Source organism: Medicago truncatula, chromosome 8 (genome assembly GCF_003473485.1).
Source record: "Medicago truncatula cultivar Jemalong A17 chromosome 8, MtrunA17r5.0-ANR, whole genome shotgun sequence".
Classification (NCBI taxonomy): domain Eukaryota; kingdom Viridiplantae; phylum Streptophyta; class Magnoliopsida; order Fabales; family Fabaceae; genus Medicago; species Medicago truncatula.
The window spans coordinates 46,029,300-46,171,090 of record NC_053049.1 but is presented as its reverse complement, the minus strand read 5'-3'; the positions used below and the strand labels follow the sequence as shown (position 1 = coordinate 46,171,090).

The window sequence follows — 141,791 nt, the reverse complement described above, 5'->3', positions numbered from 1 at the left end:
AAAAGTTACCAAAATCGGTGAATCTTTTCCTCGGAAGGTGAAGAAACTCAGCATATTCTCTTGTTCCCTCGTCACTCTTGTGGAGCTGCAAAACAAGTGGTCTCCGAGTAACGATCCCTACAAAAACGCGTCAATTATGAACAAATTTCAAATCACAATTCACAATCACTGATTGTATCAATAAATACCTGATCCACGAGGTAAGAAATCTTTGCCGACAACACTCTCCAATACGGAGGATTTTCCAGAACTCTGGCCACCAACGACGGCGATAGCAGGAAGAGAATCCCAAAGAGTAGGGAGTGCACTAGATTCACCGTGGTCACCTAAGGCGGTGCAAGCTCTTTGAATTTTGTTGACTAATGAGATTAGGTTTTCCATTTTAGATCGGATCTAATAGTTTGAATGGTTCCGGTAAGAGTTATCGGCGCGATCTCGTGGATCAGATCGCCGGTGACGGTTACGGCGAGGAAGAGAAAGAGGAAGCTGTTGAAGGTGAAAGCGCGTTTGTTTGTTATGGAGGACTGGGAGTATGTGGACTTGGTTTTGAAATGAAATTGAAATTGAAAATAAAGGTTAAAGCAACCCACCCAACGGGATAGCTCCTATATGTGATTTCCTTACGCTAGATTTTCGATTACGTGCCCTTTCTTCAATTCCCTGAAACTCCTTTTTGAATTTTTTCGTAGAATGTAACTTTTTTTAGTAATTATAAAATTATAATTATACTAACATTTTTGTGATAATACCATTCTTTTGTTTTTTTATCAGAAAGTATAACAATCACTACACGTTAACCAGTTTTAATTCAATTTTGTTAATATAAATAATTATGATAAAAATGTTTAAAGATGATTTCACTCCATCATCTTTAGTAATAATTTTATTTTCCATTGTTTTCATTAGTTATTGGTAAGTTTTTTAAAAAATAGTGTAATAAGTAGTTTTTTGTTTTGTTTTGAAGGAGCTGTAATAAGTAGTTATTGGTAAGTTTTTATTATTTGATATTAGCAAAAAAAAGTTTTTATTATTTGATAAATATGAAAACTGTTTAGAAATTAGTTTAAAAAACTTATTTTGGTGTCTTGAAAAAAATTAACTAAATTCAAAAATGCAATTTATTTTTTGCACATAATGTTGATTGCTGATTTTTTTTTTTTTGGATCACAAGAGTCCAAGTTGAGGAGATCCAAGAGATCGTGAGGAGGGGAATGATAAATCTTGTGTTCTATGCAAAAGGAAATGTCTACCTTACCTAGAAAATAAACACAATTATTTCTTTCTCGGAGAGTCTGGGTATATATGTCACTCTTGATGGAGAAGATTTTAGGCTTAATTATACTTTTCATCTTCGCATTTTGACCAACTTACGAAAATGATCTTACCTCTTTTAAATCGAACAAAATCGTCCCTAAACTATATGTTTTTTTGCAGTTTTAGTCGTATTCTCATATTTCCAACTCCAGAAATGCACAAAAATGACAGTTTTAGTCCAACCACCTATACTCAACCATGAAATAAACAAGGAATAAAGTATGTGAGTACAAGAAATCTACTTTGTTCAGCACACAACTAAAAAAAAACCTAATTTCTAAGACATGTTTCAGGTATGTAATATGTCTCAGAAATTAGGTTAGTGTGCTGAATAAAGTAGATTCCTTGTACCCACATGCTTTATTCCTTGTTTATTTCATGGTTGAGCATATGTGGTTGGACTAAAACTGTCATTTTTGTGCGTTTATGGAGTTAGAAATAGGGAGATAGGACTAAAATTGCAAAATATATATAGTTTATGGACGATTTTGTTCGATTTAAAAGAGGTAGAACCATTTTCGTGAGTTGGTCAAAATGTGAGGACCAAAAGTGTAATTAAGCAAAGATTTTATGTCTTTGAATCAATGTAACAAATTTGAGAAATCTTTGAAATTTGATTATGGAGAATATCAACACGTTGAGGAGAGCTTCTAAAACAAATCACATGGGTCTGTTTGGATGGTAAAAGAAAGTTTAACGAAAGAAAGTGAAAAGAATGATTGTTATAGGAAAGAAAGTGAAAAGAAAGTGAGTGGAAAGTGTGATGATTTTTTAGTTGTTTGGTTTGAGTGATGGTAGAAGGAAAGAAAGATTTATATTTAATAAAATGACTAAAATATCCCTACAAGAAGGTGATATATACCTAATTTAAAGTTATAATTTTTTTTAAGGCTAGAGCTCACACAATTAAATTGTGGAGAAGTAGAGTGTCTGGGGTTCGAACCCCAGCCCCTGCATATAATATACAATATCTTTATCAACTGAGTTAAACTTACGGGGATTAACCGTGTGATTTTTTGTTCTGATAGAACATGACCATACAAATTTACTTTCGTTACTTTACATTTTAATTTTAATTTAATATACTTTAATGTCATGTTCAAAAGCATTTGCATTTATGGGCTTTTAAGTAATTTTGTTCAAAAGAGTGCTTTCTTTATTGGGAAATGCTAACCGGTGCGGTGCCCCCGGAGCACTGGTTAAGGATATGAAAAAGGAAATTATATAGTAGTTAATGTATTGAAATTGTGTAATTAATTTATAATAAAGTCAAAAACAATTTTCTTTTATGGTAATAATTCCCTTTTATGGTATGCTTAACACGTGCCCCAGAGACACCGGTTAGCGGGACCCTTTATTTTCGTTCTCAAAAGAGCATAAACAATTTTGGCGTGGGACCCAGCCATTGTTAACCCTTCCTTCCCTTTTTAAGATGGTTCCAAACTAAGAAAAGATTGGCAATCCCTCTACTTTCTATCCTTCTTCAATCTTTCCTACTACTTTCACCCAAAACAAACAAGCCCATAATGATAATTCAATTACTTGGCCAATAAAATACCCTAATAATTCGGAAGGGTGCAAATCAAGCTCTAAGGGTTGCCAATCCGGTTTGCCATCAACATTAAGAATGGTAAGATTGATTGAAGGAGTTCTATTTAACCCATATTTATGTGTTGAAAAAACTAAATGAATTTTTAAAATATTTTTTTTCCTATTTTCATATTTTAATTTGTATGAAAAAAAAAAACTTAGGAGAATGGCTTAGCAATATGTTTTTGTAAGATGCGTGTGCAGCATGTGCTAAATTCACATAATTGAATAGAGTCAAAGCATTGTTTGCTGTCCATACAAATCACATTAAAAAAAGGTTGATACTCCATTGGATATTGATATGAAATACGAGAAGATACATGCTTGCCTTAACAATGGAATCTAGTTTTACATGCATAGTTAAATAAGTTTCCCAAATGCAATTTATCATAACACAAGAAGAAAGAGACATCTTCCGGATGGTGTTACGATATTGCATCATATTTCTGAGACTTAGGTAGTATTGTAGTAGATTCGATGCAATTAAAGTGGCATGAAGATGAAAGTATTGTATCTGGAAAGATTGGACAGCTTCTCCTTGGCGGATTAAGATTGATCATGATTACCTCAACTTTGGGCTAGAAGTCGTAGAGAAACCTACATCTTGTGTTTGTCTAATGTCAAGTGAACTTGCTTGGCATTCAAAGCAACTCCCATTGTACGTAGCCTGTGATTCTTGGCATTTATGATCCAACTCCCATCATTGAGCATGAAATAAAAGTACTAGATGTAGTCTGTAATAATTTATGATCCTAAACAACTAGTGAATATTGATACAGACATACTAGTATAGTATCCTTCATATGAATATAATGTTGGAAATTTAGGTCTTACTAAAAATAGATTTCATAAAACATTCAACAACAATGAATCAATAGCAGAAGCAAATCAAATATTAAACGATTATGATAAAACGTTCAGCCGCCGCTAACCGTGTTGATGTTGATGTTTGTTTCAGATCAACTCCGCTCTTTATAGTTGTACAAACATCAACATCAACACGGTTAGCGGCGGCTGATTTGGTTCTTCCTCAACCGGTACCTTTATGCCTCAAGTTCTCTTCAGATGGAGAGAAGAGAGAGTTTGCCGTGTACAATGTATTGGGGACCATAGCCTCCTTTATATTGGATGACCATTAGGGTTTCCCATTATTCCGTTAATGGGCGGGCCATCCGGACATCCACTCATTGAGTCCATATCAACTAATTAAATATTTAATTAATTATCTAATTAGAAATCTAATAACCTTATTACTTAATTTGATCACTAATCAATTAAGGCTCACAATTGATAAATAGCTAATATAATTATTGTTACGATATTTACCCGCATAATGATATTGAAATATAATAAATAATAAAATATTCCAACATATAATCCTCTTTATATTCAGTACAGTTACATAAAATGATTCAGTCTGGCTCAAATTGAAAATTGGAAATATAGATAAATACAACTCTACAACAATTCACTCAATAAGGTGAAAGAGATGAGATGATGGAAACAAATATAAAACCAAGATCTAAAAACCACAAAAAATGAATAGCCTTTTTTTTTTTAATGGCAAAATATAAATATATATCAAAACGGAAAAAGAACCACTGTACAAATACACCAACAGGATGCCAAAAGACACCCCACACCCACCAGAAGGGTCAACCCCTAGCCTCACAGACGAGGGAGGAGGAGAAACCCAACAACACCAATAGAACAACACACCAAGAAAAAGAAGAAGAAAACCAACACCAAAATGGCCCCCGAAAAGGGCCCCACCACAACCAGCGCACCCAACAAGGAAAAGCGCAAGGAGAGACAAGAAGACAGGCTGGAAAGGTAGAGGCAAAGAACCCCCACCAACACACCCCCACAACCCCAGGAACACAACCACCACAACACCCTACCGTTGCCAACAAAGGACGGGTTGCACCTCCCACTCATAAAAGGAGCAGGAAGTAGCAGGGCACTTAGCCAGGAACCACTTCCAAGCTAAGAGTTTCGCTCTATTCACCACAGAAAAGAATGAATAGCCTATTATGTACATCTTTCCTTTATGTCTAGTTGGGATTCAAAATGACTGTAGTTCAAACTGTTTTTGTTAAATTATAAACGTCCAACTCAACACGAAAGTCGAAGGAAAAACAAAACATAAGATGAGATAAGTTAAATTGAGCTATGTTATTATTTGTATAATTTTGTTAGGACAACTAAAGATATACAAAGAAATGTAGATATTGATATGAAAATCAAAACAACATAAAGAAATAGTAAAAATAAAGCACAAATATGAGAGAGATGTCCAAAAAATTGTCTTCAAGTCATCCAGCTCAAAAATGTGATTAAGATTTACAAAACGGCATGCAATCATGTTAAAGAACATGAGAAGATCCATTTAATAGCCTGTAAGCGAACCGTTAACTTAAACCACTACTTAAAAAAAAAAACACCACCACTTATTTGCCTCATAATTAAAATTCATAATTACAAAAGTTATCTCCATCTTAGAATCGCTAAAGAAAAAGTGAAAAACTCTAAATAAAACTGAACTTGTAGTGGCGTATAGGATTCAAAAGACCCCAAAAGATAACTTATTTTGTATAAATATAAATAAATGATCAATGTCAAATGGATTTGAAAGAATATTCACTTTTCAGATTCACCATAGCCATAAGGGTTTTTGCTAGCCCAATTCCATTGATCACGGCACATATCATCAATGCCATATTTAGCCCTGCACAAGGAACATAAATTTGTAAGGAAAAGGGGAAAAAAATTAACTTAAGAAAACTTGCCCACATTTCTGATCAGATGAAGAAAATAGTCTTGATATAATAATATTTGCAAAATTCGGAGACACTAAAAACATTGAATTTCCGTTAAAAATAATTGAATAACCAGAGAGGAGAGCTTTAAGAACAACTAAATATCACAAAGCATTCGCTTGAGAAAATCCACACTTACTTCCAGTTAAGTTCTTTTGCTGCTTTTTCTGTTGATGCATAAACAACTTCAGCATCTCCAGGTCTCCGATCAGCCTTTACAATTGGAATTTTCTAAATAGTAAAAAAAATGTATAAATTAATTAGTCCTGTACTAAACAATAGCTTAATCTGAATATAAATAAATGAGTTTGTTCAATATGTTCAGCTATGAAACTGAATAACAGTTGAATAGAAAGATCAGATGTTTCTTTGCCGACACATTTTGCACATGTTGTGTAAATGAACTTGTTTCACATTAATTTTTTCATTTCCTTGTATATCTTATAAAAATACAACTGACCTTGTTAGATATCCCATAATATTTAAAAAATCATCTATCTTAGGGCCAAAGTGAAAGAGTTTTTTAGTTTACTTACAACTGACGTAATGGAAATAAGTGAACACAACTTAAAGAGATGCCATAAATGATTATCTTAACACTAAGGCAAGTCCTTATGCTATATCAACTTAAAGAGACCATCAAATGACATTTATAAAATGGTTATAAGAATGAGAGTAAGGGATAGCAAAATAAAAAGGATCATAAATAGAATCATCAGTCTGTTACCTTTCCAGAGGCCTGTTCAAAAGCTGCAACCATCTCCAAAACTGATGTTCCCTTTCCTGTTCCCAAGTTATAAACCTCACAACCTGTATGCAGACATGAAATTTTACCAAAACAACATCACAAAGTGAAAATCAAAAAACGCACCAAAGCAAAAACAACTATCATTGTATATGGGAATCTAACATCAGTTCGCAACCATTGTTTTTGGCTGAATAAATTATTAGAAGAATTTGATCAAATTTCGAATAGTACCTGTCTTAGGATCATCTAGCTTACACAATGCAGCAATGTGCCCATCAGCTAAATCAACAACATGAATGTAATCACGGACCTGAGAAAAAGACAAAGATTTATCATGTAAGATCCTCAAAAGCTTATCGGGAAAAAAAATGTAAGATCCTCAAAAGAAATCAAAGGTAGATCTTAACAAATGGGAATTACGCATGTAAGAATGGACCAACTGTGGCATCATTATTATCAAAATAATCCAAATCGAAGGGAAATAGTGGATAGTGTGTGAGCTTAGCATGCAACTTTCCAAGTCAAAATTTCAGCAAAACAAGTCAAGAACAAAGAAAACATACTCCAGTTCCATCACTTGTGCTATAATCTGTTCCAAAAACTGTCAATGCAGAGCGTCTGCCAACTGCAACTTGCTGAACAAAAGGCATGAGGTTGTTGGGAATTCCGCGAGGATCCTCACCAATATGACCACTGGGATGTGCACCAACGGGGTTGAAGTATCTCAACAGTGTTATTTTCCATCCTGGATCAGAACGGTAGATATCACGACAAATTTCTTCAATGTATAGCTGAAAGAAAAAGAAAAAGAACTCTCATTAGATTCTGATAGGATACATCTGTAATCTGTAATATACAACCAAAATATAAACAAGATTGCAAAGGGAACTCTTGTTTAGCTATCCCTACCAAAGTATCCGATAAGTACCCTAAATAGTTCTTTAGTCATACCTTGGTTCGTCCATATGGGCTTGCAGCCGATAAAGGAAACTCTTCAGTGCAGGGGACCTCCTTTGGCCAACCGTATACAGTGGCTGAAGAGGAGAACACAAGCTGAAATCAATCAAGAAATACAGAATCAGGTTCAGTAACAAAATTGCAACAACCAATCTCACAAGACACTTTAAGGTAGCAGTATTATCAGGGCACTAGAAGAAGAAAATATCTAGACTATATCTTATAGTATCTTATGATGAAACTTTTGAATCATTTCCCACTACAAGTACTCAATCTATATGACTCGACCTGACATTCTTCCCAAGCAAGATTCAGGACTTAAAACTAAAATGAAGTTACCTTCTTGCATCCATGGGCAGCCATGACTTCAAATAGAACAATTGTCCCGATCAAGTTGTTGTCATAGTAGAGCAGTGGTTTCTGCACACTTTCACCTACTGCTTTCAGTCCAGCAAAATGTATGACAGCATCAAATCTGAAAGGAAATATACATATACATAAAACATTTATAAATCAGTGATCAAATGAAATTGCAAGAGAACTCGAAATTGAAATGTGTCCAATCTTTTGTATAAAAGAAAAATCACAAAAGCTTATGCACAATCCTTACTTTGTGGAAGAAAATATTTTCTCAAGTCCATCTCTGTCCCGCAGGTCTAACTGCAATGTGAAGAAGTAAAATAAAATATGCCGGTCATCATCACAATAAAATAACGGTATATACTATCAATTTAACATAGGTAACATATTTTTCCAGGAAACTACTCACATTATTTTATTCACAATGAATTATAGAGGAATGGAATGCAAACGCACAACAAATTGTGCCGCTAATCCTTTTCGGACGACAAAATCAATTCTTAAATACAACATTTATGGACTCAGGGGACATGATATTTTTTTTTATGCATGACTCTTTGAAATCTTTTTAAGAGGTCATCGACCTCTGGTGCTAGGAAGCCAGAAGTATCGAACACAAAAATGAATTTATAAAAGCCACGATCTTCTATCGAACAAGGGAGAAACCATGATCCACCCATACAAGTTTCCCTTCTACCTCTACCCACCTAGTGAAAAACTATTAAATATATTTTTTATTCAATAAGGTGAAATACTTTATCAATGTCTATTGCAACTAAAATTGGAATCTATATGTTGTTTTCAGCTATTTTTACAAAACGTAAAATTTACAAAAAATGAATTACAACTTATATCAAAATAATTCAAATACATTTTGAATAATATAATAATTATTTATTTATTCCATAAACACTTAATTAAGTTTTTGTTTTTTTAATTCACTTTGAAAACTACAGTACAGTTTAGAATTTCAACAAAATCGCAATATCACCAAAAAAGCCAGATTGGATCTAGTAGTAACGAAATAAACAAAACAAACATCACATCAGAAAGTATGTTGTGTACTTGTCGGGCCAATTGTGAAACAGACTCAGCTCCCAATTATTATTATTATTCACACACAACACACGAATCTTCCACCGTCTCTTTATTTACAACGCCCAGGAATAATACAACCAATAAACTTTTCTTTTAATTTTACCCTTTTGGTTGGGTCCACTGGAAAATAATCTAATAAAAAAACACTATAAAAACAATTTTTAAATTTAAAATCACCATGTTCGGCAAAATAAAAAAAAATAAAAGGACAGTACAACCAAATCATTATATACTAACTAATTAATTGAAAATGGTAGAGCAACGAGAGAATGTGCCGCGCACCTTATGAAAGGAAAGGTTACCGGCGAAATCACCGGCGAGTTTCTTAACTCTGTCGATGGATTTTTGAGAAGAATTATCAAGATTATCCACCACGACGACTTTGTAACCGCCGAGAAGAAGCTGGAGGACTGTGTGGCTGCCGATGTAACCGGCTCCGCCGGTAACCAGAATGGTTTTGTTTGACATAATTGAAACGCTTTCGCGAAAGTGAGAGAGAAGAGAAAAACTGAAGAATATTTTTTGATAAACTTTGAAACTGGAATGAAAAGGTAGAGACTGCGTGTTTTATAGGAAAAGGAAAAGGAAAAGAGAGAGTTTGTTACGCGCCACGACGTCTTTTATTTATTTTAGGACACTTTGCGTTCTTAATTTTCATTGCGGAATTTTTTCATGTTATAGTATATTTTCTTTCTTCTTTTTGATTTTTTTTTTTTTAATAATAGTAATTATATTAATATTTTTTTTACCAAAAATAATTATATTAATTTTTTTATTTATTTATGGTTGAATGCTACAGGTCATCCACGTGGGTTTACAGTGTGTCTGTTTTTTGGGCGAATTTACAGTGTGTCTGTTCCTGATTGGTCTTTGAATTTTCTTATTCTTTCCACCGCAGTCATTGGTGTTTCTATTTTCTAATCCTCATTCTTTCTCTTTTTTGTGCATGATTTATTGATTTAGTATATTGTTTTTTGAGGCAGTGTGCATCATTCATTAGTTATAAATATATATTTTTTGGGCCAAATGTTTGGGATCAATGATTGGTTAATCATGTTAATGACAGTTACACTCTCTAGGTGGAGTTTTTGTTTTTTTAGTTTACTTTAGTGTTACTATTATAAATAAAAAGGTCATGTTAATCGGTGCCCCATGACACTGGTTAAGGAAGTCAAAAGAAGAAATTGCAAGTAAAAAAAGATATATTTTAAACTTTTAATGTATTGATTACACGGTTTTTAATGCAAAAATTACAATGTTTGCTCCCTTAACCGGTACAACTGAGACATTGGTTAACATTCCGTAAATAAAACTCGTAATAAACTTCAAGGGCATGCCTCTCAAAAAAACTTCAAGGGCATGTAAGCTATTGCTTGTGTATATAAAATAATGATATAAGTTCTTACATTTTTCATTAATTAATTGTCTTATTACAAAATTGTTGTGGTAAGAGAAATCACTAAATTAGTCATTGTCTTTATACAAAATTCTTAAATTGGTCTCTGACTCTATTAATAACTTAAAATGGTTCTTGTCTTTGTCAAATCTTTCTCAAATTGATCCCCAACTCTATTAATTGATTTATATTTTAAGTCATTAATGTATCAAATAAGATCCAAAAGGCATTATGTCATAAACCACTAAATAATATCCAAAAGACATTGAGTCATTAAAACTCAAAATACAAAACAATTAATAGAGTCACGGATCAATTTGAGAAAGGTTTGACAAAGACGAAAAACATTTTGAGTTATTAATAAAGTCGGGGACCAATTTAAAAATTTGGTAAAAAGACAATGATCAATTTGGTGATTTATTCGCTGTGGTAAGTGATAACTATATGTACGAACATAATTATTTTGTGTTTTTTTGTCAAAAAATAAACTATTATTTTGTTTGGTATAAAACATTTTTTTTTAATAAGATTTTGTATATAAGGTCCAACGATTAGTGAGAGACGCAATTGATTTAGTTATTCTATGAGTAAAGACTAAAGCTCTCATCAGCAACAAATTTTTAATTTCTAAATATATACTCCTAAAGTTTGGGTTTTCGATTTTATTCATAAGAACTTACGAAATTGACGAGAATACGAATATTCCTGATTCCTGAAAGAGTCTAAATCCCAAAAGTTCCAATTATATAGTCTAATGATAATGAGATAATGTGGAGTATTTTAATTTGCACTGCTCCCCTATGTATACTAAGAGTAGTAATATATGTATAATCATTGGTGACAATTTTGATGACAACTATTATTTTCTCTCTTTTTATTGGTCAAAAACAATAAAAAGAGAAAAAGGAAGAGAGAGAATAAGAATATAATGTGAATATGAGAGAAAGTTGTCATAAAGTGACTGCACAAATATCATTCCTCTAATAGTAATCTCTAATTAAGTTCAAAGAATTGTCCTCCAAAAGAAAAGGTTGAATGAATTTTCCTTCAAAAAAAAAAGGGTTAAATATGTTTTTGGTCCCTATAAATATGTCAACTTTTCGTTTTAGTCCTTCTAAAATTTTCCTTCAACTTTTAGTCCCTATAAAATTTTCAATCACTACTTTTGGTCCCTATTTTTAATTTAATTTTTGTATTTTTTTTTAATGAAATTGTGCAGAAATGTGTTAAATATTTTAAAAACAATTCCTAAAAAAATTAGATTTTTTTAACAAAACACAAATTAAATATGAATTTTTAACCATAAACAATATAAAAATTTATATTAAATTCATGTTTTGTTAAAAAATTCTTAATTTTTTTTGGAGTCATTCTTATAATATTTTGAATTTTTCTGGAAAATTTTATTAAATAATATAAATTCTACATATGAGTTTACTTTAAAAGAGGGATCAAAAGTGAAGATTGAAAACTTTATAGGGACTAAAAGTTGAAGGAAAATTTTAGAGGACTAAAACGAAAAGTTAACATATTTATAGGGATCAAAAGCATATTCAACCCAAATTTTTTTTGAATGAATTGAATTGCTGCCCAAAAAATGGCAAAAAGCCTAGACAGGTGGCTTACGCAATGCAAGTGCACCAAAATTGGCGATCACTTGTTAAAATTTAATTGTGCTTTGTGTGTTGAAGTTGCATACTGATTCCTTCGCGGATCTATAGGAATTGCTAATAAAACAAGATTATTTTATGTATGCCGTGTTTATGTCAAAAAGAGGTAAATAGAAGAGTTTCCTAAAAAAAAATAAAAACTTTGATCTGTAAAATTGGGATATTTTAGGCTTTGTTTGGATTGATGGAGAGTGATGGAATGGAATGGAGTGGGATATATCCATATTCCATTGTTTGGTTTTGTAAAAAATGAATGGAATTGAATGGAGTGTGATGGAACCCATTCCATCCAATACCACTCATTTAGCCAACCCATTTTTTATTCCCCCCAAATTGGAAGGTATCCGATGGAATTGAACATTTTAATAATAAAATTACAACTTTATTCCAATTTTGGCACGCACCATTCCCATTTTTTTCCCTCACTTCTTATTCCAACCTGCCTTCATATTCATCTTCACTGTTCATCCTGCCACTTCTTTTTTGCAACTCTCCAAAGTAAATCATATTTCTTATATTTTTTTTTCCATCTGTATTCATATTTGATGCTGTCCTTCTAATTTATGAACGGTTAGTGCTAGCTTTATGCCTTTACCAATAAAATTTTGCCTGTAGCAGATTTCAATTATAGCTTGTAGCAGACATGGAGTAGATTTCAGTGTGATGGATATCGCTCATGTTGAGTATTTTCTTTGAGTAGCTTGGTATACAAGGGGTTCTCGTCAATGAAGAATGTTGAAAAAATTTCTAATGAAACTGCATGTATGGGTGCTACTCACAAATGATTGAATTGAGTAGAGAATTCAATTTGATATATATATATTTTTTTTTTTTAAAAATAAGGGTAAAATTGGAATAAAAAATTTATAACTTGTTCCGTTTCGTCAATTTCCAAACAATGAATAAAAAATTAGTTTCGTTCGTATCCAAACAATAGAATGGAATCTTTATTCCGCTCCATTCCGTTCCGCTCCATTCCGTTCCATTCCGTTCCGCTCCGTTCCGTTGGTTTTAACTTATCCAAACAGAGCCTTAAGTTTAATCTTATAAAAAATTCTACACTTAGTTTTAGTCCATACTAAATCTAAATTTGTTTAATTATGCTTAAATTCTTAAAATTTTGAACAATTTTTTGCAGTTTTAGTCCCTACTAAATCTAAATTTGTTTAATTATATTTAAATTTTTAATATTTTAAACAATTTTTTGCAGAAGTGTTAAGAACATTACTAAAATTTCATCTGCAAGAAAAATCTCAAAATTTTATTTCTACGTCGAGATTTTTGTTACTTTTATCTTGAACTTTTGTCTTTCAAAAAAATTCATATTTAACCCATTTCATGGTATAAAATTCTAAATTTTAGTAAACAAACTTTTGGTAATGTTCTAAACTTGTCTAAAAAATCGTTCAAAAATTTAAGAGTTTAAAGATAATTAGAGAAACTTTGTTTTAGCAGGGACTAAAACTACATGTAAATTACTTTTATAGGAACCAAAAACACATTTAACCCAAAATAAAAAGTAAGTAGAAGAGTTAAGGGTTAAATATGTGTTTAGTCCTTACAAAATCACGAGTTTTTGAGTTTAGTCCCCATAAAATTTTAATGCTAATTTTAGTCCTCCAAAATATTGTAGTTGTAATAATAGTCCCTATTTAAAATTCTTTTTACAAAATATGTACACTTTTAGTCCTCCAAAATAGTCCATATAAAAAGCAAATAGGGACTAAAAATGAATAAAATTTTTGTATGTACTAAACTTGAAAGTTTGTAATTTTGTAGGGACTAAAAACATATTTAACTCAATAGTTAATTTTTTCGCTCATATATTTTTTTCTTGTTGCAAAAAAATCTTTTAAGTTTTAAACGTTTTGCTTTTGGTCATTGTCGTCATCATTCGTTACAAAAACGTATATGTGACAGAGAGTGACGTAACAAACAACGCCGATTTGATAAAGTGGGAGGGACCAGAACAAAAAACAAAATTCGTAGAAGAAACAAAACCGAAAAACAAGAACACAACAAGTTAAAATTTAAAAACATTGGTTCTTTCATCTTCATGCATTTCTTCCTCCATTTTCACCAATCACACTTCAAGCTTATACCCCTTTTTTTTTGTTTACCATCACCCACCCACCCACCCCCTTTTGCCCTTTTTTTTCTTTTCAAGTAGCCTAATGGTTGGAGCTCACATATTTTAAATGTGGAGAAGTGGGATGTCAGGGGTTCAAACCTCTACCCCTGCATAAATTATGCAATGTCCTACCAACTGAGCTAAGCTCATGGAGACTGCTCCTTTTGTCCCTTAACTATTATCATAGAAAAAAATAATTAAACAGAACTTCAAGATTGTCCCTTTTAATTTAGATAAATATTTTTTTTTATTATAATGATATTTGCATAAATATTTTAAAAAGTAATTTTCTGTCATATGTGATCATAGTGAAATATGACGTGTCTTCTATAAATATCTCAAAAATGGTCTAAAGGTAGACATACCTTTACCATTTTTAATAAAAAATAATTTTTACAATAATAAAAACAGGGAAACAAAAATAATATTTTAATAAACTTTACAAAAAAAATGAGGATTCATCATTGAACAAGATCCATATTAGAGAACTAGAACATAGCAATTGAACTTTAGATTTAATTGATCTCTCTTACCAAAATATCACAATAGACTTTGCACACACTTTACATTTATTTAAATTGAACTTTAAATTTAAATATTATCATGTGTATGTACCATGTAGGTTGCACTGAGGCTTGTCATTTTCTGATTTTGGCATAGAGGCTAGGACATGCCTTTATCTCATTGGAGTTGCACTTTATAATCATCATCACAAGCACAAGCCATCTGTTTCTTTTTGGCCAACCTATAGTAGCAAGATAGCAACACATCATTAGACATATAAACTTCCAACTTTATGGTTTTGCATGACTTTCTATAATAATTTCTTTAAAGATTTTGTTAACGAGTGCTATCAGAATACTCTTTAAGCATTTTAAATTAAAAAATTATTTTTTAAAAAAGTCAAATAGTTCAATTTCCAATACGTTAACACATGTTTTATAAAAAGTTATTATTTAAGATCCTTAACAAGTATTTCAAAAGCACTCGTTAACATTTCCTTTCCGGTACCTCCAAATCACAAGAGAACATGGATGAAGATGAAAGTGCTGTGTTCTTCTTGTGAATAAAATTAAAATGAAATTACAAACAAGGACAGCAAGAAGGGAATAAAAATGAAATCAATGTGGACTAGTAAAACGTGGAAGCATATGAACAAACTAGCAATCATTGCATGAAAATTCGACCAACGTGCTGGCGACGGTGGTAAATCCAGAAAAAAAAATAAACAATTTGAGGAATCCTACCTAACTCAAAGTGATGCAGATACCATAATTGATGTGACATCTAGAGTAATTTATTCAATCACATGAATAATTTTATTTGTTTTTTTATAAATAATTTTATATTATAAAATAAAATTCATAGACAAGCTGAATGCATTTTATTCGGATAAATCCGTTATCGATAATAATCAAGATATATCTCATTATGTAAGGCCGGTTACATGATCAATTTACACCATACTCCGTATTATTATATAATAGACCATAATTAATAGCTCTAGTTTAAAAAAAAAAAGTTAAATTAGTAGCTCTAGTGTTTGATAACAAAGAAGTTATCGATCTTCCTTAAAAAAAAACAAAAGTTATCGATCTGCATGCCTTGAGAGATGATATCCGCCAAAAGCTTAAGTCAAATGATGTGATTGTTAGGTTTGCATTTAAAAATAATGGGTTTTCAGGTAGATTGTTAGGTATCCATTAGACATTCCCTCAAACCTGGTTTGCATTTAAAAAGAAAACAATATTTTGGCATTTAGATTTGTGAATGTATTTTTTTTTTTAAACAATGAAAATGACAAAAGATTGTTTTCATTATTTCCAAAAAAATGTCATCTTCAAACAACATTTCATCTTCTCTCTATCACAATGGTTTAAAAGTCCCACGTCTTCTCATTAGCCGGTTAAAATAAACACATTTTTTAGAAAATATTTGCACCGAGTAATGAGAACTTTAAATATTAACTAATGAGAGACGTGTTCCAAAATATTTTTGCAATGTTGATGCATCCACAAACTATAGTAACAACATAACACAAATCCAACGACCAAAATAGTTGTTTACTCAGCATTTATTGCTACCTTGGGTAGGCTTACTGGTTTACACCAAAAGATTGCACCTGCATTCTGATGCATGACATGCACGTCCTTGCTTGGTGCCATTCTTCTGGCATATCATTTGCCATGCAGCATGCTGGTATGATTTGTTGCCCCTCTCTACAAGCTCCACAATATCATGCCAAACAAAGTGCTCCGCATGAACTATCCAGCTCCCCACAAAGATAGAAACACCACTCCATTAAAAGAAGCTCAACCTTGACGCAGGCCGCCTCAATAAGCTTCAAAAGCTTTGCCTATGCCAACAAATTAAGCTCGATTGGCATGTGATAAACATAACCCATCTATTCTCCAATGCAGCATCACATCACAATTGACAAAAATCACAATCAGCTTGGCAATTTACCCCTGGTCCGTACCAGCATGCAAGAGGAAGACAGTCTTGGATTCTGTTTATCACAAATGTTAACCACTGAGAATCCAAGACAAAACTACGCTACTGGACATGCTTTCCTTGTGCTAATTATCTAATGAGAAGGCAAATTTATTACTTAGAGGAGTGCTTGGAACACACTTGTTATTAGCACTCCTCTTATTATTTATTAGATGAGAATGGACCTCTCCTGGGATTGTTCACACAGAAAATCCAATCCTAAGTTTTTCAATTAGTGAAGTGTTATATATACAATATCCACAATTCAATGGATACATTCTGAATAATTGATTATTGTTAATTCACACTATATATATTTACAATATGATCCTTAACAAAAACAATACCAGGATGGTTAACAGCGGATTTACAACGTGATTTGCTGGTATTTTTACCTGTGACTTTAAAAGCCAGGAGGATTGGGTTTCAGTGGCAACAAGTATTTGCAATTAGAAGCCACACATGACACATTCTCCTATTTATATCATATACAAGACATTCCTTCTTGAGATATGATGATGGTGATTGCACTAAGATACTAGACTTTCAAAATTTGTCTGCTAAAAGACAGGTGACTGGAAGATGCTCTTTTGCTCAGTCAAGAACAGATCATTGAGTGGGGAAGTGAGACTTCAACTAATGATGTAGTGGTGCGAACCAGATGCATCCGTAAATCTTTAAACTTCGTCCAAGGGCACAGGCTGGGAGCTAAGAAGTCTTTCGGCCTCATCATTTGCTTCTGCTTGCATTTTCCATCTCTGCATAACAAAGTAAAATAATGAATTTCTATTGCAACACAAAGCAAAGGTCTTGTACGTTATTTAAAGTACTACTAAATACAGGGAATATATTATGGATCCACTCCATTGCCTCCATTTCTTTAGTTTTGGAAATACAAACATAGTTCTTATATTAATAATGGAGAGGATATATGTCTGTAAAGACAATGCCAGTGTTAAGCTGGATTAGATTGTGAATTTAAAAGCACATTAAAGGGGAGATTATCCATCTATCACAGACAGCGAACAAGTCTGAGGAGAAACTGCAATTATTTAATCAAGGGCATTAAGGATGGATATCTTAATTTCTTAGCTTCAGAATCTCACATCAAAAGAAAAATCAAGAGTATAAATAAATTCAACTTTCAATGTTGGCCTTCAGCTTGGTAGTCTAAGAAATTTATTATAATTTTAGGAGGAATTATTTTGCAAGATTCAGCGAAAGAAATTGGCCATGTTCGTAACTACAACACCAGATAATAGGCTTGAATTTTAAGTGAATATACCTCCTCTAAATTTTCAAGCTCCATGATTTGCTCTATCTGTTCTGTGAACCCATCCTGTAAAATAAGGACACTCAACTAAGTAATTAAACTTTTTTTATAGCAAGATTTCATGACACAAAAGAAATATAGATCAAATGGTTTACCACATCACTAGTAGTTTCAGCAGCAAGAACATCAGTTTCCATCTCCACTTCAATTTCAATCATAGAGGAAATCTGGCCAAAGAACAAAATTAACACTCATTCATTGATTTTAATATACAAAAGCAACCAGGAGAACTATTTTTTTTAGAGGAGAGAATGTTTTCTATTCAACCTTTAAAAAAAAAAAACATACCCTAGCATAGCTGGCAATCAATTCAATTCGTCCCTGGAGGGAATTTTGCAGGCTCTCTCGGACCCTTTTGACTTTACTTATCCGAGTCCTAGAGATAAATAAGTGATAATGGTAACTTCAGACAAGACCAAAGTAAGAGGAGCCAGACAATTAATGAAAATTGAGGACATCACGTAGATCATCGTCGAAGAAAAATATTATTTTATCAGTTATACTAGAAACAGAGAAGTATGATGTTATAGCAATTAACCGATAAGAAGGTTCTCCAACAGCTGAAATTTTATTCTCAAGCTGGCACATCCGGGCTAACATCCAAACCTTCAAAAAATAAAACAATCGCATTATATAACTCAAACAACAGGTAAAATGTTTCAACATAAGGCGAGGAAAGAAACTATTATGCTTAAAAATTATTTCTATACAATCTTACTCTCATTATGGAGCATTGTTATATTAATCCATTTTTTTCTTCAACAATCTAACATTGTTGTATTAAAAGGAACTCAACCACAGAGGGAGTATATTAGCAAGAATGCACGTCTGAGATGAAGCACTTCTCCCTTAATGAGTTTGTGAAATTCTCCGAAAAAAAATTGTTTTTTATATACAAGAGGTTGAAAATTAGGATAGATAAACTGTTAAATGTCCCCTAGGAAATGAAACCGCTCCCTTCCCCAAAATTAAGTAAATAAAGGTCAATATCACCATGCTAATTACAAATCATGCAAAATGCACACCTCTTTTTCAGCAGCTTCTTTTAAGTCATTGATGCGAGACTGAAGCATGTCATATTGAGATAAAAGACGTTGTTTGATAGCAGTTACTTCCACCGATCTTTGCGGAAGCTGCAATCATATATAAATGCATACGGACTTAGTATGTCTTTTTTGGGAAGATTCACAATTGCTACCTTTGTGAGCAGTGAATAAAGGGACCAGCAAGTCATAATTCGACTTTGGTATGTCTCAAGGATTTGCAGTGGTGAAACAAAGCACAAACCCTTCAGTTGTGAATAGCAAGTTTTAATCACTGAAGGCGATAATAGAAGATTGAATTATAAGGCACTGTCAGCAGAAGATTGCTTCTTTTGAGAAGTAAAACAAGTTGGATGAAGAGAAGATAAATTAGCATCCCTCAATGCGAAAAGAACTGATGTATCAACTACAGTACCTGATTAAACTGGGGAAAAACAAAGGAGTTCAAAGCAGAGCCAATAGCAAGAGATGAAACTGCAACAACTGATAGGAATTGAGGTAGGCTGGGGTCAATAAGTCCAGAAGCAGCGTCACCAGTGGCAAACAAAGCAAGAAGTGGAAAGAGGATGGAGGGTTTAAGTAATGATGAATTTTCATCTTTTGTGGGGGCTCTTACAAGACGTGATTCCCGTCCATCTTTGTGGTTTGTTATGCACATAGCTTCACCAGGATATAAATCCGGGGCTCTTGAACTTAATTTAATGGGGCCCAGCTTTCTATATACATTTGATGGAGCTGCCACGGCAACAGTTACCCTTTCGCCTTCTTGTGCTGGCAGATCAACTGTCTCAGTTGCAAATCTGTGAGTACGAGCCATACCAGAAGGCGTCTGCACCTAAATGCCAGGAGAAGAAAATAAAGGATGTAAAGAGGTAACACAAGTGAGACATTATAAACATATCAGCAATTGACATGAGATTATTTCAGCAACAAATTAATATAAATAATAAAAACTAGTAACGAAGCATTCGTTTCTCATATCTCAGAGCTCAAAAAAAATAACACACTAGCATATGTTTACTCACTGAGAAAAACACCAGATTGAATGGATAAATGAAGGTAGGGAATTGGGAATCATACAGAAGCAAGAAAATGACATCATACCGACACAAAAGTAATGTTAAAATTACTTAAAGCTGGGAATGAAACCTTTACCCAGTGCAGGTACTTCCAAATGAGGTCCTAATTGGGGTGATATCACAGCAGAAGTATTTCTAACATTGAGCAGGAGGACTTAATACAGGCATATGAAAACCTTCTGAAAGGTCAATTTTTTTTTTTGCAGAACTCAAAAGGCAGAGGGTCTGGAAAGGCTAATTATTAATCGCTACACTGGCTTCTCACAACTAACCAACTTAAACCCAACTCATATATAGGTCCTTAATTAAAACTCCTGTATGATTATATAATCAGAAAATCGCCTCACAAAACGGATACATACCACAATAGAGTGAACAGCAGATGGAATGCTTTGCTTCATCAGTTTCAGGAATCTTAACCCCTTTTTCCATGCTGTAATGTCCATGCTGCGTTCGGCAGGAGGAGATCCTTAGAAAAAGTGAATACTCCATGATCAACACCGTAAACATACATATTGTTAAATTAACACAAGGAAAAAAATGAAAAAAAAAGGGGGGTGGGTGGGAGAGGGCAAATACTTCGGAAAAAAAGGTATGATGCTTTCCATGGCAACCACAGGATTCATAGGATATGGCAAACTCAAAAGTGAGTTAAAAATTAACATATCATATTGATTAAAAAGAAATAAATCATCAAAAAGCATACTGCTCATAGAGTAAATGATATCACTAACCAACCTGATTTCTTCTGATTGAATATTGACTATGTTTCCTGAAACAAGTTCATATTGGTAGCGGCACTTTGCACAAGATACTATCTGCAACAACAATGCTTCTGTCCTCATTTATCACAACAGACGAATATGATACTACACTCTTGCTGAAAACAACTTATTCCTAGTTCTGTACAAACTGATTGTTAATCTTCATTGACAAAATCCCAACAAGGAATCTTGTTAGTGAGACAAGAACTATCAACAATAATCAAGAAGTCAAAGTATAATATAAAAATTTCACAGGAAATTGAAGAGAAGCGAAAGAGAGTAAGTTGTGGAATAAAGCCCTGTGAGTTTACTTATGGGAAACTTGAGTTCAGTTTTTCATAATCACTCTCCAATCAACAAAATAGAACATTAAACTTATCTTTCTTCACAAGGCACTCTTATCATAAGTTTGGACTAAATGCTACCAATACAGGAACAGAATGGAAGATTGACAAGGTCATAGTAGTTGAATTATCCTTTTTATGTAGGCACAACTGGAGTGGGAGAGAAACAATTTACTTTTTGTACTAAATTGAAATTGAAGGAAGAGCTCACCAAGGAAGGATTCAGAGATAGTAATAAATTACATAATAATTGAAAGATCTAATCCGAAATCGAACTCATTGAATTATTGCGTAGGAGAACCAAACTAAAAATGAATTAATATTGGGTATAGGCAAGGTGAGGGATAACAAATACCTGAATACCTTGCTGTGGCTGTGCAACTGCAACAGCTATCCGACAAGTAGGACACCTCACTATCTTCCCAAAGGGAACCTGCAACAATTCCCATAAGTAAAAAATGGTTACAAAACAAGTCCAATTTTTGCAATATCAGTGTCATGAAATGAAGAACTCAAGAGAAACAAGAAAATTATTTAACCCTACCTCCTCAGAAGGAGAGACGCCCACCTCACATATATATTTAACCACACTAAGAGCATCCGAAACCCTCAAAGATGCAGCCAAACCCTGAATCAACAATGTATAAACACGTGCATTTGGCCTCGACCACTTCCATCTCTCAACTAAAGGACCACTCTCACCAACTGTTACAGTGTACACAAATATGTGCTTCATCGTCAAAATCAAATTGTAATGGCGAAGACAACCGTTTGGATAAACAGAGTAATTAAACACTAACAGCACAAATGCATATCATATAAGTGCTATAATATAACCTATTTCTATAACAAAAACAAATATAACCAAATTATTTTCATATAAGCTATTTGTTGTTTTCGTAAACCATTATTAGCAAAATAATAGAAATAAGCTGAAAACAACTTATGGACATGTTTCCCCTCAAAAATAAAAACAAAAACCTATGGACCTGCTATAATTTTTTTTCATAAGCTCTTTGAAAAAGCCTTGCAACTACTTATATTATCAATATGGTTCCGTAACTTTGTTTGGACAGCTCAATAAGCTAGCTAGCTTTTAAACTCATATAACTAAAAAAAGACTCGTTTGGTGACCATCATTTTCTAACAAGCTAATGGTTTATTTTTATTAGCTTATAGCGGTTTACGATAAGCTACTTCAAGTAGCTTTATAGTTTGATATAAATCATCATTTTTAGCTTTATTATCTTAATGAAAAAAGAAAATCAAATATTAATTAAACTTATATTTTTTATTTTTTTTTATCTCGTATCATGTTTATAAGTTAGTTCAACCACCAATTTTACTGAATGCTACAAATTGAATCGGTTAGTTTTTCCGCTGTAAGCTAACTTATCAGTTACGCACAAGATTGAAAAAATAAATAAATAATGAGAAGAAAAAAAAAACCTTGATGAAAAGTGGAGCGCATAGAGTAAAAAACAGACAAAGCAAGTTGTGGATTATTCCTTTCAAGCGCAGCAGAAATAATAGAGCAACAATCAGAAGTAGAAACAACACCACCGTTAGTGGAAGAGTTGTCAGCGATTAACTGCAATGCTTCGTCGGCGTCTTTGGCGGTGGCGGCGACTCGGAGAAGAAGCTGTTGATCCAATAAGTTGTTAGAGTTAGATGTTTCATTTTGGCTTTCGCTTATGGAAGCTTTGAGGTTGATGAATTTCAATGGTTTTGTGAAAATGAAAACAGGATAAGAAGCGTTGTTGCGGTTGGAATAAGTTTCAGAGAGTTTGAAAGAAGAAGAAGGGTGAGGAAGTATGCGAGAGAATGAAGGTGTTGATATATTTAGAATCATAGCAGAAATTAAATGTGAAAAACCTATATAGATTTCGAATTGAATGGATTTGATTATTCTCGTTTTTTCTATAGTATTGTGATGATATTGTTATGAGATTGCATTATGGTGGTTTGTGAGGGAAAAGGATGAAGCAGAATTTGAAGGTGAGTGAGTGAGTGTTTGTTTGTGGTGGATAGAGAATCGAGATGGATAAAGTACAGTTTTTTAATTTTATATATAAATGATTTTTTCTTAATAATAAACAAAATAAAAAAATGTATTCGTTGAAAAAATGGAGGTGCGGGGAATCGAACCCCGTGCCTCTCGCATGCGAAGCGAGCGCTCTACCATATGAGCTACACCCCCAAGTTGTTATGGTTTTCCAGATAAAGATACTTATTTAATCATCCCGCGTACACTTCTCATAAAAAGTATCATCACTTTATTGGTCTAATTTTATTGTGTTTCACTAACTTATTCTGAAGTTCGTTGATTTTAAAACATTATTATGTTTCAATAGTTTAAATTCAATTTAAGCCATTGAAGATTATGTTTACCATAATTTTTTAGTTTTCTACTTACTCATCCTTTGAGAGGAAGTTCTTTGTAATGCTTCATGGTCAGGGGCGGTTCTAAGGCCCGGCGACCCCGGGCACTTGTCCGGGTTTCGGGCCAAATTTTTTGCAATTTCTTGTGTAAATCCCTATGAATTTCTTATATAAACTCCTATAAATTGGGCAATTTCTTTATATTTTTTATTATTTGCTTGCAATTTCTTATGTACGCCCTATAAATGTGTTGAAATTTTTTTTTTGCCCGGGCTTTACAATATTTCAGGCTCCGCCACTGTTCATGGTCGTGAACTCCTCCCTGCATCGAGTAGTTTTGCTCAATGGATGTTCAAGGGGTATATTTTATTAGACTTTCATTTATCCTTTCTTTTGTATCCTTCTTTTTCATCTAACCAAAATACATTCAAACTCAATTGTTTATAGTCAAGCCTATTGTCTTATTGATGGATGAAATATATTGTGTAGGGTTTGGTTTGAAAGCCTCATTAATCAATTTTACTACTATAAATCAATTGGGAATATTCGAGTTTAACCCTAACTGTAACAATTTAGTCCGTCTTAAACTTTCTATTATTGTGGATCATTTACCCTAACAACCAAGCAATAAAGACAGAAAAAAATAAAAAACTAACATCCTTATTTATTATCTTTAAAAGAAAATGGTATACTACATATAATGACTCTATTCTCAGCAGTATATAACATTTACATCAAATATATATGGCTTGAAGTGTGACCAATTTATCTATCGTGAAGAAGACAACGGTGACGAATTAGGGGATAAAAATAATGAAGAAAAAGAAGGACCCGTTGAAGAATACGTCTCTGGTGAATTTCTACATATTGGGCATGTACCATTCATTTTGAGCCACTCATCAATACAAGCAGCATGAAAATAATGGTTGCACTCAGGGATGCTTCTCAACGTCTCTTTAGGTTGATATTCAGATAGACAAATTGAACAAGTATTGTCATTGGCCTTCAATAAACGTCCACTCTCCCCAATAAGAGTCTTGGGGTACTTTTCAATTGTGGCACCATCAAGACCCATTGCAAAAGAAGGGAGAGGTTCTAAGGAAATTGTTATTGTAGGAAGATTTGAGGTCCTTTGTTCATAAAGTGGTACCGTTCTCCTCATCTTACCACATATACTGTAACATAAGCCAATCAGACACAAAAGTCCTGGTATTCCCACTCCCATTGCTATGCCGTATTTCACACTTCTTGAGAGGCCTGTATGAAATATGTTAGTTTTTTTTATCGATGAAATTTGTCATCTAAATCAATGATATAAACAACTTAACTTTAAAGAATTAATATTATTTTTTGCTACCTAAAAAAATGTCTTAACTTTTTTTATCTCTTATCTTATATTTTGGGTTCATATTGGTCCCTTAACACATACAAAAATGTGTCTATTGATCACTTAATTCGATCAAGAGAAATGATATTTATACAACTACTTTATGATAACTTTTTGACAACTTTCTCTCTCATACTCACGTTATCATCTTATTCTCTCTCATCTTTTTTCTCTCTCTCCATTGTTTTTAACCAATGAAAAGAGAGAGAAAAGAAGTTGTCACTAAAAATTGTCTTAATGGTTGTTGAAATATCACTACTCTTCGATCAAGTTGTGTCCCATTAGTCACATTCTTCAACTATTACTATGTTAATCAAACTTAAAAAAAAAAAAAAACTATTATGTTATTCAAAGTCAATATTAACCAAAGTCATCTTCTTCTTCAATGAATCTTCTTTCTCATCATTACCTCCAACCTCATCTTCTTCAACATCAATATCATCAATCTCAAACCTCAAAAACATCATAATTCTCATCTTCATCACAAATCAAAATAAACCAATAAACTAAAACAGAAATCAAATTAAATTCTGAAATTAAACTACAAAATAAATATAAACCATAATTTCCTATCTTACACAACTTAATCAAGTTAAATGTTGAAGAAGATGGTGTTGTGATGATGATTGATGATGTTGTTGAGACTTGGCTAATATCGACTTTGACTAGCATAATTTTGACTTTGATTGATAGGATGTAAGAAAACGATTAACCTGATATAACTTAGTCAAATTAAAGGGTTATACACGTCTTTTTTGTTAGAGGACCAATATAAACCCCAAATGCAAGATAAAGGACAAAAAAGTGTTTTAACTTTAGTTTTTTTTAAACATGATTCTCTATGCCAACATAATTTGCCTAAATAAAATGCATTCAAACTTAAACCTACTTTGCAAAACATGTTAAACCCCTAAGAATTAAATACTTGATATATTGATGTATATATTTTTAGTCCTTATAAAATTAAGAGACTTTCAAGTTTTGTCTCAATATTCTTTGATCATTTACAATCCACCAATTTGTATAATGGTAGGGATTAAAAACATCCGTTTTTTTTACTTAAAATCGAGACTATAGATAGTTAGAAAATTTATTGGAATTACAATAAAAATGATATTTTTAGGAACTAAAATTATATTTAATCCTATCCTATTTTATAATATAAGAGGGCTGCATGCCTCAGGCCTTGAAAGAAACTTTTTAATTTTTTATAAATGGCCTTGAAAGAAACTTATTTGTCATATTGTCTCAATATCTAAGAAATCGTGCTTCTATTGTTCAATTACTATCCATCGATGTGTGTCAAAAAGTCCAAAACAAATTGGAATTGAATATGATGTGAATAAACTATAAGAAATTATAGCATGGACTATCTAAGCATGACTTCATTTTGTCAAAAAAAATAAAAAAAGAGCATGACTTCATGTTTGTTGGACCTAAATTATAAAAATCATAATATGAGTCGTTCAATTATGATGAGACAACTAAGATCTTATTTTTTTTTTTAGAAAACAACTAAGATCTTATAACCGGGTGAATGCATTATTATCTCAAGTGCAGATAATCTGACTCACTAAAGAATACTCTCATATTGAAAATTAATTAAAAACTCATTGGATGGACGATCAAAGACCTCAAATTTAGTTTAAATTGGTATTTTTCAAGTACTTTCAAGGAGAAAGCATAACTTTTCCATATAAAATGAAATTTTCATATTAAACTTTACCACAAACTTATTTATTAACTCCAAGCAATTAATTTTATAAAATGAAGGTCATGGAAATGAAGTGTTTTACCAAAGAAAAAAATGTAAACCATTAATTAAGTGCCTAAAAAATTACTAGTCTCTTTCATATTTAATATTTAAAATATATATAAAAGCATGTCACATTAGTCTTTTTCATTTTGTCTGTACAATGTATTTAATATTTAATAACTATTTATAAAAAAATCATGAAAGATAGTGCAGTCATAATTCGTGAGCAGACATACCTTAAATTAGCCTATTGAGAATGAATTATAGCACGGTTAGTCTCTTTAGAGGGAGGCAAATATAAATTAATTTGTCATTGCATTCTAGAATGAGGAGGATCCTTGTCTCACCTTAATTTTTCTTTACCAAAATAAAAAAGAAATATTTATAAAAATGGAATAAATTGAGGCAACAAAACCAATTATTATTATTTTTGACGTAAACAAAACCAAAATGTTAAGGTCAATGTATTGTTGGGAATTAATTAATCACAACCATAGAATGAAAACACGAAAAGAAAGTTGCATAGCCAGTTGATAAAGCAAGAAGAAGATAGCATACCTTGATTGGAGGGACTAGGGAAACATTCAACTTGAAGCCTATTTTCATCCTCCTCAGAGAACCCACAAACTTGACCATCAAGTAAACAGTCTCCACATCGTGGTTTGGTCCAAACCAACTCAACATCACTTTCAAGATTAGGCCATGGCCACATAGGAATATCCATCGACGGTAACGGAACCAAAGCCGTTGAAATCACCTCACACGTTTGAGACAACGGAGGTGGTGCCCATGAAACTATAACCGGAGAAGAAGACGAGTTTGAATGTTCTTTATCTCTTAGGCAAGAGATTGGTGCTAATGGCAATTCAGTAACATTTGAAGGACAACGTAGAAAAGTGAGGTTATAAGTGCTGTAAATTTCGGGGTTTAATTTAAAAGCTGAATCTGAAAGGTTAAAATTGTTATCTAAGTACCGTTTTGGGAGACAACCTTTGGGGTCGTTAACATGGATTGTTTGGGTTATGTAATCGATGTTTTTAATGATCAAGTCATCTGTTTTGGGGAGGTTGAGAATTGTTTGCCTTTGGTTGTTGCATGAAAGTTGGAAAGTGGGGTTTGTAGAATAGCTACAAAGAGGATCTTGATTACTTTCTTTTAAACCGAAAGGGAAAGCAATAACAATATCACCACATGATAAGGTGTTACAGATAATTTGTTTCCCTTTAGAAGATTGAAGTAGGGAAATAATAATAATAATAAAGACATGAAATACAAGTATTAGAGTTATGGAAGCCATTAATTAAAGAATTTGTTTGAGAGAGGGATGGGAACTAAAGGGAAGAGTGAAAAGTGTAAATTGATGATGAAATGCAAAAAGGAGTGAAGAGGGGTTTGTAGTTGGTTGTTGTAGTATGAAAGAATATATGATATGATGGAGTAGAAATGGAAGTAGAACTCTTCAAGTCAAAATTTAAATGTATATTTGTCAACAAAAGTCAATTGAGAAAATAGATGGAAAGAGCTAGCGTACTTGGCTGGCAATTAATCTGGTACAATAATTGACCAATAACGTTAGACAACAATACAAATGGACTAAAAACATGACTGATGTGCTGGAGTTACTTCTGACCTCAAAGTGCCAATGCAATTTCAGGAACAGTACTATGATCACCCGCCAAACACTTTATAAAAAAAAGAGTCCTGATAGGTGAACATGCTTAGGTGGCAACACACTCTTGTACATCCCCATGTGGCAGGGTAGTTTCGGTATTTCACCTTTTAATGAAGGGTAGTTTTGTCAAAACCCATATAATCTTGACAAAAAAAAATAAAATCAAACTGCAACATGTTCTTTTTCCACCGTCACTGTCCCTCTCTACTCCACTGCCGTCGCCGTCGTCCCTCCGGTCAGATCTATCGGACCGAATCGCCGGTCAGATCTACCCGACTGAATCAGAGAAAGAACTTGTTTTTGTCATCGCACAACCATGAGCTCTTCTTTGCAACACGCAAACGGATGCATTCTCCTCCGCCGTATCACCGCCATCAAATGCAATCATATACGAATCTCATGGCCAACCTGACGCGGTAACGAAGCTCGTCAACATTCTGGCGGCGGAAGTTAAAGAGAATGATGATGTGTGCGTGAAAATGCTGGCAGCTCCGATAAATCCTTCAGATATCAATAGAATACAAGGTGTTTATTCTATGAGGCCAGAACCACCTGCAGTTGGTGGTTATGAAGGTGTTGTAGAGTTTCACTCCGTTGGCTCCGCCGTAACGTGTTTCTCTCCCGGTAATTGGGTTATTCCTTCTCCACCTTCTTTTGGTACCTCACATTTCTTCAATTTCTCATTTTTATTTTTTCTTCTAAACGTTGAGGAGCTTTTTCAATTTTTTTTTATTATTTTGATGGAATGAGACAAAAAAGAATTGCCACATAGACAGCGGTAGAAAGGGTGGATGGATAAAGGTGTGTCTATGAATCTTTAGCCTAAAAGAAATATTCAAAAATACTGCGGGACAAATGGACCTTTTTGACTAAGAATAACAACTGCTGCATTTTGTACAAAAAAAAAACCAATGCATTTTTTAACCTATATACGAGTCAGGATCCGTTGACACCAGTCCATTGAATTGGTTTAATATAGAGGCTATTAATAATTCACTTAAAAGTGTACCGTGACATCAAATCTATTTTACACACCTTATTACCTCTTGATTTATTTTCTCTTCCTTTCTCTTCTCTAATCTTCCTGGTTTTCACTTTCTCTTACCGATGTTATTGTTAAGGTAAAAAAAAAATTGTTAAATCAATTGAATTGTTCAGGATAATGGATCTGAAACAAATTAATTCATGATTTTCTAAATTCCAACATTCAAATTTACAGCAGAGATCCAATCCTAAATCCTCATAGAATTCATTACCTTGAACCTAATGAAAATGGAACTAGAGGCTTTTCAAAGATTATTGTCTTTTTTTTTTTACGATAAGGTTATTGTCCATAATTGAAGCTTCTAGGAATGTAAATTAAATTGGAGGCTTTTCAATTGTAAAACAATCAAGAATCTCGTATTTCTGAAGAACACAATGAAATTGATTCAAAATAAAAAAAATCTTCTTTATTAAAATGTTGCCTGGGCTAGCTGTAGGAGACGAGATCATAGAGGGAATTGCATTTACCAACTAATATTTTTCATTCATTTTAAACAATAATATCTTGGAAGTATTTTAATTATCCAGTTATGGAGTATTTTATTTTTGCAAACCAGAGAATAAAGAGAATTATGATACGATAAGTTTCCAATTTAAGTTTTGTAATCATTAAAATCAATAATAATGTGTGATTGAAAAAATGATACACAATAAATACAAACGTGACACTACTATTAACCATTGATTAAATAAAATTAACGGTTGAGATTTGGTGTCAACAGATCCTAACTCTAATATATATTAGTATCACTAAACATTGGATACTAATATATAGTATCACTAAACATTGGTCGGTTTTTAATTTATTAAATTTCGTGATTACAATTCCAAAGTCCTGTCTCAACTGACAAAATGTCGAAATTGTTAGACCGAATCCCGGTACCTCCACTTATGTGTGTGAGTTTACAATGGTTTTGTCATTTCGTCTATTTACTAAAAAAAAAATTGGTGATTACAGCATAAAAATTATAAGAAGCTTTTCTTTAACATTTCTAAAAAAAAACTTTTTTTTTTTATCAATTTTTAATTAGTTTGAAGGTTTTTTTATAAGCTACTTTAAGTAGCATTTAATAATCATATACTCTAGTTAAATGCAAAGAAAAATAATACACCAGAATTTAGATACAATAATGGTCAATCTTAAATATCAAGGGCATCACAACAATATAATATAATAATACAGTTTATGAGAAAGATAGATGTGAGTAGGATATTAGTGATATCTGCACTATCAACTATCTCCCTGATCAATATCAATTATGTTCTCCATTTATTTTGAGAAATGTATATACATTGTGATTATATGTTTCGTCCATTCTTTTGACTTGATAAAGAGAGATTTTTTTATTTTTTTTGTCAAGTAGCCACTAGCCTAGTGGCTAAAACTCACACAATTAAATTGTGGAGAAGTGGAGTATTCAGGGTTCGAACCACGGCTCCTGCATATAATATGCAATATCCCTACCAACTGAGCTAAGCTCACAGAGATAAAATAAAGAGAGATTCTAGTTTAGCATAAACATTTCTCAAGAAAAGATTTCAAAAATAAATATATTTACTTTCATTCATTTTACAGGATACAAATCGATCTTTAAGAAAATAATAATTTTGGGCAACAGTGGATAGATCTTAAAATGACTTTGGCAATGGATGAAAGGGAGAATTCGGCTTGGATGAGCTTTTGGGCAACAGCATGCTACACGTTATCGTTTTGGAGGAATAAACTTGTACATGATGATGGTTTTGTCATGCCTATGAACCCATGCACAGAGATTAAAAGAAAACTTCATCATTATGTTGTTGCTAGCATGGTTGTAGTTAACACTAGTCACATGACTGTGATTGAGGGGATTACGTGGATGCCTCCAAACATGGGTTGGATTTGGCTAAATACGGACGGCGCTTCTAAGCAAGGGATGGTAGCGGGTTGTGGCGGAGTTTCTTGAGGGGAGAACGGAGAGTGGATATGTGGTTTTTCGAAGGGGTTGGGAGTTTGTAGTGCATATGTTGCATAGCTTTAGGGGGTGTACGAAGGTTTGAAGTTGGCTAGATTGCATGGTTTTCATAAAGTGGAGCTTCATATTGATTCTTGGGCTGTAGCTTCGACACTTGCTTTAGAGGGAAGGAGGAAATGTGGATGGTTGGAGCTTATTGCAAAATATTAGAAGATTATTGGAGTTGGAGTTGGACATCAAGATTCGGCGTTCGTATCGTGAAGCAAACAAATGTGCCGATGCTTTGGCGAATATGACATGTGATAAGAGATTATTCTTTGATGTTATATGAGCATTGTCCTGCTCAAATTAATTTGTTATTTTTAGCTGACTCTATTGGTATTTTGACTCCGCCTTTTATTAAATGGTAGTTCTCTTTTTTTTTTGGGGGCTAAGGCCCTCTTGTTATCAAAAAAAGAAAATAATTTTAAAGGATACAAATCGATCGTAAGAAAATAATTGGCATTTAACTACCAAAAAGTTAAATCTTCATCCTCACAGCACATAAGAAGCTCATCTTTTCCTATTCACTAGTCTTCAATTTTTAATTTTCTTTTATGACGATTCACTAGTCTTATCTTATATGTTACAATTGCACAATTATATTTACACCCTTCATCTTTTCATCCAATCGTTACAAATTAAATACCCCTAGCTATAGGAGTGTATAAATATAGACCTTATAAGCATGTTTTCGCCAAAACTAATCATTGAAAATATAAAAAGAAAATGGCTTCCTCTCACAAAGTTTTTATTATTGTTGCTCTTGTGATCATTGCTTTGGTTCCATCAACATATACGGTGGAGTCTAGACAACACTCTAACCCTTCCAACTTGATGAGCCTTGAAGCAAGATTGAAGGTGAGTGGCGAGCCTTCTAATTGTTGGCAGTCACTCTTCAAGCTCCAAGCATGTAGTGGTGAAATTATAACATTTTTTCTAAATGGTGAGACTTATTTAGGAAATGGTTGTTGTAAAGCAATTAGGGTTATTGGACATGATTGTTGGCCTAATATGGTTGCTTCGCTTGGATTCACCAATGAAGAATCTTATATATTGGAAGGTTATTGTGATGAAGTTGAGGATGTTCATTCACCTCCACCACCCACACCACAAGTATCATTTGTTGTTGAGCATAAAGAGATTGTTCCATAAAAGATTATTCTTATGTAACATTGGTCTTTTATGATTTTCAATTAACACGTAATAAAAAAGTTCCAATTTTGTTTCTTTAATTAATTTCTTTATTTTTTTTATGCATCCTTAATTTATCTTACTTTTAAGCTTTTGATTTTTCTAAACTCTGAACCAGTGATGTGTTATGCATTTTCCATCAACTTTTCGTTTTCTCTGTATATCAAAAGTTAATGGTAGTAAGTGTTTGATATGGTTATTGATTTTTTATTGCAGTGAAGTATGTACTTCTTTTTGAAGCATATAGTGGCTTTGTTTTTGCCAATCGTATAGTACCCTTTTAAATCCTACTTAATTGTAACAAATATAATTCTGTCAAAAAAAAGTTGTAACAAATATAATAAAGTAAAATTAATTTTTGTAACTTGATCGACAAAACTATAGGTCGAGTATGGCATTCTCAAATCTTAAATGTTATAGACAAATTAATCGTTAAATTAATCTATACGCTATTTTAGATGTATTAACTTTGATTTGGAAAATTACAGCATGTAAGATCACCTTGGTCTATAATTTTTTAAATAAAAAATTAAATAGAGTTTCGAGAAAGTGCTAACAGAGATAATCTGATATCTTTACCGGTGATAATCTTATTCTTATTTATCGTGCGTTCAATAATAAATCTGATATCTCAATTAGAATGGCAACTTTGGTTAGCAGCGTTGTAAGAATTGAACCCTCTCTAGACTCAACCCATGTTTGTTACTTAATTGTTCTATTGATCAAATTGTTTGACTTGTAGTAACATAATTCCAACGTTGAATAACAAACAATATATTTTTGGCTTTTTACTGTTGTTTCTTAAATATATTCATAATAAAACCATATATGACATGACATTCCTTAAATTTTGCTAGATAAATAAATTTACAATAGAAAAATTACACTCGCCTGCTCCACTTGTAGTAAAATAATTTGTATCTATCATAACATACTGATAATGAGTAGTAATAATTAATTACAATGACAATTATTAAGAAGTTGGAGATACAGGCAAAACCGAAGAAAATGAAGTAGATCTCTCTGGAAAATTTCGACACAAAGGGCAGGTAGCATTTGTCTTGAGCCATCCATCTATACAATTCACATGAAAATAGTGATTACACTCAGGAATTGTCCTCAATACTTCATTTGGCTGATACTCACAAAGACATATAGAGCAAGTGTTGTCACTAGGCCTAGGCAATCGTCCACTTTCACCAAGCTGGGTTTTAGGGTATCTTTCGATTGTTGCCCCGTCGAGGCCCATAACGAAAATCGGGGGGTGCGTCATAATAAAGGTTGAAAATTCAGTGCTTGTTTGACGTTGTACTTGATTCCTTGTGTACTTGTTTTTGCATAACATCAATGTAAGCATAATTAGACCTAGGAGTCCAGGTATTCCCAAACCTAGGCTTAAACCATACTTGACTTTCCTTGAAAGACCTACATAAATAAATACCTCAAAATCAAGTTAAAAAAACAGTCTAAATTTGCAAGAAATGAGTGAAAATAAAAAACATCATTGACTATTTCTCACCTTGGGTGGGAAGATCATAACAAGCAAGACGAAGAGCATCATCCCCAACCAATCCACATCTTCCTCCACGTGCTTCACAATTTCCACAATCAGGATCATCCCACTGCAAGGGTATGTTAGAATAATAATCAGTCCAAAACAACCAATTCGTCTCTTCCACAGGTATCAAAGTTGACGAAATAAATTCACATAATGATGTCCATGGTGTAGCAAAAGGAGGATCAGACATCATAGCCACAATCGAATAATTCATGTTCTTATCGTTGTTGATACTACTAATAGAGCTTAAATTCAAACAACTTATAGGTGGTACTAAATTTATTACGGTTGAATTGGAAGGACAATTTAGGAATGAAAAATTAACAAAAGTGTAATAATCACTTAACCGAAACGGTGAATCTTTAAGGTTTAACATGAAGTTGTTTTGGTCAAACATGAAACGTTTTGGGAAGCAAATGTTGGGATCGTTGACCCAAACTACTTGATCAACAAAGGAGATGCGTTTCACAACAAAGCTTTCAGAATTTGGAAGAGTGAGTAAGGGTTCACTGAAGGTGGTGGTGGTGGTGTTGGTGCACGTGAGGTCGAAACCTGGGTAACTACAAAGATTGGTTTGATTTGATTGGTTTAATGAAAACGGAAACCGAATTGGAAGTCCGTAGGTTTCGCATGATGCTGTCCTTTCACATGTGAAGAACTCTTCACCTTTTGTTGTTCTGTGGGGTAACAGTGATACGAGGATGAACAAGGAAATTAAATATGGCAAAGTTGACATTTTGATTTAGAAGAAGTTCACAAAGATAAAGAATAATATGATGTTCTACTAATTAAATCTTATGGAATATGGTTGCTACAACTTACGACTGTGGCGGTTTAGCCATGGTTGGGGAGAGGAAGGGGGGGAACTGTGTTTGTCTAGAAGAAAGTCTAAACAACAAAACAAACACGTAACCCAAATTTACGATTTCATTTCATTTTTTTATGAAACAATTTCATGTTTTTCTTTTCTAACGAATTTCATTTTAGATTTAAGAAATCAATTCTATTCAATGGTCAAATATTGGAATGTTATTTTATTAGAAAAAATGTTTTCAATATGTGGGATTTTACAACATTTTTTCCGTAACATTTCAAAAGAATTGTCAGAATCACTACTTACTTTGACGTTTTTCTGTAACATATCGAAAAATCAAGTGACCAAAAAATATCATAACTCATTTGTTTTCTCCAAGTGAGCAAAGATGAGTTTGGTAATGATATTACAATACGTGGAGATTGGGATTTTAATAAAATAACTCTGACAAAAAAATCTCATGTGTTTTACATGCCCAGTTTTCACTTTCGTTTTTTTTTTTCTGATAAGGATCTCTCTCACCACGATTGTTTTTTTCCCTTCGCAACTTCTGTCATCGCTCTATTCATCACTTCGATCCGCAGTCGATTTTCATCTTATTCAACATCTATCATCACATTCATAGCTTCATGGAAATAACTAGTGATAGAGTCAAATGAAAATAGTGAGTGTGATCTCCCGATTTAGGGTCGATTTACTCCAATATATAGAAAGTTTGAATAGTAGAAGTAATGCTACCTATAGCAAAACCTACTAACTATTGGTGCAAGTATTACTAACACACAAGACTTTTATTTATGAAAATTGCTTTTTTGACATTCAATACTTCTTTTTGACACAAGTAAATGACCAAATTACCCCCACCAATAGTTAACTGCCTATGGCATATGTGCCGGCAGTTAACTGCCGCTAGTTCCTCCAGAGACAATTAATTGCCGCTGGCTTTGCTGCTTTTTATCGTGATTTTACGCGTTTTGGTCGAAAAATCAAAATAAATCGAAAATTATTCAGAATTCTACGAAACTTTACAGATCCTCTATATTTTTTTTTTTAGAGCTGTATGCAAAAAACCAGATCAAAATTCAATTTCTAGGTCGACGTTTTGATGTTTTGGTTTCTTGAGTTATTGACGCATTAAAAATTCATATTTAATCCATCCGTTGTCGAAAAATTTTAATTTTTTGAGGAAAATGTTTTTTTTATGTTCTTAATATGTGTACAAAAATAATGAAAAAATTCAACCTCTATATAACTTTTCCGAACGCGAAGTTGGAAAAATATTGCAATTTTACGCGTTTCAGTAAAAAATTCAAAATAAATTGAGGATTACTCAAAATACTAAGAAAATTTTCAGATCCTTTATATGTATTTTTATAGAGGTGTCTGCTAAAAAACAGCTCAAAATTTAATATTTAGGTTGATGTTTTGATGTTTTCGTGTCTTAAATTTTCGGCGCGTTAAAAATTCATATTTAATCTGTCCCTTGTCGAAAAATTCAAATTTTTTGTGGAAGATGTTATTTTTTTGTTCTAAACATGAGTGTAAAAAAGCATGAAAAAGTTCAATCTCTAGGACACTTTTTCGGACTCCCACTTGAAAAAAATTGCGATTTTGCATGGTTCGGTCAAAAAATCAAAATAAATCGAGACTTAGTCGAAATGCTACGAAACTTTATAGACATCTCTATAAAAATACATATAGATGATGTGCAAAGTTTCGTACCATTCCAAATAAGTGTCGATTTTTTTTTTATTTTTTCAATTGCGATTTTGCGTGTTTCGGTCGAAAAAATAAAAGAAATCGAGACTTATTTGGAATGTTACGAAACATTTCACATCATCTATATGTATTTTTATAGAGGTGTCCGTAAAGTTTCGTAGAATTCTGAATAAATTTTGATTTATTTTGATTTTTCGACTGAAACGCGTAAAATCATAATAAAAAGCAGCAAAGCCAGAGGCAGTTAACTCCCTCTGGAGGAGCCAGCGGCAGTTAACTGCCAGCGCATATGCCAGAGGCAGTTAACTACCGGTGGGGGTAATTTGGTCATTTACTTGTATCAATAGGAAGTATTCAATGTAAAAAAAAAGCAATTTTCTTTATTTATATGATCAAGCATTTGCATATTTCTTCATATTACCCGATGTCAAAAAAGCAATTTTCTTTATTTATATGATCAAGCCCAAAGAAAAAGAAAACTAAGAAATTAAACGAACATTCCTATGCATGCAAGCCCCGGAAATATCATCAAACAAAAGACTTTGAAGCTCACTAGGGAGAGTCTCCAGAATATGAAAATCTAGAAATTCCATCGAAATGCTGAAATTAGCAAGCCAATCTGCACTTTTGTTGCCTTCACGCCAAGTATGGGTAATTTTGACAGTCCAACTCAAACTCAAAAGTTGTCGAATACGCCTGACCAAAGTAGGAGCCGTTCCACTAAAATTGCAATTTTCAGTAATCTTGTCGACCAAGATCTTTGAGTCACTCCACTATAAGATTAGTGGTATTCTCCCTCCACGCCATGTCCAAACCTAGGTACATGCCCCACATTTCAGCATGAAAAACATCACACATTCCAATCTTCTTGAACTAGCCTTTGATCCATCAGAGTCTCGAAGAAGCCCTCCACACCCTGCAAGAGTACCAGATCCCTTCCAAGCACCATCACAATTAAGCTTAACCCAACCAATCGGAGGTCGCATCCAACCGATGTATATAGTTTCCTTTTGATGCGAACTTTTATCCACCAACTTCGTATTGTCTTCTATCTCTCTAGTAAACTTTTGAATTAACAGTGTTGGATTGCTTGGTCTTTGAAATCCTATTTCAAAAATAGATTTGTTTCGCCAATTCCACAAATACCAACATGTTGTCATGAAAGTAGTCTGCCAAGTAGCAGGATTATCTCCAATCCCTTTTTTATTAAGGTTGTTAAAAATCCACTCCCTGCAATCAAAAGAGAAGAAATTAGTTATGTAATTTTACGAGACAAGTCTAAGCCATACCTGAGTGGCGTTCACACAATCACGAAGGACATGAATGACTGTTTCATCCTCTCTCGCACAACAAGGACAGATAGGGGAGATACCAACCCCCCACTTGCTACGACGATAATTGGTAAGGATCCTTCCATGAGTGGCCAACCAAATAATGGTTTGGATACGATAGGGACCCTTCTAGTTCCATAAGGTCTTCCAATCACCTCCCACAACAAAAGAGGTCTTGCTGCAAATTGTAAGCACTTTGGACAGTAAACTGGAGAGTGTTAGTTCCTCCCCATCCTATAGTATCTGGGCCATCAAAATCAAAAGGGGTTGGGAGGGCTAAAATCTGGTTAATAATGTCCACATGAAAGTTATCCATCAAAAAATTTAGGTTCCAGACACCAGAAGTATTAATAGCATCCCTAACTGAAATAGTAGTATCCACATAAGATTGAATAGAGGAGGGAAAGAGAGAAGTATTACTCGAGACCCACTTATCGAGCCAAAAGTTAGCACTTCTCCCATTCCCAATTTGCCAAATAACATGACGCTTAAAATCATCCCAAATTCCTACAATCGCTTTCCACAGGGGAGAGTCATAAGGTTGGGAGCTAATATTGTTATTAAGATCATTATTTTTACTGTAATTACTGTAAAGAACTCTACACCAGAGCTTATATGGTTGCTTGATAAGATTCCATAACATCTTCATATGGAATGCCTCATTCATATGATAAGGCCGCTTAAAACCAAGACCACCATGCATCTTAGGAAGACAACAAACATCCCAACTCACCAAATGAGCTTTACGCCCCTGATATGAGTCTCCCCACACAAAACCTCTTTGAATTTTTTCAATCTCATCACATATGATTTTAGGGATCTTAGCATACTGCATGTGTAAGGAATGAAGCTGATGACAGATTTTGAAAGGGTGATTCTACTTGCCAAGCTTAAACATTGTTGCTTCCAACCACTCAACTTGTTTTGAATTTTATTGATAATATGATTGAAATGACCTCTGAAAGTTCTACCTGGTGCTATATTCGCCCCAAGATATTTACCCAAACTGTTAACCTGATTAAACCCTGTATGTTGAATAATATCTTCCAGAAGATGGTTGTCAACATTCTTGGAAAAATACACCTGAGTTTTTTCTCTATTAATTTTTTGCCCATAAGATTGGCAGAACATATCAAGGCAATGTAATACACAATGAGCCTGTTCAATGGAGGCTTCTGCAAAAAGAAGAAGATCATCAGCAAAAAGTAAATGAGAAATCGGGGGACCATATCTTCCAGCACGCATAGGTTTCCAGTAATCAGCTTCCACCTGATCATCTATAATGTGGGAGAGCCTTTCCATACAAATGACCAATAAATAAGGGGAAAGAGGATCCCCTTGTCTAATACCTCTAGATGGATAAAAAGTTTCAGTTTTGTCGCCATTCCACATTATTTTATAAGACGAAGTAGATATACAATGGTGTATGATCTTGATAAGCTTAGAGGGAAACTTACACTCCTTGAGACACTCTCCACAAAGTTCCAATTAAGACGATCATAAGCTTTTTCTAAGTCAATTTTGATAGTCATGAACGCCTTATTACCTTTCATTTTGGACATAGAATACACCATCTCTTGAGCTACAATAATATTATGATGGATACTACGACCCGGAATAAAACTAGATTGATAAGGTGAAATAATATTATCAAGCAAAGGCTTAATCCTATTAACAATAACTTTAGAAATAATTTTATAAATAACATTGCATAAAGAAATAGGTCTAAATTGAGAAACAAAATCAGGCTTATCAACTTTAGGTATCATAACAATTAGTGTATTATTAATAGAAGAGGTGAGAGAAGGATTTACCCAAACATGACTGACAAAATTAAATAAAGAGCCTGCAATGGTATCCCAACATTTTTGAAAAAACTGAGCAGGGTATCCATCTTCACCAGGTGCTTTGAGCTGACCCATATCAAATTAAGCTTTTTTGCACTCCATAAAATTAATATTAGCACTCAACTTGTCATGATGAGTCTCAACGGTGTTAGGATACGTATTCCAAGACACTATTGAATCACGAATAATGATATCTTCTTTGAATAAATTCTCATAAAAAAAATTCACTAAAGCTTTCAGATTAGCAGGATCATCAATCCAAATTCCATCGTTATCGCGAAGAGTTAATATTTTATTCCACCTCCTTCTAACAATGGTTTTGGAATGATAATATTTAGTGTTACGGTCCCCATCAGATATCCATTGGCTGCGAGACTTCTGGAACCAGAGACACTCCTCTTGATACAATGTCATGGCAAGTTGTTCTTGGAGTTCTTTCTCTAAATTCTCTAGAAAATTACTATATCCATAGTTAGGGCTGTTCTGAATCCCATTAACTTCGTCCAATTATTGTATTTTTTGGATTTAATTTTCTTCTGAGTTGCAATTGAAACACATTTGATGAGAGATCTCCAAGGAGAATTCGAGAGAGAATTTTTCTTCAATTTTTCGGGAATTCATTTTATTGAAACTTTTTAATGGAGCAACAAAAGCTTTTAATTAGTAAGGATTGTTCAGTTTTGTTTATTTATCGTTCTATGAAGTACCAACTCGTATAGTAAGAAAAATAGTTTTTTAAATGCCCACGGGTCAACCTTCCCTGTCTCGTTTTTTTGACGGAATAAACATAGCATATCAACTAGAGTTTTTTTTTGACAAAAATAAATGATATTCATTCATTTAAATTGATCGAGTACATCGATATAATGCAAATTCGCTAAAAACAAAAAGGATGAATCTGTGAACAGACTCACAACATCCATGTTAATAGCATAAAACGACAAGGTACAAATGCCTACACATATGACTATATTTAAATCTCCGGAATAGCTATGTCTCCGGATCTGCAACGTGGATGACGCCAAAGTCATTGATTGGATCTGCACTGAATCGAAGCTGATCTGACAATCTGAACCGATCAAATACCTGAGAGAATCAAGAAAGACAAAACGTCGCACAAAGACGACGAACAAACCAACGTCGCACGAAGACGATGAAATCACAAAATAAAAAACGTAACAGATGTGAAAATCACTTATTTCAATAAAAGGGAAATACAAAAACGAGTTAGAGGTGTGAAAATCACCCCTCCGACGAAAAGAAGAAATGAGTGACGGCTAGGATTTAAGAAGGAGAGAACATATCGACTAGAGTTGGTGGGCTCAAAACCTCAATCAAACCGTTCTAAAATAATGAGTTAGCGGATCGAACCCATTTTGTCACTCATATAGATAGTAACTCATATTATGTTAGATTATGTTCATTGGGTATTATACTTTGGGTGCTTCTCCTTTTAAAATGTTGAAAAACATGTGAGAATATGAATTAACAAAAATGCTTGTCAAATCCACAATTTACAGAACATACGATTGAATTAGAAGTGTGTCTTCTTATGGTGTAAATATCTACCATTCAATATTTTTTTTATCATTTTCATCAGATTTTGGTAGATCCAAACCGGTGGCTGAAATTTCATTTGACCCTCTAGTCATTGGAGAGCATTTTTGTACGTTTTCACTAAATTAATTTGATCATATAATGCTATTTTATTTAATCTAATACAAAATCCTTAAACAATTAGGATTTGAGTAAAACAAGGAAAAGCGGTAGGAAAAGGTCGAACATTTTCTGGGATCCAAAATTCTTCAAGTTATTGAGAAAGATTTCACAACTTCAAAAGGAAATGAGTTTTAAAATTAGAAAAATATCAATCCATATTGACTCTTCGAGTCATGATGTATGAGTATCAAAATTCTTCCTCCAACATTATAATTTTTTAGGAATTAATTTGAATTTAAAGTTAAATTAGACGAGGCTGAAACAATCTCATCGAATCGATCAAGTTCTCTTGATAGTCAATACCTTAACTTCTATCGAATATTTTTGCATTTGGTTTAAAGTAATATGGGTGTTTAAAAAACCCATAAAATTTTGGTCAAAAAAAAACCCATAAAATTGAATCAAACCGAACCGTTCATAAAATTTCAAGTTCAACCTAAAACTTTTTCCTCGTCGAAAGAAACTTAGAATTCTATCTGTTTATATACTGTCTTCATTTTTTACATGCCGTGTCTTTTCTTTTTTAAAGAACATGTCATGTCTTATTACCGTTTAGAATGGGATATCAAACTATTTTTTTTTACATAGAAAAGAAATTATAATCAACTAATCGTTGTACAAGTTTAAAAAAAAAAATCACTATACAAGAATGAAGCTAGATCCAGTGACAAAAGAAAAAGAATGAAGCTAGAAATTAATTGTTTCTACAATGCTAACTCGGTTCCCTGGAATGGAAAGCAGCTCATGAGCAAGATCATTGAATTCGAGTGCACTTCCATTGCATTTTGATAGCAACTGAGTGGCTTGTTCCTTTGTTAATCTGATTTTCACTCTAATTCCCTCTTTTTCTCCTAATTCATTACTAATACATCTTCTTTTCTCAAATTGATCTTTTTCGTTTTCTTCTCCCAAAATGGTAGGTTCTGAATCCACAAACCTGACTCTTTTCTTCATTGTCTTGCATGTAGGTTGCTTTTTGGTTAACTCACATACATCTTTTGTTGCTTTCATAATTTGCTCTACTTTTACCTTTTTATGTGATGTTTTTTTAAGGCAAGCAAACATGGTGCTAATCATTTTTTAACTAGATAGAGTTGAGTTTTTAATTTTTGACAATAGATAGAGTAGTTTTGAGTTTTTATATCAAAGGAAGGATGGAAAAGGTACGTATATATGATACTTTGAAACTAAGGAGGATTGAGTGATAGTGTTTTTGTTGAGGGAAAATGAACAATCCAAGAGCGATTTATATACTGATTTGGTTGAACGTGTAGTGTCAACTGGGGCATACAAAAATAATAATAATGAATTGTGTTGCACAATTTACCATTGAAATTTTTGTTAGCCAATGGGTGTCCTAGATTTTTTTTCCCGAAAGGAATGGGTGTCCTAGATATCAATCCAAGAAATTAGTCAAGTCAATAATCTATTAGTCAGGCTTATGTGATTGACTGTAGCATATTCTCTCAAGAAGTGCTCAATATATATTAATTAATTGATAAACAAGATTAAAAATTAAAATAAAATACTGGAAGAAAAAAAATAATCGTTAGTAATATCTAGTAGTTTTTAGGTCATTGAAGTTATTCAATAGGTTAATTTCAATTTTCTTTAACAGACCCATTTTAAATAAAAAGAAAATTAAGCAATTGATTATTAAGGATTTTATAAGAAAATATTATCATGTGTATATACATAATGAATGCATTTGTAAAATAACTTTTTTTTAAGGAATGTGTAAAATAATCATACACTAATATATATAATATACCAATTAAATTTTATATACATGTAAATTTAGGTATTGATATTTAGATGCACTGTACACTTATTATTGAAGGGGTCAGCAGCCTTGTCAAAGAAGAAAACGTCCTGTGAGTTTTGAGGGGCTTTCCTTCTTGTTTTTTTTTTTTTTTTGTCATCACACGTACGACTATGTGCAACATAATATATAAGACAAAAAAATAAATAATAAATAATAATCTATATATAACACCTGGGCTGCTAATGAAGCTTTGGCCAGTTCAAGAAAGTGACATGTGTGGTTTTTCTTTCTTTTTTTTTTAAAAAAAAATAAAGAAAACTTGGCCAAACATTATTGGACGCTATAGTTTTTTTTTTTTGGTCTTAGACGCTATATTGTTTTATATTCAAGAAATATATTAACTCTATGTGTTGCACGAGCAAAATATATTAGCTACGGCATGAAACCGTGAGTAAGGGTCCAAGAACTGTTGGTATAGGTTATAAATAGGCACCAGGCAAACAGTGGTGCTCATTTTTTTCATGGCCATTTTTATTTCACGTTTGTCGCAGTGTTTTTAATGTAATTCCTAATTGTATGTCGACTATTATTATTAATAAAATGTCTTCAGTTTGATTAAGTGTAAAAAAGTTTCTAAATGTCACATCATATTTCTAACTCCTTACTTATCACCTCTTAATTTCTAATTAACTCCCACTTAATTCACTTAATTAATATTTAACCTTCAAAACTCCAATAAATTATAATTTCCACTTATTCTATTAAATAATAAAAATAGTCATTTAATAAAATACACCACAACATAAAAATCAACATAAATTATTTAAAATCATATAAAAGATTCTAAATCAACTAAAAATAATTAAATAACAACTAGGGCGTTACAGTCCATACTATGGACGTGTTAATATGATTATATCATTGTTTTTTTTGTTTCACCTTTATTTTTATTGAAAGAATTTGTTTCAGGTTTATAATTCTCATTATCTTTTTATTCACATAATATTTTATTTATTTCAGCTGTCAAAGATACAAGCTTCTATTAAAAGCAAGGATTTCAAACAACTTGGAGATTCTATTGAAGAGGGTGCTTCATATACTACAGAAAAGTTCTTGGTCCAATTTAATAAAGAAAATTTTAAACCAACAAATCACAAATACAAGCTAACTTTGATAGGAAGCACTATTATAACCAAAACATCTTATGATAAAATTCCTGCAAATTTGTTTAACTTCACAAAATTTCAGGACATTATTGGTGGTACTGATAACGGTGTTTTAATGGGTTAGTACTTTATACTAAACTTACAAATTAAATATTAACTTATTTTTAGATTTTTATGATTTTTTTTTTTTTATGATTCTACATGGTTTGTAGATGTCATTGGCCATGTGGTTGGAACGACTGACATTAAGGATGTTCAAGTAAAAGGAAAAATGACTAAAATCTTGGACTTGACTCTTGAAGACCTTGAGTTAGTGGAGTTATTTTTTATTTTTTCATTTTTTTATTTGTTTTAACTACATATATAGATGTTTTTTTTAATTATTATTCTTAGTCTAATAAAAATTATTTGTAAACTTTAGGAGCAATACAATCATTTGTACTTTATGGGGTCATTTTGCTGAACAAATGAATAGGTATATGAGCACAAATGGAAATACTTTTTCAATTGTAGTTGTTATGCATCTATTTTTAGTGGTAATTAGATTATCTTTTTAAATGTAATTATTTTTAATTTCTTTGTATTGTTAATGATATATATCACTTAGTACCTTTTGGTGTATCGTTTTAGTAGGTATGTATGGGATTGCCAATGCATTCAATGAAACCAAGTTGCTTATAAATCCCAACATTGAAAAATGTTGCACCTACGAGAAATGGTATGCACTAACCTATCATTATCACACACATATTATATATTGATAATTATTGGATTTTTTTTTTGTTAAGTATGATTTTATTATATTTTACGATAGAATGGAAACTGGCAGTGCATCTTTGACCCAAGGGGTCACCCAGATGACAGCACAATCTTCACTTTCTTTGTCTAATGATCTACTCCAAACAAAAAACATGACAATTTCAGATATTACACAAGTTAAACAGGTCTACAACTTTATGCTAATTTGTTTTGACTTATACTATTATACTATGTTGTTAAATAATTCTTAATCCATATCTTTGTGTTTTAATTTTCTAATTATTATTCTTTAAATAAATTTAATAACTATGCAGGTGGGTGCATGTGTTGTCTTGGCTAAAATTATTGACATAGACACCAATAAGAAGTGGTGCTACGTTTCATGTGATAAGTGTTTCAAGAAGGTTGAACCTGTTTGTACAAAATACTTTTGTGAAAAATGTGATACATTAGTCGATGCTACAAAAAGGTAACATTTTTCATATTAATTTTTCTTATGTTTCACTCAATTTTTTAAGCTAAACTCAATTATTCTTTCTATTCGGTTACTTATATAATTAGCAAATCTAATTTCAATATTTTTTTTCTTTCTAATAACTTACTATGTACATATGATTATATAAACGACAAGTTGCATCATCGCCACTTTTATTCTTTTGGTCACTGATTTTTTTGGTTAGTGATTCCTTATAAGGTTATTGAATCTTTCATGTATATTCACTTTTCATTTTAGGTTTATGGTGCACATTCATGTTATGGATGATAGTGGGTCAACTACCTTTGTGTTGTTTGATGGAGTTATTTCACAACGCTTTGGAAAGACTGCAAAAGAACAAATGATATTGATAATGAACTTAAGTATATTGTTTTTTTGTATTTTTTATGTTATATTATTAAAACAATAAACAATGGTTTTAATTGTTTACTAATCCAAATCAAAAACAGGGAAAGACCACAAATGATTATCCAACCGAGTTTGACACCTTACGTGATAAGGAAATGCTTTTCAAACTGGAGATCAATCAAAAAAATGTTGAACAAAGGTTTTATACCCATGCAGTCAAAAAGATGTCTGATGACAATGAAATCATTGATGAGTTTAAGAAAAAGTATTATATTGAATGTCATGCTGCTCCTCCGAATGGTGAGGAAGATGATGTTGATATCATAGGTCCTATTAACCCCCAAACTGATGATAACATTAAGGTAGTTAAACGTTCTTTATATCTACTTTAAAAGTATTCATAAAACTTATTAAATTAACTATTGCTATGAATGTTTATTATTCATGTAGCTTCTTGGTGATGAAGCTAATTCTATTCCTAAAGATACTCATCCATCCAAGTCTTTGAGAAAGAGAAACGCCGACTCAGATGCAACATATATTGATGTTGATTGTCAAACTCGGTCGTCCACCACTAAATTGCAGAAAGTTGTCAAAATTAAGCAAGAACCTCAAGGTTGATATTTTAGCTCTTCTTAGTCTACACTACTTAGATTTATTTTGTTTCGTTTTTCTTTTTTACTCAATAAGTACCTTCTCAATTGTTATTTGTTTTGGAATTTATCTGCTTCACATTTGCTAATTTGGTTGTTATAATATTTGGTACTTTGGTGCATATGTCTTACATCCAAAAATAACATGTTTGCGTTCTTTTTTGTCTACGTCAATGTCACTCTATCTATATAAAATAAAATAAAATGATCTCTATCAAATGATGTGGTGGTAACCAAAAATCACTTGCGTTGGTGACCAAAATAAATCACCTTACTTTTTTTTATTGTGTTTCGTAGCATTATCAATATCCTCTCTTCGTATGGTGGTAAAAACTATATGCATGCCTATTCTTAAATGATAACTCATATTTTGCTATAAGCACAAATAAATTTTATGTGAAAAACCAACTTTAAAAAAATGTTAATTCAACCAAGTTATTCAAACTACTAGCAAGAGTCCTTCTTTTTTAACTTGAAAAGTGATTTTTTTTTTACTTCTTAAAAAGGCTATAACAAATAGACTCATAAACTACTAGGTAACTTTTTTTTTTCTTCTTTTTTCTCTTCATAATGATCTTAGTTTGTTTTTCATTAATTGTTGGATACAACTATATAAAATGAATTATCTTATTTAAAATTGTTTCAATATTTTGATTCTTATTTTGGGAATTTTTTTAATTCTATTTTTTGTTACAAATTATAACAATTGGATGCACATTCTTAAAAGTGATTTTTTTTACATCTTAAAAAGGTTATAACAAATAGACTCATCAAAATAGAATCTAACCGTTTTTTTTTTCTCTTCATAATAACCTTAGTTTGTTTTCCACTAACTTTCCTATTTTGTTGACCTACCCTCATCTATTGTTTGTTTTTGTTAACTAACTTTTTCTAGATATGTGGCACTTTATGCCAAACTAATCCACTGCCTCTCTCTATATAAGTGGTCGTCTTGGGTGGTGATTTCGGTCAAATTCTTTTGGTCATTCCAAGAGCACCAAGACATGATGTTGTTGATGCTAGCATTAATTCATCGCGCCTTTGAAAACATTGTCGAGTCTTAAAATTGACCAAAAACATGAGGCTTCAAACTGGATCTTCATGTTCTGATGTCAATGAACTCAAAGAGTTCTCTGACTAGATTTTAAATGTTGGAGATGGAAATATTGGAGATAACAATGATGGGGAAGCTGAAATTGAAATACCAGATGACATGTTGATCAAGAACTCAGGTGACCCAATTTCTTCAATTGTTAATAGCACATATCCATCACTTTTGGATAATATGAGTGATATTTCATTTTTTTAAGATAGGGCAATTTTAGCACCTACCAATGATATTGTTGATTCACTGAACAATTACATTTTATCGATGATTCCTGGTGAGAAAAAAATATACTTAAGTGGTGATAGTCCGTCTACACAGGATGAAAATATTAATGGTCCTGATCAGATTCTCACTTCATAATTTTTGAACACCGTCAAATCTTCAGGTTTGCCAAACCATGAGTTAAATCTCAAGGTTGGAGTTCCAATTATGTTATTGAGAAATATTGATCAACCGTTAGGATTATGCAATGGTACGCGCCTTATAATTACGCAAATGGAGAATTTCGTACTTGAGGCAAAGATAATATCAGGAAACAGTATTGGACAAAAGGTATATATCCCAAGATTGACTTTGTCTCCATCTCCATCTAATACAAAACTTCCTTTCACGTTTCAACGTAAACAGTTTCCTATTATGGTCTCATTTGTGATGACTATCAATAAGAGTCAAGGACAATCTCTTAAAAATGTTGGAATAGATCTTTCAAAACCCATATTTTCACACGGACAGTTATATGTTGCTCTTTCACGCGTTACTTCACGTGCTGGGCTGAAGATGCTGATTTGCGGTGATGAAGGACGTGTCTCCAACAAAACTAATAATGTTGCCTACAAAGAAGTCTTTTAGAATTTAAGATAGTTAATTTACACATAAATATATTCGTATATATTTTCTATTTCTTTATTGTTGCGTGGATCTAGCTATGTTTTTCAAAGCACTTTTATTTAAAATAATGTTTTTCTTTCGAACTATATATATATATATATATATATATATATATATATATATATATATATGTGTGTGTGTGTGTGTGTGTGTGTGTGTGTGTGTGTTTGTGTGTGTGTGTGTGGCCGCACACGCGTGTGTAAGAAATAATATTTAGAATTTGTTGTTGACAAAAAAGTCAAAACTTATCAACTAAATTTGTTTTACAAATTAACAATATGTTATGCATTTTTCTTATACTTTTTTATATGGTTATGTAATTTGTATTTCTCTTTATACCTTATGCCATTTAAAATAATCGTGTATAATCATATAAATTTATTTTTACCGATTCAATTATTGAGAATTGATACGTCTTTATTATCCACAAATTTGTATATTATTACTTAAGACAAACTTATATTAGTTGCATTTTGTTATTTTGATTTGTCTATCCGATGTGATAATTAACGAGAATTCTAAATTACTTTAAGTTTTTATTGGTTTTATTTTGGACACGTTAATTCATACTCACTTACAGCTATTATTGTTTCATTTACGATTACCTTATTTATTAATCAATGTCATATCTAACTTCCCGTGCATCGCAGGGGCTATATACTAGTTATTATTACTATTATTATTATTACTCCAGACGGGCACTCCCGTGCCCGTCTGTCCGCTTTTTCTACTGCGCTAACGTATATAACTCATAAACAATATGTTTTTGTTTAATGTTGGTTTACTTTTTCTTGATATGTCTTGGACAAAATTAGTAGAATCAAAAGGATTATCATACATGTATTTGGTATAAAAAAAATTGAACTTGATGAAAAAGTAAAATGATACATGACCACTTTCAAGTACTTTATAATAATGTACTTGATTAATCAACACTAAAAATAATTGCGTTTGCAAAAATAAAATATCAATAGAAAACTCATATCGTGATTAATCAACACTTTCAATATGTTGTAGTAATATTAATCACATTTTCATCCCATCGTCTTTAGGCCTTTATCCCTCACTGTGTGTTTGTGATCATCCTGTGATTCAGACTTTCTCTTAAAAATTTAACTATGTAATGCCTCATTTATCAAGTTTGCTTTGAGTAAAGAAAACTACAACTCTTTAGTTAATGAAATTAAATAACTTTAATACATCTAAGAAAGAAAAACACAATCATATAAAAATGAAAATGGCAATAATTATAAAACCTCGATGATCATTTTGATGAACATCTCACACTCACTATTTTTCTAAATTAAGGGAAAGCGGAAAACTGGTTAGAAAAAGTAGAGGAATATAACCTTTATGTTTTCGGAAGAAAGTAAATATTGTGGAAACATTCAATGTTGGTAAGTTGCATTGAAACAATAAGTAAACCCACATTCAATGTTGGAAAGTTGCATTGAAACAATATGTAAACCCTGATCTCTGTCTACGGCGCAACTTTCTCCCTTCCATCATCTTTTGTGTAATTGCAACAGGGGAGCATGTTTAGACCGCCGTTGGAGGATGGTCTCAATGGCCCTCTATTTTGTTGCCATTTTCCTTATTGTCTTCTTCTCTTCACTTCCTTCCATTCTCATTGACTAAATATTTCCTTCACAAACTTTATTGAGAATTACATAAATTGGTAACATTTGCTAAATGTTAAGAAGGAAAGCAACTTACAAAGTAAATATTACATTAACGACTTAAAATCAAGCACAATGGGTCATGAAATGAAATTAAAGTGTAATGTATAACCATAATTTTTCTATATTTAAGCACCGTGAGTCAAACTATAAAGTAGAAGTACATTACACAATTACCTTTTATAGATAAAAATTTATAATTAACATCATTGGTGTTGTGGAATATGTAAAAACACATATGGTTTCCATCAAAATTATGATTTATGGTTTCCAACAAAATTTAGATTTATTTTAATCATATAAATTCTTGGTGATGCTAAGACTTTTAAGTGAAAGTCTAAATGAATGTAAATCATACCTTTTTTTTTTGTAAAGAAATAATGTAAATCATACTCTTGAAATGTCGGAGTCCACTTAACCAACACAACCACTCTTGAAATCTCATAAGAGATTTGAGTTTTGTGCCATCATTTTTGAATAAAGGATGTGGTATTTTATTGGGATACTTTCTCTTAATATAAGAATAGAATCACCACAAAAAAACTATAAGTAGAATCACATAGATAGGTAATGGATAGTTACACAACATCGTTTTTGAATAACTGCATTTTGTTCAAATTAAACATCACTATTTTATATCAAATTAAAAATCAACATCAAAAATACAAAATCAAGCTTCAAAATAGTTGCGTTTATCGAAGTCAGGGAATTCTTCCTAATAATACCTTCCACTTATCTTTGATTTTGGATTTCCAAATTGAGAACAAAGCTATAGACTACTACACTATGAACTTTTATAAGAGTTATCCATCTAAATCTATGACAATAGGAAACCACTTTCCTGAGGAAAAAAAATGAAAACAAAGGTAGGTTAGAATATTTTTGTTAAAAAAAGGGAAGATCGGAAGATTGAAACCTAATAGAAGTTACATCAATTTTCCACACTAAAAAAAGTAGTAAAATATAATTGAAATTGCATGAATACTAAAGAAAAACAAATGAATACAATTAAATCAAGGTAAAGGAAATTTGAAGAAAAATTCAATGAATGATATAATAGAAACAAAAAAATTGACCAATAAAATTACCAAATAAATTATTCATTCATACTAAAATTGAAATCAAAAATAAAAATTGTAAGACGAAAGTATATATGTTACCAATTGGATGGAATGTATCTTTTTCTTTATTCTGAAATCAGTGGATCATAAAAGAGATAAGAAATAGATCTTTGGTGAAACCTGGCATGTTATCCTCTCTATCTTTAGGTGAAATGTCTCTTCAATTGTAATTTCGAACGTCCCTGATCCCATTTTCTTTGGTTTTTTGTCTTGAAAAAAAAATAGAACCTCTCAATCCTCAATTCTCATCGGCAATCGGCAAATATAAATAGAAAAACTGCCACAAATTTGTTACTTTGGAATAAAAAATAGGTTACATCAAACCACTATTTTACCTTTATTAGACGTTATAGAAGATTATAGATGTTATAGAAGATTATACATGCAGCCAATTCAACAACCATGGAATGTCCAAATGAAACACATCAAGTTTAGTTAACAATCATAAAAGTGTACAATCTGGACTAACTAAACATGATGGTACAAAATAGTTAAATAGCAAAAATTAATTAAATGATGCAGACATCAAGTTTATAGTGGAAACAAAATTCATAGAAGTATATTTCCTTAAGAAAAAAAAGTTTCATAGAAGTATATATGGAGTACTATTAGTTTTACAATTTTCTCACCCAATCATTAATTATCACATTAAAACTTTACTTTATGATTATCAATAAACCTTCAATCTGCAAGACATTTGTGGTTGCAAACTCAGCATCACTTTACCATGAATCCTTCACTGCTATAAAAAAAAAAAAAAAAAAAAAAAACTCAGCATCAATAGCAAATTGAAAGTGTGAAATGGATTCGGGCACCATCGCATGGAATAGAAAGATAATTCTATCTATCATTTGTCTTCACGAACAAATCAAAAGTTCAAACCAATAAGCCATAACAGAATTTTAGAATATGAAAAGAGAAATCGTTCAATTGTCTGTATCATTTGTTTATTGGTAACTGCAGTAATTTCCATCATTAAGCCGTGAAATTGAAACTGGAATATTCAAAAAATTATTAATAGATCCACAATTTCAACCTCCCCATTATCCATGTTGTATACTATTTCCCTTTTCTCAATTCTCTCCAATGTCACTTGTTTGTACCGTTTATCTCTATGTGTTCCTCCTTATCATCTTTAATTTGTTATACAATCTTTTTAATGGCAGAGAAGTTTATTTTTAATAACCATATCCGCTAAAAAAGATACAGAATATATGAAAGGCAATAAAAAAGCATCTTCAGTAAAATAGAATTGTAGAAACAAATAATTGATGAAGAAAGATTGCATAATGTAAAACTATAATCAAAAGAAATAGTTGATACATACTATTCAAGAGAACCTTACCAAAAAAATACTATTCAAGAGAACAAAAAAAATATTGGAAAAGAATTGATCATGTTCAATCTGATATGAAAAAATTGAAGAAAAAAAAGTCTTCATTAATTATTTGCAAAGGTAACCGCTCAGTTTAAAGAAAACCGCTCGGTAAAGCTCCAAATGTGTTCAATTTGCCTCTTCACAATATAATGAAACCGCTCAGTTTTTTTGTTAAAAGAAACCGCTGAATTTTAAAAAAAATAAAAAGGAGTAAAACAATTGTCCAACAGGTCCTTTAAACTTGAGGGTATTTATGGCAAAAAAATTAGGCTACACCAAAACAAAAGTATGATAAACAAAATTTTGCCGCCGAATCACTCTCTGATCAACCTCAGAATTTCATCAATCTTGAAATCAACTCAAACTCTTTCTCTACATCGATCTTTAAATTACTAGCCAATCGATTATCTATTGTTCCCCTAATCAATTATCGAATTATCATAGTAAATTATTCTACATATTACAGCACATCTAATCAATTATAGGATCACCACTAAAAAAAATCAATTATCAGGTCCAAAGCAGCAAATACAAAATTTATAGAACTGCCAATAATTCATGCCAATGAACCAACTTTCCATCAACAACAGATTATAAAAAAAAAAAAAAAAATCATAATGAATCATTAACAACAAAATAAGCATAGCATATAATCAACAATTATCAACATCATTATTAGATGAATAAATCATCAATTATCAATTATGCTATATATTTTTTAATCAACAATTATCAACCCTATATCATCAATTATGTATGTGCCACTCATTATACATAAGAGATAGACTCAATTTCTCAAGTAACGTAGTTCACTGCCCCACAACGATAAATATCACCTTAATTAACCTTGTACTTAATTTTGTATTTTTTTTCCTTCCAATTTGTTGTTTGTATGGTGATTGCTAATGTGATGGTGATGATTTATGATCCAATTTAGATGTGACTAATGCTTTAGAATTTGATATCAAACTTAGTTGAGATGACTATTTTATTCACATACAGAAAACAAGTGATAATCAACTAATCTTTGTACAACCTTAAAAAAAAAAAAAAAAAATCACTATACAAGAATGAAGCTAACTAGAAATTGTTTGTACAAATGCTCCCTCACGTTTCCCTTGAATAGAAAGTAACTCACGAGCAACATCCTTCAATTCAAGAACACTTCCATTGCATCTTGATAGCAACTCAGCTGCTTGTTCCTTTGTTAATCTAATCGTCACTCTAATTCCCTCTTTTTCTACTAAATCATTACTACTAATACATCTTTTTTTCTCAAATTCTTCATTGTTGTTTTCTTCTCCCAAAATGGTTGGTTCTGAGTCCACAAACCGGACCCTTTTCTTTGTCTTGCATGTAGTTTGCTTTTGGGTTAACTCACATACATCTTTTGTTGCTTTGATAATTTTCTCTACTTTTATCTTTTTTTGTGATGTTTTTTTAAGGCAAGCAAACATGGTTTGAATCTTTATTGACTAGATATAGAGTTCTTAGTTTTTATCAAAGGAAGGAAGGTAAAAGGTATAAGATAATTGGAAACTGGTGAGGAGGATTTTGAGTGGTTTAGTGTTGTTTGTTGAGGCATAATGGAGAATCCAATAATGATTTATATACTACTGATAACTGATTTGGTTGAACACAGAGGGTAATTAAGAGAAGTGTCAATTGGAGCACACACAAATAATAATAACGAATGAGTCAAGTCAATAATCTATTAGCTAGTTATATGATTGACTGTCACATATTCTCTTTAGGTTTGCTCAATTTAATTATAGAAATATAAGTAAAAGATTGTAACATTTGTTAAATTAAAATTATAAAAATTATTTCATGTTTACTTTTTTTAAGTAGTTAAAATTATTAAATAGGATATTTGAATTTTTCTTTAACAGCCTGACCCATTTTAAAGAAAGAAAAAAAATTAAGAGCATATATCATCATTTGTATATACATCTAGGTACTGATAAATTCAAAAGGATTGCATATACTAATTTTTAATTTTTTTTAGGGGAGACTGTATATACTGATTAATATTGAAGTGGTCAAACCTTATGGTTTTTTATTTGAGGACATTATTCTTATTGGTCATCTCACCACGTGTAAAGAGAATATAACACACCTGGGCTGCCAATGAAGCTTGGCTAGTTCAAGAAAGTGACATGTCTGAATTAAACAAATGCAGAATATCATTGGAGAGGCTTCTTCTAATGTGTCAAGTACTGATTTTAAGGAGTGCTCCCTTAATTATAGTTACGTAACGTGAAAAACTCGCGCAAAGTTTAAACTATTTACCTCAGACTTGTAAAAAAAAATAGTGTGTGTGGTTGAATCGTGACATTTACGTAATGACAAGTGAGTGTCGAATTAACAGCGTGCTAGATGCTCTAGAAGTGCAGTATAATTACTGTGATTATGACAATATTAGTAGTTTTTGGGAGACTAATACTAAGAAATATAAACCTATTTTCAGCTAATAATGGTAAATAGGAAGTGTTTCTAATCCATAAGTTATGTTTGCTAAGTTCAAACCGCTAGCTTATAATCGATAGTCTATAGCGTATAAGTTCATATAATATATTTTTGATAACAAAAATTCTCTAGTAATTTTATAACAAAAAAAAATTCTGTCGTAAGTTATAACGTTTTCTTCTTGAACTTATATCATTTTTTTTGTTACAACTTATATCATTTTTTAAGATTTTTTTTAAGGAACTTGTATCATTTTTTAAGATGAAACTTCAAATGTAGTTTATATATATATTTTAGGGAAGCTTATATATTTTATAGTTATATGTTAATTCAACATTCTTATTAAAAAGACTAAATCCTACTATGAAATATGCACTCCCTCTGGTTTTGTGATATATACAACTAAAATCTGAAACGAAAACTGTGATCTAAAATGTAGTAATATTTTAATTAATTATATTCTATGAACGTTGTAAAAAGAGCCAACAAATGGAGACTCTCGAACACCAGTTTGTATAAAGAACATTTTAGAAATAAAATATTATTTACACACCAAAGAAATAAAATTACGTACTACTATTAATAACTGAATTTCTTATTGTTGCTTGTGTTTAATTAATTTATAGTCCGTCGGAGTAAGAAGGGAATGATTTGTACCAAAAAAGAAAGAAGAAGGGACGATGGGTAATTTTATTTTATTTTAATTTGCAAAGAGGGAATGGCTGAATTAATACGTTGCAATTAACTACGTACAGTCTTTGTTGATTCTCGAATAATAACCGGAGAAAACCCTAGGCACACACAATGGAAAGATGGTCAAACAATTCAATAAATGTTGAAACATAATATTACTAGTAATAATAAATAATTCATATATATGTGTGTTTGTGCGGGGTTAAGAAAAAAGTCACCGTATTGATTAGTTTTCCATTTCTTTCTACTTCTGTCTCTATTGAAGATCAAATCACGTCACGACTCCTTAGAACAGAAAGCGATGCGAAGAATGAGTTGTACAAACAACGCGGTTTGCATATATATATATATATATATATGGTGACAACTAGGGTATCCATGGAAGAATGGTGGGTAATTTACCCCAACCAATACACATTAGCCACATAAGCACATTTTTAAGTGGTATCCATGAACTATCTTGACCCCACCAACAAGTGGTATCCATGAACTATCTTGACCCCACCAACAAATTGCTCATTTTCATTGGTTGGTGGGTAAATTACCTACCATTCTTTAAAGGTAATCTAGAAAAAACCTATATATATATATATATATATATATATATATATATATATATATATATATATATATATATATTCAAAAAAAACAACTCATTTAATTAATAATTTAACAATTTGGTGTATCGGTACACTCAAATATTTGGGTGTACCATAGAATTTGCCTATATATATATATATATATATATATATATATATATATATATATATATATATATATATACTTATCTAAAAGTGATTCTTATGAGTTGATGTTGTTTGGATACTTTGAATCAAAATTGATTTTAAATATGGAATGACCAAACTATCTTTTTAATTGTAATTAGAAATAAATATTTCATTCTCATTAAATACTTATTTCAACTTATCATAAAAAGAATTTTATTCCTTAAAAACATTTTAAAATAAATTAACTTATAAGAGTGATTTTTAATCAAGTGAGTGATTTTTTTTAATACAATATAAGCTTAAAAAGATGTCACTAAAAAAAAGCTTCAAATGATATAACTTTTTTTTATAAATAATAATCCATTATAAACCAACAGTGTACCGTAAGAAATAATTTGGGGATTAAAAAATACACATCAAGATTATTATTTTTAGAAGATTGGGGCCTTATCCTCCAGCCATTATCCTTATCCACGTAGAGGCTTCTCTAACCAAGAGAAACACCACTTCCACTCACAACAAATGAGAAGCTTACTCCATTGAAGCACTAACTATTCCATGGCTTTGAAATTCTATTGCAAACATTCATCTCTTCTTCTTTAATGTTCACATCTCTCAGTTCTTCCATTTATTTCAGATTTTTTTTTCCCCAAAATTTTTAATTTCACATTCTTGTTTCGATTGAAGCTTCTATGGAGATTGAACATTTTCCTCATTCTTTCTCCTTCATTTTAATTTTTCATCAGATCTGCAAAAATGAGCAGTAAGTGTTCCAGAACAGAGGGGAAAAAAAATGGAGCTAGTTGAAGCATGGGTAAAAAGGGAAAAGTATATTTGTCAGTAAAAACAAATTTGCAACCACGTTTTGAGTTGCTGCAGAAGCTAAGAAATGTGGCTTCTTCTAAACTTACGTTTTGGGTCTAAAAGTGAGTTTTCAGAATTGCTTTTGGTTGTATCCAAACATCTCAGAAAATGATAAAACCGTGTTTGGGCTCGCAAACCTGCGTTTGGGGAGCGAAAACGCTCAACCAAACAGACATATAGACTAGATCATCCTTATGGAAGCTTGCTCTTTTGGCCCCTCTAATTGTTCACAGTTTCTGCAAAATAACCATTGAAAGTTATCTTTGATGCACTTTCAAACACAAAATCGTTTATCAAGAGTTACGACACTATAAGTTGAGCAAATTTCATCGGATGGATTGGCTAATATTATTTAGGGTTTGTCTAACATATTAAAACAATTAAAAGTAGTAGTTTTTTTTTGAAAAACAATAATTATATATTCAAAAGTTTTATATTATTAAATGTGCAAGTTTCAATACAAAAATTTTATTTTAAATTTCTTAATATGTGTAAATTTGCACAGGATAGAAAAATTATTTTACTGATAGGTGACTTTAGTGTATTGTTTTTTTCTTAATGGTAAAATGTCGGTATGCTAATATTTTCTTCTTTTTTAGGATTTGAACTCTAGACTTTAACTCATTAATCCTTTAATTCTTTAGCCCAATCAAGTGACTTACTCATCATCCACTAGGGTATTTCATTCATATATATATATATAGATAAATGAATAAAATAATTACAAAGATAATAGAAAATTCACGGTTAAAGAAATATTTCGATAAAGTTATCAAAGTTACCGAATTTCAAAGTTAGCCAATTTTAACTTATATGATATGTTTCGACTTTTAAATTAACCATGCAACCCGTGTTTTCAAACAATGGTGTTAACTAGTTAATTCGCTTGAGTTTACGATGTTAGATGTGAATTTAGTGTCAACTCGGTAGTAGATTCATTTTTTGTGAAATCAGAGCTTGCGTCGATTTCGAGCGATTATTTAATTGACTCGTAGCAAAATCGATGAAATCAGATAAACTCGTTTAATTTTAAGGGATTTTTCTTTAAATGCTAAAAAATGAATTTTTAACAAAAATTTAAAATTTCATATCTGATTCATCTCGTGTTAAAAAATTATAAACCTTTACAAGAGATATTTATATAATGTACTAAACATGATTGTTAAAAATAATTCAAAATTTAACGTTAAAAATTATTTTAATGTTTTTTTACCAGCAAGAATTATTTTAACGTTAGGAAACATTTTAACTTTAACAGAGCATTTTAACGTTAGAAATTATTTCGACTAATATAGTGGACAATCAAAAACTATTTTAAAGTTTCAATAAATTATGGAATTTTTGTGACTAATCGTTAGATATTTAAGGATAAAAATGACTATTTACCATTTGCTTTAAAATACTCAAACGTGATTTTGTAGTTATGAATTTTAACAACAACAAAAAATTGGTACATGAATTTTAATTATTATTATTATTTTATTTGTAAACTAGTTAGAAACTCGTGCTTCGCACGGGTTGAATAACGTATTTTTTTAAAATTTAGCTCCAAAGGAGAGATCTTATAAATTACGGAAAATTGATGTCTTTTAGAAATGTGAAAATCAAAGCTGCGTAAACCAAAATTTTGCAACACAAAGCCTAAAGCACTACATAAAAAATTACATAACAACTATTGTAATCTCTTATTCCTTAAAGTTAACCCGAACACAGAATTTTGCCCTAATTTTAACCTAACTTCTTCGCTTAATTTTACTGTATTAACCCTATTTAATTAACCCTGTTTAATTTAATCAAAATGTTAACGTTAATTGTTAGGGAAATCAAAATAAACAAATCGCTCCTAATTTTTCTCTTTAATTTTACTAAACAAATTATATTAACCCTAGATTTAATTTATGCAAAATGGCATCTCTTATTTCCAAATGTTAACCCGTGACGCAATATTAACCCTAGATTTAACCTAATTTTTTCGTGTGACTTTACTATATTAACCCTAGATTTAATTTATTCAAAATGTCATCTCTTATTTCTAAATGTTAACCCATGACGCAATATTAACCCTAAATTTAACCTGTTTTTTCGCGTGACTTTACTATATTAACCCTAAACTTAATTTATGCAAAATGTCAGCTCTAATTTTAACCTAATTTTTTCCTCCATACTTTTACATTTAATGTTTATCTAAGGTAAAATAATAACCTTAGATAATCACGGCATAAAAAAAATTCTTCGAAAGAAAAGATGTTAAAACGACGGAACGTTGTGATTCATCATAAAATATGTATGGGCTGATTTAGAGATCATATAATCAGTTTATGAAATTAGGAATGGACATAATATTTAGGATGAAAACAATTGGAACCAAAAAGAAACCAATGATGTGTGAAGTATGATTACATATTATTCAAATTATAAAAAATAGTGTTGTTGTTGTTGTAGAGTTACCAAAAAAGGATTGATACTCATATTTACATAAGGTGAAATCAAGCAAAGAAGTAGCATCGGTGAGTGGAGATAATCTTCTCTAGGATTAGAGTTAAGGTGGTCTGTTGAAAATGCGGATCATGAACACCAAATCTTTATTTGGGAATGACTTGTACGTGCATATTTTTAGGTGGCTTCTCTAGATAAAAAATTAGCTTATCACCTACCTCTAACATATGTTCTCAGCAAAAGTTGAACCATTGACCGCCTAAGTATTTTTCGTAACTTGCTCTCTTTGCCGTTATCAAGCGACACTTATACCTTTTTTGAGTTTGTTTGTCGATGAGTGTGATTTTTTTCCATGTTCCTTTTAGAAATGTACTTGATATCTCATTTGGGAAGTGTTATGTACAAAACAAATTGCAGTGTTAATTAGATGTTATATATATATATATATATATATATATATATATATATATATATATAAGTACATTTCTAAAACATTTACCAAAGCATTATAAAGATTTGCTGTAGAAAAATAACATGTTCTATTTTGTTCAAGAGATTAGGAAAACAACATTATAATTAACTTGATATTAATTGGAATCAATGAAGGAACTAACAATGTGCAGATTAACGTTACATAATAGTTAGGTTTATAAAAAAGACTGCAAGTGTCATAGACTAACCAAAAAGAGATTTTTGCCAATATTTACATCAGACAAAATGAAAAGAACAAATGGCGTCACAAAGTCAAAATAGTTTACGATTACAGTCCAAAGCGATGCGTCAAAATAGTAGAAGTTCAAATAGTTCAGCAGCAAAGATCTACTTTGGAACAACTCAAACATGCAAGTTCTTCGGTGACTTTTCGAGATCAAAGATGAGTTTACCACCTTCTTCCATCACACGTCCTTTGCAGAAATTGAACCACTACCCACCCAGGTATTTTTCATAACTTTATCTTTCGGCGGTAATGAGGCGACACTTATATTTTCTCTGTATCTGGTCATCAATGAGAGCGATTGTTTTGCGCTTTACTTTTAGAATTGTTCTTGACACCTCTTTTGGGAAATGCTAAACAAGGAAATAACAACAATATTAGTCTAATGCATATTAACATGGATAAGACGTATGCGAATATAGTTACATATAATTTATAAAATAAAGGTAGCATAACTGATTTTAAGCTAAAGAAAATGTACAATGACTTCTAATTTATCTTCCTAAAAAGGCTAAATAAAATGCATTCATGTGCATTATATGAACCCCGTTGACCAATTAACAATGTTGAAACAAATGGAAATTAAGCATCGCTCCCGCATGTGCATCTATAGCCAGCACCATTTGACATTGATGTCTTCGAATATTTGGTGCAACTCTCATAATCTTGTCCAAACTGGTTATGATTGAATTTAGTTGCTTTCCAAATAGTGATGCAATATGTATATTAACACAAATTATGCACATGAAATAAAGAATAATGCAATATGTATTTTTAATTTGTGCGTAAAAAAATTCAAAGCATGTTTGTGCATAAAAAAAAGCAGACCTTGACTAAGTTTATAAATTCAACAATTGGCCTAACCTGAGACATATTGGAAAAATCGTTGTACGAAGTACATTGAGAAGAAGCCAAACTCTGACTTAAGTTCTGACTGATGCTTTGACTCTGAGCTTGAGAAGTGTTAAGGTCACAACAACAATTCAAGAAACATGGTAAAAAACAATCAAATGAGATTGTGAAATAATGATTTACTCTAACACTGCATTGTGAAATCATAATGCAAACTTACTAAGTCTTAAACTTCTCAACAACCGGAAAATGTAGGTTAATGAGCAACCTCGAACCTGACCAATTGTTACATATATTTGGGTTGCCATTGACTACAAAATGGAAGCAAAGAACTCAAGGTAAATAGATGTTAAATGATAAAGCTACGGAATATTTTTCCCATAGTGTTACATCAACTATATTCTCACTGCATAAGGAAAGACATCTTTCATGTCATTATCAAACTTATACAAAATCATATCATCTTATGCTGACAAATTAGAAAATAATACCTTTTATCTTTCAACACAATGTTCGTACACAGTTTCTTTCTAGTCCCAATTGACATTGTCTTGGCAATCTCATGAAGAAGCCCGATGATTTCTTAAAAAAAATTACTATTATAAATGTTGGAATTTATATTATATTTGTTGGTGTCATGGAAACATATATGTTTAGTTTTTTTGAATAAGAAAAAGATATGCATAGTTTGTTACAATATAAAGGTGCAATATATATATATATATATATATAGGGCATTTCAAATGAGATGAGTGGTTATTATGAGAGATGAGAGGACTTAATAATAACCATTGGATCTAAACTAATCATGTTACTTCATCAATAGCTATGCAGTCAATTAAAACAAAAAACACAGCTCTTCGTCTTTCCTCTGCACACGCTTCTCAATGCAAATTGTGCATAACCCTTTAGCTGGCGATGGTGATGCTTACTGCTTTTGTTAGAAGATTTCTATGGCCACCTAAATCATACATATCCCAATTGAATGTTTTTTTTTCTATTTTCCATTTTCGTGACCCGTTTCGTATCAATTGATTAAATTTTTTAAAAAGGGTTAATTTAAGTTGGATTTGAATAATAGTAGAACTAAACTATAATTTCACGAAACAATACGAAATCTCAATTACAAAATAAGAATCACAACATCTAACATCTGTGTTGATTGATAGATTGATATTCACCAAGGATAAATCTTGATTTGTCACGACAACAATTCAATTTAGTTTAAAGGATTCCATTATCCCTAATTCATAAATTAATTTTATATATCCATTGATTTTGCAATCAGATGCAATTATTTTAATTATTTTGGAAGAACTTCTTTTACTATTCGGTAATGGCTAAACACCAAATTGATCATTCAAGAAACTCAACCCTTATGCCTAAAATTCCAGCAATAATTATTGAAACAATCCCCATTCAACATATCCATAGATTCGTTACCGTACTGTCCAATTATGATCGTCTTAAAAATTTGGCATAAATTGTATCATTGAACAAGGATTCATACGAGAAAATAATCGTGGAATTAATCATGAGGGAACAGAGATGCAACACGGGAATAATAATATCTGGGTTTCAACTCTCATATAGAACAATAATAGTGTGGGTTGAAAGAAAGGGGATACTGGAAATAGAAACATTGACACAAATAGGAGCGTTTGATTAAATATAATGAATGGCTGAGATTTGGTGTCAACGAATCCGTTGACACCTGGTGTCAACGGATCCTGACTCATATATATATATATATATATATATATATATAATTGTTTTAGGCATCTAGACCTTTTTTTGAAGAAAAGACATCTACAATTTTACTTTTAATTAAAATCAAAATTTTATAAAAATAATCATACGCATTATGCAACGCAAACAAAAATTATACGCAGTAGCGTAACAAGAAATCAGGCACACATAAATGTGTGTGTGTGTATCAGGCACACAAAAATTACTCTAAACACTAATGTGTGTGTGTGTGTATTTGTGAGGTTGAAGAAAGAAAATAAAAATATTTGGTATCATTAAACGACAGCGTGAATAAGAATATTTGTGAGGTTGATATGATGAAACGATATTGAAATTAAATATATAAATGATAAAAAGATAATAAAATTCATTTGAAAAAAAGGTAATAAAATTAAATGTGACCTCCTTAAAAAAAAATTAAAGGCAACGGTTCAAAAAATAATTAAATGGAATAAAAAAACGTATTGAAATATAATATTAAAAAATAAAAGAAAAGGTTCCCAACGTGAATTGAAGAGAGATACTTGTGAAATAAATTGTCGAGAAGTAGTTTTTTGAAGTAGCATTCAACAACTTTTGGCCAAAACTCATTCCATTCAATTTTATGCATTAAAAAAAGTACATTTTTTAATAGGTACTTAATTGATATTGTATTTGGCCAAGTCAAACCGGGTCAAACAGTATCTTATTCGCCCACAACGGCAGTGTAGAAGCAACTGAATTTGGGAGAAAAAATTGGAAAATAGTTAAAATAAAAAATTGTAAAAAAGTTAAAAGTCTTTAAAAATATAAAAATTGAAAAATAGTTAAAAAAAATTGGTGAGGTAGCACTCAACCAAGCAACACTAAAAAAATTATATGCAGCGTAACAAAAAAACAGACAGACAGACATAAAATATTACTCTAAACGTTAACGTGTGTGTTCGCGAGGTTGAAGAAAGGAAATAAAAATATTTGAAATCATTAAAAGATAGCGTGAATAAAAATATTTGTGAGGTTGTGATGATTAAACGATATTGAAATTAAATATATAAGTGATAAAAAGATAATAAAATTTCTTTGAAAAAAAGATAAAATTAAATGAAATCTCCTTAAAAAATTAAATGGAACGGTTGAAAAAATAAAGTTAAATGGAAGAAAAAAACACATTGAAATATAATATTAAAAAATAAAGAAAAAGTTCCCAACGTGAGTTGAAAAGAGGTGTTTGTGAAATAAATTGTCGAGAAGTAGTTTTTTAAAGTAACATTCAACATCTTCTGATCAAAGCTCATTCCATTCAATTTTATGCGTCCCAAAAAAAGTTCTTTTTTCAGTAAGTACTTAATTGATATTGTGTTTAGGTTAACTTCTCCTTAAAAATGTAGAGAAGTTTGAAAAAAGTCGGGTCAAACGATACCTTAATCTCCCACAACGGCAATGTAGAAACAAATGATTTTTGGAGAAAAAATTGAAAAATAGTTAAAAATATAAATAATTGGAAAATAATTAAAAGTTATTAAAAATATAAAAATTAGAAAATAATTAAAAAAAATTGGTTAGGGGCAAAAATGGAAATTCATAGGCCAACCTTTAAAAAAAACTCAACCAATTAGTAGATTACCAAATTGCCCCTTATAGGGGCAAAATGGTAAATTCAAGGGACATTTAATTTTATATTAATTAATTAATGAATTAATTCTTTTTATTTGCTGTTTTTTATTCTTTTAATTTTGATGTAGATTATTAGGTTTTGTAAAACAAAAAAGGTTAGTAGGCCCATGTTTCCGTGCAACGATGGACGGTGGATATGCTTTATTACAATTCTACAGAGGTTAGTGGTTGCGTTAGACATTTCAGAGAGTTGAGTTGCGTCGTTGAATTCTGAAATCGAAGGTTTGTTTTGTTTGCTTTGTTTGAACGATGGGTGGTGCAGCTCACGCTTTGAAGAGAATCCCTCGCATCAAGTTCCCCAATAGACACCAAAAACCATCTGGTACTCTCTCACACAAATCAATTTCCCTTTTATTTCTCTCTAATTTCCCTATTCTTTATTCTTTATCCTTGTTGTTTTTCTTCAGAATCTATTGTTTCAACGTAATATATAGACTTAATTTGTAGGATACATATTGCTATGCTATGTTTTAATCTTCTGATTCTATTATAATCAAGCTTTCTAGTGGTAGTTGAGTTGGGACGCTGAAGGAGTTTTCCCTCGATTCCTTTTACATCATTGTTGTGACAATTACAGCTATAGGAATACCTGGTTTAGATTAGATGGGATAGGAAGAACGCCGGAATAAAATGTTGGGTCATGGGGGAGTTCGGGAGACCGTCCATATTGAGGCTGGAACAACCACACAAGCAAGAGTGACGCCACACTCTTACCCAACAAAACTTTATGGCAATGGGTTTATGGGTCCTATCACTTATAAGGTGTTCAACCTTTACTTTTCTATCCGATGTGGGACATATAACTCACACTTGCACACAACATAAAATAAGTGCAGTGGAGATGAGGATGTTGTATTGGATGTGTGATAAGATTAATGAGATAGAATTAGAAATGAGAATATTAGAGAGAGTTAGGGTAACACCTAAGTAGAAAAGATGGTGGAAAATAAGTTTAGGTGGTTTGGACATGTAGAGAGAAGACGTGTAGATTTTCTAGCAAGGAGAGTAGATCAGGTGGACGATAGTCAAATCACTAGAGGCAAAGGAAAACCTAGAAAAACTACTAAGAAAGATTTAGAGATTAATGAGTTGGACTGAAATATTGTTTATGATAGAACATTATGACTTAATATAATTCATGTAGCTGACCTCATTTAATGGGGTAAAACTTGGTTGTTGTGGATTTTGCTCAAACCAGGCCTTCATTTTGATTATGTTTTTATTAAAAAAAGTATCTAATTAACTGTGTTTTCAATTGCGGATCGCAAAAAACAGCAGTTTGTTATACAATTCTGCTATGCTACAGTACTATCGTGTTGCTATTTAACAACACTTTGTACTAAATAGCGTATTGTGGATGGAACAATGTTGATTTCTTCAAATTCCGTTACGCTATAGCCCAATTATAGCCACTATTTGACAACTCTGCTAATGAATTTAATGAAATTTTGGCTTTTCATAGAGCCTTACAATATAACAATGGTTGATCCAAGTAGTCAACCCACCCAATGAGATGAGATTTGGTATTTGTTATTGTTATCTTATCTATCTGTGATGATTGATATAGGAGTAGTCGAATATTTGAGATTAGTAACAAAAAATTCTTAAATTATTTCTTGGTTGATTATAAGTAAATTTCCAATTCTTAAAATTTCATTGCAGGTTCTACCTCCGAGGCTCAAGCTTTGTCTTCGAAAAGCGATGGCAGTTTATCATTCTTTTCAAGTTCAAATGCATCAACAACATTAGGAGGAAAGGCCTCTCTTCAACCCAAAAGAACTCCAGTGACTAATGAGGAGATTGATGCAGTTTTGGTATGTAAAATCTCTTTGTTAGTTTTAGGTCGTTCACATTTCCTGATTACACTTGTTACTTACTATGCTCATAAAACAACACATTTCTGGACTGATAAAGGAACAATAAACTATTAAAATGTGCTACATTAACAATACAATCCGAGCAGCATCGAAATTGAAACTATATTGTCTATGTGAGTTTATGTGCTAATTAATCATTCTCATGTTCAATCCTGCCATTTGCATGAGCTACTAGGTAGGCTTCTACAATTCAATCCATAAATGAATATTCTTACAGAGAAAGAAGAATACTTTTTTCCAGGAGTATACATGTATTCTTTTGGGTTTTGTGTTTCTTTTCTCTTGGTTATTTCATTCTCTTTTTTTTTTATTATTTGTAAATAAAAATAATATTTTGCGTATTTACTTTGGCTTTTTGCTCTATTAATTGATCAGTGATACATTTTGTGATGACTGAGGTGGGCAATCAATTCATATTGTATCATGAAAAATGATTCTGGTTGTCTTTGTTTTTGCTTCTATTACTAATTGAAACTTCTTGAATTTTGGCAGTTGGGTGGCTGCTTCTAATCGACTGTCCTCAAAACAAACTGTATGAACATTTTTTCTGTGGCTCTGATTAATCAAAGTTCACCGACGACGGTTCCTTTTTCTTTTTGTTGCTCGAGTGTTATGTCTAAACACTTTATTGATTCAATGTGTCAATAATGCAATCCGATCAGGATTGAAATTGAAAACTACACTATGTTATTATCTCTCTTGCTAACCAATTTACCTAGACAGAAGGTGCTTTAATCTCTTGTGATATCTCTATTCTCAACAAACTCTACAAAACAATTTTTAGCTATATAGTGATCCCAAAAACAAAATGTATCAATTTGGATTAAGGTATCTATCTCAATTTTTTGCAACAATTAGAATAAGGTCTAAAATCTGTCTGTTAGAGTGAATTGCTCTATATTGTATACTCTTTTATTGAAATGTTTGAATGAAAGGAGGGGAAAAGGGAAGATGAGTTTTATTTTCCCTCTTATTTAGATTGCGAAGAGAGAAGCGTAAAAATGGAAATAATTATATCTTTTATTAAGGTCTGAGAGAGGAAGTCGTACAAATATTTGACAGATATGACATGAACTGATATGAAAAACAGGGGAGGCTCAAGGCATTGATGATAGAATTGCAGAGTTCTTCTAAGCAAAAAATTTGAGCATCCATTGCATTTTTAGGTCGTGATAGTGTTATTGGAGACATGAATCAATATCACTTTGTATAAGTGTTCCCAGGCTTTCTTTCCTGTCTTCGGACAATTAATAGTTACCTTCATATTGAAGTACATGCTTGCACCTAGGTTGTGGGATTTAGACTGAGATTATCTGGAGTATTTTGTTGTGTTGTTTTGATTACATATGTTAATTTCTGTGAAGAGGAAAAACCTTACTTTTTCTTTAATTAAAAAATAAATTAAACAATAATGCAAGTCAGATTATAAATAATTTCAGTGGTCATGTAATAAGCACGTAACATCTACGTGTGTATTTTTTAATTGAGTTAGATGAAGAAAAGAAAAAGGAAACATGACACTGCAAACTCTTGCATCACTATCACATTAATCTTCCACTGTTACTTCGCCATTGTCGTTCTTTTCATTAAGATGCATGACTTCTGTACACTTGACTGTTTCTTGAGTTCCCTTCTCTTGTATGCAACGATCACAATAATGATTGCTATTTATTTAAATGTAAAAACATAGAACATCAAGGTCATTTGACCATTGTTTAGTGCATATAAAGGAAGTTAATAACTTGTCATGAGCTACACATACCTTTGATAATCTCCCAACTTTTTATCAAAAGAGCATGAATTTAGTTTTCCGTCAGCTTATCTGAGCTGTGTAAAGACTATTCGGATCCGGATATACTGATATTTGAGATGCTTCTAGAGTATTGTTGCTTTTATCCTAAGTAATTTCCTATCCAAAACATGCAAACAATGAACCTCGACGATCTCTGTCTCTGCAGACTGAAGTTTGTTAAAACTTAAAAAGTTTAGGAAACACTCAGAGGTGAAATAACATCCTATTGTTATTTAGTTATAAAGTCAAAATTCGTTATATTTTTTGAGACAAATAGCTTAATTAATTAACCAAAAACAAAATAAGCCTCTCAAATCCAAAGTCAAAATTCGCTATATTTTTAAGGACGAAAAAACTTATATAACCCAAAAACAAAATAGGCTTATGAAATCCTTGTGACCCTATGTGAAAATTCAACTTAAGCAATTACTTGAAATTGCTAAGGTTTCTGAGAACATTATATAATCTGAAACTAAATCCCCAAGTCCAAACTTAATTTTATGCTCTATTAACATTTGGGGGTGAAATTTGCAAGGAAGCTCATCCCTGGGTTAGCACTACGCATTCTGAGATTAGTAGCTTGGGTGAATTTTTCATCTACCATGAGATTAACTCATCCTAGTGAAATTTTCAAGGAAGCATCCATATTAATAATCCTAAATTTATTTACAACAAGCATTTCAATTCTGACATTAATAATAATCCCATTTTCATAAAAAGCTGTCAATCTTCGACAGTTTGGTCTTACATCAGTCTATAACACAGCTTTCATCACACATACTAAAATTTAAAAAGTAAATAACATAAGCTGCACCTTACAGTTGCCTCCTAAAAACCAGAAAAGGATAAAACAAAAAACCATTGACATAAGACCACAGAACATCCAATGTGACCGATTCCATCAGAAGAAACAACTTGAGCATCCTGGTTTCAGCTGCACATCACAGGTCCTTCCTTCCATCCCTTACAATCTCAATTTAAATCCTTGGGACAAGAAGTCATCCCTGTCGAAAAAAATGAATCTCATTGAAGTAAGTTCAACAATATCACAAAAGAATAGTTGATAAAAAAAAAACCATGCTTCTGAAAGGAACTATGCATAAATTAGGAGTAATTTCATGGTAGGCCAATTTCTAAACAACAACTTTCTTCTCTTTACATACCCAAATTTCATGGTGGAATGGTCTCAACACTCAGAAATAAGCTTGTAAAAATGATTATTCAGTAGTGAATATCATGGTAGTCAAATTGGGATATGCAATGTGTATCGTTTGACCAATTTTTTGAATCGTGTATCGTAAGATACATGAACAAAGAAAAATACAACTTAAAGTATCATATATCATATATAAACACTACAAAATACTTCAAATATCATATATAAACTTCAAGATACTTCAAAACTCAAGTCATAAACAAAGATAAATAACATAAGGCATCCTTAATTCAATCAAAATCAAACATAACTCCAAATTCTAAGGGTTCAGCCCCATTAGTGAATGAGCAGAGAGAAACAGAGCAGTGAAGAATCAGAGAGATAAAGAGCAGAGAAACAGAGCGTGGTGTGGGAAGTTGTAAAGGAAAAGAACGTGTGAGGGAAGTTGTAAAACAAGAGAACATGTGTGGGAAGTTGTAAAGTACACGAGTGTGTGTGGCTTTTGGGAATAGTTCGAATATAATTGGAAGGTTACAAAACAAATCCCTAGAATACAAACAGTTCACCCTGCAATAACTGATGGGGCCGGCAAACCCGATCCGGTCATAGTACCGCCCCATGTAAAAGACTAAAATATTGGGTTTTTTCTGCTGCCGGGCCGTGCAACCCGTTCCGGTTTCAGGAAGTGAAATGTGAATGATTGAATCGGGATACAAGGGAAATGCGGGCGATACACGGGATACGCCCGCGATATATGATGTGTGTTAGCTTAAGAGTTGACCTTGAAACAAAAGGGTTTGCAGTATTCTTTTATATAAATTAGTTTATGGAAAGAATCTCGGTATGGATCTTTTTTTCTTTTCTTTCTTTTGAAATCCAGCATACACACATTATCACATGTACATAAACAAAGGTAAAGCCTTCGAAGTAATTAGAGAATAGTTATCCTATAATAAGAATTCAATTTAACCTTTAACATAGAGTTTAAGTACATGTATTGTATGATGGGTCCATTGCACTAATCTAACATATACAAAGCAAAAGCTAAGATAATGAACAAGAAGTACCTTCTCTTGCTTGTAGTCTGACATCTCAGCTTACATAGATTCTCCTTCTTACAATTAACAACAGGGAAGGAAGGTGGTACAAGACTTCCAACACAAAACATGGCTTCATCAAAATTAGGAATTCCTTCAACATAAGTAATTTGTTCACTCTTCAAATCATACCAAAACAGTTTCAAATCATTAATTCCTTGCAACAGAACCTTCCTTCCATCGCTAGAACAACCTAAAACCCCCAAGGATTTCAAAGATGAAGTGAAACAAGATTTAACCAAAGTAAAAAGTTTACACCAGCTATCTCTAGATCGATATTCTTTCATCACCCAAACATCAACATCGCTAGTTTGATAATCCACAACCATACAAAGACACCCTCCCAAAACAGAAACAGAAATTTCAAAATTCTTTTGACCTATTTCAGCAGGAAGAGGAACCTGGTTGAAAATCTCAAGTGTTAGGTTAAACGCGACAATTAAACAAGGGTGTAATCCATCAAGTTCCTTGGTCATTATCCAGTGAAGAGAATTGTGAACAAAAACCCCCATGGTTTGAGCATAGTAAAGAGCATACGGCATTCTGGGAATTATTTTCCACGAGTTGTTTTTAGAGCTAAATAGCCTGACATGTGAATCAAAAGTAGAGAGTTGTTGATCAAAAGACCAAGAGATTCTGAGGAGTTTGTGATCGCTGGTTAATGGATCAAAACCGAATCCGTGAACGCAATAGGCAAAGTTGATGTCGTCAGGTTCAGAACGACGGGGAGGAATAGGAATAGGGAGAAAAGGGATAATCCGATGTTTACAGATGTTAGGGTTCCAGAATGTGATTTCATTTTTGTCGTAAGGGTTAGAGAAATCGATTTCGCCATTGGAGATGCAGAGGAGGCCGTTACATGAACCCAGAAGAGTGATGTTGGTGCTGTGACGCAAGAAAGGATGGTTGAGTGGAACGGCGGTGGTTAGGTTAGAGAAATCCTCATCGAACTGGTAGAGATCAGTGTTGAGTCGAAGGATTAAGGATCGATTGAGGGATTTTCTGAGGTGAAGGTTGATGAAGTTGTGGGAATCGATTAAGGATCGAAGTGATTTCGAGGTTGATCGGAATCGGAGAACTGATTTTACCGGTAATAGGGAGAAGATTTCAGCGAGTATTTCTGGCGGTAGATCAACCGTCATTGTGAGGAAGGAAGGTTATAGGGTTTTGGGTTTTTCATTTCCTCCTTTCTTAGCTTTCTGCAACCCACCTTTCTTTCTTTGAGTTTTTTGGAGGGACCTTTTTTCTTCAAAATTAGGGGGTGTATTGGATTAGGGGGTGTATTGGTATTTCAAGATTTTTTAATGAGTCCAATGAAATCCAGTGGTATTCAATTGAGATTTTGCATAACTTAAATTGTCTACTGGTATTCAAAACTCTACATATTTTAATGGATTGTTGTGAGTAATGGATTTTGTGAGATTATTTAGTGTAAAATGTACCTACTAACAATCTCGCACCTAGCCTTGAGACTTTTCTATCTCCCACACATAGCCTTGAGATTTTGTAATACTCTTCCAAATTCTTTTTTTTTTTTTTTTTTTTTTTTTTTTTATTACGTTTATTCCAAATTCTTTTCTGTTCTAATGTAACAATGGCAGGTTATATATTTTGTTTGACAAACTTATTGTCATACCTCTAACTTACACTTTTCTTAACATAACTTTTACGTTCATTAAAAAAAAGAATGTACTGAATAATTTTGTGGTTAATTTACCATTTACCTATATATCAAATTATTATAAAAATCACAACTTTACGTTCATTGGTATTATAATAATTTTTCTACTTGCATTTTTCTACATGTAACATGCATTTTTCAATCAAATTATTATAATCAATAAACCAACATAACTTATTTTTAGGTCTATTTATTTTTGATATCATATGTCCAGAATTTTTAAGATCAATCAACCTGTTAGTAGTATATTATCTAATAGTTTTTTTTTGAAGAAATATTACACTCATTGATTCAATGTTTTTTTACGGTTGATTTATAACTGTACTTTTGTTTTTGAGATTTTTTGGTCTGTACTGTATCTTTAAATTTATCGACCCTTTTAAAATCTTTAAAATCCATTAAAATCCTTTAAAATCTATATCATAAATCCATTAAAATCTTGCAAACAATCTTGATTGTAAAAAGTCTTTTAAAATCCCACAAAATCAATATAATTCAACAAAGTTTTTTAAAATCTCAATTCAATGGGGGGTTTAAAGGTTGTTGAACATATTTAAAGAGTGTCAAATGATATTTATCCATCACTAAAAAACGCTCAACCAAATAAAGGAGAAATTTTAAAAGTGTGATGAGTAATTCTCTTCTTTCTTTGATAAAGACATAACGAATGGGTTAGGGTTAATTTCTAAGTTAAAATTTTGGACTCAACATTTCCGCGAGTATGTAAGGACAATGCAAAAGTCCGCATTTGAATTGCGCTAACTATGGGATTTTTTTTTCTTTCGATAGTAGTACCTTCATCCAAATTTACATACATGATTGATTAATTAAAATTATTGAACTATAACGAAAAAAAAAACTAAAAAATATACTCCATTTTCTATTAATTTTGAAGCAGTGGCGTTTTGGTTTGCATTTGGCATTAGCTGTCGTGTATTTTTGGGTTAAAAACAAGTATTGGAGTAGTTAGTCAACGACATATGAATGTGGGTTAAGATACAATGGGCATGATGGTCTTTCCATAATAACCGCAACAGCAAAGTGAAAGAAAATCGGTGATTATAGTACCGAACACACCCGCCTCTTGGGCATCGAGCCACTTTCTATTTCCGGAAAACCTTTCTTTACCTTCTACTTCTACTCCTACACCCCCTCTCTCAAGGTACGCACATGCTCCTTTCTTCGTTCTCTTTTCTTCTAATAATCTTACTTATACTGTTGTTATTATGGTTTTTTTTTTCTTTTCTTTCTTTCTAATCAATCCCCTTTTCTGTATCATGCTCAAATTTATTTGATCCATACTTTTGTTCTTCTTATTATTAGTGATAACTCAATTTTTTAATCCTTTCGGAACTATATGATGATTTCATATACGATTGTTGCTAAGTCTAGAGTCTAGACAATTAGGGTTGGTAAATCACCAAAATTTGGGTTGATCTAGCTTAAAAATTAATAAGAGTTTCTCATTCCAAGTTGTATCTGATTTTCACTAGTTGTTGCCTTTGTTTTTAATTAGACAAGGACGGACACTGAATTGTTTGTTTATCCGCTCTTCTGCTGCGCTTAATCGTACATGGAAACAGATATCAGTTTTGACTCGATTATTGGAACGAAACCAATGATTCTGTTCTAATTTCTTTGGTATTGTTACTGTTTCAGGAAAAAAAAATCCTCCACAGCTATCACTGGTTTCACAGTTAACTATAGGGTTGCCCTTCCTCCATAAAGAAGTTTAATTTCATGGATGATTGTCCTCAAAAATTAAAAATCATCCCTGATCACTTTCAAATTCCAACTTCAAGTATAGAATCTATAGAATCTTCTCAGAGCAGACAATTATCTACTTCCGAAGAACCTGGAATTGATCAATCTTTAAGGTATTGTTTACGGGTCAAAATAGCAATAATAAAAAAGTTATTCGGAGACTTTGAGTTTATTTGAAGTAAGTTACTCAATTTAGCTTAGTTTAGGTCCTCCCCCCATCTGTGGACTCGAAGAAAACTCAGGAGAACTTTCATGTTAAACTTGTTTACTTTACGAAAACTATCATGGGGGTCCGATACTGGAGGTCAGGAAAAGGTTTGATCCTAGTAACTTTTGTGCTTTCGATCATTTGTCATTGTTGAAGGTTTTCTTATATCCTACCTATACAAACTTTTATTCTGTAGGTTGAGCTAACAGCTGCAGAAGTAGAGTCACTTCGATCGGAGCTTGCTGATTTAGAGGAGAGGGAAGCTCACTTGAAAGCTCAGTGAGTGATCCCCAATTTTGAACTATTTAGGGATTTGGTGTCATAATCTAATTTAAGCGTTCATTGATTAACTTTTTTCTTTTAAGTTACTATCATTCTTTTGTTTGTCTATCTCTCTAGTCTTCGGTGATTAAAGAAGCAAAAAGCTGGGAGTTAGATGCTAGAATTAGATTTGGACCATCGACATATTTTTCTGTTTGTGTAATAACTAATAACTAATAAAACTAAAACGAGTTTCAATTTCCTTTAAATCTTCCTTATTCTCCACTTCACTCCTTACTCACAGTTCATCCTGATTTGTTGGACATACATTAGTTTTGTTTGGTGTTGAAATTGCTGTATTGAAAAACAAGGGAAATTTACTGTTTTACGTCCAATGTATTTTCGTTAATTATTATTTCTTTTTTTGCTAAAATAACTATTTTTATACACAGGTTGCAACATATTGATGAAGTTCTGCGGTCAGCTCGTCTATCTGGCTATTTAAACATTAGAACTGTACTGACTGTCCATCCCTTCTTCAATTTGTTTTGAATTGGTTTCTGCTTAATTATTTTATTTTACCAAAGAAGCTGGCATTGATGTGTTTTTTTTATCTTTCGCTATAGAGATGGGCGGCACTTCCGGGAGAACCCCCACCTATAGATGATACTGAAGTAGATGATTGGCTTCCTCGCTTTGTCGTTCTTCATGGAGCATGTATATTCTTATATTTGTTGTGTACAGGTAAGGTAGCTAGCTTTGTTCCTTATCTCTCCATCCATTTGTTCTTATTTTCCTACAAATTTTGGTTCTCATTTTTACATTACTACTTTGTTTGCAAATAAGTAGCTTAGTGCAGATATAGGAAAAAGCTGATCAGTATTGCAAGGATGAGAATATTACTATGGATGGGTGGGGATTAAAGACAACATACTAGTATGCATTATAGAGAAAATTTTATAACCCCTGTTGTGAAAAACGGTAGAATCGCACAATAAGTGGTTTGTTCTTGTGTGAAAATAGAGAAAATTTGTATAGCCCCTGTTGTGAAAAATGGTAGAACCGTACAATAAGTGGTTTATTTTCGTGTGAAAATACGCAAAGAAGCCTGATTAAGAAGAGTAAATCAAATCGAGGGTAATCTAACTATCATACATCGAAGGCCTAACAAAATTATAAGCCATAGAATAAAAAAGGATTTAGATTAATGATTTTATTTAGCATGATTTACACATTAGGATATTGTGAGAACTGGAATGAGTTAGTAGGTCATATTATGGTAGGATCAATTTAATGAAAATAAACATTCTCAGAAGATTGAGTTTCCTTAGAATTATAGAAAACAGTTGCATCACAAAAATAATGGAATGACTATTCATTTCTATAACTCTAAAAATATTTTTGAGTCATTTTGTATGTTTCTACCCAAAAAAATAATGCAGAATGACAAGTAGAGTCACTCAACCAAAAAACTGTTTCTGTTTGGCCCATAATTTAGAGTAGGCCATGCTTAATTTAGTTTAAAAATCATAATTTTACTTTTTTATAATCAATTAGAACATACCATCTTGTCATCCTTTATCCTTAATAGTTCTAAACAAAACATATGAATGAAAACTTTATTCGCTGTTCCATCAAACCAAATACGACCTTACTTTTCGCTTTGCAGTTCTATTTGTTAGTCCTAATCAGAACATCTAGATTTACTGGGCTAGCCAATTTTTCCCATACATAAATTGCATTTTTATTTTTTCAAAGTGGGCGAATGATAAATGGAAGCATTGGAGACCTCTTAATCATCAGATTTGTGCAATTTATTCTTCACATTTTGTTTGAACATATTCCTACATTTATGAAACATTAATCAACACATGGTTAAGGATGTCTAACAAGTCCGAACTTTCTAACTCAATGAACACTCATAAACTTGAGCTATCATAACTAGGCTCAAGAGTTGTATCAATGTCTTTAACTTGACTATTAATGTCAAATGCCTAATAAGCCAAACAAAACTTAGTTAGAAGAGTAGGAGCGGCCAGGAATATACTCTTGACAGTTTGGTCAAAGAAGTTCTCATACCATGCTGTGAATTAACTTTCCAAATGCTTAAGTTATTTAGCAAAAGCCAAAGTTTGCTTTTTATTAACATCTTTGAAAAAGAATTGTGCATGGTAGGTCAATCAAGTGTATTTTCATCTCAAGTTTTCAGATGATTGGCGTCCATTTACAAGGCATCAATACTTGTTGACTGATAGATTGAAAACTTGCAGATATAAGTCCTCAGGACTCAACGCTTCTATCGGATATTCTTGAAGTAGGGAGATTGCCTTGTTTTAAGCGTGAAAATGATGATATTCAACATGCCTTTTATATTTTAACTCGCCACGGGTTTCGCTATGAGTGCTCAAGCAATTCTACGATACAGGTGTGTCCAAGTTAATATAATATTTGATTCTGTAGAGTAGTTATTATTATTACTATTATAGTTCAGTTTCGCAATATGGACAGATTCTAAGTGACTTGCATCATCATTTTAATTTTGTAAACCTCTAAATATAATATGTTTTCCATTACATTTTCAGGTGGACTCTTGGTTAACAGCTTTACAAAGTTACACAAAATTAGAGTCTGATAGATCTGTTCCTAATGGTTCAATTGAGATGTAACACAATTGACGAGTTTAAGTGGCATGAAATCTAACCACGTTGTAAATAATATGGTTCTAAGCCTTTTTTAGTAATTGAATGAAGATTGAAGACAGGTGCTTTGGTTGTCAATTTTGGCTCTTTCCGAAGCCTGATTGAGCCTTGCTATCTGGGTCTTGTTAACGAGTGTCTCCGGAGCACTCTTGCATTCTACATTTAGTAATTATTCTTTAAAAATGTTAAAGTTTTAAGCTTCCAATGCACTTTATTATACAAACTTTCATAAAAAATTATCATTTAAAGTCCTTAACCAGTACCCCGGGCACTAGTTAACATTTCTCTTCGTTATAGAGTTGCTATATTTAAGTGCAAGCATTAAAGCTGAGAGCTAATAATACCCAAATAATAAGTGCTGTTGACATTTATTAAGTTATGAACATGTAAAAAAAAAAAACAATTATAGTAGTATAAATTATGCAAAAAGGTGGCAGCGATGCTTCTATGATCTTGTTGGTTATTTTGGAGGCTAATTATATATATATATATATATATATATATATGATACACAAGTGAGATAAAGTCTTGCATCATGCACAACAAATTAGTTTCCTGTAAAAATCTGATATTTTTTATACATTATATATATGTCATTCGTAATATTTTTCTTAATTTATAATTTATTCTACAACTTATTTTATGCGTAAAATATTTAAAAAAAATATTGACATTTCCTACTTTGGTTAATTAATTAGAATCTTATTCCATCTATTTTATTTTTATTAATAAACTTGATGTCACAAAATAGGATAAGTATTTCTGGTTTATTTTTATTCTACTCCTTCCTTTTGGTATTTTATTTGGGAGTTATTTTAAGATTAATTCTGTATTATATTAAATGTTATATTAATTAGTTTTTATTTGACATGGTCATAGTATTATTAAAACTAAAGCTACACGTTTTGCTCGTGCCTTGCTCAGTCATATAGGTTGCACAATATACCCCCTAATTATTTGGCTTAGTGGCTGAACTTGAGATAAATAATAGCAACATTAGTATTCAATCCACTATCAACATAACTTCCCTTATTTTTGGTAATTAGAAACAAAAAAACTGCATCAGCTAGAGTTATAGAAGAATAAGTCACCGTAAATTGAATTTGAAAAGCATTAAGCATGTAAGTTCTCCTCTCTCCCCTCAAATCATATACCACACGATTGAGAAGTTTCAAGATACCCAAATTCATGTCTCAAATTATACTACAGAGGCCAATTAATGTTCCTCATCAATTCTCTACCAAGTCTTCCTTTGTTCAATTACAATTTTGATTACAGTATTCAATTACCTGTCTCATTATAATTATGATCAACATCTCCTTAATTTCCTCCTCTTTTTCCCTCGACCCCTATTTTCTCATGGTGACCCACATGCCACTTATAGGTTCAAATACTCTACAATATTTTCTATGTTCACGAAAATTATTTTCTGCCGTGAACAAACACTAGAAATCACGCCACTCCCTCACATTCATACCAACCCCTTGTGTTCTAATAGTAAACCTCTTTGTTCGAAGAATATTTATCATCTTGGAACCGTAAGCAAAACCACCCATCTGCAGCACACTCAATTTCGTGCAAGCCTAAAGAAACATGAAGTGTTTGATCGTGCTCTAAAAGCACTAAGTTGAAAGGGGAGAAAAGGGTCTAAGGTAAGGGCTTTTTCCCATACATCCATATTAAGTGCTAGAGCTGTGTTATTAAATAGTGGTGGCAATTCTTGTCTTTTAAAAAGGCAGATAATTAAAATGTAGTTTTAGGGTAAAATCTAATCTTTTTTTAAAGTAGTTATTTAATTATGTTCTAGATGATATTTATGAATGAGAGTGTGATGTGAAATAATATATTTTATGCTATTATGCTTTATATGTTTTTGTGATGTTGGAAAAGAGATGTTAGATTTTTTGATAAATTAATAGAAGTCTAAATTGTAGTATATGTGTGACTAATCATTGTTTTGTCATGTGCATGATAATGTGTTATTATTTTCTTTGTGGTTGCCTTAGTGATGGGTTTTAGTCTGCATTTTCATGATCATGCATGGCATATGCATCTGTGTGGTGCCTTAGTGGCGGGAATTGCAATTATATTCTGTGTGGATGCTTTAGTGGTGGAAATTATATCCGGATCATATAGTTATAAGAGCATACATCTTACGCATAATTGCATTGAGTCGGTTGTATATTTGTGATTTTATAATTGATTAAACTATTATATATAATGCAAATGAAATATGTGTGAATTTTACTTAAAGAATATGACTTGAATGTATTTTCTTAAATCTTTTTGATTGAGAAGTTTTGATACTATCTATTTTATGACATTGTTTCTTGCTTTGAGTATGAACCAATTTGGATAAGGAAATTGACCCTTACACTAATATTTTAGGTACCAAAGAAGAGATGGTCTATGCTTTGAAGTTTTTGCTTGTAGTGCGTATGGGGGATAAATTGGATTTTTGATCGAATTGTAAATTTTAGAGGATATTTATTTTAGGAATTTTTATTAAATTATGTTAAGAATTTTGTATAGATTTTGCTAAGAATTTATTATTGATGATGAAAAGAAAATAGTAGTAATTTTCGAAAATGAAAATGAATTAGGAGTAATGTCTTGAATCAAAATCCAAGGCGTTACAGTTTCCACCATTGAATCAATAAATTTCACGATTAAATTAAATAAAATATGATATGACTTTTTAATCCAATGACGGAAATTAGACATTTGTGCATGGTGCAAGACCATTTTACTTGTGCATGTTAGACAAGGCCTGTTTTGAAAATATCAATTGTAATTTTAAAAACCGCCTTTCAACGGCAGCCTCAAACAACTGTATTTTCAAGGTGAGAGGTACTTGAGTTCGCAAGGCGATACAAGATTTGGGAAGATTTTCAAATTTCTACATAAATTGTAATATTATTTGTGCTACTACTGAATATTCTTAAAAGGAGTCAACACCAATAAACTTATAAGAAAAATTCAAGATCATCTACGCCTTGAAGCTTATAACCCAATAAGCTTGTTTGAAGATAAAGATATGAGAAAATCTTCATGATACATTAATGTACATTTAACTGGTTAGTATGGCAACTATTGAATATGCAAATGGCAAAATCTCTGACGAGGAACATGTGTTGTTAATTACTAGTTGTCGTTGGCCTCACCATCAAGAACCTACCTACCTACCTTTGGTCCAAACATTAGTAGGGAGGATGAGTTTGAAGTGGGATAGGATGAGTAAATTTTATGAAAAACTAGAGGGTTTTCGACCTAAAAATTCTTGATATGATTTTACTCTACTATTCTCTTTATTTTTTTCTTATGCTGCTTAGTGTCGATTTTGAGGAAAAATATCATGTAAGCATTTTCCAACACAGGCAATGTTCAACACGTTAAAAACGAAAGTAGCAATTAGCCATTTTAAGATGGAAAAGTGTGAACAAAGGAAATATATTTTAAAGACGAATGTAGCAACTATGTGTTTTTTATTACAAATTAATATTTTAAATCAAAATAGAAGTAAAATGTATAAACTATAAATATGTGGAGTCGATTATGGAACAGTTAAAAACACACACAAATTGAACTCATGCATCAATTGGAATGAAAATGTGTTAAAGTTCGTAAAAGACATGTGAATATTTTGGCCCACAATAATTGACGACCAGAACATAAAGTACTCTTAACTACCGTAACAAGCAATGTACATACTGCATAGCATCTTTCTAGCTTGTGTTTCACGTCCAAGTTTGTGCTTTCCTCTTTTAGATCTTCTTTAGCAGTTACGTTGAGATTGGTATCGAAGCTTCACAGACTCATTGTTTGTAATTAAAGTGACTTTGAACTTTGATCCGTGTTTTACCTTATAGTGGGGTCATTACCTACATATTTATTTCCATAAATGACCACTGTCATTGTGGTGGCTCTCCGATGAACTTTTCTCCTAATAGTTTTACTGAATTACTTTCCAAGAATCAGAGATGAAGGAAGTGCTTCAATTTTCATTTTTTAAATAAAAGCTGATAAAACAAAGACTTGGAATATAAAAATAAAATGACATTACAAGTGTTTGTATTAGAGAATGAGCCATCAAATGCATAGTTTTAAAATTGAGTTGTGTTATGTGAAGTTGTGAACAACCATTTGTTTGACAATTTATGGGATAACTATGTATTTAAAAAAAAAAAATGAGGTACTGACACGAAAATCAAAGCAATAGAGATAGACATAAAAAATGTAATATGAGTATAAAAGATAAAGTTGTCATAAAAGTTGTTAAAAAATGGTTATACAAATATCATTTCTCTTTTAAAATTATGTTGTCCATCAAATTGCGTACTTTTAAAATTATGTTATGAATGCGAAAAAACACGAATAAAAATAAGATTAACACATGAAATGAATCACAATTAACTAAGAAGATTAGTCTTTTTTTTTTGTCAAGTAGTTGGTGCTCACATATTTTTTAAATATGCATAATTAGAGTGTTTGAGGTTCGAACCTCAACCCCCTGCATATATTATGCATTCTCTCTACCAATTGAATTAAGTTCACGAGAATGAAGACAATCTTTTTGGTTGTGCGTGAAATATACTTTAGTTTACCAAAAATAAATAAATTGTGTGTGGAGAGAGAAAAAATTATCGATTTACACGTTTTTAAAGCATGTATAATGAAAAGACAATGATATAATATATTTTTTTAAGGAATAACTTTAAGTATAGACTTTGTATATATCCAGAATAAATTGTCCATTTGATAAATAAATTGAAAAAACTACAAACTTATCAATTGACATTTCATTAAATTTTTACAGTTTTATTATATATTTTCTCTATTAAAAGTTATTTTATTTAAGACATTATCAAACATTAATATTAATTTATCTTTTAATCGAGATTCGAACATTGATTGACCACATAGTTAAAGATTGAGATTTTCGGTTAGACTAATTTGATGTTAGTTTAGTGAAAACTTTCGTATTTTATTAATATTATGATTATGATGATTAAGAATGTGATGATAACATTTTTCTATTAGTATTTAGTACCTCTCAAAAAAATCTATTAGTAGTAAAAAAAACAACGCATGGCCCCACTCGGCACTCATGTAAATATCTCAGTTTGCAAATATTTAATTTGAAGATGGCAAAAATCGAAAATGAAGATAAAAGAAAGGTGGAAATTGTAAATAGGGACAGAATAAAAGGCAAACAAGCTACAACAAGAGAAGAGATCCTAACATCACCACCAAAATTCACATACAACACATCCTTATATTCTTCTATTCTACACTGCGTGCGAGTAGAACATGGCCTCACACCTCTGCAAATCTGCTTCCAGAGCCGCCAGGTCTCTTCTCTCCGCTTCATTTCACTCTCGTAAGTTCTAACTGTGTCTGATTCATATTCAAATTATGATTACATATTTAGATTCTGTTTCATTGAATTTGAGATGTTGTGTGCTGATTAAATCATAACAACTTTCACAGAAGGACGCGCTGTAGCGGCGGCTTCAGCTGTTGCATCCATCACAAAAATGCCATTATTTGCTTCAAATTATGGGAGGAGGACAGCTTCTGGAAATGGATCTACCTCATGGATTGCTGGAGCACTCGCTCTTCCTGCTGCAGGTTTGGTTTGGTTCGGTTCAACTATCTCTCTTTTGACAATTTCACTTTTTGTTTACTGTTGTTAATACATATTATATTTTGCTATCAATTCACATTAGATCTTATCATGTGAACTACGGATTTGGATTTGGATTTGGATCGTCTGTAGTCACAAATCGCACCTAGTAGTAATTACATTTGTGACTGTTGAATTTAGATTGTTCCGATCTCGATCCAACAAAAACTGATGTACTAACCGCGCGAATGTGTATGATTTATCACTGCAGACTATCCATATGTTTGCAATGTAAAATTAAAATTATTTGCTGATTTGGTTTTCAAGAAAACATGGATAAATTATCTTTTAGAAATGGAAGAGGAGCCTTGTACCTTGCTTGATAGTAGCATTGTAGCTTCCGAGACCTCTTCTACATCAATTGCACTTTACTCCACCACGGGAATAAAATTTAAGTTTTGGATGTGGTATATAGACTTTATTATTTCCAATTGATACCCCTACATCATTACATGAACTTATTTTAAATCTTCAATCAAGCCTCTAAATTAATCAAATCCAATATTGTCTTAAAAAAAATTATCAGTTCCTGTTCGTATTTTTCTTTTTGGACATTTTCTTCAACTTTCATCATGGATATCTATCCTCCTGCAAGTTTGTTTTAATTTATTAGTTTAACATTGTAATGATCACTAGTTAATGGTAAAGTTTGAACAAAGTCTTAACGGTTTACTTTATCCCTTTATGCTTTGAATTTGTTGGTGGCTTCTCAAAGTTGCCTATTATAAAAAGTGAAATTATACCCACCTGTTCTAAAGTATTATCAATTATGCAATAAAAAAAATAGCACACGGCCTTCTCTTTTTTCATATAAATCTTAATCATCCTTATTTATTCAGAAAATTGCACGCTTCCTTTTAGTTCTATTTAAATGACATTCCCTTTAATTTTATATAACAGAAGAGAGTCACTTTGTTCAGCCTATTACAATGTTCAATCTTTAGCTGGATATTCAACTAATAATTCTATTTAATCTTTGTCATGTCTTGCAGCTTACATCCTCCAAGATCAGGAGGTGCATGCTGCTGAGGTATGCGTAACTTGTCTCTATCTGCATTTGCATGTCTATTTAATCTCCTATCAATGCTTGTTTTCTTCCTTTATTTCTTGGTATGACTAAAATGTGCAAACCATGTCTTTACTTTTTCCTACTCAGCTGGAGCGCACCTTCATTGCCATTAAGCCTGACGGAGTTCAAAGAGGACTGGTAAAGTGAAAACTACTATATTTCTTGCACTTCTTGATTTGTTTGTGAAACAGTGTAGTAGATGCAATGCTATTGAAACATTGACACAATGACACTGGACACAACTCTAACACATAGACACCGGTTATCATATAAGAAAATGAAAGTGATTGAATGTAATCACATGTGTCGATGTCATTATTGAACACTGGACACACTTTCAATCCGAAGTGTATGTGCTACATAGTACACTGCAACTTTCTGTCTACTCACCGAAAAAGAAAATTTAGATTCTTAGAAGTTTTTTCGTCTTCTTTCAGATTTCAGAGATTATATCTCGTTTTGAGAGGAAAGGCTACAAACTGGTGGGAATTAAAGTACTGCATCCTACAAAGGAATTTGCCAAACAGCATTATCATGACCTAAAAGAAAGACCCTTCTTTGATGGCTTGTGTGACTTCCTGAGCTCTGGCCCTGTTATTGCAATGGTTAGAAATGATTCAATCTATGGCTTTATGAATCAACCAAACAAGCTGGTGTTTATGTATCTAACCTGTGTTTTTTGTTTCTGAAAATTTTATGTTAATAGGTGTGGGAAGGACAGGGAGTTATTGTCTACGGCCGTAAACTAATTGGAGCCACAGATCCACAGAAATCAGAGCCAGGAACCATTAGGGGTGATCTGGCTGTTGTTGTTGGAAGGTACTACTCCTTCCTTATTATATTTGTTATCTGTCATTATAACATGTCCCTCTGTCTAAAGTACTCTTACTATTAATCTTCTTTGGGTGGTTAAAATTATTTTTGTAATAGCTGAGTGTGATGATATAGATAGACAAATTATTATGAAGTTTGTTGAAATGCAAATTGTGCTGAATGAATTATAAGATTATGCAAAGAAGACGGAAAATGTGTCTGTGATGCTTGGATTGGTAGCCATGAATGGTGGTGGATAGCAGGAATCTATGGCGGCAATGATGCCTGATGGTGGTGTACCTGCATACACTCCGACGTTTAAGCTAAGTGGGTGAGTTGCAGGTACACCACCACCATCGAACATCATCGCTGCCATGAATTCCAACCATACACACCCCAATTTGCGGACCTGGTCTTCAATCAATCCACCAGCACCGTCAAATTGTCTATCTTCCTTGCAAAGTAATAAATAATTTGAGACTGGTTAATATACTCAATATAACAGATAATATGAATGTTTATAGTATCTTACAAGTAATTAGGCTAGTTGCTCTACCTTTTTATTTGATCGTCACAATGCTATTATTGCAGAAATATCATCCATGGGAGCGATGGTCCAGAGACTGCAAAGGATGAGATTAACTTGTGGTTTAAGCCAGAAGAATTGGTTAGTTTCACAAGCAATTCAGAGAAGTGGGTATATGGTGAAAACTGATCGGACTCCCTTCTACATGATTGAGTTTTTGGAATAAATTATGTCAGGAAACGGCAACACTAAATGAACTCTACAAGCCACCAATAAGGGGTTGAGCATAATAATGTTAGTGCTAGCATATATGTCATTCTGATAGGAATTTTATTGTTTCATTATCTGTCTTGTCTTCTTTAGTCTGATGAAAACAATCTGTGACAATTTGTTTGATGTTATAAATAAGTCAGAACAGGTAAGGTCAACAATTATTTTTTCTAAAAAAGAATAATGATCATTTGGTTATCCTAGTAAAAGAAAAGAGGTTTGCGTTAGATGCTTCCTTGTCACCAAAAACAAGAAATTAAACCTCACAAAAGTAATTTTGTTGAGCCTGGAAGAAATCAGGTAACATGTTACTCTCAAGATGAGTCCCAAGATACACCCAGTAGACATAAGTTCTTCCATCATACAATGGAGAACCGGGATTTGCTAATCAACACCCCATACTTTGCAGCTAAAACCTCTTTCCATATGACAACCTTATCGATCAGTTGTCGTCATCTAACATCCTGCACACCTAACCCTTTTATACTTTGGTTTACAAACACCAAACCACCGAGTATGCATTTTTCTTCCTCCAACAATCCCGTTATTTATGACAAGAAATATTTGGGTGACTTTGAGATTTGGTGACTTTAGTGTAAGTTTAGATGAAAGAGTGATAAATGAATGAGTAAATTAAATTATCTTGATGAGAGAGAATTATTGATTAGGAGAGAGATAGAGACAAAGTCATCAAAATCACCGAACACAGTCACCCCAAGTGTAACCCTATTTATGACACACTCTTTACTCCAAAAATAATTATTGCAATTAAATAAATAAAAATAGGATGCAATTTGGTTCTTTTTTTTTAGAAGCAATTTGGTTTATATAACCATGATAAAAAAATATTCATAACTAAAAGTGTAGTGCTTACATGAAGGGGACACTAAACTCTCGCTTCTTTCATGCTATGGCGAGCTCTAAAAGGAGAAGAAATGAGATTTCAAATATTCAGAACAATGATGGTGATTGTACAAACACAACATGAAATTTGCGAAGTAGCCGAGGGGTATTTTGAGAACTTGTTCAACACGGATGGCAATGAGCAGCTGCTTGCGCCGTTTCAAGTGAGTTCTAAAACGCTCTGTTTGAGATTTTGGAGTTTATGTGGAATCGATTTGTTCCAATATGGGGATGCATGGCTAAAAAATGGTGAGTTCCCTTTCAGATTATGGCAACAAACATTGTCCTTATTCTATAGAAAGATAAGCCTGAGTCTATAAATAAAATTTGAGTTCTCGGATTTTATTTTATTTTTGGCGAATCAAAGGGAACTAAAACCTTTAGAAAACACAATTCCATATACATCCACCACTAAGGCATTTTGAATAAGACGGAGAAAATTCAAAAATGATGAAATCAATATCTAATGCCAAACCATGCTTTTCAAGACCATCCGCTGTTTGATTAGCCTCCCCAAGAACATGGTTCCAAATCACCTCGCCACCACTAGTATGAATTTGATGAATATCCTCCACCAAAGTCTTATGAGGATGGGTAGCAACACAACCATCGTTTAGGAGAGTGATTGCACTCAAAGAATCAAATACCCGTGTTTTCATGTAACCTTTACTAATCTGATAATCGATGTATTTTCATTTAGGAGAGTGATGCAATCTTCAAACCATTGTAAATTCCCCAAAGCTCAACTCAAGCATAGTACATGGACGAAGTTTTGATGCAAAAGCACAGAGGAGATTGTCATTATCATCTCTAAGGATTGTTAGCGCAGCAATGGAAGCTTGAACAACAAGCAACTGAATCAGTTTTGATTTCTAGGGTTTATGTGAATGTGTGAGTTGTGAATTTGAGAGAATGAGAGAAGAGAAAGATTCCGAATTGATGAAAGTAAAAGTGTACATTGATACTCATGAAATCTGTACAATGAATGGGTTTATATACAAACTAGTGTTATGTCACTTGAAGCACAAGTAAGTAACAACTATAACCCTTATTTCTTAAAACTTGTAACCAACTTGTAACAAACTTCAAAACAAACTAAAACAGAGTGTGATTAATCACTGATTGTGATTATCACTAAACTAAGCTTGAATTAAAAGAAACTAACATCCTCCCTTAATTCAAGTTTCCACTTCCTTCATTCTAATCAAGCTTCTGAGCTTGATGAACCTGTCAACCTTCAATGCCTTAGTGAATATGTCTGCAAGCTGCAGCTCAGTAGAGCAATGAACAATCTGTAGTGTTCACTTGCTCCCTCAAAAAATGGAACTTAGCTTATATGTGCTTGCTTCTCCCATACAAAATTGGATTTCTTGCTAAGCTTATAGCAGATTTGTTGTCCATGAACAATTCTATAGGTCTGCTAACCTCTATCTCCATCTCCTTGAGTATATTTTCAAGCCATATTGCCTGACATGCTGCCATACACCCTGCAATATACTCAGATTCACAGGTTGACAATGCCACAACTGGTTGCTTCTTAGCACACTATAAAATTAGAGCATTCATAAACTTGAATAGGTACCCTGAAGTGCTCTTTCTATCTTGTTTGTCTCCACACCAATCAGCATCAGAATATGCTATCAGCTCAATAGAATTTTCATTTAAGCACTTAGGAAATAAAATGTCATACTACAGTGTTCCTTAGATGTATCTCATCACTCTTTTGGCTGCTAGCAGGTGAGATACTCTTGGTTCACTCATGAATCTACTGATTATGCCAACTGCATATGCAATATCAGGCCTACTATTGCATAGATACCTCAGTGAACCAACTATTTGCTTGAACAATGTAGGATTCACACGTTCTTCATCTTCATTCATCATCAGTTTTACATTTGTCTCAGCTGGTGATGATGATGGATTGCAGTTCATCATATTGAACCTCTTCAATATGTCAGATGCATACTTCATTTGGTGCATCACCAATCCCTCTGCATCTTCAGTAAATTCCATGCCTGGAAAGTATGTCAATTTTCCTAAATCTGACATTTCAAACTCCCTTATCATTTGTGATTTGAATGCTTCTATCTCATTCATATCACTACCAGTTACTATCAAATCATCAACATAAAGACATATGAGTAGTTGATTACCTTCACTTCCTTTCTTCACATATACACCATATACCCAGACTTGCATTTGATAAATTCTTGTTGCACAAGAAAACTGTCAATTCTCTTGTTCCAAGCTCTTGGTGCTTGTTTCAATCCATAGAGAGCTTTGTGTAATCTATACACCATATTCTATTTCCCTTTGATTTTGAAACCTGGTGGATGTGTCACATACACTTCTTCATCTAAAGGACCATTTAGAAAAGCAGATTTTACATCCAAATGATGCATTGGCCAGTTCCTTCCACAAGCTATATCAACTATCAATCTCACAGTTTCCAATCTATCAACTGAAGCATATACTTCAAGGTAATCCATACCAGCCTTCTGCATGAATCCCCTAGCCACTAATCTTACTTTGTGCTTGACTACTTCACCATTTGGCTTCAGTTTCAACTTGAAAATCCACTTCACATCTATTGGTTTCTTACTAGCAGACAGTTCAGTCAGTTTCCATGTGTTATTTGTGTTGATTAAATTCAACTCTTCAATCATAGCATTCTTCCATACATATTCATTCAATGCTACTTCATAATTGATTGGTTCTGCATCTGCTAATAGTGCAAAATGAACAAATTCCATTCCCCTTCTTCATTAACTACATTATCTGAAATGACTTCATGTCGAGCTAATCTAGTTTAAGCAAATCTCTGTCTAACTGAAGTTCTAGTGACTTGATTCTCTTCAACATGCACTTCAGGTTGAACTTCAGGATCAAGTTGAACATCATTATCTTCAATTATTGTGAGAATTGTGTGACTGGAACTCTTCTCTTTCTTGGTCCAATCTCATGCTTCATTTTCAAAGATTTTTACATCTCTACTAATCACTATAGAGTGATTTAGAGGATGATATAATTTGTATGCACCTGTTTCATGATAGCCAACCAGTATCATAGGCTCACACTTATCCCCCAACTTTATTCTCTTTGCATCAGGGATATGCATATAGCATAATGAACCAAAAACTCTCAAGTGTTTTGCTGACTGCTTGCATCCTAACCAAATTTCTTCAGGAATTTGATTAAATTTCTTAGTGGGGCATCTGTTTAAGATGTATGATGCAGTTCTTACTACTTCTCCCCAAAATATATTAGGCATCTTCTTCGTCTTAAGCATACTTCTGGTCATGTCAAGCAGGCTTCTATTCATTCTTTCATCCAAACCATTGTGTTGTGGAGTATAAGGAACAGTGACTTCATGCACAATGTCATTGTCTTCTTAAAACTTCTCAAACACCTTTGAGGTATACTCACCACCACCATCAGTTCTTAAAATCTTAATGGATTTACCACTTTGCTTTTCCATTAAAATTTTAAACTTCTAGAACATATCAAATGTTTCACTTTTGGCCTTAATCAAATATAACCAGAGTTTTCTGCTGAACTCATCAACAAAGCTGATGAAGTATTTGTTGCCCCCTAATGAAGGAACCTCTAAAGGACCTCACACATATGAATATACAACATTAAGCAGCTCATTTGATCTACTTGTTGAACTTGAATTGAATGCACTTCTAGGTTGCTTGCCCAACAAGCAAGTGTCACAAACTATATTAGGTATCTCAATTTTAGGTACTCCCAGAATCATATCTTTATCAACTAATTGATTAAGACCTCTAAAATTGAGATGACCAAATCTATAATGCCATAACCAGCTATCTTCATCTTTTACCATAGCAGATAAACAGTTCAACTCTACAGCTTTCATATTGGTCTGAAAAGTTCTATTCTTTGCAAGAGGAGTTTTCAATACTAACATTTGATGTTTATCAAACAACTTAAGGTGTTGTCCTTCATGGTAACTGAGTATCCTTTCTGAATGAATTGACCAACACTCGGTAAATTGTACTGCATACCAGGAACATAGAGAACTTCTTCAATTATTGCCATTTTCCCATTCTTTCCTTCAATAGCAATATTCCTCATTCCTTCTGCAATTAAGACTTTATGATCTGCAAGCTCCACCTTTGTGTTTCTTCCAAGATCCACTTCTCTTAACCATGTCTTGGTTCCAGTCATATGATTAGAACAACCAATATCTAAGAACCAACTTTCTGAATTGCAGCTCTCATTACTAGTTGTTGTAACCATCATGAATAATGACTCAGAATATGAATCATCTTGTGCAATTTTGGCTTCCTCTTCATCATTCTTTGATTGCTTTCCTTTACCAGACCAACATTCAGAGGCATAATGTCCAAATTTCTCACATTTGAAACACTGAATCTTCTTATCAAATTTCTTCTTTTGATTAGAATTTCCTTCCTTTGAAGATTCACCTTTGTCAGATCCATTGTTCTTGTCTTTAGACCAGTTTCCTCCCTTAGAGTTTTTCTTCCCTTTCTTAAAGTTCTCCCTATCACAATCATCCTTCTTGATAGTTTGAACTTGCAGGGCTTGTTGAATTGATCTTTCACTGCTTCTTTCTGAAACCATCAATTCATGAGCTTCTAATGAACTCTGCAGCTCCTCAATCTTCAATGTCTTAACATCTTTTGATTCCTGAATTGCCACCACAATGAAATCAAACCTTGAAGATAGGGTCCTCATAATCTTCTAAACTATCTGTTGATCACTAATGGCTTCACTACAAGCCTTCATCTGATTCACAAGATTTATGAGTTTGGAAATGTATTTAGAGATCTCCTGATCATCTTCCATCTACATCAGCTCAAATTTCCTCCGTAGTGATTGAAGCTTAATCAACTTCACTTTATCATCACCTTCATGATACTTTGAAAGAATGTCCCATGCTTCCTTTGAACTAACTGTTTTTGAGATTCTTTCAAAGTTTCCTTCATCAAGACTTTGTTGAATCAAGAAAAGAGCCTTGCAATCTTTCTTCTTCAATTCCTTGTGTGCGTTCCTTTGCACATCAGTGGTATTCGCAGCTAATTCATCTACACCATTCTGCACAATTTCCAGCAAATCTTGTGCTTCAAACATATTCTTCATCACTGCACTCCATCTTTCACAATTGCGTGCTTCAAGAATTGGAAGACGTGTGTTGAAATTGCTGCTACCATTCATGGTGTCACCTTCAACGTTTCTTCCTTCAAATTGCGTGATTGAAGATCTTGATTACCCCTTAGAACGAAACCACAGTCTGATACGAATTTGTTAGCGCAGCAATGGAAACTTGAACAACAAGCAACTGAATCAGTTTTGATTTCTAGGGTTTATGTGAATGTGTGAGTTGTGAATTTGAGAGAATGAGAGAAGAGAAAGATTCTGAATTGATGAAAGTAAAAGTGTATATTGATACTCATGAAATCTGTACAATGAATGGGTTTATATACAAACGAATGTTATGTTACTTTAAGCACAAGTAAGTAACAACTATAACTCTTATTTCTTAAAACTTGTAACCAACTTGTAACAAACTAAAACAAAGTGTGATTAATCATTGATTGTGATTATCACTAAACTAAACTTGAATTAAAACAAACTAACAAGGACTGCGCCACAAGACACTAACCTACCATTGAGCGAGACCGCGCCGTTTGTGTTAAGCGCTAATGTTCCTACCTTATTGTCCATTGTACAATTAAATTACAGTTGTTATTTTGAATTTGCAGCGGTTGTAGCAGACTTATGGCTTGACACAATATTGTGAGCCATAGTCATCACCCGATGGTAGAGATGCCGACCTGACATATTGGTTTGTTGAAAAACCAGTTCATTCCTTCTTAACCATAAATTATCCAATGTCACACCAAAAATAATAGGCCAAGGAACCCCATTAAAGGCATCTAACTTATTAAGATTGAACATAGGCCACTCTTTCCATTTCATGTTCTCAAATAAACTCAGGTCTCCAAATGCTTGCAAATTAATCCGTAAATTCTTTACCCCACTACAATCTTTGAAAACATGAAAATGATCCTCGACATTATTACTACACACCGGACACACATCACTCACCACCATCCTTCGACGCCATCAATTGGCAATATTCAATGAGCACTCGTTGCTCATTTTCCAAAGAAAGCATTGGATTCTAAACAGACCCTTCCATCTCTAAACAAGCTTATATAACATATGTGCGATATTGGATAACCACGATCAGTTAACTTATCATACGCATATGCAAACGAAAAAGGAACAATCACTGATAAATTCCAAGCGAAAGTATCATCGCCATAACTAGGATGAGCCGGTAAAAATCTCTCCACATCCCTTCCCATTTGTATTCACAAAACTAACTACTGTTCTGGTTTTAATATCATTTTGCAATTTGATCTGTGGCATAAGAAATGAGATGCAGTGGTTGAGAACACCAAGGGTTCTACTAGAAAAATTACACATATGGTTGACTCGGTCAAAATCGACGTTTTGCAAAAGGGGGAAAATATGGGGTAGCTTTTGCCATTTTTTTTAATAGGAGGTCAAAATTGCAACTTTTGCAAACTTAGAGGGTAAAAAGTGAATTTAAGCCTAAAATATAATAAACAAGAAATTCAAATCAAATTTTTTTATTAATTTTGTTTTTTTGCAAATGTTTCAAATTGTAATTGAGTAATTCATCAATTACAAACGAAACTTGTTTACAAAAAACTAACCATTCAAAATGCTAAATATGAAAATTATAGTTTCAGAACTATACAGCTCATAAGAGAAAGACACTTAATTGATGATAAAACCCTAAATCATTAATCCAAAATACTACTACTACTACTACTAATCAGCCCCTAAGCACGTTCACCACGAATACGGCGTGCAAGTTGAATGTCCTTTGGCATAATTGTAACCCTCTTAGCATGAATTGCACACAAATTGGTATCCTCAAACAATCCAACCAGATAAGCTTCTGCTGCTTCCTGAAGTGCAAGAACAGCATGGCTCTGGAATCTGAGATCCGTCTTGAAATCTTGAGCAATTTCACGAACAAGACGTTGGAATGGAAGCTTACGGATCAAAAGATCAGTACTCTTCTGGTATTTACGGATCTCACGAAGTGCAACGGTACCAGGACGATAGCGATGAGGTTTCTTGACTCCACCGGTTGTAGGAGCAGATTTGCGAGCAGCCTTGGTGGCCAGTTGCTTCCTTGGAGCCTTGCCACCGGTGGATTTGCGAGCAGTTTGCTTAGTACGAGCCATTGAATTGGAGAAGCGAAAAAACGAAGAAGATTAGTAATTAGGTTTCGAAAACGAAGAAACTCTGATTATTAATTATGATTTGGGAACGAAGGAAGCGTGGTATATATATGCGAGGGATATGATCTGATTAGGTCGGTTTAATTGAGATGAGAGAGAGATCGCGGACTTTGTATGCTAAATCAACGGTAATGATGCTTTATTTAATTGGATTGTGATCCGTGTGCTTGTTTCTGATTGGTTAACTTGTGGACTTGCGGATTGCCAGCGTGGACTATTTGTGTTTCTTTTGGGAGCAGCTTTCTCGCATTTAGCCTGTGTCTAATTTTTCCCATGGATGGAAACTTGGTGATGTTTAGTGAATACGAACCAAAACAAATTGAGCAGCAACCATCAAATTGTCACTATAACATCTGAATTTAACAAAGTTACTAACACATCTTCAAATATATCCCTTGTTAGTAAATTTGTCGATCAATTTTACAAAAAAAATATATATTTAAGGGTCAAACTAACTGCTAGATACACGTTTAAAGATTAAAATGATTCATAAAAGAGATATTTAAGTTTATTTTTGTAATTTAATCTATATATTATAGGGGTTTGCTAGAACACATCCATTAGTTTTTATGTGGGAGTGTTTTAGCAAAGTTACACCTTAAAGTGTATTTAACCACTTTTTAGTTATTCACTTGCTAAAATACTCCTCCTAAAAAATAAGTGGGTGTATTCTAGCAATGCCTATAGGATTTGCTAGAACACCCCACTTGTTTTTTAGAAGGTGTGTTATAGCAAGATACACCTTAGGGTGTATTTATTAACTTTTTAGTTATAACTTGCTAAAACACTCCCACATAAAAACTAGCGGGTGCGTTCTAGCAAATCTCTATATTATATTATTATATATAAAGAAAACTACCACTTTCAATATTTTTTAGTTGAATTTTTCTTTTCAAAAATACCATCAATTTTCAATACAAATAACACATGTAACAAATAAATAAAAATAAATTTAAATATTAAAACAAATATAACAAACGCAATATGAATATTTTTGTTTTTTGTTTTTTTACCTTATCATTTAAAAAGTGTAATAAACTAGATGAATATATTTATACTTACTTTTTCATTATCTCAATTATACCCTTAAACAACTTTTTCTATAATAAAGATTGTTGTGGGTGTCATTAAAAAAATATTTAGATTATATTTTTTTGTTATATTGTTGGTGTCAATTGAAACAAATAAGAGTTTTTCTAATTACACCCTGTTTAATCCTGGTTGCATCCCAAAATGACAAAATTATCCTTCCATAAAATTTAATTTTCAAAAAGCATCTTACTTTTTTCTTGGTTACACCCTAAAATCCCTCTTCAGTTTAAGTAGGTTATGTCAACTGAGTTTAAATGTACATTTAAAAGTTCAACATTGTTCAATGATTTTACGTGATCTCAGTTTAAGTATGTATATGTAAACTTATTTTAAGTAGGTCATGTAAACTAAGTTTAAGTGTACATACTTAAACTCAGTTTAAGTAGGTAATGTAAATCGTGTTTAAATGTATATTTAAAAGTTCAACCTTGTTCAATGATTCTACGTAATCTCAGTTTAAGTATGTATATGTAAACTTATTTTAAGTAAATCATGTAAACTAAGTTTAAGTGTACATACTTAAACTGAGTTTAAGTAGATCATGTAAACTTAGTTTAAGTAGCTCATGTAAACTGAGTTTTAGTATACATACTTAAACTCAGTTTAAGTAGGTCATGTAAACTCAGTTTAAGTAGGTTATGTAAACTGAGTTTAAGTGTACATCTAAAAGTTCAATATTGTTCAATGATTATACGTAATATCAATTTAAGTATGTACATGAAAACATAGTTTAAGTAGGTCATGTAAACTGAGTTTAAGTGTACATACTTAAACTCAGTTTAAGTAGATCATGTAAACTTAGTTTAAGTAGCTCATGTAAACTGAGTTTTAGTATACATACTTAAACTGAATTTAAGTTAACCTCAACAATGTAAAACTGAAACTGTCGTACAGTGCAGTTGAACAAGAACAAGAAAATTGAAACCAGCGTTATTGAAAAAGAAGAAAAAATTCACTTATTTATATGCAATCGAGTATGAATGAAAGATGTTTTGATTCACTCTTTAATCTTTCATAGAAATTAATTGAACATCATGATTGTTTGATCGTTGATGGGTGAAAGAGAGTGGAATTTTAGAGTGACAACGAAAGAAATCAAGATTTTCAAAAAATTTATATAAAAGGACAATTTTGGTATTATCAAAAAAATTAAAAAAAAATTGGGTGTAACCAGAAATATATAGGGTGTGAATAGAAAAACTCAACAAATAATCATGGTTGATTTGGTTTGTTATAATTTGAAACCAACAAACATTTATATTTTTAGTTTTTATCAAAATTAAAATTTCATTAAAAAACACCGTTCATAATTTTCAAACGTCAGCGTAATAAAAAGAACAGAAAGACGGACACGTTTTTCGCTAGTTATATACATTATAGATACCTCATCAGGTGGTCAATATCTCAATGATGAAGATAAAAAAACTGACTTTCTCTCACTAAAACTAAACTCTCTGACCTCTCTCTAAAAATCCATCTAAACCGCCTTCCATTTATATACAAAGCTTCTACTTTCAAGATGTAGGTGATGTTGGTGGTGGTGTGACTGTGGGTTTACCATCCACACCGCCTCTCTTCCTGTTTTTCTCGGCGGCGGTTTGTCGGAAAAATGGGTTTCTCTCGGCCTCTAGTCTGTGACTTTGTGCTTGGAGTTCTGAAGATGCGCTTGTCGTCGCGGGTCTTTTTTTGTTGGCCTTCGATGTGCTATGTGTTGTTGCTCAGATCCGGCTTCTTTATGTTCTTTCTGCAGGTTTGGGGTTTGTCGTTGTTTCGACCTTCCTCAATGATGGTTCAGATCGTCGCTGCCTTGTCCTTGTACTGTTGCGGCGTCGCTGAGATTTTTGCTGTTTCGCCGACTGTTTTGTTTTCGTGGTTGTCCTATGCTGCCGGTTTTGTTGTTAGCTGGATCTATGTTTTTCTACTGTTTTTTTTTTCTGTTCGTGCTTTGTTTGTTTTAGGTGATGTGCTTATGTGCTTATGTTCGTTTGTCCCGGTGCTTGGTCCTGGTTGTTCCGTTTTTGGCGGCTGCAGGTGTGGTGACTTTCCTCCACGATTAATCCTCCTTCGTCGTGCTCCCGGATCGTTCGTCGTCATTTGGATCGTGGTGGTTGTGTTTGTTCTTGCAGGTGGCTGTGGTGGGCGCCGGTGGGCGTGTAGCATCGTGTGTTCGTTTTGTGTCTTCCTTGTGTGTGTACAACAAAGATTGGGGAGGGTTGCAGATCTGATCCTTTTTTGCAGTGGTTGAGGTTCATAAAACCCAAAAGGGTCTGGTTCGTTTAACCCGATAGGGTATGGTTTTTGACGTATTGAACTCATCCCTCGATCTGAGTTTTTACGCGTTGTTTGCTCGAAAGAGCATTTTATGCCTGCTGTTGATTCAGGGGGTTGTTGGGACTTGGATTGGTTTAAACTCTAACTGTTCTATGCGGATGTCCAATTTTCACGTTTTTTTGTAACCTGGTTTCGCGTCTGTATGCGGGTTCGCTGAGTTGCGCCATTGACTAGTGTATTTTTGTTAGGATAGATTAGAGTTGTACCACTTGAACTGTTTTTTTTTTTTTTACGATGTATTCCCGTTTGAGTTTTCCTGGATCAGATCCAATGCTCCCCTCAGTCTTTGTACCTGTTTGTTTTATTTATTATATTTTCTCTTTGCCTTAAAAAAAAAAAAAAAGACACCTCATCATGAGCACTAACAATTATCTATAAACCCCTAAAAAAAAATAGATATTACAACTATTAGTTTTTTTTTGTTTTTTTGTTGAAAGGGATAGTTAGATATTTTGCGTGTATTTAACGCGTATAAAATACTTTATAAACATTCACTTCACTTTACTGTGTGCTTCTTTCTTCTTCGCCAAGTCCAATCCAATACGCACCGTAACACTACCAGTCGATTCGATTTAATTCCATTCGATTTCCCAACTGTAAGCTTTCTCTCATTTTTTTATTCATCCCTTTCTCTCTATGCTTATTTTACTCACCCTCACGTTTTATCGTATGCGTTCTTTCAAACCCTAGAACATAATCTTTTAATTAATTAATATAATATATCTATACTTTTAATTGAAATCACGTTTATGCCTTTATTTCAGAAGAAGATGGTAGCTAAACCACTTACCACTGAATTTGTTGCTCTTACAGAGAAGAAGATGGACATGACACTAGGTCTGTTTTTTTTACTTCACACATATAATACCTTTATCTATAAAGACCCTTTTTGATATATTTTATGTTGGTGTTCACAGATGATATAATCAAAATGTCTAAAGACCCTAAAACTATGAAGCCAACAAGGGTTTTGGTAAGTGTTTTCCTTTGGAACATTATTCTGCTTATTTTTCTCTTAGCCTGATATTCATGGTATTTAATAGTATGAGGCACATGCATCTCTAGGATTAGGCGTGTTGCAGTGTCCGACAATCATACGATACTCGTATCGTATAAGACAAGTGACCAAAATAATAACTATCCAATTTTTTTAATTTTTTTTTTAATGGAATAGTTGTTATTTTGATTGGTATCCTGCGTTGTGTCTGTGTCACAGTCCGTGTTTCATAATAGTTATTATTTTCCTTGATTCTTATGTATGTTTGTGCAGAATAAAAGCAAAAAGTTTTCAAACACTCTTGCACAAGATAAGTCTTTGAAAGCGCGGCGTTACATGGAGTCGAGATCTTCTCTTAGACAAGTATGTATATGAAACACAGTCATTTTAAGTTTGCATTATGTTTTTTTTATGTGTACGTTTTAATATTTCCAATATGAACTTGTTTATATATACGTGGTGATCAGGGAGTTCTTGCAAATAGAAGGTCGAATTTTCAGGGAAACCAATTTCCCTTTGCAACCGAGGTTGCACGAAAAGCTGTTACTGCTCCTCTGCACTATGGAGCTGCTAATCGTAATCAGATGGCTAACTGGAATAAAACAAGGTATTATGTTTTTCTTTTATTGTTATATGCGTGGGTGTTAGGAACCAGAACATAAGAGAAAGTTGGGGCTGAACTGAACGTTTTAAGTTTGAATGATGTGGTTGAGATCCGTGGCTGAACTATATTTGTAAATTGATGCATCATTGCAGGTAACCCATGACCCATCAATGATATTGATGACATCATAAATGTGCCTCCCATATATAAGATTTTTTCCTCTACAAAAGGAATCAGTTTGATATTATGAATGTATTGAGACCCAGTCACATGTTAATGGAATTATGAAGTGCTTGTATTATTATATCACAGTAACAATATTCGGCATACATCATGGTTTGAGTGGGTTGATGTCTAATGTACTATGGAGTATGGATGTTCAACCTACATAAGTGGAGTGATGTTGCTTGAGCAGACTGGTGATGCAAAGGGATTGCTAGGTAGAAGAAACATGTTTTGTCAGAAGCATGTTGCTAGGAATGATAGCTTAAGATTCTTCTTCCCAATGCATCTGATTCCCGTTATGAGGGGGGCTGTAACCATTCAAGGGCGATCATAAATCTGACTTGAGGGGGGAGCATCACCTATCAGACGTTAAATGACCAACTTTAGTATGACAAAAATGTAGTCCTAGAACCTGGATGGTGCACAATAATTTTTATACTACATAATCAAGTGAAGTTTAAAACGTTGGGGGGCCAAGACACTATCGTTTCCCTAACTCCACCTTGGTACCATTAGACATGCACAAAAAGTCAGGGTGATATCGCTACTCTTATTTAGTGGTTGGTTTGTATATTGAGAGACAACTCTGCAGTCGTTCAGTTTGTATTGTAGCTACTAACTAAGAACCTTTCATCGTCAGCCTTTGTCAGTTCAAAGGGATAAAGCTCACATTATCATTACACATGTGTATAGTTAGTCGGTCTCCTTATTTTAGACTCATTTTCTCATTATGAGTTGCAAGGCCATGACTATTGTTGGTTATATTTTCCATTAACCTTGTCCTTTTCATACATTTTGTTACTGGCAATCAAGCAAGTCAGGTGATCTATTTCTGTGTCTGACAAACATTGCAATGGCAAGATGTTGCTCTTTAAACATCTGTTTCAATGCGAGCTCTTTTTAGAACTATACAAGGTGCATGTGGGTAAATGGTGCCGTAGTTACCAAGCCTGCGGCAATATAGCAAATATGGTTCTTATGAAGAAGTCATATTGGAACCTTTACAGGCTTTTCAATTGGTTACAGTCTTTTCAATTGGTCTACTTAATTGGCAACCTCCGCAGTATACTAAGTTTCATATAAGTTGGGACAGATGTGGTATGTGCTAAGCGTCGTACAAGTTATTGGACACTGATCGCACAAACTCCTGTTCTTGTTGCAGATGCGAGATTTCTGGGGAAATTTCGAAGTTGTTCCCAAAGTTGATCTTCAAATATGTGATCTCTGTCGTTAAATTATTTCTTCTTTCTTTTTATATGGCATATATAGAATAAGATATCAGCATTTTTCCAAGTGAGGTGTAGTGGGCAGTGTCTATACTTTTCTACTAAAAACTATCATTGGTACTGAGCATGTCAAATGCTAGTCAATGCTCTTGGGAATATCTGGAACATATATCTTGTTTCTGCTCTTCAATTATTCTATTTTCTATCTGGCTGCAGGTTCCATGTCCATGCAAATCAGAGAAGGGTAGCTGGTGGAGGTTTTTCTGCTAAGGTGTGGCAATTTTCTTTACTGCTCATGTGTCTGTTGTCTAGCTCCGTATGTTGCATTTGTTATTAGTGGGAACTTAAACTGAAAAAAGAAAAGAAAAAAACCATAGAGGCTAAACTTTAATGTAAAGTATTTTACAGGACTAAACATACATTTAACCCCGATTGTAACATCTTAATGGAAAGAGTACTTTCAGTGAATACAACCGATACTAGGTGAAGGTTACTTTAAGGTGTCTGTCTCCGTGCTTAGCAATTTTGAATTGAATTGGGTTTATAACATGTGTAACCATGATGATGCCCTCATTTGTTTTGTAAGGTTGCAAGAGCTTGAAGGTATAAGGAAGGTGTTTTGAAGGATTAGTAGAGTCACCATTTACGTTTATGGTGATTAGGTCAAACTTATTATCATCAGAAATTAGAAAAGAATTGGTTGTGGAGCTGAATTGAAGTGTCTTCTTTTAATATTCATAGTCATAAGATTAAGATTATTGATGTGCAAAGCTTCATTTTTTTTTGTGAATTTTTTGTCACAGCCACTGCCTCCCCCTCAGCAGCAGCAACATCGTCGTCATCAGCAGCAGCTGGGTGACAATATAAAGCCAAACCAAAGGTCTCAGACATTAGATTCACTGTTTGCAAACATGAAGGAGCAAAGAATGAAAGCTGTCTCAAGGCAGAACAATGTTGTGGAGAACAATGGAGCTGGTAACCGGAGGCCTCCATGGGGAAGAGGTCGATATGGCAACTGACAAGTGTGTTCGAATGATAATTTCGTGGTGTCACTTTCAGAATAGTAGTATGCTTGGCCTGCTGCAACACCAGTTCTTGGTCGATTCAAATCTAACCGAGATTTCCATTTCTAGCACAGGCTAGCTGTATTTTAATGCATGGAAACTCTTTACCTTTATCATTTGAACTTAGTATACTTTTTTATTCATCTGGCTTTCATTGTATAGTTGTTTTGCTCGGTGGCATTTGCTTCTACTCCTGGTAAATGTTTGTGGTCAAGGTTATGCTGCAATATACTTGTTATACTATGTGTACAAGAAGAAAATCAGTGTAGTAGTCTTCGAGATCTCTCAACATTCTCAAATGAGAGCAGATCAGACAGAAAGAAATGATCTGATACAGAAATCAACCGACCAAGCACAAATCAACAATGGTTGTTCTCTGCTTGTTGCTAAGGTGCTGCAACCATGGAGATTTGATCCTTGCTAAGGGTCTGTTTGGTTCAGTGCATCTGTTTGGTTAAGTCGAGACGAGAGGAGGGATTATAACGAAGAGGAGAAAATATATTTCACTAACATATGTTCGGTTCAAACTAGGGGAGAAGGGATTTTAATTACATATATGTCACACGCGGAGGGGAATTTTAAAACTAATATTTCTCGTTATAATTTTAAGAGGTGTGTAATTTTGAAACAACCATGAATTTACAAAGAAAATAGATATTGATACAGAAACCCAAACAATAGAGAAATGATACTTGTACAACTATTTTGTAACAACCTTTTTATTTTATCTCATACTCACATGATGTTATTATCCCCTCTCTTTTTGATAACTTTCTTGAGCAATGATATTTAATGACAACTTTAGTAATAACCTTTTTTTTTTTCCTCTCTTTTTATTGGTTAAAAACAATGTGGAGAGAAAAAAAAGAAAAGAGAAACATTACGTGAGTATAAGAGAGTTGTCAAAAAATTGTTACAAAATAGTTGTATTTATCAACATAATGAAAGTATGAGAGAGAAAATTGTCACAAAATGGTTGTACAAATACCATTTCTCTTTAAATTAGAAGAGACAGACTTAAATGTGTCCCTTAATCTAATTTTCTTATATATATATATATATATATCATTTTCTTCAATTTGTTAAAAGTAATGTAGAAGGTACCAAATTATATTCATAAATTAAAAAAAAAAAAAAAAACGTTCTTAGGTGACATTAAATGATCTGAAATTGTTGACCAATCGTAACCGTAACAAGTTAGAGCGTAACACAACACACATTACATGCAGCACCAAGTTGTCGAATATTCAGTTGATCATACGTACCCTACTTCTTTCTCTTTGTTTCCATTTAGCTTAATTGAAAGAGAGAAGCATTTAATTAAATAATGGCTGAAGATAAATCATTCATCGTTGAGGTTGAGAAAGCTAGAGATGCCAAAGATGGTAGGCCATCTATGGGTCCTGTTTATCGTAGCTGTTTCACTAAGGATGTCTCTCCTCCTCCCATTCAAGGTCTCGATACATGTTGGGATGTTTTCAGGTCTCTTTCATTTCTTCCTCATACATATTTTCGTAGATCACGTTTTTTTATTTTATTTTTTTTATTTCCATTTTTACATGACACAACATCTAAATTGTGGTTCTCAGAAGTAATTGCAGTGGGTAATGTGAAAGTTTTTGTTTTGTGTAAGCATTGTCAAAGTAGAACAATTAGATTGAACTTGTTCAGAGATCTCTAATTGTATCTCTTGAAAACAAATACTTTCTAGCTCTATAAATTTCGAATTAAGATATAGATTTCATCTAAAAAACATTAATCTATAGAGATAATTAAAATACAAAGACATATGGTTTACTTTTAAAAATCAAAAGAGTGTATAGCAAAACATATAAAATCTATGTAAAACATAAATTTTAAATGAGAACTAATATTTTAAAAGTTGAGTGAGTGTAAAGATAATATAAACTATTGTCATTTATGTATTAGAATAGGAATAAATAATCTAAACAATGGTAAAATACCACATGACTAATTTGTGAAAGCAATGCTTCACAAGGTAACAATGGTTAGAGTTGATATACTTTTTGGAAAGAAAAATAGAATGAGAAAAAATGTGCATACAACAAGAGGGACACATGAAGTGGGTTATGGTTTCATCTATGTAACACCAATATTTTTGATCGAAAGTGTGTCTTTGCTGACACGACACAATATCGATACATTTAGATACATTCAATTTTTTTCTCTTCAAATTATTACATATGTCGACAAGTCAATGTCGTGTCTGTGTATGTTTTAGTGATTCATAGTATTTCATAAGAGATTTAACAAATTAATTTAGTTCAGGACTGCTGTTGAGAAGTATCCAACAAATCCAATGCTGGGTCGCCGTGAAATAGTGAATGGGGATGTAAACACTCTTTTCACTCTCTTTCATTGCCATTATGCAAATTTGTTGTTAGTTTTTAATTTTCTCACACTCTTGTAGCCTGGCAAATTCAATTGGCAAACTTACAAAGAAGTGTATGACTTGGTGATCAAAATTGGGAAGTCCATTCGTGCTTGTGGTTATGGGGAAGTAAGTCACATGTGCTTACTCTTGATGATTGCTTTTACTTTTTCTCATTATTTTTGCATAGGCCATGTTTGGATAAACAGTTTAATAAAGCGTTTATAGCATCATAGCTTATCATATAAGTGCTTAAGTATTAGCAATATTGAAAACAAAAAATACTATAACATCAAACTGTTATCATGAGTTATAAGCTGTTTTCATGTGCCATCCTTGAGAACTAATAGAAATAATCAGAAATCAGCTTATAGACATGTCATTGTCATCATTGCAGGTTCAGAGAGAATAACAAAACAAATGCGGACGCTAGAGTTTCATAAAATATCAAATGGCATAGCATATAAAAATAAAAATAGAGTTATGAGAGATTATATTAAAACCTAAATGGGCTTGACTAACCTAGAAATATAAAAACCCAATAACTTAAGTACAATATTTTATTATCTAACAGTCGTAAGTTGTTATAAACTCACAAGTGTTTATCTCGGTAGATCAGTTGAAATAAATCAATCCAAACAAGGCTCTTTTATCATTGTCACTGCAATTCCTGGATTCTCACTACATAATGTGTTGCTCAGTTCTTCTGTTATTTGTGACGCATTGTTTTGCATACCAAAAACAAATTCAAAATTCTCGTAATTTCTTTCTCTTTTACAATTATATATTCTTGTTATTACACTTTGAGATCTTCATGAATAGCTTCGTCATGAAGGACTACGGGATCTTTTGCCTCATATTAGTATCTTTTCTTGTATTGTGTGTATGCAAGCTAAATATATATATTGCTTGTTTTAGGGAGTAAAATGCGGCATTTATGGCGCCAATTGTCCGGAATGGATTATGAGCATGGAGGTACATTTTATTTTGAACTTATTTATTTATTTATTCATTCATGTTATCTTCTTTGCATATGATTTTTTTTTTTTTTTTTTTTTAAGGTTTCAGTTGTAGTTATATGTTGATATTTGCTTGTACCTTTGTGCTGTTGTATATTTTCATTTTTTTTTAAATATTGTTAATGTAATAATGTGATTGTTCTAGTTTGTTTATGATCCATTTTAAACATGGAAGGAAAACAAGGCTTTTTTTTAAATTGTTACTTCGTTTCATCTATTGAATATTTGTTCTTATAGAAAGTTTGGTTCCACTATTTGGTTCTCTCTTGGACATCCTTTGTCACCAATAGTGATGATCAATTTTAGTGTTGCTAAGCTAGCTTCTATTATCCTTTTAACTCAACATGTTCTTACATATTTTAAGATAATTTCAGGCCTGCAATGCTCATGGACTTTATTGTGTTCCTTTATATGATACCTTAGGTATGATCCCACTTTCTTTGGCATTTATCTACCTATATTGTGTTACCACTTTAATATTTATTTTCCAAATGTTAATTTAGGTGCCGGGGCTGTGGAGTTTGTTATATCTCATGCAGAGGTCTCGATAGCATTTGTCGAAGAAAAGAAGATACCTGAGGTTCATCTATTGAATTAATGATACGTGTGGTAGCAATGTATTATTAGGAAGGATTAGAAAGTGTGATCTGAAATTTCTATAACTAAGGCATATATTTTCTCTGAAACTTTTCAGCTATTGAAGACATTTCCAAAGGCAGCAGAGTATCTCAAGAGTAAGTTTCATTGATTTTCTCCATTAATTCCTTTCCTAAAATGAAAGAAGCAACTATCTTTATTTGTTTAATTATTTATCTATTTTGTGTAGCAATTGTGAGCTTTGGAAAAGTTTCTGAAGAACAAAAGCAAGAAGTTGAGAAGTTGGGGGTGAAAATATATTCATGGGATGAATTTTTAGAAGTGGTGGGTTATTATTACTATTTTTCCTCCTATCTGTTGCAAATTTGTCATGAAAAAGCTCTGGATACACTTCTTGCATTGCAAGTTTTGTTTCTAACACTCAGTCCAGAAATGACAAGAGGAAGTTATGTTTTACGATTGTCTTATCGATATTTTGTGGTTGGATTGCTCATTCGAGTTTTTTAATGTATGTCACAGGGTCATGATAAGAATTTTGATCTTCCTGTAAAAAAGAAAAGCGACATATGTACAATAATGTACACAAGTGGAACAACCGGTGATCCCAAGGGAGTATTGATATCCAACGAGAACATTATTACACTTTTATCTGGGATGAAAAAGATATTAGGTAGTTGCAATGAACAAGTGAGTAGTTTTCTATTAAAACATATTTTTCTTGCAATTATATGAACATACAAGGGACTCCTAAAATGCCTACATCTTTCCATTTAAGTAAAGCATTTTGGTCTTCTAATATGAATCTTAAGCAGTTTGATCAAATCCAGCTGCACAACAATGCTATAGTGCCGCTACAGCCGTTGTTTGACAATATTTTGTACTAAATAGCTTATCGTGGAACAATAACAATTTATTCAAATTCCGCAACACCATTGTGTGCTGCTATTCAACAAAGCTAAATTGCTCCTAAAATGCTATTTCATTTTTTGGTAATGAAAGTTCCGCTATCGGTTGACTCTGCTTGCAGATGCATGAGAAAGATGTATACATATCATACCTTCCACTTGCACACATCTTTGACAGGATTATTGAAGAGGGAATCATATGGAGTGGTGCTGCATTAGGTTTCTGGCGAGGGGTGAGTATAAATATATACGTGATAAATCTTTCATTACTTAATGAAGGCTTGATGTGATTATAGTATATTGGATTTTCTTAAATTTAACATCAAGTAAGTCAAAATTTGTATTTGAGATTAATATGAGCACTATTATTTATTCAATGTGGCTGCAGGATATCAAATTGTTGATGGAAGACATTGCTGAGTTAAAACCAACTATTTTTTGTGCCGTTCCCCGTGTGCTTGATAGAGTGTACACAGGTAAGTTTTTGTCGTTGTTTACAGTTTAGTGATCTTTCCAACACCATGTGATGTTTGTGAGAAAATTATGATTTCATGAAGAACAAAACTATACTTTTAAGAAAGTTCTTATTAGTCACTGAAGTGGGTCTTTTTATTGAATTCCTTATTCTAATATCCATCTCTTTGAACAATTTTTCCTCTCACCACCACCAACAACAACAAATAATGATGATGATGATGCAATGAAAATCTCAACCTCCATCTGTTATACAGGTTTGACAGAGAAGATTAATAATGGGGGTTTTGTGAAACAGACGATGTTCAATTGGGCCTATACATAGTAAGTAACGTGTTTTAAATGATGGAAATATGACTCATTATTGTATGAGTGTTCCTATGTAAATCAAAGCACACAAAATTTCATTTAGAAGATGATGATGCATTGCAATGTTCTGATAATATAAACTATGAAATATGTTGCAGCAAGTTGCATAGCATGGAAAGAGGGCAAAAACATGAAACGGCAGCTCCATTAATGGACAAACTTGTATTCAGTAAGGTGATTGTAGTTTCACATATTTTAATTCACTACTGTCTTGGTTCGAACAAACAATAACCGTAACAAAATTGCTCTGTACTAATAATAATGTTTTTGCAACATGATCAGGTAAAACAAGCTTTAGGGGGTAATGTACGTATTGTTTTGTCTGGAGCTGCGCCTCTATCGAAACATGTTGAAGGTTTCCTGCGTGTTGTGACTTGTGCTCACATCTTACAAGGATATGGTATGTTCTTTCACAACATTTGGACTATCATGAACTTCTGTTACATTTAGTCTGTGATTATTGATGTATTAAATCAGCAAAAAATTCCTTTTTGAATATGGACTTGATTTCGGCCTTTGTAGGTCTTACTGAAACATGTGCTGGATCCTTTGTAACAATACCAAACGAAATAAATATGCTTGGTATGGTGGGACCTCCTTTACCATATATTGAAGTGTGTCTGGAGTCTGTACCTGAAATGGGATATGATGCACTTGCAACCAAACCAAGAGGAGAAATCTGTATTAAGGGTGGTACCGTTTTTGCTGGGTATCATAAACGTGAAGACCTCACCAAAGAAGTTATGATTGATGGATGGTTCCATACAGGTTCTTTCAGTTGAACTTTGGATAATCTATACTTGTTGTACATATGGTCACATTTTATTCATGCATGATATATTAAACAGGAGATATTGGAGAGTGGCAACCTAATGGAAGCATGAAAATTATCGATCGAAAGAAGAATATATTTAAGCTTTCACAAGGCGAATATGTTGCTGTTGAAAACCTGGAGAATATTTATGTTCAAGTTAATGCTATTGAATCCGTATGTATTCTAAACCCTTTGAATAGTTTAGATCGAAGCACTATTTTGCAATGAATTTGTTTTCCTTTAAAGGAGTTAAGAAAATATGTGGAATAATGTTTAGTTTCAGCTTCTTTTCATTAGCAGACAATGTTTTCTGACATGTTTATATTGTGTTTTATATTTCTTTGTTTCAGATATGGATCTATGGAAACAGTTTTGAGCACTTCCTTGTTGCTGTTGTTAACCCAAGCAAGAAAGCAGTTGAAGATTGGGCTCAAGCAAATGATATGAAGATGGACTTTAATTCTCTATGTGAAGATTCAAAGGCGAAACATTACATACTTGGAGAGCTCTTAAAGATTGCGAAGGAAAAGAAGGTTCTATTTAAAACCACTTAATCACATATCTGTTTTAAATTTTTTAAAATATTAATAGAATTACTTGAGTTGAATAGTTGGATGGATCAAAATCATTTTGCATGATTGTCAGAATTGCAAGTATCGTAAGTATGTATAAGGTAAATCTCCTGAAGCTTTATGCTGATCATGATTTTTGTTCATTTTTGTAGCTGAAAGGTTTTGAGTTTGTTAAAGCTGTTCATCTTGATCCAGTTCCATTTGACATGGAACGTGATCTTCTCACACCAACATTTAAGAAAAAGAGACCGCAGTTGCTTAAGTACTACCAGGTATAACTTGTTAAAATTTTGGATTATGTTATGTTTCACTAAGTTGACAAATCACTGCTGTGATAATTGGACATTTGAACTATAATTGAATGTCAGAAGTCAGGGACATAAGTACAGTTTATAAAGTTGCCCCATAAAATATCTTTCTAATTCCATTGAACTTCTCAATTTATCAAATCAATTTTATTTTGCTCCTTTTATTTATTTATTTATTTATCTATTTGTTGTAGAAACTTAAGCACATACTTGCTTCAGTACTGATTGTAATATTTTTGTGCACAGAATATCATTGACGAGATGTACAAGACGGCCAAATAAAACCACTTAAATTATTTTTGTATATGCTATGGGAGACAATTTCTTTTATTCATGCAATAGCACTTTTTTTTGTTGAGGCAATGTAAAAGCACTTGTTTAATTCCTTTTTTTTTTTTTTTTTTTTTAATTATATAGATGGCATATACATAATTTGCAACAGATAGTTGTTCAACCGTAAAGATAGAGAAAAATACTCTTTCGTGTTTTTTTTTTTTTTTTAAAAATGTCATACTAACTAATAAAAATTGGTATCAAGGAAAATCGAACGTTGAATCTTTTTTCTCTTTCAAACTGACATCTTTGTTTACATGTGTTTCAATTACTTGATTCAAATCTTTGAGTCTGCAATTTTGGTAAAAGGTTTTAAGATGTTGATGATTTTGTTGCACTTTTCTCCTCGATCACTTACTACAATAATTGCGAGAACATTTGTGTAATGTAATGAGAAAAAGCTTATTATTTGTTTTTGTATGATTGTTAAAAACATTCTATTGATAGTGATACTATTTTTTTTTATAGGTCACGTAGCAGTATTACTAAATTTGCACGAAATAATATATACTTGTATAATTGTTATTTTTAAAAAATTTAATATTAATTTTTTATCTGAAAATTTGATCCAATCAAAGTTTTCAATTGGATAAAAAAACATAATTCATCTGAACTATCCTATAAACAATCCTACAATCTCAAAAGGATGGACCCTAGCTCTACCTGTATGCAAAATAGACAGAAGAAAAATAAGGAATTTTTTTCGGTTGTTCTTTTTTTTTAATGGCAATATATATATCACTATAAAGAAAACAGTAGAAAATACATCAAGAGGTCACCCGAAGACGGCCCGCAACACCACCCATAGGGTAAAACCCTATCCTCACAGGCGAGGACATAGAAACACCCCAAAGGCACCACCAAAAGAACATGCAGCAAAGAAAAAGGGAAAAAGGGAAACCACTGACAAGCACCTCCAAAGGGAGACACCACACACCGAAAGCAAGTCTCCAAAGAAAAAGAACACAAAGAGAAAACCAGGAAGACATGCCGGAAAGGTAGAGGCAGCGAACCCCCACCCAACCCCACCACAACCCCGGGCAAACCACCACCTCAACACCCTACTGCTGCCAACACAGGAAGGGGTGCATCTCCCACTCATAGAAAAAGCAGGAATTTGCACGGCACTTAGCCAGGAACCACTTCCAAGCTAAGAGATTCGCTCTATCCACCACAGGCTCCTCTCGAAGAGCACCACCAGAAAAAATAAGATCATTCCGAGAAGTCCAAATGGTCCAAATAACAGCATGCCAAACCAGAAGCAGACCTAACCTAGCTCTCCTCCCACCACCTAAGCCCGTAAAGTACAGGAACTGTTGGGCAAGACCTAGTGGGATAACTAACTCCCACCCCAACCACCTAGACACCTGATACCGCACAGGAAAGATCGAGGGACACGAAAGGAACATGTGCATCAACGACTCAGACGGAGCACCACATAAGACACATCCCAACCCACCGTCCGGGAGCGGGACACCACAACGAACGAGGTTGCGCCTGGTAAGAATCCTATCAATGATAAGCTGCCAAGAGAAGACAATCACTATGGAAGGGGCACAAAACTTCCCTACTCGGGAAATTGCCTGAAGAACGGCACCCTGAGGAGCACCCGAACCCAGCAGACCCTTTAGAAGATGAGAATAGGCCGATTTCACCGAGTATCGACCATCAGGAGACTGGGTCCAAGACCACCCATCCTCCCTATCAGAGGGGGAGTGCCTGGTCGTCACCACAAACTCCGTCTCCCAAACGAACAGAGGTCTCCTCCACCTAAGATCCCAAATCCATTCGCTCCCCTCCCAAGTACCTAAATCCCCCAATGTTTACTTTGAGAGAATTTTTTTTCTTTCTAAAATGCGTTTATTTTAACTTCTTGATAATGATAACAAGACAAGTAACTTTTAAAGTGAATCATTGCTGCTAAAGTTGAAGATATAGGGTTCGATCTCAGCTACTAACATTTCCTCCCTCCTCTCTAACAACATTAACAACTAACTTTTACCTATAAAAAAAAGAAGTAAATCATTGTGATAGAGATGAGATAAAATGCTAGTTAGTGACTGCATTTCTGAAAATAATAATAAAAAGGGTTAAATATGTTTTTAGTCTCTATAAATATGTCAACTTTTCGTTTTAATCCCTCTAAATTTTTTCTTCAACTTTTAGTCCCTAAAAATTTTTCCATCTTCACTTTCGGTCTCCCTTTAAATTAAACTCATATGTATAATTCATATTTCGCAGAAAAATTCATAATATTATAAGAATCTCCTAAAAAAAATTAGAATTTTTTAACAAAACATGAATTTTTATATTTATTACGGTTAAAAATTTATATTTAATTTGTGTTTTGTTAAAAAAATCTAACTTTTTTCGGAAAATGTTTTTACAATATTCTACACATTTCACTAAAAAAAATAAAAAAATTAACTTTTAAATAGGGTCAAAAGTAGTGATTGAAAATTTTATAAGGACTAACAGTTGAAGGAAAATTTTAGAGGGACCAAAACAAAAAGTTGGTATATTTATAAGGACAAAAACATATTTAACCCTAAAAAAATATGCAAGACAATTATTCACTTCAAGAGTCTTTTCTTTAACAAGACAAGAACAAATATTAAAAAATTTCACAAAATAAACAGACACCAAAAAAAATGAAATTTAATGTAAAACCCATTCAAAAACATTTATTTCCTATGAAGTGAGAGATATGCATAAAAAACAAAATATGAGTTTCTCCCGCATCCTTCTAGTTCTATTCTAGCGGGGATAGTAAACTACTTCCCTCTTTTTTCCCAACTTCCAAGCTTTCATTGTAACACGGCTTCTCATCACGTCAAACAACTCCACTGCTAGCAATGGTTGTAACCACAACAAAATTCTTCCTCAGGTAGGAATCTATAAACTTCGATGCACAGTTAGGCGAGAGAAAGGAATTTAAAGTGAACACAATTTCACGGAAGCTTTGGTAAAAGGAACAACTTCTCATCTATTCTCTTTGATTATGGGATTTGAACCGTCGGATCTTATTCAGCTGCTCTGCGATTCACGTCTCCCTAAATGATTGCAATCCGGTAAATTTGGAGACTTGAAGAAACTAGGAGGAACCAATCCCCATGTGTGTCAGCTATAACACTCAACAAAAAAAAACATTCATCTCTTAATACACATTACATATCTACATGTACACAATACAAGGTTAGGTTTGAGCCAGAGCTCTATACGATTTAATCGCATTCAGTTGACATAATTCAGCTTTCACCTTATGCAAACAGCAGATGAGTTGCACCTAAATTTTGGTGGGAAAAAAAAAAACCACTTCAGATCCATAGAACTACATTGAATGCATGTATCCAGCATAAATGGAAAAACAAAGTAAATTTATATGATAATGAAATACCAGAATATTTAAATAGACAATGAAAAAAATAAATTACCAATCTAATGGGAGCAGATAGTTACATGGTAAGAGATTACTACATTCAATCCAATTGCTTCTCAAGTATTGAGTCGTCTATTTCACTACTGGATGCAAGAGGCAAAGACATAAACTGCAATGCAAGTAATTCATCTCTACTATATTTCGTCCTTTGATCTATGTCAAAATAAAAGAAAATTTATAATTAGATAGATCATTTAAAAATAAGCAACCAAAAGATTAGAAACGTAATGGGAATTACCTACAAAATTTGGAGATAAGGAGGTTTGTTCTTTCTTCCTAGCTGCTTGCATAGTCTTTGAAGTTAATCGAGATGGAGATGAATGATGAAGTCCATTTTCTTCAAAAGGAAGTACAGTAACAAGTTCATGCCTTACTTCAATTTGTGGGTGATTTTTACAGAATGATACGATAGCTTCTTTTGTCAAGAGCCAACAACCTCTGAGGTCCATAAGTTTAAGAGTTCCAGGAGCCTTAAACATATCAAAAGCATAATTTGTCAAAACCGCATCACAAATCCTAAACTTTGTCAACTTAGGAACTGATGATAGATGGTGAAGTGAGATGTCGGCAAGTGAAGGACTTTTAAGAGATAAATATCTCAGTTCTTGGAAGCTTGATAAAGGGAATAAAGCTTCATCGGTGACTTGAGTGTGCTCCAAATTCAACCTTTGTAATTGTTTCAGATTTTGTAGGGCCGTTAGAGAGAGCGAATCCAAATCAGAACTTCCCTGGTGCAAAAACCCTGAGTCCAGAGTACAGACAAGAAGGTTATAGACAAAGTATTAAACTACAGGCAGCAAATGAAGACAGAAATCAGTATTTAGACATTTTGAACAACACATATACAAGAAAACCAAAATTTGTTTAATTGAAACAATTAACTTGAATTAAATGCTTAACCTGTCAAATCTGCATCGATGGTTGGAAACAAAGTGACCAAATAATTAATTCACTAAACAAGATGAGAAATAAGAATTCGTGTGTAACAATTATAAGATAGATTTATATAAATACTAATTATTTTCTTGCTATAGTTCACACCCCGTATTATAGTCTAATACGGGTACTACATGCCTCAGCAGTACTATCTTAATATACGTCAAACTTTAAGATTTCTTAATACGGAAAACATGTTTGTCCTAGAGTGACTGTCTTTTTGTTTTAATGGAGTGTGACTGTCACTTTTTCTTCTGTAATTATGGATTTCTAGGATTGTAAGAAGTTATTTAAATCTAATGTGCAAACACCCAACAAAGGTCACTTGATTCCACAAGGCAGCTTGAATAAAAGCCACGACATGTGCAAATGAGTTGTTTTCTCCTGACATATTAATGCAGGACATACAGAAAAAGATGAATAGCTGGTCTAAGTATAGATAAGATTTGCTATAGAAGAAACTCAAGTGGGATTCCAAATTAAACTTCCAGATCTGTGAGACAGTCAATGTTAAATTAAAACAAAAATATATAACAGAAGAATTTGGAATCTTTAGCCTCACGAGAATATTCATCAGCAAAGATGTCATGTTTTTCATCAAAAATGTGAAAATGTAGCAGAAAAATTTACTATTGAGGAGTTGTTCCGTAGTAAAGAAAAAGACTCGTTAACGGCTGCAGAAATAGTACTATATAAACTCACAACAGTAACAACTATGCCATGTAATCAAATACCTTTAATGTTTGTATTGCTCAGATCAACATCCTTCAATGAAGGCATCATGCTGATATATAAGAGGGCAGTATCATCGACTGATGTCTGAGATAGTGACAGAATTTCAAGATTGGGAACATGTCCAGCTAAAATCCCTAATCCAGCAGAGCTAACCCAAGTACCACTCAGATTCAGACTTTTCAACTTTCCACCAATACATGCAACCATCTCAACTGAATCATCATCCATCATACATGAGCTGAGATTGAGATGTTCTATTACTTTCAGTTTACTTAAGAAGAAGAACTTGTCAAGTCCGGTATGGGCCAAGTCCAGAAAGGACAGGAAATATGTATTTGCATACGATAAGGTTTCAGCTTCATTCAGGAATGTAGACCCAGAGAAAATAAGCTTTGTCAAAGGAGCTTTACCATCTTTGAGAATAGAATCAATAGTACAATTACTCATGTTGAGGCATTCAAGAGATGTTAAATCAGGCAATTTTGTGACGTTAGTCCAATCAAGATTCAAATGGGCTAACTTGGGGAACGTATTAAGAATAGCAGCACCTTGGTTTGATATTTTACTGTCCCAGAGTTCAATGTGTTGTAGATTTTTCAGTACCTAGAACAGGTGTTTCAAAGGAGAGAACATTACTACTAAAACTTGAGAACTGGCAACACAGACTTGTATGAAAAAAAACCACCGAACAATGCAGACACACACTGGAAAAAAACTAGGCAATATTCACCTAACTAAAACAAACAACGAAGTCTAACAGTGAATTCGACCAGTAATTAAAGAATTGTGTGTCGCAACTTGTATGTTGTGATGCAGATCACTACATAAGAAACACAACAACAGTTCAAAAACGGTGCTAAACTAAATCCAATTGAGTATCAGATTACAACTAACCGGCAACAATAGAAAACAATAAAAATATATATTGGCAAAACATTCTTTTAAATTTAAATGCAGAGCATAAATCAATCTCAATCAAAATCAACGGTAGCATAAAAAAAATACCTGCAACGAAGCTAAAGATGCATCATCTACGGGCAAACCGCCCAAGTCAAGAAGAGATAAGTGTTTAAGAGAGGCAAGAAGCTTGACTCCATTGGCAGTGACACTGGTTTTGGAAATGCGCAACTTCACCAAATTAGGAACAGAAAGGATATGATTAATTCCAGCATCATTAAATTTGGAGCATCTAGATAGATCCAAGTCTTTAAGGCTATTCATTCCTGAAATAGGCCAAAGAGCAGAAGAATTGATTCGATGACATTCAGAAAGGTTCAAATAACGTAAATGGCGAAATGCTCCTAAATATGCCATCCATTCTGCATCCACGGAGTTTTCTCCTCTCAAATCAACCTCTTCCACACTGTTTTTGAAAATCTCGAGGAGAGATGGGTGGAGGAGACGGCGAGTGATGAGGCGGCGGAGAAGAGCGTCGGCGAGAGGAGAAGGTAAGCAATCGAGAGATCGTCTTTGTAACCGCCATTTGTCAACGGTTTCTCTGGTTTTACAAGCTGCGTCAATGCAGAGTTCAACCAATGATATCATCTTTCTCTCTGTTTGTTATTGTGATTGTGATTTACGAAATGAAATTGAATTATTGGAATTCAGAAGAAGAGAAAACAAAAATGACTTGATTGTTTGTTTATTCAGGACGAAGCTTCCTTCTTTGAACATCTCAACATGGGCCTCGTCATCCCATTTGGGCCTTAATACACTGCCAGCCCAGGTTTTGCTGGAAATCAGAAATTATGCTGGTTGACCTCAAATAATTAATTATCTGCTTTTTTATTTTATTTTATTAATTCATCTCATCTTTTATCAAATGTTAATCAATTTTTTTCAGACTCAAATGATGTGCTTAACTAACCAAATAACACTTGAATAAAATGGTACACTTTGGATTTGACTGTTCCAATATGGTGAACAAAAGTTTGATATTGGAATGAAACTTTTGGGTAAAAAAAATAGAATCATTCAATTTTTCTGAAGGGTCCTAAAATGAACAACATTTCAATTTTCAGGCAGAATTTTATGCTTCAATTCATATGATCCTATATGCACCTTGCATGATTAATTTTTGTTCTGGTAGACAGCATAAAATTTAATAAGTTGACCAGAAAAAGGTTAAAAATTGTTGATTTGTCAGAATATGATAACACAAGAAAAAGTTTAGAGATCACGTTTTATATTTTTCAAAATTAATTAATGTTACTATAACCCTCGATTTCAGGGAGTAAATAAGGCATTACTGGTGGGCAGGTGGCTAGAATTTTTTAATACTGTTAATTGGGTTAAGAAATGTCTACTACCTACCCTCGTCAGCTGATGAATCAACAGCAGAATATCTCAATATAAACATTTTTCTGATATTAGACGAATCTTATTCAGGTTTCTTTTAGCACCACACAAAAAGTTTACCTGCAATCCTCTCAGTGTTGAAGCCCACCACGAGTGATGATAAAATATTGTCCGTTCAGTAAGGGGCAGTTGCCTTTGATTAGATTGTTGTCCATTCATTCATTTTTGTAGGTTTGTGTGCTCCATGCCATGTTACTGAAAGTTAGTTTTCAGATATGTCTCTATGTTCTCAAGTTCGTTCATAATTTGCTTTTACCAAGAGATTTTACTACACCTTATAGTTGCAAAAAGAATCTTAGTTTGTAACAGGTTGCCAATTCTCCAGTGATTTTCTATTAGCTCGAATCCCTTGTGGTGAAAATATTTCACAGCATGAATAAATTAACAACAACAACAAAATGATTTTGTTATGTTTTTTACTGTGTTGTGTTAAATACTAATTGACTGATCATAACAATCTGATATTGTGACATTTTATTTCATATGGATTTCCTCTGCTTGCATCTAGCATTACTTTTTTCATGAAACTGATTAGAGTAATGTTAGAATTCAGATTCAAATACAGTCTCCATTAGACCTCATATATCTCAAGTTGGAATTGATCAAGCACTGAATTAGCAATCATATACTTGAAATAACCAAACAAGCATTGCACAACATAAAAACATAATACTATAGCACAAACTGTTTATATATGGAGTACAATGCTGCAAAGCATAACATCACACAGAAAAGACATCCAAAGCTTTAGAAAAAAAATACAAGTGATGACTCTTCTCTAACATGTTAAGAAGTTCATTTAAATTCTGAACTTCTCAACTATCACTGTCTCGCTGTTGTCTGTCTGTCTTGTATTACTCACTGTATATAAGTTGTAAAGCGGATAAGAAAGAGGATGAGCACTCTTTTCTTGTCTCTTCACTCCTTTCTGCACCGCTCCTTCCATCTTATATAATCTATCTATTTTTTTTTATCTATTCTAATGAAACAAAATAAACAAGAGAAGAAAAGGATTTGACACCAAGAGAAGATTTGCACATTTCGTTTTACACAAGAAAGCAATAAACCACTCGCATCCGACTTTTTAAACCAAATTGATCATTCTCAGGCCAATGAGTAGTTCGCAACTGAGACATCTGCTGGAGTGGTAGAATGGATGTAGACAAACTCAAGGCTTTTACCAGCTGACAATGAGTTGATCCATGCTGGGAATGTATATGAATCACCAAACTTTGTGAGTCCCCAGATTGGACCATAAAGCTTGGATATTGAAAGATTGAGAGACTTGAGATTCTTGGTTGATTTGTTAGTCACGATTGTTGAGTATCTATAATAAGTTCTTCCATTCGCAACCCAAGAGCTGGTCATTTTCTGCTGAATGGAAATTGGGCCTGACCATGAAGCTGAAAAAGAGAAGTTCATCACTTAGATTTTGATCTCAACATGTCATTTTGGTGTCTAATTGAGTAAGTATTTCTTAGATAGTTAAACCAACCATATGCTACTATATACCAAGCAGTACCTGGGGAAGGAATTGTCTTTGGTTTGGTGAATGAATGTTGCTTAGTAACAACAGGCTTACGAACTGGTTCAGCAACTGTAAGGAAGAAATTATACCGCAATTACTTTTACGATCACCAAAAGATTTATTTATAGCAGGAGGTGCAGAAATTTCACGATAATGATGCCAATACCTGGAAGGAGCTGGTTATAGCCACCATGACCACCACTGAGTCGTGCAAGAACACCTATAAGAGGAGCATTGTTGTAGGTTGCTGGTTCTGTTTGTTCATAGTTCTTTCTTTCATCAGCAAAGTCATCATATGCATCAGGTCCACCAACAATAGCACCGGTTAGTATATTGGTGTTGCTCTTTTTGCTGCTAAACCAAGTAGCATAACCTCCATTACAGCTGACAAAATTTGGATTAGCCTTGATTGACACAATGGATGAACCTCTGTGGTGAACTCTTTGAGGGTAATTGTTTCCATATCCAACCATGTAACTTGTAGCTCTTGGGTTGTCTCCAAGAATGTAGTCCACCTGAAGATTAATTTTAAACACAAAAATTGATGAGCTCCCTTGAAATATGTAGCACCAACACTTCGTATTAAATGTGAGCCTGGTGTCAATGTTCTGTATCTGGTGTTTGCACATCATAGACCTTAAAGTTGAATTAAATGAGATGGAATTAATTACCTGAGACTTTGCAAAGGAGAGAAGCTGGGAAGAAGGAACATTTCCAGAAGCACATTTCAAGTTTCTACCAGAAGAAGCAAGGTAGTCAGAATAGACAGTGGCTAAAAAGGAGGAACTTGTGGCAAATTGCAGGTTGTTCCATCTCTGACGGTATATTAGGCCACCAGGTGTCTTCTGAATATTACGAGTACCCTTTCCAATGCATGAACACATGAAATACTCAGACCTCTGCAGATATTTTTCAAACACAGGTGCATGAACACCAGCTTTCCCTTGCATCAGGAACTACACATCAAGAAACAGTAGAAAACTGTTTAGCCACAAATGTTTGATAATACATACTAGACATTAGCCAATATGTGTTTGAACATTATGCGTCATTGTCAATAAATGCATTTGATTATATCAATATTTTGAAAAAATTGATGTTACCTTAGCAACTAAAGTTTGAACACCAGGATACTTAACATCCCAACTAAATTCAGTCATTTGCCAACCAGTTCCACCCATGGAGTCACCATTTCTACCAAGGTAATCCAAGTAATATTGGTTGTTAGATGCTTGATACAACCAAGCAGCAGCCCAGAGCAATTCGTCCTGCGCGCACAATTACCCGACATTCAATTATTAATATTCAAGCAATAATTGAATTTTTGTATTGGTCCACAGTTGAACTAGAACACTTACATTGTAGCCACTGATGGATCTGTAGTACTTCTGTGCAACTGTGATGCTGCTGTCATATTTGCCTCTGTATTTATCCGCAAAATCAAACAACTGCAATAATTTATCAAAACCAGAGACAAATCAATTTACTGGTTCCATGTGGAAACTGGAAACAGAATGGAGTCAATTAAGTTCAATTATCTTCATTAATTAAATAATATAATTAATATTAAGCTCCTCTAATGGTAAATATATTAATTAAATCAACCTGCAAACTAGTAGTATTTGGTATACTCATTTATTATGTTAGAACTAAAATACCCGAAAACTGAGTAAATTCGATTCAGATCTAGAGCAATAGTAAAATAGAATTTCAGAAGCATCTATGATCTTTCTTCATTCATTACTCATCCAAGTCTCTAACTATGGCCATAAATGAATAATTAAATGCAACATGTGTCTTCACCTATCAATAACAATCAGAAACAGGAACAGCATTGAGCTAGTGTGAAAGGTTGTAATAGAGGCACATGACAGCGGAAAAATAGGTCCAATATTAATGTGATAGTATAGTTCAAGCAATATCCATATTGATGGTTGCGGAAGTAACTACCCAGTTGTGGCAGTGTAAATAAATGAGTGATACCAAACAAATGGGATAAGTGTAATTTCGACCCAACAAGGAAAAGAAAAAAAAAATGGCAGCACCGACAGTATATCCACGTGTCATGACAAAATGGTAAATAACGAAGTTTCGTTTTTTGTGTGATATGAATCTCTTCAATGGGAAGGTTAGGATCTAATTCCAAACAGATATCAATATGTACGGTCAAAAGCGTTTACCATTACAACAAAAGTGTCGCTTCACTAGGCAGGCATGAAAACCCGGTCTTTCTTTTCTTTTCTCTTTTCATTTTTTAGATATGAAAATTTACAATTTGCTTTGGACCACAACTTTATTACTTTTATCATTATTATGGGGTTAGAAATAATATAAAGGAGAAATGGTTAAATGAGGATTTTACCTCTTTTACACTTGTTTAGTTGTTTTAAGAAAGAACCTAAATTGAGTGAACTCTTGCTCAATAAAGTAGGAATGAAGAAGACAAAAGAAAAAGTGGGAAACAAAATTCCACAAGTGAACAAAACGTATTTTTATGGGTCCCTAAAAATATTATCTCCATCCTCCTACTTTTTCAGTGAGCAAATATTAGGTACACTAGAGTTGATTTTAATGTTTACAAACGAATTCAAAAAGATAAAAATACACTACTTGTATTATAAAAATTAAATTTTAATAATAAAAATAAACCAAAATCTTTGGATCACCAATATCTCATCTACTTCCAAAAATAACGATAAGTTTTTTTAAAAAAAAATCTTTAGAGACTTTATTTATGTTTATTGAATCCATAAATTAAATGCAGTTCTACTACTACCGACTCATGCAGCACAATTTGGTGGCAATAACGTCTCTGACAGAAGAGTCATAAATAAAAGTGTAGTACCAGTAACTGCCTGCCTATTAGTATTAGTTTCAAGTTCAACCGTTTCACCAATATTTGCCGCTATGATCAGTAACAAGAAACAACTCATACACACCATGCTTCATCTTTTATTTATCTATTTTACTTCTTTTTTAGTTTTCACATTTCATTTTCACATAACCAAAACTTACTATACTAGTACTTGTTAAACAATAATAAATAAATAAATGATATGGACAGTGTTGAGTGGTGTGAGAGTGAAACCTCATAGGCATGACGGAGGAGTTCTCTGGAATAAGCAGGATTAGAGCGACGGAAGACAATGGAAGCAGCGGCCATAGCGGCGGCGGTTTCTCCGGCGAGATCCGACCCGGGATTACTTGGATCAACCTTATAAGCGCGACGGTCAGTGGTCATATCCTCCGGTCTTTGCCAACACTTATGGTCAGTGTTACCATCTCCTACCTATTTGTCAAAATGACCAAAACAATAACATCATTGTTTATTCACATAAATAAATAATATTACTAATAACTCAATTAAATTAACAGTATTATTATAAACTTCCAAATTCAACTTTAACTCCTTGGAAAATAAAAAGACACTTGACTAACCCATGAATACTATATTATACTCCCTCCGGTCCTATTTACAAGAGAAAATTGACTTTTTAGATACATTGAATAATGTATGTATCTAGTCAATAATCTAAACCAAATACATAAATTATTTAATGTATCTAAAAATTAAATTGTCTCTTATAAATAGGACCGGAGGGAGTATATTATTTCTTTTTGAAAAAGAAAAAGTTGATTGAACAAAAAACTAGAAAACAAAAGGTCAAAAAACAGAGTAAGAAGTAAGTACCTCTCCATAGAGAAGATTAGGTTGAGGATGAGCTTTGATGAAATAATCAGTACCCCATTTCACAGCTTCCATGGCATGACCAAGTTCACCACTACTAGCCATTTGTTTACCATATTCAATAATACTCCATGACATCATTGTAACAGTAAATGCCATTGGTAACCCAAATTTCACATTATCCCCTGCATCATAGTAACCACCCACTAGATCTACCTGCATATTTCAACAACTAAAATGAGAAACTGTAAAAAAAAGAAATATATATATATATGAGAGAATGAATTTGAAAAAGAAAATTGCACTTACTCCACTTGCTTTACCGTCTTGAAGACCAGAATGAGATCTCCACGAAACTCTTTGGTTATGAGGAAGATAACCAGATCTCTGAGCTTCAAAGAACATAATGCTCTTGCTTAAAGCTTGACCATAGTCATGGCCACCAGCGAAGGATAATGATGGAAGTAGAAGAAAAAACAGAGGAAGCATAGAAACGAGCTGTGTTAGCTTTTCCATGAAAAATGTGTTGAATGCAGTTAGGTGAAAAAGAAGAAAAAAATGACAATGCAGAAGTGTTTTGAGAAGCTGAACTGAAACTTCGTATAATCCCGCTAATTAAGGAGAGAATCCTTGCGGAAAAAGAGAAGTTTCAGAAAAGAGAGAGAAGAGAAGAGTACAGGGATTGGAAACTAAGGAGCTCGAGGGTCTATATATTAAGGGGAAGAGTGTGAAAAGGAAGGTATCAAGAACACACAAAAACAATATTTCTATTAAAAAATTGAAAATAAATAAATTACATTAAATAATTTAATGGTAAGTAGTAGTAATTTGTTTCTATTTTGTTTTTTATTTTGGATTTTGAAGTGGCTATAAACGTCTCTGATGAGGAAGGAACAATGTCATGTGGCCTTACAGCAAGGAGTCGGTGAGGTTTTAAATTATTTGGCCGAATTGGAATTACTGCTGCTTATGGGTTAATTTAGAAGATTAAATTTGTTTGACTTATGGTATGGAGATTGAGCAACAATGGTACTTTTATATGTGAATGTGATTGTTTGTGACTGGTAATTTTTTCCTCCGAAAATTGGACGGTTTTTGGCATTTTTCTATTAAAAGAAATATTTATTTTTCATCAAAAATATTAATATAAATAAAAACCAATTTTTACAATTATAGTACTTTAGATGTAATAATAGCTTTATAGGTCCCCAGGGACCAGTGCCAATACCCATATCAACGGACGAACCCACTACTGAAGATTTTGTTTGGTCTTCCCCCCCCCCCCCCCCCCCCAATCGGCGTGGTAGAAACAAAGGAAATTTATGAATACTTCCCACACGACACAACCGAAACCATGAGATTGAGATGATTGCCAATTTTCCACGTACCTTAGTCACTAAAAACCTCACCATTTCTAACTACGATTATACATTTTTTTTACCATAAAATTCAGTTGAAGAGTTTCTCAGAAAAAGTATAGCTGACCTTGACTGGCAGTCTCAACATTAGTTAATTAGACTATTCAATTTCTAAAATAAAACTGAGTCTGAATTAACCGAAATTGAAAGAGTAACGGCCTCACGTTTTTCATCCTAAAAACAAAAACATGTTGGCTAACATGCATGTGGCAGTCATTGGTCATCTCAGTAAATTAGCACATGTATTTTAGTAATCAAAAAACATATTTGAGGCAAATTCTTCTTTATTCATTTATATATTTGGAAGAAGGCAAATTCTTAATTTTGGTGCCTGTCTTATAATGTAATTCAAGTTGGTTAATTTGTGATAAGTCTTTTATTAAAATAATTTGTTAATAGTATTAATAAGAGACGGTTATAACTAAGTGGTAGTTAGTTATCCATGTCAATAAATACAAGTTTATAGTTTGAATAAGATTAACTTTTCACTCTCAACAAATACCCTGAATATAAAAAATAAAAAATAAATAAAAAACTTTATTTTTTCATTTATTTATTTTCATATTGAATGTTCAATAGCTCTCAGTTCTAACAAGTGTCATTAAAGTTTGGTTGTCGGTTCTTCTTCCTTATGTTCTTGACCTAAAAACGAGTGAAGCGATAATGGGCTTAAGAGTAGAAACATTCTAGCAAGGATAATTATTAAACACAAAGGGTAGAAATTGGAAACGATGAAGCGTATTGATAAAAGATCCTCTTGGTTTTCAGGATGTGTTAGAAAGCATCAAGAACAACTACTTAAGCTCTCTGTTGGATGTGTTGGAGGAGTACTGTAACATTGCAAACGACTTTAAACATTGTCGACTGACCCTATAAACTAACACGAGTTTTTTCAACGTGTTTTGTCCTCACTTGCACGCTTACCAAGAAACTTTCTAGTAGGTCACTCATCCAAAGACTACTTCAAGTCAAGCACGCTTAACTGCGGAGTTCTTATGGAATGGGCTACCAAAAAGAAGACGCATCTTGTTGATATAGGTAGCACCAAACAATTCTTATAAGCCTTCTTTCAAACATGCAGTCCCATACCTGCATGGCCTCGGAATGGGCTACCAAAGAGAATAATAAGAGGAAGAAGAAGAAGATGGCGGAGAGAGAGGAAGAAAATGAAAACAACAAGGGTTTTTAATTTCAAATTTTTTGACTTTCGTGATTTTTAATTTCATCCTTCTGTACCTTTTCGTTTTTGTTTCTGATCCTTGTAATATGGTCATGGATCATCTGGAAGGCCACCTAAATTTCAAATTTTGTTATTAAGGTGTTTTTAATTTCATCCATTTGTACCTTTTCGTTTTAGGTTTGTGTCTTGTACCTTTTCGTTTTAGGTTTGTGTCCCTGTAATATAGTTAAGGATCATTTGTCAGTCTACATAAACGTGTTTAGCCAAGTCAACACCCACCACACCACACGTCGTTAGCCAACAAGACCTTTTTGTACTAGAGTTTGAAAGACGGGACGAAAAACAAAATATTATTAACTTACAATGGTTGTTTTAGAGAAAAAAAAATAGAGGAACCAAAATAAAATAAAAACACGCCAAACTACAGAGATATTTTACATATTTAAACCTCCAAAATTTTAAAAGTGTAAAAAATAATGATTCCAATAAAAATATTTCATTTTTTCTTTCCCTCACCAGTGTCCCAGTCCATACAAAAATAACTAGGAACAAAGATATCGAAGCAATTGTACACCCAAACGAACTGTAACTAACAGAGATACACAGCGCCACAGCGGTGCGGTGCGGGTTAATAGGGTTCACATAGTTATTGTGGTACCTCCTGGAACATCATTGCAGACAATCCTAACCCGACAACTCGACAAACAACACTCATGGCTATTTAATTTTGACGTCTGAAACCAATTCACTATTGGCACCGACAGTATCCCAAGTGATAAATACCTCAAATCAAAATTAGTATGAAAATAAAGGAATACTTTATACTCTCACTAAAAATATACTAAGTTTTTATATTTTGCAGTATCAGTATACCAGTACTTGTTGAAGAAGGAATACAGTCTATTTTGTGCAAAAATGTACGTACTAGTATAACATGTACTATATTTCTCAACTGAGTTAAAATTAATTTCAACAAATACTATTTTGAGTTGAATTTTATACATTAACAGCATATCACTTTCCTTCCCCTAAAAAAACATATCACTTTACTTAAACAAAAAAAAAAAAGGTAACAACACATCATACTAATAGTACGTGAGAATATTATTACGCTGGTAGCAATATGTGAGAAACATTTTAAATTTATACTGTTATTACACTCTTAACTTGATTTATCACTATTTTTTTATATAAAAAAGAACGTGGTTTACCACTATTGTTTTACTTGAATCACATAACACTCAGGTCTCAGATGTAAGATAAGACGTTAGGAAGATGAAGAAAAAATCATTAAAAAAATCGAACTGAATAAACTGATTAATAAAGTTACAGCGTGAAAGTAAGAGAGAGAATGGAATGGGAAAGAGAGCTTGTGGTCAAAACTCAACACAAAAAGGACTGTCCCAATTGTCAGAACGCTTTATTCTCAACCGCAATCAACGGCCTCCGCCGAAAATAAGATAAAATCTCTTTTTCACACCCTCCTTCTATTCTATTCCCTCCATCACCCTCTTTACGAGTATATACTACTACTACTACTAATAGTTTTTGCTTTTAAGAAAGTTGCAATTGCAATAAACATAAAAAATTGAACAGAAAAAGTGATTGACACGCGGTATACAAGGTCAAGGAGGCAAATTTCCGGGTTGACTGACTGGCTCCGGTTGTGTGACGTTTCACCAGCGACATTTTCCACAGTTGAGTATCCATTGTCCAATGTTTTGCAATTCAAAAATTGGAAAATTCTACGATGAAGTCATGATATGATTTTTTTGGTGAAGTTAATACTATATCATCAAAAGTGTCGTGAGTAACACCCCCACTATTATAACAGTAGCATCAAAAATTCAGTCAACATAGTATCATCAATTCATCAGATTAACAAGAATACATTTAATCTAATTTTATCCTACCTTGTTTTAAGTGTAACACCCCACAAAGTGTAACACTTAATACTATCACATGATATCACCAACTCTGTTTGCATGTTAAAGATGCAACGATAAAATATTACCTGTAAGTGAATCAAACATTCAGATTAAAATTAACTTTTTTAAAAAAGTCAAATTAATGACTGCACCATAGAAGCTCCCTTCAAAATTTGGGAGCGAGAGGGACTGCATTTCATTTTTTGTTTGGTTTGTCTAACCCGTCTTTAAAAGGAATGCATGCTTGCAAGTGTTCTCCTTTAAGCACTTAAAAAATACTACGATTTTATGAAGAAGAAAAAAATTGTATTTATTATATTATAAATTGAAGTTTTTGACATTTTTAAGAAATAATTTTTTTGAAGAATCCTTAAAAGTATCTCGAAGCACTCTTTAGCAAGACTCAATAAAGAAATTCACTAGTAAAAACTGTCTCAAAAATACAAATTATTACTTTAGTCGTAGCGATAAAGTACAAATTTTTGTTGCATAGTTATTATTCTACTACTTTAACCAATGTCCAAAAACACTAATTATCATTCTTTTTTTGTCCAAACCGATTTGATTTTGGTTTATAATTAAGGATATAACAAGTGTTAATTGCTAAGGGTAATATTAAAAAAAAACATAAAAAACCGTGCATTGAAATATAAATCAAACACTTTTTATAATTACGGGTGTACACGGGATGGGTTGGGTCAATTTTATATACTAATTCAACAACGGCATCATCAACACACGGCAAGAAAATTGATTTAGCACATGCGACAAATGCTAAAATTTACTATGGTATGAAAAATGAAAACGGATAAACAAGTTGGATACTTGGGTACATAAACCTAAATCCAATTTCTAAACCGAATCCTACAGGCTTCACTGGTAGGGTACGGGTTGGACTCCGTAGCCGGCCAAAAACTGGTATGTTCAGTTTGGGTGACAGACCGAGTTCGCGGGTTGACCCATACCCATGAACAAACTCCGTCCTACAAGATGTGACATATTTGTAAAGAAAAATTCTCTTAAAATTAATGACCTATTTTACTTTTCAATACAAAATTTGTTTAACAATTATATTTATTTTAAAATAAATTAATATAAAAATATGACATGTTTAATTATTTATTGAGTGGTACACACTCAATCAAACTAGATGTGTATCATTGTGTTCACCTATATTAATTTGACTACTCACTCCTTATGTTGTCAAGAGAGAGTAAAATTCATGGCATGGCAAAAAAAAATTATGGCCATGCTTGCTTTATATTTGATTTTTTTTTTTCTCTAGAATAGAGAAGCAATTAGACTCTCACAATGTGAAGTTAGTTTTTTCTTTTATATATAAAAAATTGTGCATTTAGCTTTAAGAGTAAGTTGGATAGAACCTCAATGGATAACTAAACATCTCTCAAAAGATTTAATACTGTTATATTTTTAAGGAAAATGCTAACAAACGCTCTTATACCCTCTTATGACATTTCAAAAGAAGTTTAAAGTGAAAAATTTATCTTGAAATCTGTGTATTCAACATATTGAAATATTAAAAAAAAAAAAAAACTACGTGAAAGTTATCAATTGTTTTCATTTTTAAATTCTTGACAAAAGAAAATTGTTTTCATTCTTGAATCCGTAAGTGCACTTGGTAGCATGATTCTATTTTCAAAAGGAAAATGTTAACAAATGCTTTTACGACATTATTTAAGCATCCAAAGATAATCATTTTTACATTAAAAATTGTATAGTTATGACTTTTAGATATGTTTAACTTGTATTTTTAAGATAGAATTTCTTTTTTCGGATTCTTTCAACCACACCTTTAAAACTATTATTAGCAAGATACTTTTGAAAATTGAATTTAAACTTAGAAGGTAAAAGAATCATGTATCTTTTCATCCAAGTACTCTTCCATTAATTATAGCATGTATTAATTAGATTAATAATGCATCTGATGGCTTGCATTCTAAAGGCCAGTACAATTTTATTTTAACATTACATGGACTTGATACACTTTTATTTGTTCCACCTTTGTTGAGTGGGTTAGGTCACCTTTTGGAAATTATTGCACTCACCCCTGACTTTGCACTACACCACGTACACAACATCTTATTTTTAATTTATAGGTGCCATCCACGTACCAAAATTACCTGACACTGGCTTTAATTTTGGCGCTTACACAAATTAGAGCACGTCAACAATTCAAATTTTCAAATTTGCTTGTATGAACAAAAGAGGGAAGATACCTACAAGACGTTAATATTGCACTTGGTAGATCAATTGCAAACAAATATATTTTCAAAGTGAAATTTGATTCTGCATATAGGTTGCCAAACATCATGTATAAATTGGACTCTTCCAAGATATGCATCCACGTAACATAACGTAACAATGTGATGGTGGCCCTTAGAAGGATCTCAAATCCAACAAGTCTAATTTATAATTTGTTGCATTCGATTCTTTGTAGAAAGAGATGGTTATCGACTTATCGTTATGTATATGAACCTGTCAGTGGAAGCTTGCCAAAATTTTCAATTTCCTTGCAACACTGATCATGTGCATTAATGTGCAGTAGTATTTTTTTCATTTGTGCAACCTTAACGGCAAGTTCTTAGATCTCACGGGACCGTGCAACTAAAGGAAGTCTTCATCATAGTTGCAGTTTACAAATGAACTAGTAGACGTAAGAAGGGATTTTAGTTATATATATAAGGTTTGCTATTTAAAGCGAACTCAAATTCACGAAATGCAAGCGAATGATTAACATGTCGGGATGCCGTCGTGAGATAATTTTTCGCTATACATAGCTTTTTTCCTATATATATATATGTTAGTTTGGTAAGTGCAGACCAAAACGTAGGTCAACAGAGAGTATGGATTTTAGTTATTTTTTTCTGGTTAGGATCGTGATTTTAAAACGTGGACATTGAACTTCTTTACTTTGAAACTAGTTACAAACCCGTGCTTCGCACGGGTTGAATAATATATCTTATAAAAAATTTGTTCTAAAGAAAAAATGAGCAAATTAATGAATATTGCACAAATCCGGTTATTCTAAATAAATCACTTTTACTGTATTTTTAAAAAACTTTGTTTCAAAGGAGAAATGAGCAAATTAAGGGAAATAGCTGCATCTTTCTAAGAAATTGTTGTTTTTCATAAATGTCAAAATCAAGCAAGCATACTGCACAAATCTCATTTTGATCAAGAGATTAGGAAAACAACATTATAATTAACATGATACTAATTAGAACGAACCAACAATGTGCATATTAACATTACATAATAGTTAGGTTTATAAAAGAGACTGCAAGTGTCATAGACTAACCGAAAAGAGATTTTTGACAATATTTACATCAGACAAAATGAAAAGAACAAATGGCATCCCAAAGTCAGATAGTTTACGATTACAATCCAAAGCGATACGCCAAAATAGTAGAAGTTCAAATAGTTCAGCAGCAAAGATCTACTTTGGAACAACTCGAACGTGCAAGTTCTTCGGTGACTTTTCGAGATCAAAGATGAACTTACCACCTTCTTCCATCACACGTTCTCTGCTGAAATTGAACCACTACCCACCCAAGTATTTTTCATAGCTTGCTCTTTCGGCAGTAATGAGGCGACAATTATACTTTGTCTGTGTCTCGTCATCAATGAGAGTGAATGTTTTGCGCTTTTCTTTCAGAATTGTTCTTGACACCTCGTTTGGGAAATGCTAAACAGGGAAATAACTGCAATATTAGTCTAATGCATATTAACATGGATAAGATGTATGCGAATATAATTACATATAATTTATAAAATGAAGGTAGCATAACTGATTTTAAGCTAAAGAAAATGTATCATGACTTCTAATTTATCTTCCTATTATCTTCCTATAAAGTCTAGATAAATGCATGCATGTGGATTATATGTACCCCGTTGGCCAATAACATTGTTGAAACAAACGAAAATTAAGCATCGCTTCCGCATGTGCATCTATAGCGAGCACCATTTGACATTGATGTCTTCGAATATTTGGTGCAACTCTCATAATACCATCCAAACTGGTTATGATTGAATTTAGTTGTTTTCCAAATAGTGATGCAGTATGTTTCCTAACACAAATTATGCACATAAAATAAAGAATAATGCAATATGTATTTTTAATTTGTACGTAAAAAAATTCAAAGCATGTTTATGCATAAAAAAAGCAGATCTTCACTAAGTTTATAAATTCAACAATTGGCCTAACTTGAGACAGATTGAAAAAATCGTTGTACGAAGTACGTTGAGAAGAAGTCGAACTTTGACTTAATTTCTAACTGAAGCTTTGACTCTGAGTTTGAGAAGTGTTAATGTCACGATAACAATTCAAGAAACATGGTAAAAAAATAATCAAATCAAATTGTGAAATAATAAGTTACTCTAACACTTTATTGTGAAATCATAATGCAAACTTACCAAGTCTTAAACTTCTCAACAACCGGATGATATAGGTTGATGAGCAGCCTCGAACCTGACCAATTGTTACATATATTTGGGTTGCCATTGACTACAAAATGGAAGCAAAGTACTCAGGGTAAATATATGGTAAATGATAAAGCTACGAAATATTTTTCCATAGTGTCACATCAACCATATTCCCACTGCATAAGTAAATACATCTTTCAGGTCATTATCAAACTTATACAAAATCTTATCATCTGATGCTGACAAATTAAAAAATAATACCTTTTATCTTTCAAGACAATGTTCGTACACAGTTTCTTTCTAGTCCCAATTGGCGTTGTCTTGACAATCTCATGAAGAAGGCTACGATTTCCTAAAAAAAAAAAAATTACATCTATAAGAACAATATAATCGGAGAAAACACATAAATAAATTAAAGCACATAACTATACCATATAAAACGTCAGATTTGAATTTTCCATCTTGAATTTCCTTAAATGACTTAAAACGAAATTCATGAGTTAGAACGTTGGTTAACTTGTCATACTTCTGCACCTTTGTACCATAACCAAAAACAACCTCAAAGAGATTAAATGTAATGTCATTATCAAACACATGACAATTATACAAAGTATAAGTCTTATTTTCCTCGATCAAAGTCTTCCAATGCTCCAATTCTCTATATCGAGTTATTACATGAATTCGACCACCCTAAATCCGAGAAAGAAACCAAAAAATATAAATAAATCAAAATGTACAATAATAAGTAACATTGATAAATCATACAGGAAATTACAACAAATCTTAACTAACTCATCTAACCTTTGGATCACAAATAATGAGTTTTTATATGTTGATTCTCATTACTACCAGGCACAATCCAATAATCCAGCACTCCAAATCCTATTTTCCAAATGTTCAAATCATTTTTGAGATCCTTAATGTAGTCATAATCCCTTGATATTGAAAGTCCTAAATACAATAATACATCATTTAATTTTATTCCCTTTGTTGATTCTAATATCGAAATAAGCTAACATATTTCTATGTGATCAATTTTTGTATCATCAAATCAACTTGATCTTAAATGCACAAATTTTTGTATTATCAACTTTCTGGACCTCGATGATATGACCAAAACAAATTTACACCAATCAACTTCCGTACGGCTCAATGATATAGGAAAGAATAAACCAAATATCAAAATTGTTGCAACTTTAGGATTATTCACAAAAACTAAATAACAATTGTATCAAAACTGTTACAGTACCAGAAGCTAAAATAACAATTGTGTCAAAACCTTACCATGAGCTAAAATTCAATCATCATGATTCATGACATCTACTATACTCCACATAACAAAGGAAGATTTTTCTACAACCATGCAACATAACAATTTATGGTACATAATCCACTAACAATTGAAAAAAAAAAAAAAAAACCCTTAAAATGCAGAATTGTGAAAAAATGAAGAAAACCACCTATGATGAAGCAAAAACTAAAACAGTGTCGAAAAATGAACCCCTCAAGCCATAAAAACCAGTCAACTCAAGTCATGCATGGTCTCAGAACCATAAAAAAAAGGAAGAAATTGACCTCTTATGAAGAAGAAAGTGAAACAGTGTTCCCAGCTGAACTTAGATACCGTTTGGCCAAGGTTTTTTACGGTTTAAAAGTTACTACAAAACAAAGGTCTTTAAGAAAGAAGCTAAAGTTGTTTGGTTTCTTTGTTTTTTTAGTTTTAAAGCTATTTTTAAGTTAAATGTTGTTTGGCAAAATATTGTACAAACTTTTTTTTTTTTTTTTTATGGTGTCCGCCCCCGACTTGGCATATATTGTATTGTTCCTATCATATGAGTTAAGCTCACGAAGGCAAAACTTTGAATTTATTATGAATTAACATAATAAATAAAAAAATTGTTTAAAATATTTTCTGAAGGCCAAAAATGTTAAAAAATAAAAGATATTTTTTTTACAAATACTATATTTACTCAATAACGTTTATTTGTGTAACATGAATACAAATTTGTATCATCATACAAATGACTTGTTAAATATTTGAATAGCAGAAACAATTTAAGGAGTCTGAAATAATAACAGAAATAACATCAAAATAGTTGGTTTTTTCTATTTCAATTATACTTTATAACAAATTCGTTATAAGAATACCATATTTTTTGTGTCTTTCAAAAATATAAGAATTTATATTATATGATATTATATTTGTTACATTGTTGATGTCATGGAAACAAATATGTTTAGTTTTTTTTAATAAGAAAAATATAAGCATAGTTTGTTACAATATAAAGGTGCAATATATATACATATAAGTATAATTTTTTTGGCATCTATACCTTTTTTGAAGAAAAGACATCTACAATTTTAATTTTAATTAAAATCAAAATTTTATAAAAATAATCATACACATTATGCAACGCCAAAAAAAATCATACGCATTAGCGTAACAGAAAAACAGACACACATAAAACATTACTCTAAACGCTAATGGATGTGTGTATATATTAGCGAGGTTGAGGAAAGAAAATAAAAATATTTTGTATCATTAAATGACAACGTGAATAAAAGTATTTGTGAGGTTGTGGTGATTAAACGATATTGAAATTAAATATATAAGTGAAAAAAAATAATAAAATTCCTTTGAAAAAAAGGTAATAAAAAAAATGGAACCTCCTTAAAAAAAATTAAATGAAACAGTTCAAAAAAAAAATTAAATGGATGAAAAAAACCTATTGAAATATAATATTAAAAAATAAAATAAAAGACGTGAATTGTAGAGAGATGCTTGTGAAATAAATTGTCGAGAAATAGTTTTTTGAAGTAGCATTCAACAACTTTTGGCCAAAGCTCATTCAATTCAATTTTATGCATTAAAAAAAGTGTCTTTTTTATAGGGGGAAATTAAAAATGACCTATATTACAGGAGGGTAAAACACCATTAACCCTAAAAATAATTATACGTATTACACAACACTAAAAAAAATTATATGCATTAGCGTAACAAAAAAAAAACATACAAACGAACATAAAGTATTACTCTAATCGCTAATAAGTGTGTATATATTTTCGAGGTTGAAGAAAGGGAATAAAAATATTTGGTGTCTTCAATGACAATGTGAATAAAAATATTTGCTAGGTTGTGATAATTAAACAATATTGGAATTAAATATATAAGTGATAAAAAGATAGTGAATTCCTTCAAAAATAGATAATAAAATTAAATTGACCCTTCTTCAAAAAAAAAAAATGGACCGGTTCAAAAAAATAATAAATGGAAGAAAAAAATATTCAAATATAAATATTAAAAATAAATAAATTCAGCGTGATTTGAAGAGAGGTGCTTGTGAAATAAATTGTCGAGAAGTAAGTTTTATACAATATTTTGCCAAACAAATTTTAACTTAAAAATAAATTCAAAATTAAAAAAAATAATGAAACCAAACAACTTTAGCTTCTTTCTTAAAAGACTTTATTTTATCTTTGTTTTAAAAGAGCTTTTAGACCGTAAAAAAGCCTGGCCAAACGGTGCCTTAATTGATATTGAATTTGGCCTAACTTCTCCTTAAAAATGTAGAGAAGTTGAAAAAAACTCGGGTCAATCGATATCTTAATCTCCCACAACGGCAGTGTAGAAGATACTGAATTTGAAAGAAAAAATTGGAAAATAGTTAAAAGTTTTTAAAAAAGGAGCTGCTATATCGCACGTGGACTCAACACACGAAAAGTCGCACGACATGTTCAATAGCACCCAATTTACTTTATTATTGATTTGTTTTTTAGTTTATGGATGCTTTTGCATGTATATAGTATATATACAGTAAAAAAAAACAATGCTACCAAAGCAATAATAACATACATGATCCACGTTCCACAGGGCTGGTATGACATATACAAAAGTTGATTTGGAGAACCATCATGGAATGAGGTGTTTTTTTTTTTTTTTTTTTTGTGATTTCACATGAGAAAGATCCAGTAGAGGCAAGATTTGTCATTTTGTGCAAAATAAAAATTAGAAAAAATAATCAAATGACATCTACAAAGCCGTTCGTGCAAATTTAACGACAATGCTTGTCGTGTTTTTCAGCATTTTCCTTTTAAAAATATAAAAATTGAAAAAATAGTTAAAAAAAATCGGTGAGGTAGCACTCAACCAAGAAACACTAAAAAAAAATTATATGCATTAGCGTAACAGAAAAACAGACAAATAGACATAAAACATTACTCTAAACGTTAATGTGTGCATGTGTATATATTTGCGAGATTGAAGAAATGAAATAAAAATATTTGGTATCATTAAATGACAGCGTGAATAAAAATATTTGTGAGGTTGTGATGATTAAACGATATTGAAATTAAATACATAAGTGATAAAAAGATAATAAAATTTCTTTGAAAAAAGATAATAAAATTAAATGGAACCTCCTTAAAAAATTAAATAAAATAAAGTTAAATGGAATAAAAAAAAATATTGAAATATATTATTAAAAAATAAAAGAAAAGGTTCCCAACGTGATTTGAAAAGAGGTGCTTGTGAAATAAATTGTCGAGAAGTAGTTTTATAAAGTAAAATTCAACAACTTTTGGCCAAAGCTCATTCCATTCAATTTTATGCATTCAAAAAAAGTATTTTTTTTTAGTAAGTACTTAATTGATATTGTGTTTGGCCTAACTTTTCCTAAAAAAATGTAGAGAAGTTAGAAAAAAGCTGGGTCGAACGATACCTTAATCTCCCACAACGACAATGTAGAAGCAACTGAATTTAGGATTATTTTTATTCTTATAAAATAAATATAAAATAAAAATAAAATAATATAAAATATAAAATATGGATGAGGTGGCACTCTCCAAGATTAAGAAATAATTGAATTACCAAATTATCCCTCCTAAGGGCAAAATTAGAAATTCATATGACATCAATTTTAATAAATAGTATATAGATATGTTTTGATTCTCTGATTTAAAGTTTAGCAATTGAATTAAATAAAAAATGTTAAAAGAAAAAAATAAAGGTTAAATGACATGTCCACCACATGAATTAAAATAAAAATGATGTGTCAGTGACACGTCATCAAATTTTGCTGATTCTTTTAAGTGATGGTTAAATTTAAGAAATTTATAATTACAAGGGTGAAATTTGTGTTTTTGTTTTCAGACAACGGTTAAATTATATATGATATATGAGGTATTGACCTTATTTTTTTTATATTAATATTTAATGTATATTTTTCGGACTCAACCAAGACTCAATCTCATAATCAAATGTTCAACAAGATGTATAATAACTACAAACTACTAGTACCGAGCTGCGAAGTAGAGAATAAAGCGCTAGAGTCAATTTAGGTCGTAAAGGGTGTAACCATCTAACCGTTAGGTGGGACTCTCAATAACCAATAAAAGGAGTAATCTACTACAATAAAATGTATACATTCTCATTCCGAAAAATCTCAAACCTCGTTGATTTTAACATAGAAGTGTCTTTACAAGTACACCACTCCGATGAAGAACAACCACATATTGTCGCATCACACCTACTTCAGTTATCATTTCTAACCATTGATAAAGCGTTGGAGTGTCTTTACGGTACATCATCCCGCTTCGGTGAAGAACAACCACATATCCTCGCATCACACTTACTCTAGTTGTCACTTATGACAAATACACCATCCCGCTCTGGTGAAGAACAATCCAAGTTCAAGAATTGAATTTCCAACAAATATTATTCTGGTGAAGAACAACCCAGGTTCAAGAATTGAATTTCCAACAAATATTATAGGTGAAAAGTAAAAATTGCATAGATAAGGGTGTTAATGGGTTCGGGTGATTTTGTTATATTCAATGATCTGATTCAACTAGCATTTTTCTCAAACTAAGTCGAATTGAGTCCAACCCGTTCAAACTCGATATGGTTTTGATTAAGTGACAAGTTTATGATTGCAAATATGCGAATCCAAATGATTATTAAAATATCACTGCTTTTACAAGAATTACGGTACTGATAGTTTTTAGGGGTACAAATCCTCTCCTGTGAGAAATTCATTGGAGCCTGTCCTGTGAAGATTCACACCTTTCATTGTCTTTATTTTTAATAAAACTACTTGTTGCAAAAATAATTGTGTGGTGTTGATTTCACTGCACACACTTTACACTTGAGAGAATCTCCTCGCTAGTTTTTAGTAGTTTTCTAACAAGATGGTATTGTTAGATGATGGGTTCTAGGATGCACAATTAATGTACACAAATTCTCATTTTACTTGCAATTTTGGATTTCCAAAGTTTGTGTAAAGCCCATATTTATAATAAACACTTCATTTTACATATAAACACTTGTTTGTACCATCTTCCATCCAATGCGAGACTCTTTAACATTACTGAAGCGGTGCAACTGTGGTGGTTTGTTGGAGATTAGGCTGCAGGGCATCTATTCTTGGAATGAAAGTAGTATATATAGCTGGTGACGATATTGACAGTATTGGACCAGAACTATTATTCCTGAACGTTAATTGCAAGATTGGTAGGTTATGTGGAGGACAATGGAAAATGCCAAGGCCTACTATAGGAAAAATCACAAGTGAAAAAGATGAAATTGTTTACTATATAGGACACAATTTACGCCTTACTAAGTAGTATGAACCAATTTCTTCTGAAACAAACTATATTATTGACATTTTGGTTGTCCATCAAGAACAAAATATGAAGTAGTTATTAGGTAAATGAAACATCGAAATCCTTTGGTCCTACTAAAGATATATTTAAATCTTGTAAAGAGGCAAGGCCCCAAATAGATCACAAACAATATTGATATACATACTATAATGATAGAGGATGGGAGAGCTCCAATGGGGACAAGGCCTCACCTTCCAAAAAACGTAATAGCATTTGTTTTTTTCTTTCTAATTTTCCATAGAGATATTTTGAAAGGCAATAAATAGTATGTTACAACATTATTTTAAATAGAATTTTCTATTTTTCGTCATCTTTCTGTTATACTATAACTTACGATCATTTGTTAGAAGGTCAATTTATATATATATATATATATATATATATATATATATATATATATATATATATATATATATATATATATATATATTTTATATTTTATATTTTTGTCCTAATTGTGTGTATTATACCTTAATGACAGTCTGCTTGAATCTAATGTTCCAGGCCTTTCTAGTTCGCCAGAAAACTTACCAACAATGGAGTATGATTAAATTATTAAATAACATAATTAAAATCTCATCCAAAATATCAACATATGCTAATCAGTCGTGTGGGTTCCGGCGACGAAGCTAGTCATTTTGTACGAGAGGGCCAAATACAAAGAAATAAGATAAAAAATATATATTAGGTGTTGTCATTGTAATTTTTAGAGTTAGTAAAGTTCTCTTTATAGTTGTTTAAGAGATCAAAAGTGCCAAAATAAAAAGAAACATGTCTTTCAAACAAGTGAATATCTATTAACATTTTTATTTCTACTAAGTAGTTCAATGGTAGTTATCATGAGACATTATGTGTAAGGTTTGTGATTCGAACTCTATATTCCTCACTTCTCCACACTCAAACGTGTGTAAATTTAACCACTAGGTTATTTAACAAATTTTTTTTGACAAATAATGAATTCATTTGCAATAGTTAAATATATATTACACAGCATAGTTTACCCATGGTGGGTTCAATGTTATAAATGAAATCAAGAGTGTCTCTAATCAGAAGCCTCGAAGAATTTGTGTCAATTTATTTCCATCCTAAAATAAGTAGCTTGTTTGACTATCTGTATTATTCACATAACAAATATATTTTGGCCATATTTTTCTATTATTATATAAAGATAAATAATAACAAATAATATGTTGAATTTGTCTCGATGAATATTATTTAAATATCAAATTTTTATAATTTTGCTATTGTATAATTAAAGATATTAGAGATAAAAATATGCATTAACATGTGTACAAAAGTCAACAAGATCAACTGACTTATAAGTTGCATCGGTTGTACCCCAAGAAAAACACTACTACCTCCGTCCCTAATTATAAGATCCTTTTGAAAAAATAATTTGTCCTTTTTTATAAGACTCTTTTGGTATTTCCAAGTACATTAATTATTTCTTTACCAACATACCCTTATTTATTTTGCATTTTTTCTTCAATCAACAATAAATATTATATTGAAAATATATAAATTAACTCTCTCTCTTAAGGATAAAATTGTAAAAAACAATAGTAATTATGTACAAATTTAATACTACAACCAACTTTCTTAATCTCCACAATTTTAATAAAAGGCTCCTATATTTAGAGACGGAGATAGTATTTTCTAGGGTAATATTCTTTAGAAATGAAATTAAAATCTTCCGTAAACAACATCTTCAACCATATTTTCAAAGACACAAATATCATGAAGAAAAAAAGGAGTGAAATCCCTTTTCCAAGATATATTAGTTGATGTTATGTTAAAATTTAAAGTGACATTCATTTTAAGATGATTTTTTATTGCAAACGTGACCATTATTATTGTCTAGATAGGGTAACCTTTTGCGCATATATATATATATATATATATATATATATATATATATATATATATATATATATTATAGATAGACGAAATGACAAAATTATTATAAACTCACACACATAAGTGGAAGTATCGGGGTTTGAATCCCAGTTATGACATCCGGCCTAACAATTTCGGTATTTTGTCAGTTGAGTTAGGACTTCTGAATACCTTTTGCTTATATTTTAGTCTTGAAGGATTATGTTATATGTTAATATTATTTAACTTTTAATATATTATTTGACACCATTAATATACTCCCTCTAGTCACATTTTTAAACAAAAAACAATTTTTAAGTTCATTGAATGATTCAATGTATACATCTATAAATGTGATTAGATACATTAATTATTCAATGAACCTACAAACTATTTTTTTTATAAATATAATTCGAGGGAGTATGTAATTATGTATTATTTTTTTTAAATGGTTGAACAAATCCAATCCAAACTGCATTTTTTAAAGATCATCTTAATTTTGTTTTTCAAAGAATCAATCAAAGTCCAACTGAACCACACGCTAATGTTATCTTTATAACTTTAAAGACCATCTAATTTTTTTTCCCAAAGAATCAATCAAAATCGAATTGAACCACACACTATTTTTATCTTTATAGTAATAGATGGCTTTTCACCTCAAATTTGATCCGAACCAAATTGCAAACAGTTCCACATATGCTACCTAAATGTGAAATTTTTTCCTTATGATGTGCTTTCATGAAATGACTAATGATCGTTTAATCGGTTTAAATTCAATCTAATCAACAGTGATGTTGACCGGGAGATGGATCATTGTGTATCATGAATTGCTTACATGAATTGATTCCTATTTTGGCATGCTACGGACCTAGTGTACCAACTGCTTGCATTGAAAAATATTATAGATATGATGTGATATGATGAATGGAATCTTCCATCATCCTCCTCTAACCGAATTAATAAGATAATAGATCCTCGATTTTTTTGCTTACCATTACTTTTTTTTTAAGTCAGCATGGTATTAGTACGAAGTTTTAACGGTTATATAACAGTGATTAATCTCCGTCAGAAAATTTGTGATTCATACAAAGTGGATTATCTATTTCCAATGAATTTTTCCCACACGTTAAAACAGAAATGGAACTTCTGACAACGTGCTTAAAAGGACCAAGTCTTTTTTTTTGTTGACAAAAACAAAGAATATTCATTCATTCAAATTGATAGAATACATCAGAGCAATAACATGATCAATATTGCTAAAAACGTATAGGGTGAATCTGCGAACAAACTCACAACACCCAAGTTAATAGCATACAACGACAAAATGCCTACAAATAATATGATGAAATCTAAATCACCAGAATACTCATGCTTCTAGATCTGCAACGTTGATGCCTAAATCATTAATTGAATTTGTGATTGTCTGAAGCTGATCTTTCAATACGAACCAAACGAACACCGCACAACAAAATATGTGAAATCAAACAACGCCGCACAAGACGACCAACAACACAACGTCGTACTAAGACGATGAAATCACGAAAAAACACGAAAGAAAAACTTGATGGATGTGAAAATCACTTATTTAGATTGAAAGAAAGGGAAAAAATGCAAATGGGTGATTCTAGGTCAAAAATTGACCTAAAATCACTCATCCTCGATGAGTGAAAGAGGAAGGAAGAAAACTTAGAGAGAATACAAAGTTTCTCTCACTAAAAAATTAGGGCCAGCTATGGTTTCAGTCAATAAAAATTTGAAATGCAAGATGAACAATCAAACATATGTTTGGTGGTCCACGATTAAATTTTTTTTACTACTTTCTTTGGATCAATCCATTATTGGTATATCACTACTTTCTTTACTAGTGAGTACATAATATCTAGCATTAAACTTATTTAGATTGGCTTAGTGATGTTCCACATCAATATTACGTTTAATTATCTTCGGTGTCAATTTCAAATGGTTAATTTAACTTCTTTTTTTTAAATTATATTAAAGCTTTCCTTTTGAATAAATATATGGATTATTAAAGCTATAATCACAAAGTTTTTTTTTACAGAATTATTAATGTT

The 141,791-nt window shown here is 32.4% G+C and overlaps 16 protein-coding genes, 1 long non-coding RNA gene and 1 other non-coding gene across 25 annotated transcripts in view; 6 read left to right on the top strand and 12 right to left on the bottom strand.

The window, feature by feature from the left end:
- Window positions 1-655, bottom strand: part of LOC25502197 (dynamin-related protein 5A) — a 7,813-nt gene extending 7,158 nt beyond the window's left edge. Inside the window, exons 1-2 of the mRNA XM_013591755.2 lie at window positions 189-655; window positions 10-117 (exon numbers count right to left, since the gene is read on the bottom strand). Coding sequence (XP_013447209.1) covers window positions 10-117; window positions 189-381 — 301 coding nt within the window. The 5' untranslated portion in view covers window positions 382-655. The remainder of the gene's footprint in view (window positions 1-9; window positions 118-188) is intronic.
- Window positions 656-5,177: 4,522 nt separating this feature from the next.
- On the bottom strand, window positions 5,178-9,508 carry LOC25502196 (UDP-glucose 4-epimerase GEPI48). Its single transcript, NM_001420965.1, has 9 exons — window positions 9,169-9,508; window positions 8,039-8,088; window positions 7,768-7,903; window positions 7,423-7,524; window positions 7,035-7,262; window positions 6,703-6,781; window positions 6,451-6,533; window positions 5,863-5,954; window positions 5,178-5,632 (listed from the first exon to the last, which is right to left on the bottom strand). Exons 1-9 carry the CDS (start codon window positions 9,352-9,354, stop codon window positions 5,545-5,547), a joined length of 1,044 nt encoding a protein of 347 aa, NP_001407894.1. The 5' UTR covers window positions 9,355-9,508; the 3' UTR covers window positions 5,178-5,544.
- Window positions 9,509-16,824: 7,316 nt separating this feature from the next.
- LOC25502194 (uncharacterized) lies at window positions 16,825-23,167 on the bottom strand. 2 transcript variants are annotated; one of them, XM_013591752.3, is made up of 12 exons: window positions 22,589-23,166; window positions 21,684-21,844; window positions 21,495-21,572; window positions 20,770-20,849; window positions 20,394-20,478; window positions 19,368-19,787; window positions 18,935-19,042; window positions 18,448-18,515; window positions 18,198-18,285; window positions 18,005-18,076; window positions 17,862-17,915; window positions 16,825-17,334 (listed from the first exon to the last, which is right to left on the bottom strand). In XM_013591752.3, the coding sequence occupies exons 1-12, from the start codon at window positions 22,989-22,991 to the stop codon at window positions 17,254-17,256; spliced, it is 1,698 nt and encodes a 565-aa protein (XP_013447206.1). In that variant the 5' UTR covers window positions 22,992-23,166; the 3' UTR covers window positions 16,825-17,253. The 2 variants fall into 2 exon arrangements, with proteins under 2 accessions (XP_013447206.1, XP_039684680.1); XM_039828746.1 differs by lacking the exon at window positions 18,935-19,042 and having other exon boundaries at window positions 17,245-17,334; window positions 22,589-23,167.
- A 99-nt stretch (window positions 23,168-23,266) lies between these two features.
- TRNAA-CGC (transfer RNA alanine (anticodon CGC)) lies at window positions 23,267-23,339 on the bottom strand. The gene has a single exon. It is a non-coding gene; the product is annotated as a tRNA-Ala (tRNA).
- An 826-nt stretch (window positions 23,340-24,165) lies between these two features.
- Window positions 24,166-28,097, bottom strand: LOC25502192 (putative RING-H2 finger protein ATL21A). Its single transcript, XM_013591751.3, has 2 exons — window positions 27,223-28,097; window positions 24,166-24,778 (listed from the first exon to the last, which is right to left on the bottom strand). The coding sequence occupies exons 1-2, from the start codon at window positions 27,959-27,961 to the stop codon at window positions 24,291-24,293; spliced, it is 1,227 nt and encodes a 408-aa protein (XP_013447205.1). The 5' UTR covers window positions 27,962-28,097; the 3' UTR covers window positions 24,166-24,290.
- Window positions 28,098-32,103: 4,006 nt separating this feature from the next.
- On the top strand, window positions 32,104-32,529 carry LOC25502190 (egg cell-secreted protein 1.1). Its single transcript, XM_013591749.1, has one exon. It carries the CDS (start codon window positions 32,104-32,106, stop codon window positions 32,527-32,529), a length of 426 nt encoding a protein of 141 aa, XP_013447203.1.
- An 866-nt stretch (window positions 32,530-33,395) lies between these two features.
- Window positions 33,396-35,086, bottom strand: LOC25502189 (RING-H2 finger protein ATL22). Of its 2 annotated transcripts, XM_024773690.2 has the most exons (3): window positions 34,474-35,086; window positions 34,088-34,190; window positions 33,957-33,993 (listed from the first exon to the last, which is right to left on the bottom strand). In XM_024773690.2, the coding sequence occupies exons 1-3, from the start codon at window positions 34,860-34,862 to the stop codon at window positions 33,964-33,966; spliced, it is 522 nt and encodes a 173-aa protein (XP_024629458.1). In that variant the 5' UTR covers window positions 34,863-35,086; the 3' UTR covers window positions 33,957-33,963. The 2 variants fall into 2 exon arrangements, with proteins under 2 accessions (XP_013447202.1, XP_024629458.1); XM_013591748.3 differs by having other exon boundaries at window positions 33,396-33,993; window positions 34,088-35,075.
- A 9,179-nt stretch (window positions 35,087-44,265) lies between these two features.
- Window positions 44,266-45,000, top strand: LOC120577379 (uncharacterized). Its single transcript, XR_005643450.1, has 3 exons — window positions 44,266-44,606; window positions 44,700-44,796; window positions 44,909-45,000. It is a non-coding gene; the product is annotated as an uncharacterized lncRNA (long non-coding RNA).
- A 20,220-nt stretch (window positions 45,001-65,220) lies between these two features.
- On the top strand, window positions 65,221-67,794 carry LOC25502185 (uncharacterized). The gene is made up of 3 exons (XM_013591744.3): window positions 65,221-65,398; window positions 66,739-66,890; window positions 67,446-67,794. Exons 1-3 carry the CDS (start codon window positions 65,326-65,328, stop codon window positions 67,461-67,463), a joined length of 243 nt encoding a protein of 80 aa, XP_013447198.1. The 5' UTR covers window positions 65,221-65,325; the 3' UTR covers window positions 67,464-67,794.
- Window positions 67,795-69,406: 1,612 nt separating this feature from the next.
- Window positions 69,407-72,231, bottom strand: LOC25502184 (F-box protein CPR1). 2 transcript variants are annotated; one of them, XR_005643384.1, is made up of 2 exons: window positions 70,213-70,906; window positions 69,407-69,749 (listed from the first exon to the last, which is right to left on the bottom strand). XR_005643384.1 is itself a non-coding variant. In XM_013591742.3 (2 exons), the coding sequence occupies exons 1-2, from the start codon at window positions 72,138-72,140 to the stop codon at window positions 69,710-69,712; spliced, it is 1,212 nt and encodes a 403-aa protein (XP_013447196.1). In that variant the 5' UTR covers window positions 72,141-72,231; the 3' UTR covers window positions 69,407-69,709. The 2 variants fall into 2 exon arrangements, 1 of the variants encoding a protein (XP_013447196.1); XM_013591742.3 differs by lacking the exon at window positions 70,213-70,906 and adding an exon at window positions 70,969-72,231.
- Window positions 72,232-73,702: 1,471 nt separating this feature from the next.
- LOC25502183 (uncharacterized) lies at window positions 73,703-86,170 on the top strand. Its single transcript, XM_039829198.1, has 16 exons — window positions 73,703-73,842; window positions 74,342-74,556; window positions 74,650-74,758; window positions 74,848-74,930; window positions 75,365-75,428; window positions 75,539-75,656; window positions 77,183-77,337; window positions 77,495-77,574; window positions 77,663-77,735; window positions 82,919-82,991; window positions 83,102-83,242; window positions 84,290-84,327; window positions 84,454-84,504; window positions 84,804-84,971; window positions 85,073-85,185; window positions 85,771-86,170. The coding sequence occupies exons 2-16, from the start codon at window positions 74,420-74,422 to the stop codon at window positions 85,892-85,894; spliced, it is 1,527 nt and encodes a 508-aa protein (XP_039685132.1). The 5' UTR covers window positions 73,703-73,842; window positions 74,342-74,419; the 3' UTR covers window positions 85,895-86,170.
- Window positions 86,171-88,056: 1,886 nt separating this feature from the next.
- LOC120577590 (uncharacterized mitochondrial protein AtMg00810-like) lies at window positions 88,057-89,077 on the bottom strand. Its single transcript, XM_039829197.1, has 3 exons — window positions 88,625-89,077; window positions 88,304-88,423; window positions 88,057-88,143 (listed from the first exon to the last, which is right to left on the bottom strand). The coding sequence occupies exons 1-3, from the start codon at window positions 89,075-89,077 to the stop codon at window positions 88,057-88,059; spliced, it is 660 nt and encodes a 219-aa protein (XP_039685131.1).
- Window positions 89,078-90,802: 1,725 nt separating this feature from the next.
- On the bottom strand, window positions 90,803-91,600 carry LOC112417445 (uncharacterized). Its single transcript, XM_024773140.2, has one exon. It carries the CDS (start codon window positions 91,598-91,600, stop codon window positions 90,803-90,805), a length of 798 nt encoding a protein of 265 aa, XP_024628908.2.
- Window positions 91,601-93,509: 1,909 nt separating this feature from the next.
- LOC25502181 (histone H3.3) lies at window positions 93,510-94,268 on the bottom strand. The gene has a single exon (XM_013591738.3). The coding sequence runs from the start codon at window positions 94,150-94,152 to the stop codon at window positions 93,742-93,744; it is 411 nt and encodes a 136-aa protein (XP_013447192.1). The 5' UTR covers window positions 94,153-94,268; the 3' UTR covers window positions 93,510-93,741.
- A 3,815-nt stretch (window positions 94,269-98,083) lies between these two features.
- Window positions 98,084-101,986, top strand: LOC25502180 (uncharacterized). The gene is made up of 7 exons (XM_024773857.2): window positions 98,084-98,228; window positions 98,397-98,469; window positions 98,550-98,605; window positions 98,903-98,992; window positions 99,097-99,236; window positions 100,901-100,955; window positions 101,488-101,986. Exons 2-7 carry the CDS (start codon window positions 98,403-98,405, stop codon window positions 101,701-101,703), a joined length of 624 nt encoding a protein of 207 aa, XP_024629625.1. The 5' UTR covers window positions 98,084-98,228; window positions 98,397-98,402; the 3' UTR covers window positions 101,704-101,986.
- Window positions 101,987-102,896: 910 nt separating this feature from the next.
- LOC25502179 (long chain acyl-CoA synthetase 4) lies at window positions 102,897-109,671 on the top strand. Of its 2 annotated transcripts, XM_013591736.3 has the most exons (19): window positions 102,897-103,230; window positions 104,038-104,101; window positions 104,180-104,269; window positions 105,059-105,115; window positions 105,534-105,582; window positions 105,663-105,739; window positions 105,854-105,893; window positions 105,986-106,080; window positions 106,276-106,443; window positions 106,784-106,894; window positions 107,050-107,137; window positions 107,393-107,459; window positions 107,603-107,678; window positions 107,787-107,904; window positions 108,027-108,272; window positions 108,353-108,492; window positions 108,669-108,851; window positions 109,043-109,162; window positions 109,445-109,671. In XM_013591736.3, the coding sequence occupies exons 1-19, from the start codon at window positions 103,076-103,078 to the stop codon at window positions 109,478-109,480; spliced, it is 1,980 nt and encodes a 659-aa protein (XP_013447190.1). In that variant the 5' UTR covers window positions 102,897-103,075; the 3' UTR covers window positions 109,481-109,671. The 2 variants fall into 2 exon arrangements, with proteins under 2 accessions (XP_013447190.1, XP_039684463.1); XM_039828529.1 differs by lacking the exons at window positions 102,897-103,230; window positions 104,038-104,101; window positions 104,180-104,269 and adding an exon at window positions 104,803-104,898.
- A 2,498-nt stretch (window positions 109,672-112,169) lies between these two features.
- LOC25502178 (uncharacterized) lies at window positions 112,170-116,344 on the bottom strand. 4 transcript variants are annotated; one of them, XR_003007999.2, is made up of 5 exons: window positions 115,647-116,344; window positions 114,641-115,244; window positions 113,213-113,712; window positions 112,966-113,123; window positions 112,170-112,817 (listed from the first exon to the last, which is right to left on the bottom strand). XR_003007999.2 is itself a non-coding variant. In XM_024773388.2 (5 exons), the coding sequence occupies exons 1-4, from the start codon at window positions 116,184-116,186 to the stop codon at window positions 113,011-113,013; spliced, it is 1,761 nt and encodes a 586-aa protein (XP_024629156.1). In that variant the 5' UTR covers window positions 116,187-116,342; the 3' UTR covers window positions 112,170-112,817; window positions 112,991-113,010. The 4 variants fall into 4 exon arrangements, 2 of the variants coding, with proteins under 2 accessions (XP_024629156.1, XP_013447188.1); XR_003008000.2 differs by having other exon boundaries at window positions 112,991-113,123; XM_024773388.2 differs by having other exon boundaries at window positions 112,991-113,123; window positions 113,209-113,712; window positions 115,647-116,342.
- A 1,265-nt stretch (window positions 116,345-117,609) lies between these two features.
- Window positions 117,610-122,913, bottom strand: LOC25502177 (endoglucanase 6). Its single transcript, XM_013591732.3, has 9 exons — window positions 122,525-122,913; window positions 122,219-122,431; window positions 121,616-121,816; window positions 119,886-119,975; window positions 119,631-119,795; window positions 119,199-119,483; window positions 118,694-119,042; window positions 118,522-118,596; window positions 117,610-118,402 (listed from the first exon to the last, which is right to left on the bottom strand). The coding sequence occupies exons 1-9, from the start codon at window positions 122,729-122,731 to the stop codon at window positions 118,104-118,106; spliced, it is 1,884 nt and encodes a 627-aa protein (XP_013447186.1). The 5' UTR covers window positions 122,732-122,913; the 3' UTR covers window positions 117,610-118,103.
- Window positions 122,914-141,791: the final 18,878 nt, after the last annotated feature.

What these genes read in the sequence shown, in the direction of transcription:
- LOC25502178 (XM_024773388.2), bottom strand. Translation starts at nt 116,186, where the DNA reads ATGATATCATTGGTTGAACTCTGCATTGACGCAGCTTGTAAAACCAGA. An exon ending in CATCTTTAGCTTCGTTGCAG is followed by an intron (nt 115,245 to 115,646) that starts GTATTTTTTTTA and finishes CACCTGTTCTAG; the next exon opens with GTACTGAAAAATCTACAACA. An exon ending in CTTATCTCCAAATTTTGTAG is followed by an intron (nt 113,124 to 113,208) that starts GTAATTCCCATT and finishes ATTTTGACATAG; the next exon opens with ATCAAAGGACGAAATATAGT.
- LOC25502192 (XM_013591751.3), bottom strand. Translation starts at nt 27,961, where the DNA reads ATGGCTTCCATAACTCTAATACTTGTATTTCATGTCTTTATTATTATT. An exon ending in CCCTAGTCCCTCCAATCAAG is followed by an intron (nt 24,779 to 27,222) that starts GTATGCTATCTT and finishes TATTTCATACAG; the next exon opens with GCCTCTCAAGAAGTGTGAAA.
- LOC120577590 (XM_039829197.1), bottom strand. Translation starts at nt 89,077, where the DNA reads ATGCAAGTCTGGGTATATGGTGTATATGTGAAGAAAGGAAGTGAAGGT. An exon ending in GATTCATGAGTGAACCAAGA is followed by an intron (nt 88,424 to 88,624) that starts GTATCTCACCTG and finishes CTAATTTTATAG; the next exon opens with TGTGCTAAGAAGCAACCAGT. An exon ending in TCAAGGAGATGGAGATAGAG is followed by an intron (nt 88,144 to 88,303) that starts GTTAGCAGACCT and finishes ACTGAGCTGCAG; the next exon opens with CTTGCAGACATATTCACTAA.
- LOC25502189 (XM_013591748.3), bottom strand. Translation starts at nt 34,862, where the DNA reads ATGTCAACTTTGCCATATTTAATTTCCTTGTTCATCCTCGTATCACTG. An exon ending in TTATGATCTTCCCACCCAAG is followed by an intron (nt 33,994 to 34,087) that starts GTGAGAAATAGT and finishes TTATTTATGTAG; the next exon opens with GTCTTTCAAGGAAAGTCAAG.
- LOC25502194 (XM_013591752.3), bottom strand. Translation starts at nt 22,991, where the DNA reads ATGATTCTAAATATATCAACACCTTCATTCTCTCGCATACTTCCTCAC. An exon ending in AGCCACAGCAAGGTATTCAG is followed by an intron (nt 20,850 to 21,494) that starts GTATTTGTTATC and finishes TTGTTGTTGCAG; the next exon opens with ATAGTATCTTGTGCAAAGTG. An exon ending in CTGCTGTTCACTCTATTGTG is followed by an intron (nt 19,788 to 20,393) that starts GTATGTATCCGT and finishes CCTGGCATTTAG; the next exon opens with GTGCAGACGCCTTCTGGTAT.
- LOC25502185 (XM_013591744.3), top strand. Translation starts at nt 65,326, where the DNA reads ATGGGTGGTGCAGCTCACGCTTTGAAGAGAATCCCTCGCATCAAGTTC. An exon ending in TAGACACCAAAAACCATCTG is followed by an intron (nt 65,399 to 66,738) that starts GTACTCTCTCAC and finishes ATTTCATTGCAG; the next exon opens with GTTCTACCTCCGAGGCTCAA.
- LOC25502179 (XM_013591736.3), top strand. Translation starts at nt 103,076, where the DNA reads ATGGCTGAAGATAAATCATTCATCGTTGAGGTTGAGAAAGCTAGAGAT. An exon ending in GTGCTTGTGGTTATGGGGAA is followed by an intron (nt 104,270 to 105,058) that starts GTAAGTCACATG and finishes TGCTTGTTTTAG; the next exon opens with GGAGTAAAATGCGGCATTTA. An exon ending in TTCAATTGGGCCTATACATA is followed by an intron (nt 107,460 to 107,602) that starts GTAAGTAACGTG and finishes AATATGTTGCAG; the next exon opens with CAAGTTGCATAGCATGGAAA.
- LOC112417445 (XM_024773140.2), bottom strand. Translation starts at nt 91,600, where the DNA reads ATGAGGACCCTATCTTCAAGGTTTGATTTCATTGTGGTGGCAATTCAG.
- LOC25502180 (XM_024773857.2), top strand. Translation starts at nt 98,403, where the DNA reads ATGGTAGCTAAACCACTTACCACTGAATTTGTTGCTCTTACAGAGAAG. An exon ending in GAAGATGGACATGACACTAG is followed by an intron (nt 98,470 to 98,549) that starts GTCTGTTTTTTT and finishes TGGTGTTCACAG; the next exon opens with ATGATATAATCAAAATGTCT. An exon ending in GCTAACTGGAATAAAACAAG is followed by an intron (nt 99,237 to 100,900) that starts GTATTATGTTTT and finishes ATCTGGCTGCAG; the next exon opens with GTTCCATGTCCATGCAAATC.
- LOC25502190 (XM_013591749.1), top strand. Translation starts at nt 32,104, where the DNA reads ATGGCTTCCTCTCACAAAGTTTTTATTATTGTTGCTCTTGTGATCATT.
- LOC25502184 (XM_013591742.3), bottom strand. Translation starts at nt 72,140, where the DNA reads ATGACGGTTGATCTACCGCCAGAAATACTCGCTGAAATCTTCTCCCTA. An exon ending in CAGACTACAAGCAAGAGAAG is followed by an intron (nt 69,750 to 70,968) that starts GTACTTCTTGTT and finishes TTTTTTCGACAG; the next exon opens with GGATGACTTCTTGTCCCAAG.
- LOC25502183 (XM_039829198.1), top strand. Translation starts at nt 74,420, where the DNA reads ATGGATGATTGTCCTCAAAAATTAAAAATCATCCCTGATCACTTTCAA. An exon ending in CAAGCAATTCTACGATACAG is followed by an intron (nt 77,338 to 77,494) that starts GTGTGTCCAAGT and finishes TTACATTTTCAG; the next exon opens with GTGGACTCTTGGTTAACAGC. An exon ending in CTGGCCCTGTTATTGCAATG is followed by an intron (nt 84,972 to 85,072) that starts GTTAGAAATGAT and finishes TTATGTTAATAG; the next exon opens with GTGTGGGAAGGACAGGGAGT.
- LOC25502177 (XM_013591732.3), bottom strand. Translation starts at nt 122,731, where the DNA reads ATGGAAAAGCTAACACAGCTCGTTTCTATGCTTCCTCTGTTTTTTCTT. An exon ending in CTATAACCAGCTCCTTCCAG is followed by an intron (nt 118,597 to 118,693) that starts GTATTGGCATCA and finishes TCTTCCTTACAG; the next exon opens with TTGCTGAACCAGTTCGTAAG. An exon ending in AAAGACAATTCCTTCCCCAG is followed by an intron (nt 118,403 to 118,521) that starts GTACTGCTTGGT and finishes TCTCTTTTTCAG; the next exon opens with CTTCATGGTCAGGCCCAATT.
- LOC25502181 (XM_013591738.3), bottom strand. Translation starts at nt 94,152, where the DNA reads ATGGCTCGTACTAAGCAAACTGCTCGCAAATCCACCGGTGGCAAGGCT.
- LOC25502196 (NM_001420965.1), bottom strand. Translation starts at nt 9,354, where the DNA reads ATGTCAAACAAAACCATTCTGGTTACCGGCGGAGCCGGTTACATCGGC. An exon ending in AAAATATTTTCTTCCACAAA is followed by an intron (nt 7,904 to 8,038) that starts GTAAGGATTGTG and finishes ATTTCCTTTCAG; the next exon opens with ATTTGATGCTGTCATACATT. An exon ending in GCACAAGTGATGGAACTGGA is followed by an intron (nt 6,782 to 7,034) that starts GTATGTTTTCTT and finishes TCTTTTTCTCAG; the next exon opens with GTCCGTGATTACATTCATGT.